At 45.9% G+C, this 144,179-nt stretch overlaps 2 protein-coding genes across 2 annotated transcripts; both read left to right on the top strand.

Moving 5' to 3' along the window:
- Positions 1-36,249: 36,249 nt before the first annotated feature.
- Positions 36,250-57,839, top strand: C10H13orf42 (chromosome 10 C13orf42 homolog). Its single transcript, XM_045796726.2, has 4 exons — positions 36,250-36,676; positions 54,898-55,041; positions 56,534-56,774; positions 57,665-57,839. Exons 1-4 carry the CDS (start codon positions 36,250-36,252, stop codon positions 57,837-57,839), a joined length of 987 nt encoding a protein of 328 aa, XP_045652682.2.
- A 3,315-nt stretch (positions 57,840-61,154) lies between these two features.
- On the top strand, positions 61,155-132,205 carry LOC123791794 (guanylate cyclase soluble subunit beta-2-like). Its single transcript, XM_087864911.1, has 16 exons — positions 61,155-61,271; positions 76,559-76,632; positions 89,659-89,753; positions 101,753-101,913; positions 105,445-105,544; positions 106,384-106,580; positions 107,575-107,686; positions 108,912-109,015; positions 110,551-110,767; positions 112,291-112,611; positions 114,037-114,185; positions 114,722-114,868; positions 116,713-116,867; positions 119,783-119,934; positions 122,460-122,555; positions 132,050-132,205. Exons 1-16 carry the CDS (start codon positions 61,155-61,157, stop codon positions 132,193-132,195), a joined length of 2,343 nt encoding a protein of 780 aa, XP_087721037.1. The 3' UTR covers positions 132,196-132,205.
- The last annotated feature ends 11,974 nt before the right edge of the window (positions 132,206-144,179 follow it).

The following is a 144,179-nucleotide window of genomic DNA, read 5'->3' as shown; positions in this document are numbered from 1 at the left end:
AGGCCAGTTTGGGTTTCCTGGATGTTCTATCTAAGTCAGCATTCCGAGGTCCCACCTGGTAGGGAGTAGAAACTAGATACACGAAGAAGTTAAACATATCTTAGGATCCAGCTAGGTTGAGTAGTTGGTGATGCCTTTTACCAAGATTCAAAAATAGATTTAAATAAAAAAGAGTAACCTGATAAGAACAAGGAGAAGGTCTTTGGTGCTCAGAGTTTAGAAACAGGTGAATTGGAGAGTAAGTATTTTCTAATATGTTTCCAGGGTAGAGGATGTCATGATGAGTAAATGAATCTATTCTGTGAAGGCAGGGTCATCCCTGTAATGAGAAGGATGAAGTGCTGGTGACTGGCAATTTGCAACTATCACATATGTTCATATACTACCTATTTTTGCTCTTCCTTGGTATTGACCAAGTAACATTCTGATGGTTTAATTTACTTTTTTATAATTAAAGCAACATTTACTCATATTAAAGAATTTGGAAAAGTATGAGAGAGTATAAGGAAAAGACGACAAAACCACATGTAACCACAAAAATTACTTTTGAGTCTTTTGATAATATATTTATGATATTTGGATATATATGCATAATTATCCTTCAGATAATATATTTTAGTAAGCACAAAATAGTCTATTCTGGATATTTAGATAATTTCAACATTCTGTTATTGTAAATGACATTGATATGAACATTTGTGTCATAAATATTTGCCTGCTTTTGTGGTTGTTAAGATAGAGTCTTAAAAGATTAACTACTTGGTCAAGGGGCACTAACATTTTTTAACCCTTTATTGCATATTGCCAAATTGCCTTCCAGAAATATTGCTATCAATTTAGTTCTCAATAGCAGTCCTTGAAAATGCCAGTTCTCCAGCATCCTTGCTAGGAAAAGACATTACCTGGTTTTAAGATATTGGCAATTTGGGGAAAAAAGACATTATACTATTATTTTAATTTGCATTCTTTCAGCTCACTAGATAGCTTGAAAATTACTCGTGTTTATTAGTCATTTTTATTTTGTTTACTACAAATTACATGTTTATGCTTTATGTCCATTTTTCTATATAGGTTTTCATATCATCCATACTGATCGATTTCATAGCATTTATATATTAAAAATATTAATCCTTTGCCTGCCATATTAACTGGCAGTATTTTTCTTGCTTGTTGTTTATTGTTTAATTTGTCATTCTTTTACGCTGGGTTTCGAAATTTTTATACAGAAGAGTCTATCAGGTTTTTCTTTTACTGTAGGGTTTTAAGCTTAGGAAAACAATATTCTCTTTACAAATAAGATACATAATTACCCACTATTTCTTCTCATTATGTTTACATTTTAATGTTTATCCTGATTCATCTGCAATTTATTTTAGTGTGTCTTGTAAAGTGATGACGCAATTTTTTTCAATCACCTATTTTTGTAGGTCATTTTCTAACCATATCCTTTCTATACTGTGTGGCTGCGGAGTAGAGGGGATGACCCGGAATGCCATTTAGCAGAGCAAAACCAAATGAACACACAACATCTATGGGGAAAGCCAGGTGAGAAAGTATTCACGTGAACGCTCAAATACAAGTGGGTTGAATTATGAATTGTGTGGTCACCAAGCCTTCTTGGTATCAGCAACTACATAGGTGGAAATGGAGGGACAGCAAAGGGGTCGATGGCAGATCTGAGAGCTAAACCCCTCAAAATTGCTAACGCGTTTTCAAAGGAAAGTGTAACTGACTGGTCTGAAACAGAAAAATTTGGGTGGCATTTCATACCCTTCAATTTACAGATGGGTACGAGTGGATGGGACCCTGAGAGCCCTCAAAACTAACAAACCACAGCTCCCTTGCAGGACAAATTTATGGACTGAGGAGAAACTGCTAAGAATAAAATCCAAACTGAGCAGGGTGGGCACAAAAAGTGCAGAAGAGTTTATTCTAGATTTGGTTCCCTCCGAAAACAAAGCCCAGAACAAAGACCTATGAGCAGATGGTTTATTTGGGATGGGATCCAGGGAGAGGAGAGGGGCCCTGACAATGTGACCGAGGAAAATCCAATATAAGGGTGCCTTGTCTAGTTGTCCGCCCCTGAGAAACTGGAACTCAATTCCAGCAGAATTTACTGAGAACTTTCTTGTGGTTTGCTATGTGGCCTATGATACATGACCAATTTTAAAAAATGTCTCATGTGTACTCTACAGATATTTGGAATGATAATTTGTTTCTCGAAATTCTTCTGTTAATTTACTGCAAGCAACATTAGCAACTGCCATTACAGGATTATTTGATCAGATTTATTTTTTTCCATGAAGTTTAAGTGAGAATACTAGAAATAAGTTCCAGAGTAGATTTGTTTTGGCTGGTGGGAGTTGGGTGGGGATGGCTAGGGATGGGATGCCAGAGTTATAGAGATTGCTAGACACCACCTTCGCTCTCTGATCATTAAAGCAAGCAAAGGGTAATGATTCAAATAAGACAATTTAAAAAGATGGAGATATATATGACCTAGATAAATTCAGTGTATTATGTGTTAAATTAAATACTGATAACAAATATTCCCACTATTGGCTTTTTAAGTGTATTTTAGTGGATATTCAAGTTTGGAGAGTGAAACAGATACTGTCTATGAAATCACAACTGCCTAATAAGTATTGATGATTAAGTAGGTTGCCAGGAGTGGGTGTCGGTGCTAAGAAAAATTTGCCTTGGCCTCACTATTGCACATGACAGCCAGAAATAGATACAGATACATGATTATTATGTATATGTATATATGATTATAATATGTAAGTTACATAATATGCATTATAAGTATATATGTGCATTACATAATATGGATTATCATGTATATGTATAAACAGTTATCATATTCTTCTGGTTTTCAGATTCATCATGCCCAAATATGGATATCATGAACTACTGATCACAGTCACAATCTCATAATCACCCTGAGGCATTGATCCTCAAACTCTGGATCCGTTTTGGAAGGCTCCCCTCCTTTACCATTACCATATAGATGGCCATGCCAGAGAGCCATCCTCTAGTTTGTTTTTGTTTTTTATCTCTTTCTTACATGAGCACTCTGGTGTGGAAAACACAACACTGAAGGTTCTCGAGACATGATTATAGATATCATTTAAAATTGTATCGACAAAGAACAGACTGATGGTTTCCAGAGGGGAGGTGGGTGGGGGATGGGTGAAACAGGCGATGGGGAGTGTTGAATCACTACATTGTACACCTGAGACTAACGCAACACTGTATGTTAACTATACTGAATTTAAAATAAAATAAAATAAAATTTAAAAATAGGATAAAATAAAATTGTAATGATAAGTGGAAAAACACAGCACAGTCATAAAATCCTGTTTCAGTACAAGATGCATACTTTATAAGAAATTTAATTTTCAGTCCTTTCAGTGCAGTTTCTCCTTATTTCTACCCCTTTCCGCTGGACATAGGGTTGGCTTCTATTATGAGTGGTCATGGAAATGTAAGTGAATGTAGTTCTTTCCCAATTTCTTATTCATAAAAGATACCTTTCATTTCACTTCATTTTATTTTGTTATTTGTCTATATTTTTTAGAGAGAGAGGTGGAGGAGGCACAGAGAAAGAGAGAGACTCTTAAGTATGCTCTACTCTGAGCACAGAGACCCACACAGGGCTCAATCTCACCACCCTGGGATCGTGACCTGAGACAAAATCAAGAGTCAGATGATCAACCCACTGAGCCAGCCAGGCGCCCCAAAAGATGCCTTTTAGCATCTCCCATATTTCCAAATGAAGCAAAGCCAGTTGAATGGATGTGTTTTCATGGGTAGCTCTTCCCCTCCTCATGTGCTCAGGTCTTGAGCATTCAGACTCAGTCAACTGTTCTTTTAGTAAGTATGCGGAGGAACTGACTGGGGAGTCCACTGCCTTTGGGCAAGAAGATGAACAGTTCAGTAACAAGGACTCAAACAGATGGGTTTGGCACAATCTTCTGTTGGAAGATGATTTAGGTTTTATACAACAATCTGAACATGACTTGGGTTTAAAATGAAGATCATAAATGGACATTTAGAGAGCCTTTGAAAGAAGCCGGCACTGTGTGGCAGAGACCTCACAGCCTGAGTAACAGTTAGAGTTTTACTGGTTCCCTTAAAAGCAGATAGCATTGATTATACTGGGCTTTCAGCCCTACAAGCCTCTACAATCTCAGGCTCATAGTTCCCTTGGGCCACTCTCTCACCTGTGAAGAGGAAATCTGTATCATGGCTCACACATTTTTGGCTACTCTGAAGTTTGGGTATGGTAACCAAAACATTTTTCAGAGAGGCCACAAAGGTCCTTGATGAATTAAAAAAATCAGGAGGTGAGAATCCCTTCTTGTCCTCACACCCAGGGTTTAGCTGCCGGGTGGGCCAAAAGAAAACATGCGCCCCAAGTTTGGAGTTGTCCCCCGAACTGAATAGGTAGATAATTCTCCTGAGAGAACAGGCATTCTGAGCCAGTGTTTGGGAAGATGTCCAATAATTATAATGACAACATCAAGGATACTAACAGTTACCATGTATTAAGCACATTCCAGGTGCTAAAGTGCTTTACAGAAATCACCTCTAATCCTCTCAACAAGAAGTACATTGGTTTTCACGAATACTTTCTAGACACAGAAACAAACTCAGAGGGTTAAACAAATTTTCCGAAATCATAGTACTGATGTGAATGCTAAGCCAAGTCTTTCTGGCACAAAAGTTCAGGTTCTTAACCACTTCTGTATTCTGTCAGGTTAAAGAATGCTAGCCTCTACTCACTGAATTAATATCAAGTACTACATATACGGGCATTGCTGCTGGTTTGGCAAAGTACTATTAACTCCATCCTCATTTTATAGAAGGTGGAAACAAAGGCTCAGAAAGGATTAGTAATTGGCCAAAAGTCACGCAGCTAGTAGGCTAGAGGATTTGAATTCAGCTCAATTCAATTCAGATCTGGAGGATTTGAATTCAGGTCCGTAGGTTCTAAGACTCATACTTTTCTCACCAAGCCACACTGACTTCTGGGGCCAAGAACTTTCCTCAGTATGAAGAGAAGAAATGCGCTCGGTGAGGGCAGTGTTTCCCTGATCTTCCAGATGGAGCTGGAATTAAATGTCAACTTTATCTAGGAAAATTTATACAGAAAGAAAGAAAGAAAGAAAGAAAGAAAGAAAGAAAGAAAGAAAGAAAGAAAGAAAGGAAGGAAGGAAGGAAGGAAGGAAGGAAGGAAGGAAGGAAAGAAAGAAAGAAAGAAAGAAAGAAAGAAAGAAAGAAAGAAAGAAAGAAAGAAAGAAAGAAAAAATGTAACATATGTCCTTGGAAATAGAATGCCTTGGGCTTAATGTATCCCCTGTGAATGCAGAATTTATTAGCCAAGACGGATGGCTGGCCTTGTGGAGTCAGAGAGTGCAGGGAATTTTGAAAGCCCAGCATCATTCAAGGCATGGGAAGTCAATTCTAGGGGTAAATTTCACAGCTTGTGAAGGGAACATTTGCAGGAGTGATGGAGAAGTCAAGTTGCCTTCAGGAACAACAGGTAGCTGTGTGATTTCAGGATGTTGGTAGGTGTCCTATATTCCTGATATGAGTCTATTGTGTTTTAATGAAACTGTAGTGTGGTCCTTGGGTTGGATCGATGGTCTGTTTGCTGCTTGACTTGGGGCGGACACTCCGTGAATCAAGGGCTGCATCAGAAGCCTGGCCTCTCCCCTAAAGGCACACATTTCTATCTAGGAATAGCTTGTGGCATTCTGTTTACATTACAGAGAAGTCAGGATAAGGGGGGCGGTGGGTAAAATACAGCCTTAGAGTGGAAGCAACTTTGTGAAAGGAAGATATTTTCCTGAATGTCTTTTTCAACCTATGCCTATAACTATCCCGTCATTATTTGCTCTTCAGGAGGTGAGCAAGCAGTGGACTGGAAGAAATCACTGTTACTTAGCTTCTCACTTGGAAGTTAAGTAATAGGGCAAATGAGTGCCATTTTGTGGGAGTTCTAGAATTTTGAGGGTGCCAAAGTGTAGAGAGAACCTGGTCAAAGTTCAGGATCAGAGCAGAAGAGAGATAGGAACTAATAAGTGATGGGCATAATTTAAAAAGAGGATTGCTTGTTTTCTTGCCATTGAGTTGATGAGTTCTTTACAAAATTTGTGTATGAATCCCCTCTCAGGTATAGGGTTGGCAAATATTTTCTGTCATTCGGTAGGTTGTCTTTTCACTTTGTTGATTGTTTTCTTTGCTGTGTAGAAGCTTTTTAGTTTGATGTGGTCCCATTTGTTTATTTTTGTTTTTGTTGCCTGTCCTTTTTGGTGTCATATTCATGAAATCATTGTCAAGACCAATGTTATCAAGCTTTCCCCTATGTTTTCTTTTCAGAGTTTTACAGTTTGGGTCTCATGTTGAAGTCTTTAATCCATTGAGTTGACTTTTGTGTGTGGTATAAGATACAGATCCAATTTCATTCTGGTACTTGTGGATACAGTTTTTCCAACACCATTTGCTGAAGAGACTGTTCTTTCCCATTGTGTATTTCTGGCACTGTTGTTGAAAATTAGTTGACCCTATATGTGTGGGTTTATTTCTGGGCTCTCTATTCTGTTGCACAGTAATAAAGTGAACTAACAAGGTGAGATACACTAAAAACTACAAAACACTGATGAAAGAAATTAAATGAGACAGAAACAAATGGAAAAACCATCTTGTGTTCATGGACTGGAAGACTTAGTATTGTTAAGATGTCCATACTACCCAAAGCTATCCACAGATTCAAAGCAATTCCTATCAAAATTCCAAAGACATTTTGCAGGAACAGGAAAAACAATTCTACAATTTGTATGGACCCACAGAAGACCACAAATAGCCAAATCAATCTTAAGAAAGAGGAACAAAGCTGGAGGCATCACACTCCTGATCCAAAATATATTATGAAGCTACAGTAGTCAGAATAGTGTCGTGCTGTCATAAATACAGACATATAGACCAATGGAAAGCCCTTTTAGTTTAATGGAGCACCCTACAAGAAGCTCATACCATGTCCACTTACCTCCCGGTCATCAGAACTCTGTTACCATGTTGCCAGGAAGGCTGGAAAATGTGACGTTGATTTTGGGAAACCATTTGTTCAGCTAAAACTGAGAGAGAAGAGAATGGTTATTAGGGGGAAACTAGCAATCTCTGGCATATACAACTATCAGATAATGCGAAACTATTCATCTGATTTAAATAACTGATAATCTAGACAAATCTTATCTTTGCTTCTTACTAATTGGACCTCCCACAGGTGTGTTTTCTTGTTTATGAAATAGAGCTAACGAATGGTGATTAATATGTATTAGATGTCTGTTGGGGCATCTGGTACACAGTCGTGGCCAACAATGAAGGGTCTGAAAATTCTATTAGGATGGCTGTATTGTACAGCTAGCTGAAGGCTTAGAACCCAGATTTGTTCATGGGAATTTCATCTTCTGGCTGGACATACACACTGAGAGGCAGCAGCTGGAAAGCTTAAGATAAATGATTTTGAAAGCTTCTCTCTGAGCACACAGAGCTCACAGACATTAAAAATAAAAGCCGTAAGGCAGCAGGATGTACAGTATAGCCAAAGCCCGGTAATCCAGGTAGAAAAGTGTGTTTCTTCTAACGCTCCGGGTGGAATCAGAAACCTCTAGCGTTGATTAGTTGAGGCCCAATCAGGCATTAATGCCTATATAACAGAGATATCCACCCAGAAGATTAAAAATAAAGGGAGCATTGAGACTTTTGAAATTGTGAAATGGAATTTAAAGGCCATTTGTCACCTCCCAGCTATTTTGCCTCACAAAGAGACTTGCGGTCCCCACGAGCAAGCCTGTGCCTCCAGCCTGTGCAGCAAACGGACCCCCCTCTTGCCCTGCTGTGTGGTGGCTAACTACTTAGGCTTTGTTTCAAGGAGGGATTGGGGAAATCCTAGAGTCATGGGTTGTCTAACTATTACCTCAAGACACATATTGAAACAGGGCTTTTCAGCTTTCGAGGGTGTTTTTGTCTACTTTCTTCTAGAAATCCACTCTTTCCTCTGACTTGCCCAAAGACACAATGCCCAGGTCACTCTCCCCTTCCTTCCCAGAGAAGTGTACGTGAAAGCGTGTGTGTCTGTGTGTGTGTGTGTGTGTGTGTGTGTGTGTGTGTGTGTGTGTTTGCAGTGCCTCTGGAGTTCAAAGGCAGCGAACTCCTGATTCGGCTTTATCATCCACATAAGTTCAAGTCCTCCGTGATCTTTGTGAGCAACTTTTTTAAATGTAAATTCGTTTGTTTGTTATTTCAAAGTCAAAAAATGCTGGAAAGAACCACGTTTTATTTACACTCCAGCTCCTCTACCTTCTAGCTTTCCGAACTTGGACAAATAATGTAGCTTGTTTGGGTCACGGTCCTGCATTTGAACGCCGCCACCAGAATGTACGTGCCAATTAAAGCAGACTCATCTTCCTCTTTGGATTACTGACATATCCCTTAGAGTTCTAGATAAATGGAAATAATAACTCTGTCTCATGGGATTATTATGAAGATTAAAAAATCTATATGCAAAGTATCTGGTCAAGAGTATGGCTCTTAGTGCTTGTTTAATGATGACTGTCATTATTGTTTGGGAGTATAATGCTGTGCTAATTAAAAACATGGCTTAAATACAGTTTTATATCTGATTTTTCAGGAACTATGATTACTTACTGCCATCGGGAAGACAGTAGCAGAATCCGCCCTCATTTTCTATCTGTGACCACTACGCGTGAACACATCCCATCAGCATTCCGCTGAAGGTGCTCTTGCCAAGGCGGCGACTTCCATGTTGCCAAACCAATGGCACATCCTCAGTCAGTCCTCACTTTGCATGACTTATCAACACCTCTGAGGCAGTGGGTCATTTCTACTAAAATGCTTTCTTCTCTTGGTGTCCAGGATACCCACACTTTCTTGAGTTTTCTCCTACCTCCCTGGTTGCTCCTTCTTGGTGTTTTTTGCTTGTTCCTGTTTGTCTTCCTGACCTATTAAGTTGACTGTCTCAGATGCCCATCCTTGGGATCCAGTTCTCTCTGTCTGTATTCTTTCCCTGCATTGGTCAGGGCCCTGACAGAAACAATCTAGGCCATTCCAGGAGATCTTAATGATGGCACTTTTTAGGAAGATGTGAACACAGTTTGGGAACATCAACAATCACTAGTGAGTGTTCTGGAGTTAGATACACTGGGGAACTTGAGGGGCTAGAGGCAGGAGTAGTTATGGGAACACAGGAAGGACAGCTGAATGAGTGGGCTGACTGTTGGGAGCTAGGGCCTTGGATACATGTGGAAGGACCAGTGGGGGGACAGGTGGAAGGGTTGCTCTAGATTAAAGGAGACTAAGACAATACAACCAACAATTGAACGTGTGAGCATTAATGGGATTATGGATTTTTAAAAGTCAGGTCTAAAGAACTTTTACCAAGATAATTAGTGAAACTTGAATATAGATTGCTTAACATTTGATATTCTTGAAGCACGATTAAATTTTAAGGGTATGATTTCTTAAAATTTTTTTTTGTCTGCTAAACACAGGCCAAACTTGGCTCTTATGTGGTCTAAGTTCTTTCCACCCCACTTGGTCTTTGATGATATAAGAGCAGGTACACATCTTGATAAATAATATAATGCAGCAAACCACCAGGATCAGAACCCTAATGTTTATGAGGCTCCAACCCTTTGCTGACTATCTGGTCTTCCTCTCCCTGTTCCCAGCCATCTCAGCTACGTTTTTTAAGGGGCTCTGGCTGGTAAGCTCAAGAAGGCAGGGCTCTTTGCCTATTTTATTCACTGATACACGATAAGCACCTAGAACAGTGGCACGTTCGTACGTGCTAAATAAATCTCTATTGACTAAACGAATCAGATACAGGAAGCCAACTGATATTGGCATATTGTTTTTGATATTGAATAGCAGGGTGGAACCCACTTATTAATTCTACTTATTTGTAAATTATCCCTTGAGTTTTCTTTGTGGACAATCAGATTGACCATGAGAAAGGACCTTTGGTTTTTTGTTCCCAATCCTTGCAGATTTTATTTCTTTTTCTTACTATGCTGTTGGGATCTCCAATACAATGTTGACTAGGACTGCTGGCCACAGGCTTCCTTGCCCTGTCCCTTACGTCAGACACAATGCCTCTAGTTAAGAATAGCACTCTGTGGGATTTTAGTAGATATTTTTTTAAAAAATCAAGTTCAGGAATTTCCTCCTTTTAGTTTGCTAAGAGTTTTTGTTATCATCATCATCATTATCATTATCATTATTATCACTTATGGATGTTCTCACTCATTCTACACCTGCCATTTTGAGGGATATTCTTCCAATACCATTAAGAGATCGTTTGCTTTCCGTGCCTCATTGTCAAATTCACAATTTCTCATTAGTTTTCAGTGAGGGAGGCTCATTTCCTGCCTTATCTTTTGTGCACCAAGCCTGTCAATATGGAGGAGCAAATCAACGTTTTAAATTCTGGCACTGTGTCAACCCAGTCTTAATGTCACACTGTATTACATATGAGTTGCCAGGAGTGACACATTCCAGGCTGAATAAAATGCATAAAAATGTGAAATATATATTGCATATTCCAAGTCAACTGGTTTATGGAGCTTTATGGTGAGTGAGACCCCATGTCCTTAGGATCTTTTCTCTTTCATTGCACTTGCCAATGTGTTGCATTGCTAATTACCATAGCCTTGAGATCTTAGCACTACAAGAAGATAACAATGACAGCAGCAAAGACTGAGGGTGGGGGGCGGTGCGGAGAGAGAGATTGATTTTTTTTTAAAAAGTCAATAAAAATTCAACTATAATCTATTTTCTAAAACCAGTGGGTGGGTTGGGGGGGGGGGAGGATGGTCAGCAAGCCAGTCTCTCCCTGGGGCTAGAGGAAGCTTAAGAACTCAGCAACTCAAAGAAGGGTTTCAGAATTCTCTGGACTCAGCTCTCTTTCATTCCTTGTTGTTCTACACGCGCCCCCCCCAACCTCTGCCTCCCCTGTTCTTCCAGTACTGGTCCTGACATCTGTTTTTTTCATCAATGTCAGTGAAAACAAGTGTGGTACTGTCTGAAATCCACAAAAAGCAACCTTTGGGGAAGAAAATATAAATCATAGGTGTGTGAATCATCACCCCCAAGAGTTGGCATACTGTTGACTTGCATGAGAGGCTGCGTTTTCATTTAATGCTGAAAATCAGCTCTTATGCGTATGACTGCTGGTGGGGAGCATAGATATACATATGACACAATGATTTCAGTGACTCAGAACTGGCCAGAGTGTGAGTGCGGGGAGAGACAGACCGGTGGATTCATGTTGGCATCTGATCGGTTCCCAAGAACAGTAAGCAAATGAAAAGGGAGCCAGCTTATCAGTATACTGACATGCAATGAAGGCCCCCCTTAAATATGTCCCAATTCCCTATGCTGAGGGAACTGAGGATGAAAGCCACTGTCGCAGGAAAAAAATGATTTGCCTGAATATTCTGTTTAACGAGCAGATTTATTCATTTTCTGGGGAACACTATCATTTTGTCTCTATTGCACGAAAAGAACTGGCTGGTGCAATCAATTCCAGAGAACACCCATCAATTCAGTTAAACAACCAGTGGGGAGGAAAAAACCCCAGAAATCAATAACAGTTGTTTCATGGAATTGATGGGTTACTTTGAGTCGTTCAGATCCATCTGTCGGCTTGTGGGCTCAGCTGCTGCCATGTCTGCGAAGCATCGTGTGGGAACTTCAGGCCAAGGCAGACCCTGCGGGAAGGCCTACCAAGTGCAAGGCCAGTGGGTGGTTCTTTGGCCGGGAATGACCTTGCCGTTCTGGGTCACCAGCACCCTGATCATGGGGAGCTTGCCTCTAGTGCGCACTGTGGCAAATCATCTTAACGGTCACCACTTGCTGAGTGCCTTCTGTGAAAGAGGCCGTTACAAACACTATTACTTAACCTCTAACAAACCAGCAAGGCGGGAATTGTCATCTCTCCCTGCTCTTTCCTTGCCTGCAGATTTTAGAGAAGTCACTCGCGTGGTGAGCCAACAGTGAGAGGCAGAGGTAGGACTGGAATCTACCTGCGGCCATTGCCAAAGCCAAAGTTCTTTTCAGGGTATCATCTGCCTCTATGCATAGCATAGTGACCAAGAACATAGGTTCGGAAACCTGTTGGAGATGGGTTCAAATCCTGGCACTTCTTGCTGTGGGACCTGGGCAATTTACTCACCTTTTCTGAATCTGTTTTCCCATCTGCAAAATGGGGCTACTAATACCTATTCACTGAAAGAATATATATAAAGTCCATTGAATAGGACTGGGTCATTATAGATGTGGAAAAGGTTTTTTTTTTTTTTCCTTAGCCATTATTCTTAGTCATATTAGTAAAGGTAGTGACATGAGATTGTCTTGAGCTCCCATGACGGCTAAAGCCTTCCTCTTTCCTCGTCCTTGCCACCTGCAAATCCTTGGCAAGGTCTTCATGAGACGCATAGCACAGGTGTCCATATTTAATTGCCTACCCCTGAATTTTAGTGAACATTTATTAGCCCATCACTCACTGAAACTTCTACTAAGCCTGCTTTATTCCTTCAACATTTTAAAAATGCCAGTTAGTTGCTCACGCACCTGCCTGGAGGCAGGCAAGGCCTGCCCATGAAAATGCTGGCACTAAAAATCCCCAAATCTCATTTCTCTGAAGTTCAAGAACAGGCAAAACAAACCTAAGGCAGTAGAGGTCAGACTTGTGGCTCCCTTTGGCGGGGGGTGTGGGAGGTGGGGAATGGATGGAGAAGAGGCGGGGGGAGGCTTTGGGGGTGCTGGGAATGTTCTATAGCCTGATCTAGACATATGCACGCATCACATTTCAGTTTACACTTACTGTTTGCGTGCTCTTCCTCCGTTAAGGAGGATTTACAACTTAACTGTGCAAAAAGCACCTCCTGTGAGGTCAGTAAGCAGACTGTGATGCTCAAACTGTACTCGCCCACCTATGGCACCGGCAGCAGCGGGACTGATTACTCCCTGACAATGAAGAGGACCAGCCTAATTTACAGTTGGCCCGGACAGGTAATTACACTGCAGAAAATGGGAACACAACCCGTTGCCAGCCGTGCAGGGCAGCAGAATCCCATTCAGATTCACTAGTGCCCTCTAACAACAACAATAACTACCTTTGCTCATACCTGTTTTGAGTGAAGTATAGGTACATTATTTTTTTCTCTAGTCTTTAATCACCTTTATAAGGTAAGGTGTCTTTTGTTCCATTTTACAACTGAATTTATAATTTAAACATTTTTATAATTTATAACAAATTTAATTTTTAGTAAAATTGTCAGGCTACCTCTGTCTCCCCTTCTACATGTTTGCCCTCTATCTCCCCTTCTACAGGTTAAACAGCAAAAAGTCCTAAGTATCTGGTAGGCTCATCCACTTACCTCTTTTTTCAGGTGAACTCCTGCATCACACAGGCCAGGTGGTGGGGTTGAGGCCCCTTGTCACTTCAGCTTTCTGGTTACACCGCGATTATCCTCAAGGTGACCTATTAGAAAATGTTCTAGGCTTGCCGGTAGTCCCTACGTTCACGTTGGACACAAAGGAGTCAGGAAGACGATGGAACGAGGATTTTTCCAGGTTGTGCCTTCAGGTTGTCCGCCTGGATCTCCAACCCCACTCCTGCCTGATTGTGGGAATTGCCCCCTCCCAGATCCACACGGTGACTGGGAAGGTCACCTGTTACTGGCCTAATTAGAGTCACTTCCCCAGAAGTCGGGATTTATAAGTAAGAAATGTCAACCTAGCTGGTCTTTTTAATGGAAGAGATCTAAGTGGAAAAGTGTGGGCAGCCACTTTCCACCTTGTCTTCATGACCATATACCGAGAACGGAAGTGTGCAGCGAGAGGGAGAGGTGAAGCCGACCTTCAGACGAGAGCAGAGACAGGCGCAGAGACCAAGTAAGGCTTGTCACTCCTGGACCGGAGACCCGCCGGGAGACCACTGCGCATGCTCATCTTTAATTACCCTTCCGCTGCCCGGCCAGGCTGGGTTTCCACCACCTGTAGCTGAAGAGTCCAAGCTCACACACCTGGGCGGAATAATTAAGAAGAATGAAATTCACTGGGCGAGTTTTTCTGGGAAGCCTTTCCCGACTCTCCTGAACTGAGTTCGTGCCCCGTCAGACCTGACATTGCCCTGGCACCATGGATTTAGTTTGTCTTAGCCCCAGCCACAGTCTTTCTAAAGTTTAAATCGCCTGCATTAAAAACGCATTTGTCTGTAAAATCCTTATGGAGTTTCCAAAACGCAGTGATTTGATTTGCAATCTCTAGATTTTTTCTTATCCATCTAGTTTTTGCATTATTTATATTTTTAATATTTAATTTAGATTTAGGTTATATTTATTTATGTTTACATGAGTTCTTTTTTCAACTGAGCTTCATCCTAAGAAATATTTAAGAATCAAAGATTTGATGTATTAGATAAATGTTTTTAAACATACATTAAAGTGCATATGCACCTATTTAAAATAAAAGATATTTATGTACCACCTGAAATCATCTCATGCACCACTTTGGAAACTCCCCACCTACCCTAAAAGCCCACTGAAGGCAGGGATGATGACCCATGCACGGCCAACTCCCCACCCCTGGGCCTGGGGTTCCACATTTCTCTTTTACAGAACTTGGCATATTAAACAGTCAAATGTGCAACGAGTTACTGTCTGCCTTGCCCGTAAGGCCCTTGTCTGCTTCATTTTACTGCTCTGTCCTCGGTGTCCCCAACTAGGTCTGGCTCCTGGCTGATGTGTAACATAGATGTATTCAATGAATGCAAACAATGATGAATGAAAACCAGTTCCAAAATGTTCTGCAGCCACAGATGTCAATCCACGCCGCTCCTGACTGGTGGTGACACTTGGGGCAAACGCTCTCATTCAGTGCCTTGCTTTTCTCATTTGCTCCATGGGCATGGTCACGCTAGCAGGTCCTGAATTTACAGTCTTCAGTCTTCGGTCTGGATGGCTGATGGGGAGCAGTTCCCCGATGCTGATGATTCACACCCTAGCTGGTGGTGCACAGGGCAGCTACCTTAATTTGCATAGCCCAGTTCAACACGAAAATGTTTGTTCAAAAAGCAGGAAACTGTGTAGTGCAGAAATTCCACTTCTGGGCACATATCCAAAGGGACGGAAAGCAGGCTCTCAGAAGAGATATTTGCACACCCATGTTCAAAGAAGTATCCTTCACAATAGCCAAGAGGTGGAAACAACCCAAGTGTTCATCAGTGGATAAATAAAATGTGGCATATCCTTACCGAGGAAGGGAATCCTGACACACGCTACAACGTGGATTAATCTTGAGGACATTATGCTAAGTAAAATAAGCCAATCACTAAAGGACAAATCCAGTACAATTCCACGTGTACGTGTACCCAAAGTAGTCAAATTCAAAGAGACAGGAAGCAGAAGGGTGGTTGTCAGGGGCTGGGGACAGGGAATAAGGGACATGCCATTTAATGGGGAAAGTGTCAGTTCTGCGAGATGACAGAGTTCCGGAGATGGGTGGTGGGTGGTGACTAATGACATGAATGCACTTAACACTGTTGAACTATACACTTAACAAGGTTAAAGCGGCATATTTTATGTTACGTGTACTTTACCACAATTTAAAAAAAAAAAAAGGCAGGAGAAAAGCTTTCTCCTTTCCTTTGTGGTCTCTCTCTCGGCCTGTTGTGATTTTCTATTTGGTAGCTAATGTGGCGTTCCCTTGGCCACAGAGGAGGCGTGGGGTGAGTGCAGACTTAGATGGACACCCAGGATCCCATCCTGCAACTCAGTGTGCAGGAAATGTGTGTCTGACCCTGACCCTCCCTGAGCCCATGCCTAGACCCCCATGGAGGGGCAGAAGGTGGCAGTGGCAGGGCTGGGGGTGAGGTGTTGGAGAACTGGTGCTGGAGAGGCCATGGGGGAGGGGCGTGTGAGGCCAGATACCAAGTCCACAGCACCTGTTCAATGATCCCACTGGTCTTCACTTACAGAACACCCACTCAAAGATGAGATCATTAAGAATTTAAGACAGCAACCACAGAATATTAAACCTCAACCCCTTCTGAGTGTGGGCCCCCATTGGGTGCATTGCATGCATCCCCATGAGGTCAGTCCTCGTTGCACTGCAGAAACTAACAAAACCTCCCCGATACCGGAAACCCAGTATCGGCATCATGCCCGCATGTGGCAAGCATGGAAGGAGTCCCCAGCAGTTACAAATAGAGGGGACCCCAGCCTCTATGGCAGAGACACGGCTCTCAAACTAGGAATGACCCACTGGGTACGTGGCATATGGAGCAAGTTGGCAGCATCTCTTGCTCTTACAGCAACCAGACAAAACTTGCAGGCACGCTCAGGGGAGCGGCCACTCTAACACGGGGGGCACTGGCAAATCCACAGCACGTGGGCCCTTGATTCAGCTTCCGTCAGCCCTCCCTCCTGGAGCAGCAGTGTCTCCGGGGCTCCCCAGGGGTCGTGATGCAGCCCGAGAGCATGTCATCCACAGCCAACCAGGGACGTGGCTCAAGCATCTAAGCCTCAGAGCCCGGGAAGCCCATCTGTGGATTTCTGAGGACGCAAGTCCTAAACACCAGTGCTTGGGTTTGCCAGAGTCACCCCGACCTGTTTTTACTAATGGCAGGAGAAATAAATGGAAGCTCAGTGATTTGAAGATACAGCTATTAAAGTAAATGATTACAGGTTTGAGGTCACTGAGCGAGAGAAAAATTTGCTCCTTTAGAATACTAGAACTGAAGCCACATTTTCTAAGACACAAATGGGTGACATTCGTAAGCAAGCTTTTCTGAAATGAAGCCTGTCTAATACACACGCAGATATATAATCGGATCACGTGTGTGGTGTCTGCGTAAATGCTGAGAACGACAGTGTACCATTCCGAGCACTGCTACATGCAACCCCTCCCATCAGGTCTAGATATGTGAGCAATTTCTAGAACCCTGTCTCTTTTCTGTCCACACTGTGTGGTGAGCATGACAATGTTGTTATGTGGGGTAGTGATTCTCAAACTGCAATGCACGTATGAATCATCTGAGGAATCTTATTAGAATAAAGATTCTGACTTAGTAAGGCTGGGCTGGGCCTGAGATTCTGCATTTTGAACAAGCTCCCAGGTGCTGGGGTTGCTCCTGATCCCTAGACTACACTTTGAGGATCAAGGGTCTAGAGGAGTCTGGACAATAAAACGTTTCCCAGTTCACCACTCACGTCCCCAAAGGCAGGTAACTGAAAGGCTCTGGACTATATGAACTCAGAGCTGTATAGACTTCTCCTTTCAGCTCTTGGCTCTGCTGAAATATCTCCCCTCCTCCAGGAAGCTTTCCTTGAGTGGCCCAAGCCGAGGACAGCACTTTCTGTTCATGCTCCCTCAGGGCTTGGTGCAGGGCTTTAGAGCACAGCATGTTGCATTAACTACATGTACGCATTTTTCTGTCTCTCCTGCACAATGTGTCCCTGGAATACTGGGACATCTTTGCAGCCCTGTTAGCTGGCTCAGTGCCTGGCTCATAGAAGTGTTAGTTTTCTATTGCTGCTGCAACAAATGCCCACAAATTTGGTGGCTTAAAACAACACAAATTGATTCCTTAGAGTTCTGTAGGTTGGAAGTCTAATATGGGTCTGAGAATCTGTATCCTTTTCCCGCTTCTAGAGGCTGCCCGCATTCCTTGGCTTGTGGCCCCTTTCTCCATCTTCAGTGCTGTGCTGAGACCTTCTCACAATCACATCACTCCGACCTCCTCTCTTGACCCCTCTTCCACTCTTAAGGGCCTCTGTTATTACAGTGTCCACCTAGATAATCCAAGATAATCTCCCCAACTCTTACTGATTAACCATCTTAAATCCATCCATTTCTAGGTCCCAGAGATTAGGACGTGGATGCTCTTTTTGGTGGGGGGTGGGGAGTGTCATTATCCTGTCTACCACAATGCATGGCTCTTTGAGAACAGCTCAGAGCAGAGAGGCTCCTAAAACCTGAGGAACTGGTAGCTTAGACTTCCTGTGGCCCCTTTTGTGGCATTTTTGGTATTTTTTGTTCAGCCAGAATTCTGTCTGACCTCTGACATCTCAGAAGACATCGGTAACTCCTTGACTCTAGGCATACACATGTAGACAACGTCAACACAAAAAATTCTGTCCCTTCAGCAAGCATTGAGCTTTGGTCTCCATTCTGAGCCAAAAACTGGGGATGGAAAGATGGTGACTGTCGCAGGGCTCACCGTGACTACCTTTCTGGTGTTACAAGGAGCCATCTCTAGGCAATCAGTAGGCTCATCTGGGTCAGTCCATTTCATTGATTAGGGTGGCCAAAGCAGCTTTCTGGAGAACCAGAGTTTCCATTAGATAGACAGTCTTAAGAGATGTTTCTAGCACTACTGAGAGCGGATGCGAATCATACCGAATTTATGCCAAAGTCGAGCTGGCATATGTTTTAGCTGGTGACCAGGACAGAGACAGGTGATAAGGGAAGCACTTAAAAAAATTTTTTTTTAATTTAAAAGTTTTTAGTTGTGGTAAAATACATGTAACATAAAAGTTACCATCCTAACCATTTTAAAACACACAGCTCAGTAGTGTTAAGTACATTCACATTGTTGTTCAACCAATCTCCAGAACTCTCGGGGAAGCACATTACTTAAAGGCTACCTGCCCAAATGAAGGTCTAACTTTACTTTCTGAGGGGCCATCCTGAGCTTATCCCTAGCACGTTATGGAAACAAAGCCCAGGGTCGCCTGGCGGGCCCAGTTGGTGGAGCATGTGACTCTTGATCTGGGGGTTGTAAGTTCAAGCCCCACTTTGGGTGTGCAGACGACTTAAAAATAAAATCTTAAACAAAACAAAACAAAAACCACGTCCGATAGCTACATCCCTCAACTTTCCCAGCAGGTGATGCCTGTGGCTATAATCTGAATGAAAATTATCAAGTACAGTGACCAGGTACCCAAAGATGTTTGTCTGTACAACGACCAGCCTCTTGAAGACTACCTGTCAAAACACACCCCCCATCCCGGGGCAATGTGCGGCGTCCTGCAAACAGGTTTTCAGTAAAAATGTGAACAGTAAAAGTGTATCGTGTGTTTTTGTCTCACGATGATCTTTAAAGCATGCGGATGACACCTTTTGTCGAGTCCTATGAACATACTCAGAAAGGTGAGTTCCTTTAAACCTGGTTTTGTATCTGCGAGAGCTTCACCACTTCCAAGTTTAACTTGTCAAGGATTCCGTTCATACACTTGAAGTTTATACATGCAAAGATGTAAACACGTGTACCATGTACTGTTTTCTGGACAGTTCTGTTTCTTGGGCTGAATGTCAATTCTGAAGACAGAGTCGGTGTCCTTCTGTTCTTGTTATACCAGCACCATCTCAACGCTGCCCCCAAATGTCAGAGAAGCCGTCATCACCCTCTGTCTTACTTGGTCCTCTAGGTTTGCGTGTCTGGGGCCTGGGGCCGATTGACTGGAAAGAACCAGGCTGCCATTAATTCAAGCAAAATGATGACTGTGACCAGGCTGAATGACTTTTCCGGCCTGATTGTCCAGAGTTAATGCCTCCGGTCTGTGTCAACAGGCAGAGACAGTTGGAGACTTTTCCAAACGGCTCTTTATATAAGAAATTGTTTTCTAGCTGACTACATTCGTATCCACAGTTCAGATCCACTAGGCTTCTTTTGCAAACACCTCCACCCTTGTCTCATTTGCTAATTAAGGAAGATACCTATGAAGCCAGATTTCCAGGGCGTCTCCAATTTCAGCCTATAGCCACTTACTGTAGAAGAAGCTCTCTCTCTGCTTTGGAAAACATTTCTGAGCAGCCTTCAGAGCCAAATTAAATGATTGGAACTGTGAGCTGCACAGATCGAGGGCCCCATCTAGTGGGAAAATCGAAGCTGCCACTGCAGTCACGGGGTGAAATTAGCAGGACCCCTGAAATCCCTGCCCAGCTCTTCCAGTGGAGCCCAAGACGACCCCTGCAGAAGCCTCACTTCCAAATCTCAAAGATACTCTCTGTAAGCGAGTGGGCCAACAGTGGGCGCTCCAGGAAATGCTCTGTCAGGAGGAAGACCGGCTTCCTTTCTGTGGCAGGATGTTCCCTCCGTCTCTCTCCAGAGTAAAGGGAAGCCTGATCTGGAGGCAGGAGCAGTCAGCTTGCAGGGGAGCCTGGACCCTTGGAAGACTCTTAACCCCTGGGAGTCTTAGCGTTGGGTGGCTACAGCATGGCGGCACCAGCTAGGAATAGTCTGGGCTGGGCTGGCTAGAACCGGGGGTGGGGGGGTGGGGGGGGCACACTTGCCCAGTCCTGGTGCCTGAGGCCCAAGGGGAGTTTGTCCCCTCTGCAGGTGGAGGGGTTTTACTCTTCTCTCTCCTCAGGCAGGTCCTGCCCATGGGAGTGGATGCCTGTCAGCCAGAAGCCCCACCCTGTGGTGGAGGGCAGTCGTTTCCTTCCTTCTCCTGTACCACAGACCTAACCTGTAGGGGGCCATCTCACATGCTAGTGGGGACCCTGTGAATGCAGGCTGGCTGCTGTCCATTTGCGAGTCTCCTGGCCCCTCACAGGGCTGCCTCCCTTTCCGTTTACAGCTCTCCACTAAACTGTCACCTCCCCCATGGAGACGGAAGCTTTTACCTCCCGCTGTCACCACTGTTCTCTGCATGGCACCCTATGGGTTTCCTTGGCCGTGCTCATCACAACTTGCCATAATTGAGTAGGTTTCTATGCGTGTTGTCACCTCCCCACTGGGGCAGGGGCTGCGTCTGTTGCCGTGCCTGCCGTAAAGGAGGTGTCCCTATGAAGGGCTGGGAGGCAGGGTGGCGGGAAAGGCCCGCCAAGATCCCTCTCAGCCGGCCCCGGTGTTTCCTGCCTCTAGACTAGAAGTAATAATAGTGGTGCAATTTGCAGTGGGTTGTTAAGGAATCACATGGGTCCAAAGTGCTCTGCAAATGCAAAGCGTTATCAAGAGCTGTTTTATTTCCATTTGCTTGGTTCCATTTACCGTAAATGCATCTGCTTTCCCGGATCCCTTTATTAGGGGAGAAGAGGCGTGAGGTGGGGGAGGGCCCACTGTCTCCCAGAGCCCAGGACCGTACAGGGATGGCAAATGTCAGCGCTGGGGGGCCCTTGGAGATCCCCCGATCCAGGGCTCCTCAAGCCTGTCTGCATGCTCGGAGCAATTGGCAGCCACAGGACCGGGTCCCACCCCAGAGGATCTGATTGAGTTGCTCTGCGGGGAGGTACTGGCCCAGGCACGAGAAAGCTCTCCAGGTGATTCTAATGTGCACCCAAGGCACACGAGCCCGGTAGGAACCACCCTGTGCTTCCAGCTGAGTAAGCGGCGACGAGGAGGCTAACAGTAGAAGCATTCCCCGGGGCGCCTGCTCCCAGCCCGTCCCTCTTCCCGGTGCACAGGAAGGGAGCCCTACCACAGCCTCCCAGTGGGATCTCAGTCTGAGCGGCTGGTCCCTTCCGTTTAGGATAAGAAACGGCCTCCCCACCCCGTCCAGCCCAAGGTTGGAGAGCAGCTTGTACTCCGTGTAGAGCTGAAGCAGGAACCCGCGCAGCACCCACATGTGGGCAGTGCACCCGGCCTCGGGCGGGGGCCGGACACTGGAACTTACTTGGGACGGAGCCCCTCCTGCGCTCTGGGGCTGTGGCCGAAGCTCCAGAGAGCCCCTCGCCTGCGGCAGCTACCACGGTCTCCGGCTTCCAGGCAGGCCCTCCTGAGCTTGCTGTGAGCCGGGGAAATGCTGTGAGATTTCACAGGGGACAGACCATCGAGGTGGGCCGCTGCTGGCTGAGAAGTCCGGTCAGGTGATCGACAGAGGCCAGTCACACGCTGAGATGAAGGAGCAACCGGAGCCCTGGGCCAGGAGCAGTTCAGTTTACACTGAGCGGCCCAGGAGGCTGGTGGTGTTCCAGATGGAACAGAGCTCATGGGTAGAGGAAGGGCGAGAAGTCCTCCGATGCTCAAGTCCGTGTCCCGTGTTATCTCTGACTGCAGCAGGGTTCTGAAGGTCTTGATTCTCTAGACACTTGCTAGAGGCTCTGGGGTGTCAAAGGAGGAGTAGGGCATGTCCACTTTTTGAAACACCTACTGTATACACAGTTTAGAAGTTCCAAAACAGATGAACATATCAGGATGCATCTTACACGTTTATATTTCACAAACAAGTGCTTTTATTTTTAATTTTTATTTAAGATTTATTTTTTTAGAGAGTGCGTGTGTCTGCACGACTTTGTGTGAGCAGGGGGAGGGAGGGGAAGGGGGAGGGAGGGAGAGAGAGAATCCACAAGCCGACTCCCCGGCTGAGCGTAGAGCCCAACGCGGGACTTGATCCCAGGGCCCCAACATTATGACCTGAGCTGAAATCCAGAGTTGGCCACCTAACTGCCTGAGCCACCCAGGCGCCCCAAACAAATGCTTTTAACACAAACCCAAATGTGCAATGCAAAGTCGTTGTACTGTTTACAAGATACTAATAGGATTTACAGAAGTATGGAATCATAACGCACTTTGGGGAGGTGTGGTCTGAAGATAGGCCGCAAGTCTAACGTTCAGTAGTGAGCATTTTTCAGTGCTGTGCGTTAGCTGTATGACTGGGCATCTTAGCGTGGGCCACTATAGCAAAACAGCGCAGACATTCATTTCTCACAGTCCTGGAGGCCGGAAGTGCTAGATCAGGGTGCTGACTAATTTGATTCCTGGTGAAAGCCGTCTTCCTGTCCTGCAGATGGGAGCCATTTTGTTTTCTCTTCACATGGGAGAGAGAGAGATCTGGTCTCTTCCTAAATGGACACTCTTCCCGTCATGAGGGTTCCACCCTCATGACTTAGTCACCTCCCAAAGGCGCCATCATGAATTTTGGGGGAAACACAATTCAATCCATAGCATAGCATTTGGGAATCCCATCAGTTATTTTTATTTTGAGACCCTTTGTGAATGTGAAGCTTGAGTCAAAGGGCCCCCTGCCTCTCCTCACCAGGGCCTGCCCCCAATTACTTACCTTGTACAAGAATGGAGGACAGAAAGTAGGGAAGAAGAGAGGAGCTGGGGGTGCCAGGGGGTCGGGACATGGGTGATGACGTAGATGTCGATTCTTCTGTGCCACAGAATACTGTGTAATCAGTAGAAGTGAAGTTGAAGAGAAATATTCAATAACCCGAGGAGAGGTACAGTCCAGGGAATATTGTTCGGTAAAAAAGCAGGCTTCCAAACTGCAAGCCCAGTGTGGGCTGCGGAAGGCACGCACAACCAGGGCTCAGAAATGGAGCCTGGTAGGATCATAGGATTGCATGGGACTTCCAGTTTCTTCGTTGTGCCTTTCCAAAATTTCTAGTTTCCATAATGAGTATGTGCTACTTTTGTAATCAGACAAAACATACATATGTTGTTAAATACTAATGTGGAAGAAAGGAAGAAGGAAGGAAGGAAGGAAGGAAGGAAGGAAGGAAGGAAGGAAGGAAGGAGGAAGGGAAGGAAGAGAGGGAGGAAGTGTGGGAGAGAAGACACCCACCCCTTGTTTTGTGTTTGGTTGTTGGCTGTCCCTCTGTTCAGGGCACCAAGAAATAGGAGAAAAGGACAGAGAGGCCAGCCTGGGGGACAGAAGGGACCTACAGTCCTCAGGACAGTTCTGTCTCTCTCCTCCCCCCAGTGAGGGAAGGCACCATTCACAGCCCTGTTCGGTGGGGCCGGACCCTGGAGCCCCAGGCTCAGCCCGCCATCTGCCGGACCGCCGCTCAGCTCCAGGTCCCAGAGGGCGGTTCAGGCTTTGATTTCGCTGCCAAGTATCTAAAACCTCAGTTATTAGTTATGGAGCATTGCTTAGAAGTTTAGCACGGGGCATACTTTTGGTTAATCAGTCTGTATAAACACATACACTGTTTATCAACATAAATAATTTGCATAATGGGTTTGTTTAATTTCCACATGCACTCTCTTTAGTTTTCAGGATAACCGAGAGCTGCACACGTGTACGGCTGTACGACACACACAGACACGCAGACACACAGGCACACACGGCTCTCCTCTCTTAGGGGGCCAAGTGCCTGACTCCTGCTGCTCCTACCCTCTTCCCCTCCCTTCCAGCCTCCCCACCATGTCCCGAGGATGGGCAGACACAGTGAGGAAGTGACATGGAACTTCACCAGGGCTAGGGCCACAGGGTGTCTCTCAGCACTGTCTTCCCTGCACCCGGCACACTGGGTGCTTGGTGCCTCTTTCCTGGGTGAATGCACAACATCTGGCATGGGTTTTAGATCCAGCCTGACCTGGGTTTCACCTTGCCTCTTACATGGGAGTGCAGTGGAATATTCTCTATGTCTTCCCACCAGCCAAGGGAAGTAAGTCATCCATCCCATGGTGGTTGTGAGGACCACATGAGAAAATCGAAGAGACATGCCCAGCACAGAAGAGAGGCCCAGCAACTTGAACCAGCTGGCGTGGGGAGTGGGGGGTTACCCCACAGGCCAGGCTGGGCCCAGGGGAGCTGTGAGACCCCAGATTGCGGGCTGAGGGGAAGCGGGACACTTGCTGCTGGAGGCAGCTCCTCGGGCTCCGGGCCCTGTGTTGCTGGCCCAGCTTCTAGAAGGCCTGTCCACCCATCCCCCAGCCTAGGAGGGCGGGTCGCCCCTGCTCCTGCTTGCCTCTGGTTTACCCTAGTCACTGCTTGCCTTCTCGACTCCTCCAACACCCGGTGACCAAGCCCCGTATCAAAGTCTCTGTGCTTTCGACACACCAGTCGCTCCTACGTCGTTGTTGGATCCTGAGCGGCAAGGAGGGCAAGGACTGTGGCCTGAAAGGGCGAGCGAGTGGCACTGGCCAGGGTCGGAGGGAGGAGCAGGCAAAGCCCCCAGAGCCCTGCCAGGCAGAGAGGTGCGCAGGGGTCCCGGAAGGAGGAGGCCTTGGGGGTTTGCACAGGAGGCAGAGGCTGAGGCTGCTGAGGGAGGATGAGATGGGTCTCAGGGTCCCCTCTCCCGGCCCCTGCCTGCCCTCCTCCGCTTCAGTGGCTGCGTAGCCGCACCAGCCCCGTCAGGCCCACGTGGTCCCCAGGAGGAGCAGCCCCTCACAGGGCGGCGTCTTCTCGCCCAGACATTGTGCCCACGCAGCACTGAGGCCCAGCTGCCCCAGGGGGGCCAGAGGGCTGCATGGGGACCACTATGACCATCAGAGGCAGGAGGTGGGAGAAGCTAACCTCACATTCACTCTTCCTCCCTCGGGGGCCCACGGGGACCCGCTCTATTTGTGCTCTGCTGTGGAACGGAGGCCAGCATGGGACACAAGCCCAACGTCTGCTTCCCTCCCACCGGCTCCCCATCTCTGCCTCTGTTCCTACTGCCCTGGGGGCCGGGCCAAGAGGGAAGGCCCCGTGGCTTCCTGCGGGAGACTGGAAAAGCAGGTGGGTACCAATCGAGGAGGCTTTGAAATGGCATTGTAAGGAGCTCTACCTCATTGCTATTGTCAGGATTGAAGGAGTCAATAAATTACCTGGACTGATGCCTGGAACATAGAACACCTTGTAAGTGTTGGTTGATACTCCTCCAAGGTACGTCTACGATTTCCCTGCAGCCCCCTTCTTCTTCCTCCCCTCTCATCTTTTACAATTCCTCACACACCTGCCACTTGACCCCTACTGACTCCCTCATTTGTCACAGCAGTCAGCTCTGCTCTTGGTGTTTGTCTGTCAAAAAAAAAAAAAAAAAAAAAAAAGAAAGAAAAAAAAAAGAAAAGAAAAGAAAGAAAAAATACTAGCAACGGCCAAGCCCCATCTTGGGCCAGAACTTTCTTGGCAATCCACTCCTGTCCTCTCTGGCCCTCCATTCCCCGGGAGGCCACTTCCCAGGCTAGGAAAATGAAATCGACACTCTCACACATCTCTATTCTGGACCTTGTGAAGGGCTCCCATTTTGCACAACACCTCCCATTGGCAAATACATTGCTGTTTGCAAATAAAGCATCTCAGAGCCCTGGGTGCATGTGGGCAATTTAACAAATGGATCAGAAGCTAATGCTTTTTAAATTTGCAGCTCACTTTGAGAATGTCTTAACTTCAAGAAAATTATTTGAATACCCTCTTCTGCATCCCTCTCCCATCGCCAGGTCATTAAAACAGAGTTTACCTGGATGCAGTTCCTCTATTTATTCTTCTTGTGTTATTATTAACAAAAAAAGATGCTTTATCAGCCAGTTAAATGGGGCCCACAAAATTCGAGCAAAATGCTCATTTTATTTAAGCATTAAGACGAATGCAATTTCACTGGCACTGGTCTTTATGTAAAAGCACTCGTTACAAATAATCCCTTATTAAAGAGCAATTAAAGCAAGAAGGGCCATTTCTGGCATGTGGTAGGTGCTCAGTAGTGACCATGACTTTGCTGCAACTTCTAAGAAGTTACACTCACCTTTATTCCAGAGGCGCGGATTGTTGTCCCTCTGCGCTCCGCGCTGACCAGAGCTGGGCTATTTGCGTGAGGGTGCTGCCCTCTGGTGGAAATCATAAGACTTGCAAGCTTAGCCAAATGAGAGAAGTGGGGGTCACCACCGTTAAGAGCTCGGTAAATAGTAGCTATTCCTGTTGTGGTCGTATTCATTCAATGACTGACAGAGGAAGAGGAAACTGTGAAGGAGACAGGGAAGGGGAAGCCACAGGAAAACCCCCATAGAGCCTAGGACAGTGATAAGCACAGAGTAACCTCTAGTAAGTATTTGTTGCTTGATTAAAAAGATAAGCCTGGGGGCTGAAGATGCAGACTCATTGACAGGGGTGGGGTTGGATGCCAGCAACCCAGGTGACCTAATTCTGCACAAGCACCGAGCACCGAGAATGCTGCTGCATTTTTGAATGTGTCAATAGTCGCTTCCAGTAGTTGCTTAATCCACCCTGCACTGTTACAGAGGTGCGAGGCTTCTCTCCATCAGCTCTTTGAGCTATGGCATTGAAATAGCCAGCCATTTTCCACTCAAAAGGAGTAAAGGGTGTAGAGATAAAATATGCATTCTTGAACGGTGCAATCTATGCCCCGGAAACCGCAATTCAACGAGGCATCAATATTCGAGGCACAGTAGCAGTTTCACTCCGATTCCGAGAAGAGGGAAATAACACGCTTTGCCGGAAGGGGCAAGCAAGGGAGCTGAGAATTTAGTCAGAAGGTAATGTGATTATAGGTCAGGATGGACAGGTCTCTGGCGTGTTTGCTGATCTTCTTGCAAACCTTGGAGGATGGACTGCTTCTAGCTACTCCTGCTCCTAATTTACTTGTCACAAACGAGAGTGGCGTCTCTGCTCAGGAGAGAGGCTGTCACTGGACGGAGAGACGAAGCAGGCTGCTAGCTGGTCCTCTGTGTCTGAAACAATTCATCAGGCCCCCTTTCAGCTCAGACTGGAGGAGGAACAGAACAGCAAATCTTACATAGAGCGGTTTCCTACAGAGTCACAGTAACATGCTTCTTTGAATTATGACCAAAAAAACCTTCTCATTTAACTCTTGGGAACAATAAAGGAAGACCCAATATTAAAGCCACTCTGCATGTTATGGGAACAGAGGTTTAATAAAGAAATAGGGCTTACCTGAGCTGAGAAGAGCTGGGGGCGTAAGAGCAGCTGGGAGGTCATGGAAACTGCTAGAAGGGCAGCCTGAAACACCAGGGTGGGTGTTTCTCTAAAGTTTGGTGAGAAACAGCTACACTTCTCAAGAACCCCTGGGAAATCTCCCACCAAATCTGGTGCTTGCCGAGAAGCCTAGAAACCACTGTGAACCTTGTGTCCGGTCTGACCCCTGTGACCTCCTAACAATTATCTCCTCTCCTCAATTGCGCCTTCCAGAGCTCAGGCAAGTTGCTCTCATTGGAAAATGAAGCCTCAGTGATAGAAGGAAGGGATTCTGGGAAAGGAAGTTCTGCTAAGAAGTGGACGGTAGTACTGCAAAGTTGACAACAGACAACAGCCTTAGATTTACTTCCTCATTATGTGAGTGAGACAAGTTATTAATTAATTAATTCAATAAATATTAAGTGCTTTCTATGTACCAGGCACTGGGTTGGGTGATGGAGGCGGATGAACTATGGAGAATTGATTCCTACCCTGCACCAGCTCACACCGTACTGAAAGGGAAGACTGAAGGTACAAGCTAAGCATGAGAATGCACAGAAGTTACTGAGATGTTCACGAACAGTCCAGCTCTCCTCCAGGCTCGGGCTCGGATTGCCCCTCCCCACCTACTTGGAAGGTGGAGACATCACGTGACTTGCTTTGGTCAATGACGCGTGAGCAGAAGTGAAGTGTGTAACTTGCATGGGAAGGCTTGGGAATGACACACCTGTCACCGGGCCATCTTCCACCTGCCATGGTCAACTCTGTGACTGAGAGTAAAAGCGTCACAAGCCAATGAGAGCTTGGGGGTTACTTATTACCACAGCCAACTTGCCCGTGCTACCGACACGTAACACACGAGGGGGGAGCACCATCAGCAGCGTGAGGGGCGCTGGGGAGATGGGAGGATTTCTGCTTCTGGACCAATACACCAAGTCATTATTTGCCACATGTGGCTTTGATCTGGCTTACTCTCTGGCTCAGAACAAGCCCCCTTTCTCCCACTGTATTCAGCAGCATGGCCCCCTTCCCCTGGCTTGGCTTTAGAGGACGGTGAATTGATCCATACAAGATGCGTGAGGATCAAAGAAGACAGAGTTCTTTGAAAAATCATTTTAAAATGATGACTGGGAACAAGAGCGGAACTGAAAAAAAGAGGTGATCAGAATAGAGACCCATGGGGGGCCCAAGAATGTACGTTCAATTTTGAGACCGGTCAGGAAGTAAGATGTGGCACAGAATATTCTGGGGAGTTGACAAGCATTCAGTAAAACCTATTTATCGTGGGCATGAATTAAAGCACAAAACTGCAAAACTAGTACTTTATAACAAGACGATAACAGTCAAAAAATTTTTTTAAGTTTATAAATGCTTTCATTTTCTGATCATATATTCTGGCCATATATATATATATATATTTCTGAGATATATATTCTTTATATACATATATAAACAAATATGTAAAAATGAGACCTATTCCTATAGTGACTTATGACACTTGATTCTGGGTAATGTAATCTATTTTGCCATGAATCTTAGCCGAAGGTGCTTAGAAAGACAAGGTGGTTGGGGTATATAATACAGCTCAAGTCAAACATAAATAACTTGAAGATTATCCTTAAAAAGAAAAATATTCACTGCCCTCCAAAGAGGTCGCCCCCTGTCCCCTGGCTGGCCACCACAGCTCCCTAACAGACGGTGACAGACAATGACACTGGTGGCCCCAGCGAGCCATGTCTTCTAGTATGCACATCCTTGGGTAGTCCCCTCCCCTTAACCTGAGCTGTTCTGTGATTTGACTTAGTCAGTAGAATACGGCAGAAGAACAGGGAGTGCATTTCCTGCTCAGGCCTTAAGGCTTGACAGTTTCCACCTTTGCACTGTTGGAAGCCCTGACCATCCAGGTGAGAATTCTCGAGACCCTGCTGGAGGGCCCATGTGAAGAGGGGAGATCCTACTGTCCCAGGTCCCCAGCTGAGCCCAGCCTCAGCTTACCCACCAGTTGAATGCAGATGGGGTTGGGGGGGGGCACTTACAGCCCACCAAAGCCCCGCTAAATTACAGAACTGTGAGCAAATAAAATGATTGTTGTTTCAAGCCACGGAGTTTTGGGTTGGTTTGTACATAGTAATAGATAAATGAAGCACTAATTTTCCTTAAATCTTACAGATATCCTATTTAAGGTTTCTATATGGAATTTTCTCACAATCCCATTTGTTACACCATCTTCTGCTCTAAGTTCTTAACCAGTCAGGGTTGTCATATACAGTTATATGGGTTGTGCACTGCACCAGGGCACCCCAGCAAGGAGGCCAGTGGGGACTGCTTGCCTGGCCTTCACCTAGAGAAGGCACATTTTCTAAATTGCACAAATATGTGTTATGGACTCCCAGAACTCTGACAAAGGGTATTCAGTTGAATCAAATTCAAAGTTGACCTGGCCTCCAAACCTCCTTTATTTATTTATTTTTATTTAAATTCAGTTAGCTAACATACAGTACATCATTAGTTTCGGATATAGAGTTCAGTTATTTATCAGTTGCATATAACACCCAGTGCTCCTCACATCACGTGCCCTCCTTAATGCCCATTATCCCCACCCATCTCCTCTCCAGAAACCTTCAGTTTGTTTCCTATAGTTAAGAGTCTCTCGTGGTTTGTCTCCCTCTCTGATGACTTCCCATTCAGTTTTCCCTTCCTTCCCCTATGATCCTCTGGCTGTTTCTTATATTCCACATATGAGTGAAACCATATGATAATTGTCTTTCTCTGATTGACTTATTTTGCTTCCAATCCATGAGCATGGAATATTTTTCCATTTCTTTGTGTCTTCCTTAATTTCTTTCATAAATGTTCTGTAGTTTTTAGAGTACAGATCATTTACCTCTTTGGTTAGGTTTATTCCTAGGTATCTTATGGTTTTTGGTGCAGTTGTAAATGGGATCGACTCCTTAATGTCTCTTTCTTCTGTCTCATTGTTAGTGTATAGAAATGCAGCTGATTTCTGTGCATTGATTTTATGTCCTGCCACATTGCTGAATTCCTGTATCAGTTCTAGTAATTTGGGGGTGGAGTCTTTTGGGTTTTCCACATAAAGTATCATGTCATCTGCAAAGACTGAGAGTTTGACTTCTTCTTTGCTGATTCAGATGCCTTCTATTTCTTTTTGTTGTCTCATTGCTGAGGCTGGGACTTCCAGTGCTGTGCTGAACAAACACAGCAGTGAGAGTGGGCATGCTCCCGACCTTAGGGGGAAAGGTCTCAGTTTTTCTCCATTGAGAATGGTATTCGCTGTGGGCTTTTCATAGATGGCTTTTATGATATTGAGGTATGTTCCCTCTATCCCTACATCATGGAGAGTTTTAATCAAGAAGGGATGCTATATTTTGTCAAATGCTTTTCTGCATCAATTGAGAGGATTATATGGCTCTTGTCCTTTCTTTTATTAATGTAGTGTATCCCGTTGATTGATTTGCAAATGTTGAAACACCCTTGCATCCCAGGAATAAATCCCACTTGGTCGTGGTGAATAATCCTTTTAATGTACTGTTGGATCCTGTAGTTTCTTGGTGAGAATTTTGGCATCCATGTTCATCAGGTATATTAGTCTGTAAGTCTCCTTTTCGGTGGGATCTTTGTCTGGTTTGGGGATCAAGGTAATGCTGGCCTCAGAGAACGAGTTTGGAAGTTTTCCTTCCATTTCTATTTTTTAAAACAACTTCAGAAGAATAGGCATTAATTCTTCTTAAAATGTTTGGTAGAACTCCCCTGGGAGGCCATCTGGCCCTGGGCTCTTGTTTGTTGGGAGATTTTTGGTTACTGCTTCAATTTCCTTGCTGGTTATGGGTCTGTTCAAGTTTTCTATCTCTTCCTGTTTCAGTATTGGTAGTTTATACGTCTGTGGGAATGCATCCATTTCTTCCAGATTGCCTAATTTGCTGGCATAGAGTTGCTCATAATAGGTTCCTAAAACTGTTTGTATTTCCTTGGTGTTAGTTATGATCTCTCCTCTTTCATTCACGATTTTATTAATTTGGGTCCTTTCTCTTTTCTTTTTGATAAGGCTGGCTAGGGGCTTATGGATCTTATTAATTCTTTCAAAGAACCAGTCCAAGCCTCCTTTAACTGCCTGATGCCACCCCCCAACTTTCTCCGGCTTAGTCTCTCACGACGCGTCTCTGATCTCGGCCCAGCTGAGCTGCCCTACTTCCTAGCCTGTCTTCCAAATGGCAGAAGTTCCCAAACTGGGGTCCTGCCTTCCGGGGGCGTCTACAAGTGCAGTCACCAACCTTCTGTGTATTCAGGTGCCAGGACATTTTTAGTCTTGTGAACCTCAGAAGATCCGATGTTTGCTTCCTGGCACATTTTTAAGGGATTTCCAAGCACGTTAAAGCACGAAGGCATGGCAAAGCCATCTGTCACTCCATTTTCAATCTCCATGTGCAGAGGGCCCAGCATAGGGGGCGGGAGTTACTCTGCTTCCAGAAGGGCTGTGTTGCACTGGACAAAGGTCCAAAGGCACAGGGCCCTGCGTCTGAGCCACGGGAGCTTGTCTCCAGGGGAAACTCTTTTCCTCTCCATTCATAGCACAACCAGAAAGCGAAATGTTCCAATGCGCTGTGCAAATGGACCAACGTGACACGGGATCTGCGTTGTCAAACTTTGTAATCTTACCCTTCATTAAATATTCAGCATGGACGATTTGATCTCTTCCTTTTCTCAGCTTCCCCCTCTTCCTCTGCATTCCCTCCTTCTCTCTCTTTACCTGCCTCCTGGGAAGTGCTGACTCAGGGTCTCTTGCATGTCGGGGACACAGCCAATGGGATGTCTAGACGCAGGACGAGTGTAGAGATTGTCTGCTTTGCCTCAGGACTCTATGGGAAGCGCAGCTGCAGCCTGGCGGGAACAGAGAAGCAGCGACCTCGAGATGCATGTCCCCCAGGACTATCCAGCTTACAACACAGTAATGGTCAACACACCCACCTATGGGCGAGGGAGGTGGTTAGGTGCTCACCTGGCTTCGTGCTGGAAGGGACAGAATGCCTGGCCATGTGCCCTCAAAGCAGTGGGCTGCTCTGGACAGCTAGTGCCCTAGGCAAACACAGCATTGCCCAGGGAATGGGCTCAACTGGTGATTTCTTTTTTTTTTTTTTTTTTAAGATTTTATTTATTTATTTGACAGAGAGAGACAGCCAGCGAGAGAGGGAACACAAGCAGGGGGAGTGGGAGAGGAAGAAGCAGGCTCCCAGCAGAGGAGTCTGATGCAGGGCTCGATCCCAGAACGCCAGGGTCACACCCTGAGCCGAAGGCAGACGCTTAACAACTGCACCACCCAGGCACCCTACAACTGGTGATTTCTGTTCTTGCCGTTACTGGGGCTGGCCTCAGCCTGTGATATTTACACATAGTGAAGCATGAGAGACCTGGATGCAGAATATTTGCCTGGAACGATAGTGTGGCAACTGTATGCTGGAAGCCACAAAATAGTCGTAGTAGTAATAATAGCTTTATATTAATTATTAATTATATTATTTTATATTAATTGATACTTTTGACTGAGCAAATATGACATATTAAGTGCTCCCTTTCTATTGACTCATTTAATCATTACAACAACTTTATGAAATAGGTAATATCTACTTTTGCAGACGAGAACACCAAAGCTCAGAGTTTAAATAGCTTTGCTAAGCTGGTAGGGGGCAGAGCTGTGAGCCACACCCACTTCAGAGGAGGCCCATCGGCCGCCTGCTCTGCCCACCGGGCCGTGAGCATGGCGGCAGCTCCCGCAGCACAGACTGGGCTGGAGTGGGAGCAGACAGAAGCTCCGACACCCTCCTCCACGCCTCCTGCCCATAGCTCCCATTGCCTGACATTGGCATTGCTGTGGAACAAACCCTCTGGACCCCTCTGCTGCCACCCTGGGATTCTGCCCTTGGAGTTTGGAAATTCTGGAGTAAAGCAAGGTTGGAAGCACTAAGTTGCCTTATGCCAATTCTCTGGGGCTCTGGTCAAGCCTCTTGCTCTAGATATCCACACAAAGAGCGAGTCTGGTCTATGCTGAGTGGGGAACTCAGCTCTGGGACCAGCTGGCTCCTTCCCATCCCCAACGGGGCTGGTGTGGAGGGGCTGGGCTGGGGGCAAGGATGCAGGCCCTTCTCCCTTCCCCAATTGCCTGGCATTCTCCACCATGCAAGGGAGGAGTCAAACGTGGAGTTCCTGATTTGGGATCTGATGGGCACTTGTAGTGCCCTTGAAATATACTTTTTAAGACCACAGGGTGATTTCATACCCATTTCTTCTGGTGAGGCCATGAGAGAATCTAAATGAGGTGTAAAGGCTGTTGTTACTTGAGATGAACTTTCCCGGAGATGACAAGTATTTTTGTAGGGAGAAAGTATTCTCTCCCTTTGAGTCCCTCAGCAGGAGCTCTGGAGAGAGGCGCGGCTTCAGGACCGCTCTGATACAGGAGGTGAGAGTCACCTAGCTGGGCCGTGCCTACCGCCAATGTCCTGTTCCTTAGTATTCATGAAATGCTCTGCTAGTGATGTCACTGGTATTTTCTGTAAGTCTGGCCCTCAGGAAGAATCCAGCAGGGAAGCAGGAGCAGAGAGGAGAAAAATATAGGAAGATAGTTTCATTCTCTTTGACCAACAGGTTAGGTTCTTGGGACATTCTGGATATGATATAGATTAGACTTCATTTTTTAGCTAACCTTTTTCTAAATCCATGTAGAATGAGTATCATCATAAGTCCACTGAGAAAGGTTGCACAGTCCCTGGACTCCTCTAGGAAGAAATTCTGTGAGCACGCATCTCTCCTGAGTGCTTCGATATTGCACCTGTGTGAAGCCAGAGTACGGGGCAGATAGAGAACCCCCACCGGAGACCTCAGAGTGTGTGACGTCACGGGTCCATGGCATTGAGGGGGGCACGGCGGCCAGCATACCGGGCTTGAAGCTGGACGGTTCAGTCTGAGGACAAGGTTCTCCCTCACCAATTTAGACTTCAGTAAGTCTCCTAACTGCTCCAGGCTCACCTCCTTCATCTGCGAATTGAGGACCAACAATGATAACGGAAAGGACGCTTCTCTCCCAAGGAAGCCACGATGGTTCAGTAAATTAATGTGCGTGGAAACGCTTCGTCAGCTTGAAGCATTCTGCTAAGGAAGAGCGTTGAACGCGCCTGCGTATTCAAGGCCATCTCAACGCGGGGGCCTAGAACGCCACACGCAGAGCATGTGCTCAATGCAAGTGTACTTATAATGCCCTTTGGTAGCTACCTTTCAGAGAGCATAGCTCTTGTTCTGAAGCAGGGTATAAACATTAAAAAAATTCTTTTTTTGTATCACAGAACTCTTTGAAGATCTGACAAAACCACTAACACTCTCTCTCTTTCAAAAACCAAAACCAAACAAAACAGAAATGCAGCAAAAATAAACTGCGCTGGTACCCACACCCAGGAACACCCCACATACAGTTTCTGGGGTCTCACGGTTTTCCTCCAACACCTACCCCAGCTTCAGCAGATGCCTGTGCTAGAGAGTGAGAGGCTGCAGCTCTCCGAGTGAGGTGTGGGAGAGAAACAGGCTGTGCAGAGAAATGAAGGCAATAACGGTGTGACGTATTAGCCTGAGAACAATCCTGGAGGGGACATCCCTGAGAGCCTAATGTACTCAGACTATGCTCTTGCAAAAGTAGTTTGTGTCTGGTTGTGACTAGTCTATTTAAATGAAAAATGTGTTCCAGCGAAAGGAGGTCTGTCCTATCCACGTGGCCGCCGTCTGCTCGCTAAGTGGTGGTCTGGATACCTGAATCCTGGATACCTAAGTGCAGAAGTGGTGGTCTGGATACCTGAATCCTCGTGTCTCCACAATGGGCTGCTATCTGGTAACCGTGGCGAGGTCTCGTTACGCAGGGCGAGGTGCCGGCAGGGCGCTGGGACGCCTGCTCAGGGTCCGGCTTATCGAAGATCTGAGAGCCTCCTGCCAACGGCCCTGGCTGTGTTGGCCTGGCCTCTCACAGGGGACTGGATTTTACCTCAAGCAACACGCGAGTTTTGGCTTCGTGGTGTTTTGGCCATACTGGCAGAATTTCGTTTTGGATGCAAAGTGTTCAGGACCAGAGCCAGCTCCGCCCAGGTGGAAACGTACAAATCCACACCAAGATCCCATCAAACCGAGTGAGACCACAGCCAGAAATGGAAAACTAACAGGAGAGGAAATAGAGCAGGAAAAGCATCGTCCCGCTTGCCACATCCAGCTGGGGCCTTCCATGGAAGAGAAGCGAAGGCATCTGCTCGGAGGCAGGCGGGCCTGTTGCTGGTAAGCTCACAGTGTGCCACCTTCTACGCGCACGTGGTGGATGGCACCGTGGCTCCTGGCTGTAGATGTGCCCCCAGGAGAGCGGCCCCGCCTGCCCCGCTGACCGGACCCACCCTCTCTCGGGTTCCAGAGATCCGAGGCCTCCCGGCAGGCGGATGGCAGGAGGCGGGCGTGTTGGCTGCTCTCCCCGCAGCTAGATCAAGTGGCACAGCACCCGCGGCGGGGAGGCGGCCACGCGGAGCCGGCGAGCGCTATGCTCAGAAAGCTGCACTCCATCTTTAACTCCGGGCCGCACAGGAAGGCCGAGGTGGCCGCGGGGCCCGGCTCCGAGCCCGCCAGCCCCGCCGTGAGGCTCATCCGCAGCAGCTCCATGTACGTGGTCGGGGACCACGGGGAGACATTCAGCGAGTCCTTGAAGAAGTACGGCGGCGGCAGCATGGACAGCAGCCTGTGCTACCTGCAGCCGGAGGGCGGCCGCGCATGGATGTACTCGCGGCCGCAGGACTGTCTGCAGTACCTGCAGGAGCTGCTGGCCTTGCGCAAGAAGTACCTCAGCAGCCTCAGCGACCTGAAGCCCCGCCGCGCGCCGGGCCTCGCCGCTCCCTGCTCCCGGCCCCCGGGGTCCCCCGGGACACGCGGAAAGGCCCCCGGCCGGTGCGCCTCCAAAGAAGGAAAGGTAAGTGCTGTGCAGACGTACAGTTCAGAGGGAATTCTTCCACGAGCCTCGGGTGCCGGGTGGGACCTTGGCTCGGCCCCTTTCCCGTGCACGCCCGCGGCTCGGCGGGGCGGGGGTGGGGGGGGTGGTGTGGCGGCCCCCAGTGGCTTCCCCTCTGGGAGGAGGCCCTGGGAAGAAGCGGTCGGTGGTAGCTACAGAGTAGCCTGGAGGGAGGGCGGCGGCTTCGGGGTCAGGCTGCCCTGCGTTTGCATCGCATTTGTCACTTACCTCCCGCTTGGTGGGTGAGATGACGCTCGTGTGGCCCCTGGAAATCCCAGTGAGACATGCAATCTTCCCGGGAACGAGATGCTTGCTAGTACCTCGGTGTTCAGCTTCACCGGAGCCCAACAGCTTTGGGGGCTGTGCTCCATCTGTGGGCTGGGCCCAGGCATCCTGGGGACTGGGGCACAGCCTCGAGACCGCCTGTGGCTTCAAGGCGATTGCCTGACAGCTGTGCTGGGCACTGGAGGCTTCAAGCCCAGACAGACCAAGCAGGAAATTAGTGCAAGAAGTCCCAGGCAGTTATCTCGCTGTTTCTACTTATGCCGGTGTCTGTATACATTATCTCCCCTTGAGCATTCGATCAAGGCCGCAGGGAAAGGTGGGAGAGACTCCGTATCAGGGAAGAGCAAGCTAGGCCTCTGGAACCTGTTTGACAGGACCTTTGACTCCTTCGGGTATTCCCTCCTTCACGCCTCAACCTTTTCTTTCTTTCTTTTTTTTTTTCAAATGCCTGAGGTTTGAGGCTGTTTTAAGTTCCCACCAATTGTTTCCCTGATGCCTGGACAGCAGAGCTGTCTCTCCCGAGTCCTGTTTCCGCAGAGCGTGCTGTGGGCTGTGGAGGCCCCATTACCGTTGAAGGACTGGCCGGTGATCAGATCTCTAGGGCTTGGCCTCCCCCGACTGGTTTCAACTGTCTGCATTTTATCCCAGGTGGGATTGGTTTAAATAACCACATTGACTCCAAAAGTACATCCGTGTCCCAGTACCTACTCTAGGGTTCCAGAATCGACCTTGTGAGCAGCCAGCTGTAGATTTGTGGGCCAGCACCCTTCCTTCGGGGTCACTTCCCATGACAGAAGGGGCTGCAATAGGTTCTGGACTCCCTCCTAGCTGGATATCCTGGGGTTCTTGGGTCTGGTTAGACTCCCTCCAGGCATTACATTTTCCTGGAAAAAAAATGCAGTTCTCTCTTTACAAAGCCTAGGTCACTTCCTCCCTGCACTGCTCCTAGTTCAGCTGTCTGAAGATACAGGGAGAACTTAGCCCAGAGCACCCCACTCTGGCCCTGTGGAAAGACACAACGTGCGCATTTCCTCGGGAGAAGCCTCTCACCATGATGTAACCAGAAAAAAGTTTTAAAATGGCTTTGATGTCAGTCAGACCAAGACCTAAATTTTAGTTGTGTTTGCCAGCTGTGTACCTTTGTCAGGTTAAGTTGGCCTCTCTGAGCCTCGATTTCTGTAGCATAGAAACGGAAATAAGAATATATCCCGTGAGGGGAAAGCAAGATCCTGGCTGTGATACGACCTGGCACATAGTAGGTCTTCCAGTGCTTACTAACTCTGAAATGGAAGGTACTGGAGGCTTCTTCGTCACCGGCAGACAAGCGCTCTCCTTTCTCGCTCCTAAATAAAGAGCTGGATGCTGCGTGTGCTTGAGACACCACGGGGCCGTCTGGCTGGCCAGGTGGCCTGCGGCGGCCTGCTCTGTACGTAGGAGGGGCAGGGGACCAGAGAGCTCCTTTCTTCTGGAAGGTCATCCCCTTCCTGCATTGGTAGAAAATGCCTGCTGATCTTCAGGTTTCGGGCAAACACCATTCATTCCCCTGAGCCCTCGTTCTCCTTCCCCAGTTGTGTGCTGAATCGTGTCTCCCCCAAATCATAGGTTTAAGTCCTAACCCCCAGTACCCCAGACGGTGACCTTATTTGGAACTAGGCTGATTACAGGTGTAATTAGTTGAGTTGATTGTGGGTATTAGGGTGAGGTCCTAATCTGACAACACTGGTGTCCTATAAGAAGGGGAAACCGGGACGGACACACACACACACACACAGACACACGCACGAGCGCGCATGCGGGGATCACTAGGCGAGGTCTGGAGTTGGGTGCCATGCACCGGGGACCCCCCAGAAACTGGGTGAGGCCTGGAACACATCCTCCCCTAGTGCCTTCCAAGAGAACACGGCCCTGACAAGCTCTGGGCCTCAGACTTCTGGCCTCCAGGCTGCTCAGGGGGTGGGACTTTGCTGTGGCAGCCCTAGGGAATGAGTACAGTCCTCCATGGAATTGCCTTTCTCCCTCTCTCCCCTTAGTCTAAACACCGCTCTGTTCTAGCATTGATCACATCCTCCTGGGGCCTGGTGCACTGCTCGGCAGTGACTTTGGTATGCTTGGTAAAGCTGAAACAGCACCTTTGACATTTTTCCATCCCCACAGTGCAACCGTGAATACTTCTTGGTCACTTATGAATGCTTTATAAACTTTAAAGTCTGGTCTTCTGTGTACAGATCACAGAAGAGCCGGCCTCCATGTAGGGAGTGAGCAGTGTTCTCTGGGCACCAAAGCACCCTGGAGACCTTGACTCTTCCCACGAATACCAGCCCCTGGCCTGGCCACAGAACTTACGTGCCCCTGTCTGTCTCTCTTTCCTGGAAAGATAATGGCTTTTAGGCTGTTCTGTTTAAAACTTTCAGTAAAAAATACATGTTATGCGCAACTGATGAATTATGGAACACTATATCTGAAACTAATGATGTATTTTGGCTAATTGAATTAAAAAAAAAGAAATATATTTTAGAAACTGACCTAGTTTATTCAATACAACCAAAACAAAAATTTCATGAGATATACTTATTCTTACTCTCTGTTTGGTACTCTGATATTTTTTCAAAATACTAGACACTATTCTTTTTTTGTTGTTTTTCATGTTGGTCATGACACACTAAATTTATTTCACAAGCCACTACGGGGTCCAGACTGACATTTTCTCACACCCTGGTAAGGCATTCCAGTAGGACCTGCTGAAATGTTGACAGTGTCTAAGGCATGATACATCAGGGTGTCAAAAGGTCTGGTATCCCAGGCCCTGGAGAGAAGAGAGCCGGGACGAGTACCCATGTGGGTCAATGCGAGGAGGAAGTGAGGACACGCCAGGAGGGAGGCGAGCCTGGGGTGGATGTGGGAAGGCCCTCCTGGGCCCCTGCACAGAGGAGGTCCTGGCCAGGCTCCAAATAGGAGGTCATTACACAAATGAACGAAACACACAGTTTGCAACATTTTGAAATCAAAACAAAACCCCCACATCTGAGGATTTTTGAGTCAGCATCGCGTATGAGCTGTAGTTTGGGACTCATTGTTTAGATGCTCCGGTGTTAGAATTTCTAACACGGTGCAAAATTCAAGTGGCAGAAGGAGAGCACATTTAAAGTGGGTCCTGTCCTAGACCACAGAGTTTCTGAACCAATAGGGCAAAGGCACCCGACCCCCGGCCATGGGCACCTTGGGTGTTCCTGCCCGCGATGAGGCACATGGCCCATCTCCTCCACACACCCCACCCCACCCCTGCTCCTCGGCACGGCCCAGGCACAGTCCGGGAACAATCAGCAGTTTTTCCTGACTTCTCATCATCCTCGAAACACGCTGAGTGCCAGCCCCAGGCTACAGATGAGAAGACTGGGTCTCAGAGACAGGAAGTGATTTAGGTAAGGTGTGCGCCTGACAAAGAGCCAGGATTGAAACCGGGTCTGCACTGTGCCAGAGCTCATGCTCTTGTCAATGGAGCGACAGTGATTTCAACCAGAAAATGTATTTTGAGCTTGTCAGATACCTGCTGATGGGGGAGGGGCCCCTCAGGATGAGGCGAGCAGGCTGCTTTATCCTGCACACCCAGGCCAGGGAGAGTCAGCTGGGAGGTACCCGCTTCCTACCCCGTGTGGACTCAGTGCAAGGGCGAAACACGGAGGCGGCATGGCCTGGGCTCCCTTTGTGCGGGAGAGACCCGGACCCAAAGCATGTCCTGAAGGCAGGCATCAAGCTCTCTCCTCTCCACTATCCACGAGTTCAGTTTCCCTCCATCTCAACACCTTCCCTGCACATGGCTTCCTCGGACTCTATTTTTACTCTCGGTCCCTGCAGCCCCGAGACCCCGAGTGTGTATTGCCTACTTTTGCACTAGGAAGAAAGCTGGGTAAACAGTGTGAGCTCAGCTGCAGTGGGAACTTCACAACGGGATGGATTTTATCTTCAAACCCTTTCAACAGAAACACGTTTTCATTCTTCCTCACTCGTTCCACAAAGTATCTGAGACGAGCCACCTACCAGCAGAATAAAGTAGCAGCAGAAACTGGACAATCGGAAGAGAATAAAGCATCGACAGAAGATCAAGAACACTCAAAAGACCCTGCAGATCATAGAGCTAATTCAGCGGCTACAGGTGAGCTTTAGTTCGGCTCCGTACCTCTTGCAAGCGACCCTTTAAAAGAGAGCCGGACTCGTATTAAAATTCTGTCTAAGAGGAAAAACCACACCCCTTGGTTAGTGGAAGTGAGATTTTTCCCAGCTTCAAGTTCCAGAATTTCTCACATGGGACCTGACACAGAAACCAGGTGTGATGTAGCTAGTAAGGCCCTCAGTGATTTTTAAGTAACGACGCATCAGTAGATACGTCATTTGTCCTTCCTCCCTCCATTCCTCCCTCCCTCCCTTCCTCAACATGTTTTGTTGTTGGCAGGAACAGGGTGTGTGCCAGGAACTGTTCTAAATACTGGCGAGGGAGTCAAAGTCCCTGTCCTCCTGGGTGGTCACGCTTGTGGCAAAGCAAGGCAATAAACCAGTACCCCGTTTCTGGTGGTGACTTCTCAGAGCCCTGCTGCGCCAAGCCCGTGCTTCGTCTTAGTGAGGGCCCAGGCTGTGGCACCCGGGTACGCACCTGCTCTCCATCCCTTCCGGACCCCGCAGAGAATTCAGATCCAGAGGCACGGACGGACCACACACCCTCCTGATGATCTTTGTCGAAAGCCTCTGAAGATACAGTGAATCCTATGAGAGAAAAGTGTCTGAAAAGTAGAAAGCTATCCTGTTGTGTGTCCTGCTATTTGCCTCCCTCATCTCAGCATCTTGGAAAGCAAGTCGCTCCCTCTGCAATCTGTGTTGGGGTCTTGTCTGGGACATGACTGGCCTCAGCCTGTTTCCCCCCTCGCCTGGTTCTTAAGGTAATTTCTTCCAGCTGCTGGGAGGGGCTCTGGGATATTTGACTTCTATCTTTCCACTCCTCATAAAGACTGCTTCTCTCAGCTTGGATTTTTTTTTTTTTTTGAAATAATAGCTTTAATTTACATGCCATGAAACTCACCCTTTAAAGTATATTACTGAGTGGTTGTTAGTATATTCAAAGTAGTGCAACCTATCACCACTATCTAATTCTAGAACATTTCATCACCCACTTCAGCTTTTTGTGTGTGTGTGTGGTAAAATAAACATAACATAAATTTTACCACTTTCAACAGGGCACTTCTTAGCACCTGAAATGAGTGCTTTTTAATGTCCCCAGCTTATGGGTAATGAAGTGTATCACAGTTAATGAATTCTTAAGAAATTAAGTGTTTCTCTTTGGATGATTTTTTATAAATTTCTTTTAGAGAAAAATGTGTAACACTGAACATCTTTCAAATTGTTAATTGTCAGACAATAACCAGAGTTCTTCACACTAGTCTTCCATGAATTTTTCCAAATGATCGTTTATATAAGCCCCTAGTACTACATCCAAAAGACTATTAAGCCTTACTCTATTTTTAGAACACTTTATGAAATGTATTAGTAGTACATTAGAAAATGAATCCATTAAGAGGTCAGAGAGGCTATAAAATACTTCATTTAGGAATTAGGAGAATGTTTTTTATAAAAGGTCTGATTATTTCTTAAAATATAGAAGTCTTTTTAAGTAAAATAATCTTAAAAAATTTACCATCTTAACCATTTTTAAGTATACAATTCACTGGCATGAAGCACATTCACAATGGTGTATAGCCCACTACTATCCTTTCCAGAACTTTCTCATCACCCCAAACAGAAAGCCTGTATCCAAGAAACAGTAACTCCCTATTTTCCTGCTCCCCCCCCCTGGTAATCTCTATTATGCTTTCTGTCTCTGTGAATTTGCCTACTCTAGGAACCTCAGATAAGTGGAATCCTATAGTATTTGTCCTTCTGTGACTGGTTTCTGTCACTCAGCATGTTTCCCAGGTTCCTCCATGTTGTTGCATGTGTCCGAACTTCCTTCCTTCTGTTTAGGGGAACAGCTTGGGTGTTGATGGTTGGTGAAGACGAAGAGTTTGAGACAATGCTCACTCTGACCAAAGTGTCAGTTAGCATAGGTTGGTTGCAGTACCCCACGGAACACTGCCCAGATGGTTTGAGCTGGACATTTTTTGAAGCCAGGTATATTGGTCACCCACCGCAGGCAGAAGAAAACATTATTAATTCTCTTTTGGGTCATCTAATTCTGAGCAGTTTGGATTCCTGATATGTCTGCCTAGATGAACTGGCTACAAAATGCACACCGTCCCTGCACCCCGCCCTACCCCAGCCCTGCTAAAGAAATTCACCTGCTACAATGGTTTAAAAAGAACCAGCGGAATTCTGGAGAATGTTTGCCAAAAGTGATTGATTTTTATCTAAATTAGTTTTATTCTGGCAATAGTTTGTTTTCAGAATCAATTTTCTACTAAGGCCATCCAATCTTGGTTCATCATATAAGACCATGTCAATAGCAAACAGAAGATTCTTTCTCCTCTATGGCAGGAGAATCGGAATCTAACTCATCTAAAAAGATTCCAAATCATCCATGTATAATATGCATATATAATTTCATATGGGATAGAAGGCAGATTCTAGATCTGTTTTTACACCACTGGGAATTATTTTTCAGATCTGCTGGGGAGGCTTTGTGCAAACACAGTGATATTAAAATGCGGCTTTTCTGGAGCATTAGTTACTGGGAGAGTCTCTCTCACTTGGCCTATCTCTGGTTTGCAGAGTTGAAGGGCTGTACTAATTCAATATGAGCTGCAAAGAATTTTCTATTTTGCTTGGCAGAGCTCTCCACAAGACGACAAACAGTATAATGATGATTGATAACAAAGCACATAATTCCTGCAGCCCCTCTCAGTCAGACCACAAGATGGGTAATTACATTCCCCAATCTATTTTCCAGGCACGTGCTGTTTGCTCAGCCTACAAATAATACTTCCTCCTCCCCTTTTCTCTCCACCACACCCCATTCACCTGGCTAACTTCTTTTAACAGCAGAGAAAGCATTTCCCTAGGAAGCCGCTTTTCACATCCACAATATAAGACAGTGGATTTCCTCCCCTCCTTGTGTCTGACCCCCATCTCAGCACTTAGCAGCCAGCACCCAGCACTGTAATTGTCTGTTCATTTGTTAGTTCTGCTGCTGGCCATGAACTCATTGAGTGCGGGGACTGTGTCTTATTTATCTTTCTATCTCCAACCTCTTGCATGGCTCCAGGCACATAGCAGACATTCAATAAACCAATAACCTGAGAAATTCCAACTGTAATTTAAGAAGGTTTATTTTATTTTTTTAGAAGATTTTATTTATTTATATGCCAGAGAGAGAGAGAGCGAGCGAGCGCGCACAAGCAGGGGGAGAAGCCGGCTCCCCACTGAGCAGGGAGCCTGATGCGGGACTCGATCCCAAGACAGGGGATCATAACCTGAGCTGAAAGCAGACGCTTAACCGACTGAGCCATCCAGGTGCCCTTAAGAAGGTTTAAGAAGAAAACTTAACACAGTTTGGTGGGAGATCTGGAAGAGTAGTAAAACTGTTGTTTTCACTGACTGGAAAATTATTATTATTTTTTTAGTGGAGTAGAATATAGTTTGAGTATATTCACATTCATATGGAATCATATCCTAATAATTAAAATATCCAACATGTAATGGATCAGAGTTCACCATCAAAAGGACATTTTGGGTAAACTTAAAAAAAAATTCTGGATAAAATTATATTAGATAAAATTTATAAAACACAGAGAAGTATAAGAAATAAAATAAAAATAACTTAGAATCCTACCAGAGATAATCACTATAAAATGTTTAAGTATATTCTTTTTCAATCATTTATTTCCTGTATATTTGCATAGATGTATATTAGCGTTGCCAGCTAAAACAAAGGATGCTTATTTAAATTTGAATTTAAGATAAGTGATGGATTGTTTTTACTGTAATTATGTCCATGCAATATTTGGTATATATTTATACTAAAAAATTATTCATTGTTTATGTGAAATTGAAATTTAACTGCTGTCTTATACTTTTATTTGCTAAATTTGACAACCCTGATGTATGTGTATGTATGAATTTACTAAATTTGGTTTACACCATGTACTTTTTTATAATCTCTGTTCAGTTCATATTATATTTTGTGGATTCTTTCCCACCTCATTAACTTGTTTTTGAAAACTGAAGTTTTAATGGCAAAAAATGTAACAGCTCACATTCTTTAAGTAGTTGTGAAGAATTACAAACACATCCTGCTCTGTAAGGTATGTTTAGTGATTCCTAAAAGTGTGACTAGTGGGGCAAAGTTTAAAGATCATTCATTTTTAAAGATTCTTCTACATATTGCTTTCCAGAAACATTTTATAATTTACACTTTCATCAACAGTGAATAAGAAAACACTTTGTACTGCATTTTATTAGCACCTAGTATTGATTTAATTTAGAAAGTTCACAATGTAATAAATTGCATTATTTCATATACTTTTCTTTGATTATTGCTTGAGCAAAGAATGACCCTTTTAACTTATCAAACCAATGCTACTTCTTGTTTAATCGATTGCCCGTTCATGTCTTCTACCTTTTTCTTTTGGCTCTATTAAAGATTTCTTATTTCTATGGACTCATAGTAAGAATATAAGCACCCTGTCTGCCACATGTGCTTAAAATATTTTCTCCAAGTTATTATGTGTGTTTTGATTTTATTTGACATTTTCTGGTGTATAAATACTACTGATTGTATGTTGTCAAGGACACCCATTTTGTCTTTGATATTTCTTTCATTGCTTTCCTGCTTAGAAAGTCCTCCTATGTCTCAAGATCAGCTGTGTGTTTGCCAGTTTTTCCTTTTTTGATAGTTCCATTTTTAAAAACCCAGCTTTTATCTATCAGCAGTGTATTTTGACAGGAAGTGGGAAGTGAGAATCCAACTTGAGTTTTCCCCAAGTAGCAAAGTTTCCCAACATCATTTATTGACAAATTCATCCCTTCTATCTCTGGACTGTGATGTTTCCCTTATCGCATGGGTAGGTTTTATACTATGTTTCAAGGATGTGAATTCAATGGAATCAGGCTTCTAATTGTTTGATAAATGTGAGCAAATTTATTCCACTCGGTGTTTTGTTAAAGTGGAATGATCTCTTCGATGACATGTAAGGTGAGGAGTTAGGCAAAAGAAATAGTGGCCTTAAGATTAAAAAGCAGGGAGGGAAAAGACTAAGCTTATCAACCCGTGAGTCTCCAATCTCTAAGATCAAAGACAGAAGATGTGTGGTTATGCTTCCAAGATGATTGTAATATTTAGGTATGATAGGTGACGCCAAATTTGAGTTATACTAGAGCTTGTGACAAACTTCTTCCATCTTTTTATCTCTTTGGGCTGATTTTCTCAGCTCTCTTGTCGACTTCACCATTTTTTTTCTTCAGTTCAGGCAAGTGTACCATTTAGCTTAAATTTTGTTAAAATTTTGTATGTGGGTATTTGTGTTTGTGTAATTAAATTCCAATGACTATGCCTTTTCCCAAATTGCTTGTTTCTTATAGCTTCGGTCCTTGTTTCCTAAACTCCCATTCGTACTTCACAAACTCGCACTCAGTTATGGGTACGCACTTTCTTAGGTGTTGTAATATAAAAGGGATAAGGTAAATATCACCTTGGACTTGGTCTTAAATATCCATTCCAAGGATGGCAGGAGGCAAAGAAGATGTGTTAGAGCTTTTAGGGTTTGTCCTCAAAAGCTCTCTCTCTCTTTTTCTTTGATGATGATTAAATTGCTTGTGGATAAATTTGAGCTGTTTTGCATTTAATTTCACACAGCTGAATGATCCAAGGGAAAAATGATCTCTCTAGTCCCGACTAGTCCCACATCTGATCCTGGAAATTTTATCACAATATATGGACATTCATATTTCTAGATACTCTTTGCTCAACAGAATATTATCAGTACTCCATAAAAATAAGGAGTACAGAGTTCTTAACATTTGCCAACTTCAATCCGAAAGGATACATTAGCAACATGCAAGCTGATTGGAGAATATAAGCATTGGGTAATCGCATGTATACAGCATATATTCACTTGCTCAATGAATAATTACCACCCCATGCCAGACGCTGAAATAGGTAGCTAGCATTCATAGATGAAAAGGTGGTCTGTTTGCCCTGACACAGCCCATTGTCTCAAGCTGCAATCCTCAGCATCACTGTCTGAACCACACTGGTGTGTTGAGGTTCTTTGGCAGAGAAACAGGTAGAATTCCAATCAGCATGTTGGGAGTTGTGTAAATCCCACAACCTGTCTCACATAGGCCGGTGAGCATCTATCACAAGAGTCTTATCTGTGAGTGTTAGTTGCCAAAGCATTGCCAAAGAGGAGGTTACAGATGGCTGGTCTAGTGTGGGGCTACCGAGGACAGAGCATCACGTGCCAGAGTGGATTATCCACCCCTGTCAGAATGTGCGCATAAACAAGATGTGCCTAGGTCTGTCTGTAGCAGTGAGAGGCAGTGACATGGGGGCTGGCCTTCCAAAGGAGGTGACGGGATGCCCAAGTAGGAGAAGTGAGAGGAGGGTAGATGTTTAGTGGTGGTCCTCTTGGCTCTGGGTGGGTTTCTAATGTTCCCCCCTCAACCCTAAATCTCTGCCACAATATTGCTGTTTCCAACTGAAAGTTCATTTTGTAGAAACCAAACCTCTTGCAGACAAACACTGGCAGATCCTAGAAGAAAAAGAACAAATTGGAGAAACCCAGGCACCCAGATGGCAGGTGAAACCGGGCAGGATGGCAGGTGATGTGAAATGCAGAAAAATATCATAAACTGCACTGGGGGACTCAGAAAAGACAATGAGAAATACAGTAGAGTTTGGTTGGAGAAAACACAAGAGGAAAAGTAATCTGAGACCCAGGCCTGACATGAGGGGGGGTGGGACAGGGAGGCTTGGAAAATGATAACCCCAAGGCCACTGAAGGTTACATGTGAAAGGCACATGGGAATGGAGCAGGCAATGCAATACAGATGCTTCGAGCCCACGTGCCTTCTCCCCAGGGCTGCTGTGGGGCCAACAGTGAAGGAACACGAGCCTGTGAAACAGGGGACTGAGCAGTTGCAATGGGAAAGCTGTCCAAAGAAGTAGTGAAAAAATTCTGGGCTAGAAAAAAGTCAAGAGTGGGAGTGATAAGCAATCCTCTTATATCTGGAGTTCTGAGTTCAGGGTGTGGACGCCTGATGTCCCTTCTTGTACAACTACCTCCTTATGAAGTAGATTGTTCTGTGATATTAGCCTGCGGCCTGAACCCTGAGCCTCGGTTGTTGTCTCTCTTATGCTAGGCACCAAGAGAATGTGGCCGTGGAGGCGGAAAAGGCCCATAGAAGCTGTGGAAAGGCAAAGCAAACAAACAAACAAACAAACAAAAGCTGGAATCAGCCTGGGTTTAAACCAGGACTTGAAAAGGCCCAGACGTGTAGCTTAGCCTTGGGACTCAGAAAGTCACCACAGCATTCATTTGGAGACATGTAAACGTATACTTTTATAAAGTACAGCAGAGACTCTGTTAACCAAATCCTACATGACTGACTTGCCAGATGGCTTGATGCTTCCCATTCTTTCCATCAAGCATATACGTAGAGAGCAGAGTACTTACAGTTAGAAGCTTACCCCAAGCTAGGGTATTATTGGCAAAATGCAAAACGGCATATGCATTAAGGACTAACTTGAATAGCAAAAGATTACAAAGAAGCCAAAGAGTTGACGATAGGGGACTGTGGTTTGTTCTGACAGTGGGTCTGCCCAATGGAGAGCCATGCAAGGTTACCAGGGCTGAGGAGGGTCTCTGTCTACTGCTGGGAAGTAATCCTCAGGATACACTGAGTGAAGTGAGCAATGTGCACAGCTATATCTTGTAGGCTACATTTTGTTTTTTAAGAAAGTGGGGAAACACAAATATAAATTCATGTTTGCTTATATTTTCAAAAAGAAACAATGGAGAGATAAACAAGAAACTTGGCGCCTACCCACAGCGTAGCCTAGCAGAGATGAATGCCAAACACGACACCCAGAAAGCAAAAAAAGATGCATGAATACAAGCCCGGGGGAGTGCCTCCCCAGGAGGGGGTTTAGGTCAAGTCTGGGGACTGGGAGGGAAAGGTAGATGTTGAGTGCACCCCAGTGGGGGATGCTCAACCCCCCCATTGGTACAGGGAGAGGAGCAGAGGGCGGATGGAGTCCCTTTGCTTGGCTCCCCGTGTGCTGCGTAACAGGAGGCACACAAGGACTCAGGGAGTCTGGGCCCTGAAATCCGGGGTTTTGTCCTCTTTCTTCAGTGACCTGTATTCTGTCCCCTGGGGTCCTGTCCTTGTGTCCTTGTCTTGAAAGAGACATTCCTGTCTGCCCTTGCAAAGCCAGGGAATAAGACTGGTACTTAAGCTTTCTGTCCTAAATCAGACCCTGAGGTGGGGATTTGTGGGTGCTCTTGTCCCTCGTCCATGCTCGGGCCCCCATAGAGCAGTGGCTCTCCACTGCTGTGTATTAGAATCATTTGATTATCTGACCCAACTGGTCTGGGAAAGAGCCAGACGTAGATAGACATTCTTTAGCAGCACAATGTCCAGCTGGAATTGGGCTCCCCTGTTATGGAACCACCCTGACAGGGATGAGGGAGGGCCCACCGTCCCTGTCTCTCAGGCCAGGATCTCAGCCTCATTTAAGGGATGCTGCTTTCATTTGCAGGGAAGGAAGGCAGGGCTGAGGAAGGAAGGAAAGCAATTGTTTATTCATTTGCATTTATTTATGCCCCTACTTCATTCCATGAAGGGTTTGGGGGGAACTGACAAAGGCAGTTGGGGCAAGTGGGGGGAGCTCTCCCTCGGGGTAAGACTTGGTCACACAGGTATATATGGGTCAGCCACAGATAATGTCACCAATGTCTCATTCTCCAGACCACCAGGATCTACAAGTTCTTTCAGCGGAAGCAAGTGTTATAATGGTAATGTATTGGATTGCCCAGCTGAGACCCCAGAAGTAGCACCTGGAAGAGCAGACCGTCTGGTGCTAAGGAGCTTCTGTGACAAGGTGCCCTCGAAGGCAAATGTTTCTCAGTCTTGTAGAAAGGGCAAGGTATGCGAGGGAGACCGGAGTCTCCAATACTAAAGCTTGAGGCTTTGGAAAAAAACAATATACTTGAATATTTGGAATAACCAACAAGGGTGTGGCTGAAAGGGCCTTTGTCCACTAGTTTTAGTGGACAGAAAGTACAGTGGCTAAGGTGGTAAAATATATGCTGATGATTTATTTTTTAACTTGCAAATGTGATCCTTGAAGGATAATACTTGAGGAGATTCTGGGTTTTTGAGATCTATGAGAGGCCGCAGTCAAGGGCTCCTGTTAACAGAACTAATGATTGTGGTCTTGTTGGTTTTGGAGCCTTTGGTAGTTAAGATACCAAAGCTGACTCTTTTCTAAATTCTTTAATAAATGGAAGCAACGGATTCAGGCTGCTCTGAGCTGCTGGCCAAAGTCCATTTCCTAGAGACACTGAGGAATGGGCAGCTCAGATAATTTTGAAAAGGAGTGTGATGCCCACATGTGAGACTGAGACCCTTGCTTTAAACCAAACACTGATGGAAGTTGCTGAGTCAGGGACTCAGAGGCACCCTTTCCATGGGTTCTGAGACACAAAGACCTACAGACCTTGCATCCCTTTTAAATAATATTCATCCTTCCTTTGGGCTTCAGTCCAGATTGTGTGGCTTTCTCCATTCTTTATTTCCCTCTCTTTCACTTCACAAAAAAAATTTCTAAAGTTATAAGTGTCATAGTAGAATTAGGTTAGGGACTGAAGACCATGGACTCTAAAGGAGGGAACAGTCCAGGAGAGGGTGGTCTACCTGGAGAATATGAGCTGACCCAGCTCATCCTGATGGATGAGTAGGAGTCAGCCAGATGAGACAGTCAAGGCAAAGGGACCACTGAGAAAAACCAGGCAGGAGAAGAATCGTGACCTGCCTTCAGAGATGGGCCCTCTTGTCGTCTGCCTGCAGGAAGGATGCCTGGTGGCCTGGCCTGCTGTGTTCATACAGACTGCCAACCAATCCTTCTGGTTTCAGTCCTGCTCCCCACTCCCAACCCTTTGTGTACCCGGTGTTTCCAAGCCTGGTGCATTTCTGGTTCCCAAGGGTCAAATTGTACCCTTTTTAGCTGCTTCCCCAACCTATGATATTCTAGAAGGCTGGTCCCTCTGCTCTTTCACATCAGTTCCCCCACTTCAATTGCTTTGCATTGCAAGAGGATTTGGAAATATGTCTTTTACTGATGGCCTCTCCCTTCCTCTCTTTGTCATTAGGTTTTCTTCTCTCTGCCCTCCCGCTTTCATTTTAGTGGGCTCTGTGAAAGGGGAGGGATAAGTCCATGTGGATAGTTTTCTACTTTTAACACAAAAGATTCAGGTGTATGTTGTACTTCTTCAAAATCTTCTCTAAGAAAGCACCTTACAGATATAAAAGGAAAAAAAAAAAACCCTCTCCACTTAAAAATGTTTTCTAGTAGTACGAAATGCATACTTTTCACCAAGATCTTGTATGTACATACAGATGTCATCATTTTATTTCCCAACACTCCAGCCTGTAATTTAATATTCACTTTTAATACCATCCCCCTTTAAAAATGGCCGCATATGCAAGAAACAACAATTGTTGGAGAGGATGTGGAGAAAGGGGATCCCTCCTACATTGTTGGTGGGAATGCAAGTTGGTACAGCCACTCTGGAAAACAGTGTGGAGGTCCCTTAAAAAGTTAAAAATTGAGCTACCCTATGACCCAGCCATTGCACTACTGGGTATTTACCCCAAAGATACAGACGTAGTGAAGAGAAGGGCCATATGCACCCCAATGTTCATAGCAGCAATGTTCACAATAGCTAAATCGTGGAAGGAGCCGAGATGCCCTTCAACAGATGACTGGATTAAGAAGTTGTGGTCCATATATACAATGGAATATTACTCAGCTATCAGAAAGAACGAGTTCTCAACATTTGCTACAACGTGGACGGCACTGGAGGAGATAATGCTAAGTGAAATAAGTCAAGCAGAGAAAGACAACTATCATGTGATTTCTCTCATCTATGGAACATAAGAACTAGGATGATCGGTAGGGGAAGAAAGGGATAAAGAAAGGGGGGGTAATCAGAAGGGGGAATGAAACATGAGAGACTATGGACTATGAGAAACAAACTGAGGACTTCAGAGGGGAGGGGGATGGGGGAATGGGATAGGCTGGTGATGGGTAGTAAGAAGGGCACGTATTGCATGGTGCACTGGGTGTTATACACAACTAATGAATCATCGAGCCTTACATCGGAAACCGGGGATGTACTGTATGGTGACTAACATAATATAATAAAAAATCATTAAAAAAAAAAATAAAAAAAATAAAAAAATAAAAATGGCCGCATATGGCACAAAAACAGACACATAGATCAATGGAACAGAATACAGTCTCCAGAAATAAATCCATGGTTATAAGGTCAATTAATATAAGACAAAGGAGGCAAGAATATACAATGGGGAAGAGACAGTCTCTTGGATAAATGGTGCTGGGAAAACTGGACAAACATATGCAAAAAAAATGAAACTGGACCACTTTCTAACATCATACACAAAAACGAATTCAAAATGGGCTTAAGACCTAAATGTGAGACCTGAAACCATAAAAATCCTAGAAGAGAGCACAGGCAGTAATTCCTCTGACATAGCTGTAGCAGCATTTTTCTGGATATGTCTCCTGGGCCAGAGGAAATAAAAGTAAAAATAAACTACTGGGACTACATCAAAATAAAAAGCTGTTACACAGCAAAGGAAACCATCAACAAAATGAAAAGGCAACCTACTGAATGGGAGAAGATATTTGCAAATGATACATCTGATAAAGGGTTGATACCCAAAATGTATAAAGAACTTATACAACTTAATACCGAAAAATCAATCATAGAAGATATACATATGGCCAACAGACACATGAAAAGATGCTCAACATCATTCATCATTAGGGAAATGCAAATCAAAATCACAATGAGATATCACCTTACACCTATCAGAATGGCTAGAATCAAAGGTAAAAAACAACAAGTGTTGGCCATGATGTAAAGAAAAAGAAACTCCTGTGCATTGTTGGTGGGAATGCAAATCGGTGCAGCCACTGTGGGAAATGGTATGGAGGTTCCTCAAAAAATTAAAAATAGAAGTACTATATGGATGACCCAATAATTCCCCTATTGGGCATTTACCCAAAGAACACAAAACACTAATTTGGAAAGACATATGCACGTTGCAGCATTATTGACGATAACCAAATTATGGAAGCAATCCAAGTGTCCATCAGTAGACGAATGGATAAGGAAGATGTGGGGCATGCTCACACACACACACGAATATTACACAGCCATGAAAAAGGCGAGATTGTGTCATTTGAGACAACATAATGGACTTAGAGAGTATTATGTTAAGTGGAATAAGTCTGACTGAGAAAGACAAATACATTATGATTCCACTTACAAGTGGAAAAAGAAACAAGAACAAACGAATAAACAGCAGAAACAGACCTATACATACAGAGAACTGATGGTTGCTAGAGGGGAGGGATGGGGAGTTGGACCAAATGGGTGAAGGGGAGTGGGAGACACGACTTCCAGGTATGGAAGGAATAAGTTATGGGAATAAAAGTCACAGCATACGAAATACAGTCAAAGGTACTGTAATAGTGATGTAATGGGACAGCTGGAAGGTATACTTGGGGCGAACGTAGCATTATGTATAAACTTGTCAAATCACTACATTGTACACCTGAAATTAATGTCACATGGTGTGTCAATTATACTCGAATAAAACAAAAATAAAATAAAAAAATAAAAATGCTCACATAGAATAAAATAACTCTACACAGGGTCAAAACAGCCCAAGTTAATGCACGTTGTCCCTTCTTTTCCTCCCTGAGTTCTCCTATCTCCTAAATTCCTCAGACAGCTGTTTGTGGGTCCGCACGTTGATTCTGGGCCTTTCACTGAAGAGTTCTCCGTGGAGGTCCACCACGGGCTTGAACTTCCACGTCAGTCCCCGAGACCGCTGGTGGGAGGCTGTGAAGACAGTGGTGGTGAGGAATGAGATCATGAAGAAGACCAGATCAGGACAGAGCCTGGAACCTGGTTAGGCACTCAGTAGACTTTTTTTTTTTTAACTCCATATTTTATTATTTCTTACACTTTTCAAGCAATCATACTAATTTTTCCTCAGTCCATTCCATGACTTGAGCCCAAGTTTGGCCACTTTAGGTCCTGACAGCTCTTTCAGAGCATTTCCAGTCTATCTTGTCCTTTCTTTCCTGCTGTGAGCATCTCCTCCCTACCGAAGGAGCTCCATGATCACCTAACTGGGTGTTTACCAGCGGGGAAAACGGCCAAAGGAAGACTAAATATTTTATTTTTTTATTATGTTCAATTAGCCAATATACAGTATATCGTTAGTTTTCGATGTCGCGTTCAACGACTCATTAGCTGCGTATAACACTCGGCGCGCATCACCACACAAAGGAAGACTAAGTATTTTGCCTAAGGATCAAAAACAGTCTCTGAGTAAGAACTAGGTAGATCTTATTATGTCTTTGTCTCTCCTTGAGGTCACTGGAAATCCATGGACCCACAGCAAGTGTGGATACGGAGCATCTGCCCTCCTTCCCCAGGGCACTAATTTAAACTGGCTTTTTAAGCTCTGCAAATTCGTAACTTCACATACGTTGCTTCAGCAACGCTGCGGTCTTTCTGGCTGTGCTGGCTTGCTTGTGTGCGGGTGCTCGGAGGCTGGCTCACACAGTGCTCTTTCCCGCCCTTCCCATCTAGCCCAGAGCAACCCTGAAGAAATACTCCCAGTTCAGCGCAGATGTGGCCGAGGCCATGGCCTTCTTTGATTCCATCATTGCAGAGCTGGAGACAGAGAAGCGGCCCCGGGCTGCCGAGGCAGAGCCTCTGAATGAGGATGTGGACTTCGATGGTGAGTGCTCGCCGGGGTGCAGGAGATGGGCGGGTGGCGGTCTCTGGAGTGGGGTGTCGGATGAGCGACCAGGAACCCCACATCCTAGTAAAGGGAAACTCACATCCGTACTGCAGAGCCCTGCCCAGGGCTTGTTCTTCTCCTTGGGGGCCCTTTGCTTTAGGTGTCCCTGCGGCCACCACCCAGCCTACCCGACAACACTCACGGCCCTATTTGGACAAAAACTCCTTCCTGTGGTCCACTGGCCAAAGCGGAGACTAAGCACTAAAGAAAGGGATGGGGGGGGGTGCAGGTGTTATATGGGTGTGAAGACAGTTTCAGTCTTGCAAGATGAAGGAGTCCTGGAGAGCCGTCCCTCACCAGGGGGAATATATTCCGCACTACTGAACTCTTCACTGAAAGATGGCTCAGTTGGTACATTTTATGTTATCTGTATTTTACCACATTTTTTTTTTTTAAGAAGAAAAAGGAGCAGAGAAACCATTTAAAAATCTGGCTTCTGACTCTACCTGAGCTAGTTTGGTACTCTCTGCTGGACCTGCCTGACCCTTCATCCGCTCTGTCCCTGCTCGGCCCTCAGCGCCCTCTGAGGGCCTCACAATCAGCGCTCTGAGGATGATGCCCAGGGCAGGAGGGGACCCAGCGAGCTGAGGGCGGGGGCTGACGCTTTTCTCCTTGCCAGCCTGTGTCACTGGCTCTCTCCTGGTGGAAAGCAAGCAATTCGGCCACTTCATGAATTCAGCCCGCTTTTCAATTCCATTACTTGACTATCCGTTTCTTTCATCTTTGACTTGCCCTCCTTGCTGTCATTGATGACGATTTTATTCAGGAATTACTGGCTCTTGTGACTGAGGGATCAGCTAATAAGGGACCAATACTAAAAAATTGTTGAGTGCTTTACTTATTGCTCAAAAGATTAAAAATTACATCCCTGTGGTTTGTAGTTGGTCTGGCCTCACAAGACCTGTATCTGTGAAAGGTAGGTTCTCATTGGGTTTGGTGGAATTTCACAGGTTACTCCCACTCCCCAAGGTCACTGTTTCCTGTAGGGGCATCTGCTCGCCCTCCCCGCTGACTGCAGCCCCTCGGTCCCAGATAGAAGCCAGCTCTCTTCTCAACAGTCCGGCCAAGGAAACCCAGGACATTGGCAGAAAACTAGCAAAATCCACTGAGGATGTGGAAAATAGGCTCTCTTTGCTCTTTTGTCATCTGCTCTTTTCACCTCACAGTTTGCAGTACCTCGTGGGTATCTTTCCAAGTCAGTACACAGATCTGCATCCTTATTCTTCGTGAACCCATCAATATTCAGCTGTATCCCTAACCGTCACTGCAGGGTCAGAGCAGATGGTCCCCGCTGCTTGCCTTTCCCAGCCTTTCCAAGAATCCATGGCGCTCTCTATGCATTACTGTGGGTTCTCAGCCCAAGCCACCCTCTCCTGTTCCTCCCTGATGGCGGGTCCTCATCTCTGGGACGCCTGCTTCTCTCTTGCAGTGGCCACCAGCTCCCGGGAGCACAGTTTGCACTGCAACTGGATCCTGCGGGCGCCACGCCGGCACTCTGAGGACATCGCTGCGCACGCCGTGCACGCGACAGACAGCCAGTTGCGAAGGACCATGGAGTGCAGGACCATTGGCACTCAGAGGAGACTCGAGAGGCACCCCATCTACTTGCCCAAGGCTGTGGAAGGGGCATTCAACACCTTGAAATTCAAGCCCAAGGCCTGCAAAAAAGAGTAAGTGCTTGGACCAAGTTGTACGACCAAGATGTTTCCATGTCCTCCAGACTCCCGGGGTGGTTCTTAAGGGGCCTTGAGCCCCCATCCTATATGCCCCAAATTCTTCTTATATATTTTGGGGGGAGGGAGTTTTTTCCTGGTCTATGCTTACACTCCAGCCTGGTTCACTGCCGTCACCACTCCTCACTGTCACTTCAGCTCTGGATCTGCCCACCTTTCATTCCGGCCTACGTAGCCCGCATGCTTTGTGCCACGGACAAGCTGTGTGCTACAAAGTTTTAATGAGCGTTTGGGGTTGAGGGGGGCGTGGCACCATGAGGAAACCAACACCAAACTAATCAGATGCCCCTGCCTTGGCTTGACTTAGACGGAGAACTTCTCATCGGCTGGGCCCCTCCTGGCCACCTTGCTACCAAAGGCCTTTCTCCCTCCAGATCCAGCTCTCCCAAGACTAGTTACCATTGTTAGCCCCCAAATTCCTGCGGCCTACTCATTCAGGGCAGTAAGTGCTCTCTTGCTCTGGGCAACCCAGGTCATGCTGTAGGGACCTCCCCTTTCACAACAGAAGGGTGTATCTGGGCTCAACCACATGTTTTCCTTTGATCGTACAAGAGCCGTTCAACTCCAATGGGTTTGGAGCTTTTCTAAATAGCTTTCCTCCCATAACAATGGACTGTATTCTGGACATACTGAAACCAGGCTCCAGCCCTCATCATCCATCCTTCCAGTTCAAGGCCAGCCCCCGTGACGATACTGCTTTGGCCTCTACAAGGCCCAGCATTGGGGAGCATCTGAGGGTCCCCATTGGAATAGTGAATCAGAGCATCGTGGCTCTGTGCAGCCAGCCAAGCCACACTTAAACCCTCTGCCTCATTCCTCCCTTCCAGCCTGGGGAGCCCCAGACAGATCCTCTTCAGCTTCTCAGGAGAAGACATGGAATGGGATGCGGAACTCTTTGCGCTGGAGCCCCTGGCGTCTCCGGGGGAGGACCACCACGAGACCGAGAACCCCAAAGGGCAGTGGCTGCTCCGAGAGAAACTCTGGGAGCGAACAGTACCCTGACTCCCTCCAGGCCCGGCAGCCTGACTCAGGCTGGGTCCCTGAGAAGGTGGCTGCTTCCAGTGCCGCACAGGTGTTTGGAAGGGTTAAAAATGGAAATCGGAACCAAGTCAAGCCCATGAGCCCATCGGCGCTGCCCGCTGGTGCCCAGTTAGTGCCAAACACACCTGCGTCTCCTAGAGCACCTGCCTGAGGAGGCTCTGGAGCCCGGCTGGCCCGGCAGCGCAGGTTAGCGGGTAGATCCAGCCTGGCTGGTCTCCCAGTAGAAAGAATGGAAGGCCTCAAGTGGGAATCCAGGCTCACTAAACCTGGCCTCTGCCGGGTCCTGTTTCAGTTCTCTGTGCATCTGTCCAAGTGGCTGTTACAATTGTGCTCAGTACGGGAAACAAGCCCAGCCACGGATCTCTGGGCCTAAGTTTTCAGAAACGCAGCTCCTGCCTCTACAGGGCTCAGAAAGACTCTGGTTACAAACAGAGACTGCCTTCCTTTGTGCAGAACTCAGTGCAGGAAGCAGCTCCTTCTGCACTAACACTCTAGTGTTCTAGAAACCTCTGCTGATCACCCTGAAGATGGGGCCAGTACCCTGGCATTGGGAAGGTGTGTGTTAGGGCCCTGCCTCGGGACCCCACCATCTCTCCCAGCCCCCAAACCCAGCTCCACTTCGCACAAGAGGTGGGCTGGGGAGATGAGCGGTGCTTTTCTTCTCATTATTGCCCAGAAAGTCCTTACAGACACCCCTGCAACCAGTTTATGGCAGGCTGTGCCCCTCTCCTCTCCCAAATAAAAGGAAAATCAGCATCCTTAAGTTCTTTTGGTTGAGAAAGGATTTGTGAGTTTAGTAACTATCTGAATCAGAATTACCTTCTAAATCTATTCTTTGCATTTCTCACATGCTTTTTGTCCTTCTGCCTCCTTGAGTTTGAGAACCCCTGGTTTGGAGAATACATTGCATTTTATTCATTCTTAGTATTTCTTCTCATCTTTTCTTATAAAGAAGGAAGTCACTTGGTTGGTACATGCTCACGAATGCAAGAGTGCTCTTGGGGATAAAGGAGGGAGACAGACGAGGACAAACCAATAATCCAAATTAAGCCCCACATGCTCTAGGCTAAGGTTAGTCTGAGAACAGAACAGAGCTCTCCTTCTGCCAGGCTCACGTTAACGATATTCTTACTGTTCAGTTTTTTAAATAAAGATCTTTTTATTTATGTGAACCCAACTATCTGAATCTAAGTATTTATAACCCCTACAAGAAGGGAAAAAAAATACGCTAATAATTATGTGGCATTGTTAGAAATTTTATATCAACCCATTCCAGATGAAAATATACTGGAAATGTTTTAATAATTGTCTTTATTATTATTTTCTTTTTGAGTGCCAATGTCAATGTTTGGGAGGTTTCTTTCATTTTGTTGCTTATCCTAAACCCACTCTAGCCAGAAGCTTGACTGAAAAATAAATGTTTGGGAGATTTGCTTTATAAACTGCATTAAAGCACACCACGTTAACATTGCCACGGACTTTTCTTTGCCCCAAATGTGGCCTTGTTTTGAAGCCCCACAAACGAAAATTCACTGCTGAGGATCAGTTCAGGATGAAGGTCTCTTTACCCTGCCTCTTATCAAACTACAGTTTATAATAGATTCGACCCTGACATTATGTGGTGAAGACTGTGTACATTTTGCTTTTACAGATAAGAAAAAAATAAACAGGACAGAGAGGATGTTTGGAGTCTTTTTTTTTTTTTAGCATTTATTGCTTATGGGACATGAAGCTGTGCTTTTCTCTTTTGCTTCACGTTTTGTATATTTTTGTCTTTATTGAGACTATACACAGACTGCCTGAAAAATTCCACGATTCAGAAACAGAAGGCTGGCGTGTCTTTGGGATGATTTTAGGTATTTGAAATTGGTGATGAACCCCAGGATCGGGGCTTTGTCTAGGGAATCCTGAGATGGGGTCTTGAGATAAATAAAATTTGAGACAATAAAAGTCAATTCAGTAAAATCAGCTCCTTTGATTGATTCTTTTCTCCTGTGAAGTGCCCAGTTATTCAATCAGCTGCTCCTTGAGGCACAGGGGTAGCGGCTGTAGCTTTCCAGGATCATCTCGGTTTTGATTTATGGAAATCTACCTATCTTTAGACAGAATGGCCAAAAAAAGGATGTGAGTTCCTGGCATCTGGCCTGTTCTTTAGACCTTGCTTTCTAGCTCCCATCACAAAATGTCTTCTTCACAGAGGAAGGTACATGGGGAGTTTAGTTGGAGTAGTATATCCCCAGCCCTTTGCTGGTAGCTCTGCAACTGAGAACATGGCTTCCAGGACAGAGCTTTCTGGGCCCCCCTCTCAGACACAGCCCAGAGTGGTTCTCACAGGAGACTACGTTGCCCTCATCGCTGATGGCCTTTTCATGGTGAATTAGTTGCTTCCTGCTGCTGTAACAATTCCCACAAATTTAGGGGCTTAAAACAACACAAATTTATTCTCTTACAGGCTAGAGGTCAGAACTAAAATCAGTCTGACTGGGATAAGTCAAGGTGTGGGCAGGGTTGATTTCTTCTGGAGGCTTGGAGGGAAGCATCCATCCCCTGGCCTTTACCAGCTTTCAGGGGCTGGCTGCACACCTGGCTTGTGGGTCCCTCCTTACGTCACGCCAACCTTCTGCTTCTGTCCTCCTATCTCCAGCTACTCACTCTGATCTCTTGTCTGCCCCTTATAAGGACCTTTGTGATTATGTCAGTCCCACCTGGATGACCCAGGATCATCTCCCCATCTCAAAACCGTAACTGAATCAAATCTGCGAAGTCCCTTTTGCCACATAAGGTAACATTCACAGGTTCTGGGGGTTAGGATGCAGACATTGTGGGGAGCCCATAATTCAGCCCGCCACACACAGTATCACAAGGTGCTCCTGTCCTTCTTAGTAATCCAGCCTAATTTCCTTTTAAGCTTTATTATAACTGCCCAAAATCTATGGTGAACTCCGACTTAACTGTCATTTCCCAATTTCTTTAATTCTAGTTGCTACCCTCTAGTTTTGTGAAAGTGAAATTATGTCTTGTCGGACAGCTTATTTTGGAAAGACTTTCTGATTATACAAAATTACCAGGTGGATACACAGAGTACTTCAACCCTGTAAGGACAAGGAATGGAGAGCAAGTCTACATAAACATTGCTGATGGCCAAGATTGACGTTTTCCTTCAATCAATCTATCAAGTCCTCAGTAAGCAACTGCTGTATACCAAGCAAAATGATATAAGACACACTTTCCGCCCTTTGGTAATTGGCAACCCAGCGCAGGGAAGATCGCGCAAACATGGGCCAGACGGTGCTGGGCACTGACTGCGTCATCGGGCGTCTCGGTCCACCCGCAAGAGCAGCTCGGCACCGGCAGAGGGCGCACGTAGCTCCGGGCGCCACAGAGAGCTTCCCGGTGGAGGTTCCCTTGAAAGACAGCTTTAGACTCTGGCAGAGGATTGCTAAAGGCTGTTGTTTCATGCACAAGGAGGGTTATCAGAAAAGTCAGAAAGGGTAGTGGCCAGTAAGGGGGATGCCCTTGACTGAGGGGCAGGGTTTCTACTGAGCGGCCCTGGAAAGCCAGATGGACAGAAATCAAGGAGACTTGATCAGACGGGGTTCAAGAAGCAAGTGTTACCCCTCCTTTAGCTAAAGAGAGGCAAGCAGAAGCGTCCGCAGACGCAGTATAGCTGTGTGGGGGGGAGGGGAGCCAGGAAGCGGCCCCTGAACTGCTGTGGGATGACACCAATCCGAGCTCCCCAGAGCCTCAGCAGGAGAGGCCCCCAGACCCCCGATCTGGCTTCCGTGGTGGATCTTGCCCAGGGTCCCCTGTGGTTCACACGCATTCTCAGGTGACATCTGCTCCCACCTCCCCCCAAACATGGACCCCTCAGTTCCTCATCAACACCATGGATCAGGGCAGTTCTCCTTGAAAGGGGCAGGGGAAGTGTGGTGGTGGTGAGGGGAGGGGTTGGGCAGACTCGCTTTGCAAATAAATTGATGTAGCCATTTTGGTTGACCTCCCAGGCCACAGAGCGTGTCAAAGCCTGCTGGTGATTCTCTTGGGGGAACTGCCCGTGTTTGTGTATCCATTTGTTTGTCATTTGACAAAGAATACTGAGCATTTACTATGTCCCAGCCCGTGTCTGGGGATATAATATAAACAGAGTCTCTCACGGAGCTTTCAGTCTGGTGGGAGACACAGACCTTCATCAAAGGGTTATACCAGCACGCACGAACCAGAATCGTGGTAAGTTCTGGAAGAGAGGCCCGTGGTGTCACAGGGAACTTGTAAGGGGGGCATCTGAGCTGGCTGGGGCAGGGTGGCTTGGTGAGAGCTTTCTAGATCCTACATAGCTTCATCTGTCATACTCAGATACTCCAATGTCACCTCCTCAGAGAGGCCTTCTTGACCACCCTATCTCAACCATCACTGCTCTTAATCTCTGCCATGCATTAGCTGGCTGCCCTGTGTCTACTGTCGTCTAACACATGATTGTACACACACGCACACATATACACACTGGCACAGACTCACTCATACACATTCACTTGTGCTCGCTTGCCCCCATCAGATCGTGAGCTCCGTGAGGGGAGTAGCTTAGTCTATTTGGTTCATGCCCTGTGCCCCGTGTTAAGAACAGTGCCTACACCAACAACTGTTTGTTGACTGAATGATTGACAGATTGCATAAATGAATGAAGTGGCAGTGAGCTGAGATCTTTAGGGGAATATGAGGCATCAAAATGTAAGGGCTGGGGGCTGCAGGGAGAGGTTCAGGCTGAGGGAATGTCACGGGCAAACGATCTGTGCTGGAGGCGGTATAGCATTGGAAGGAGTTTAAAGACATCACTGATTTATTCTAAAGGTATTTGTGAGCACCTGTATGAGCTCAGAACTCTTCCAGGCCCTGAGAGTAGAACAGTAAGACCAGATCCCTGCCTTCAGAGCTTATAAATTTGGTGGGAAGGGGTGTGCAGACAATAAGCAATCCTATGCTACATGCACATATATTCAAATGTAATAATGGGTCAGGTAATGATAAACGCTGTGAAGTAAAAGAGAGAATGGGAGGGGCAGGAGGTGGGATTTTTAGTCAGAGAAAGCCCTGCAGAGGTGGTGATACTTGAACAGAGCCCTGAATGAGAGAGGGATTAAGTGAGACTAGGGAAAGGACTGGTCAGGCCAAGGAGAGAGCCTGCGTGAAGGCCCCAGGCAGGAAGGCATCAGGGGACTTTGACGGTACAGGAAGGAATGTACTGGGTGGTCCTTGAAGGGTTCTGAACAGAAGGGTAGCACAATCTGATTTAATTTTTAAAAGATGACTGTGGCTGTTGGGTGGGGGTTTTACTGAAGAGCTCAAAGGGACAACTTGGGACCCCAGCTGGGTCACTCTGCTGTGGGCCAGACAAGAGGTGTCGCTGGCTGCCCGGACGGGAGGACTGGGCTGCAACAAGAGGACTGGGTTGGGAGGGACTCTGAAGCAGGACTTCCAGGTCTTTAGGCTTGCTGGCAACTAGATGCAGACACACGGGGGTCTAGCCCGAGGCGCTACGGACCACAGGTGCCCTTTACTAAGATAACAGAGGGGCTGGGCAGCAGGGGGTTTTCTGGAGCGCTACTGCGGAGGGAAACCAAAAGTTCCATTTTGTAGATGTTAACTCAGAGCTTTCCATGGACTTCCATGTGGGAAATTAGACACCACTGTGTAGCGCTCAGGGGGGTGGCTGGATCTAGAGGTACAAAACCGGGAGCTGCCACCGCAGAGACGGAATCTGAAGTCATGGGGAGAGGCAGTCGCTAAGGTATCAAGCGGAAATCTAAAGGGCAGTGAGGCGGAGAGCAGGCCAGAGTACCCCAACATTTAGAGGCTCGGGAGAGAGGGAGCATGTTGGTGTGAGGAAGAGCATTTAATGAGGTGAGGAAAATGCTCCAATTTCGGGGAACAGAGCACAGACAGTGGAGGGGGATGGTGTGAGGCCAGCAGGCCATGCGCCAAAGCCAGGTAAGAAAAACTGTCTTGATTTTGATTCAAAATGGTATTGTCTACGTCCAGAGAGCTCACTGACCCTACTCACCAAACCCAGCTCTGGATTCCTTCTGGCTGTTTCTAGAACTCAAGCGCTCCTGAGAGGCAGTGGAGTGTAATGGACCAGGGCAGCAAGGATCCCACAGGCAGCCATAGTGGCCAGGCGCCCCTTTCCCGGGGTGGGGCTGGGGCCAGGCCCTCACACCGCCTCATCCAATGAGCAACCACCTGCTCTCACCTGGTGGTCCTGTGTGGACCCTGCAGCCCCGGGGAGTAAATGTGGGCTGGTGACTTAGGCTCTCTGGGCCTCATTTTTCTCAAATGAGAATAGGGCACGATAAGCCTAGCTCTTAGCTTGCAGTGTGACGGCGAGGGGTAAATGACGGCTGCCTGGTAAACTACCTGCTAGATGGTAACTGCTAACTGTGGCCATAGTAAAGGGTGATGATTTGCCATCACTTCGAAGAGTCAAAAACTCTGTCGCACGCTCTAGAGCAGCTGTGAGAGAGAAATCCTGGAATGTGTTAGACACGATTAGAGGTAGTACAGCCTCCTGCAGTAACTGTTTGGAGGAAGACAGTACTGAACCAACGTAAGGTTAAGAATGTGCTCTTGAGTCAGGGGTCTGGCTTGAGTCTCCACTGTTCCACTCAGTGGCTGGCTGGCCTTGGACATGCTACTCAACTGCTCTCAGCCTCAGTTTCCTGATTGTAAAATGGCACGTCACCAGCGACCTATGGGGTATAGGAGCCCGTAGGACAACAATGCGCATACAGTACTCCACAGAGTGTCCGACATACAGCAAACACACAATAAATACCGCAGCCAACACTATTATGGGCTCATGAAAAACATCAGTATATCAGTTATGGTCAGTTGACTACAATGTGACAATTCTTTATTGTCATGCTTCCTCTACATATGGCCCCCAGATCATCTGATTTATTTGCAGCTTTTCTCAAAATTAAATGGAAGTATGGATTAGGTGAGATTTGAAGTTTGCTGAATTTGGTCTTCAGTGAGCCTTAGCAGGAGTGTCAGAGCTACTGTTTGATTTGACTCCCCATCTCCACTCTTGCCTGGCTTCTGTATGTAATTTGTAAAAGCGAATGTGTCTTCACTCTGCAGTCCCTGGACTCCTACCCCCGAAAATCATAGCCCTGTATGACACTGAAGGGAACTGCCTCTAGGGGAAGACGAATGACATTTTCATGGTTAATCCAGACCTAGGGAGGACTTGCACCTGAGTGCAGAGTGCTGAGCTGTGTTCTTCCATGTGATCTGGATTTGTGGGAATTCAAAGACACATACCAGGGCTTCCCTTACAGTGGAGCAAGCACACCGCGGGCTGTTGGTATGTGGTCATTTGGCCACATGGTGGCACTTCACGCCTAATAATTCTGTTGGTCCTCTTTCTACATCCCCAAAGGGTTGAAATTCAAACAGAAAGAGAAAGAAGCACGCCGTCTTAGAATGACATAGATACCATTGCCCGGAAGCATGGGGCTCCTAGGGAGGGTGAAAGTGAACTGGGTTCAATGAGGAAAAGTTCAGCTCTTGCTGTTTTCCTCAGTTCTAAGGGGAAGGTTCTGAAATAGACTCAGAGTTCCACATTGAGAACCCATTTTCCAGGGTGTTTTCATAACATTGCACCAACTCCAGGTCCAAAGTAAAATGTATCCACCAGTGCAGCAGATGAAAGAAAGTGGGCCTCTGTGGGCCAGAATTTGACTTTCTTGGAAAAAGATTTTTCTGAAGATACCACCTGATTTCAAGACAGGCCTCAGCTTCTTATTGAAAAAAGAAAGGGGTTATTACCCACCATTTTTATTCTTTTCTTGAGGCTATAGAGACTTGGGACTGAGCTTGAATACCAGCTCCTACACTAACTAGCTTTGCAGCCTCAAGGAAACTACTTAACTTCTCTGTATCTCAATGTTGTCATCTTTACAGGGAGTTAATGATAATAGGACCTACTTTATAGGATTGTGGTAAGGATGAAATAATATTAACTGGAACCAAACGAAACTGTTGGTATTCAAGTGTTTGGCTCCTAAGAACAGCAGTTTCATGAAGTTCATCCTACAGTGCTTTGTGCCAGGCATGTGGTGAGGCTCGGTAGAAGTGAGCTATTATTATCACAGCTAGCATGACAGAGAGTACAACAAGCACTTATTATGAACATTTAGATAATAAACCAAGATAAATGAAAATGAAAACATAGCATACAAGTACTTGTGGGATGCAGCAAAAGCAGTACTAAGAGGGAAGTTCGTAGCAATAAACGCCTACATTAAGAAGCAAGAAAGATCTCAAGTAAGCAACATAACTCTATGCCTTAAGGAGCTAGAGAAAGAAGAACAAATTGAGCCCCAAGCTAGAAGAAAAAAAGGAAATAATACAAATTAGGGCAGAAGTAAATGAATTAGAGAATGGGAAAAAAATTAAAAAGATTAACCAAATTATAAGTTGGGCTTTTGAAAAGATAAACAAAATTGACAAAGTCTTAGCTAGACTAATCAGGGGGAAAAAAGAAAGGGCTCAAATCAGCAGTATTATAAATGAAAAAGGAGACATTACAACCGATACCACAGAAAGCCAAAGGATCATAAGAGGCTACATGAACAACTATATGCTAACAAACTGGACAACCTAGAAGAAATGGAAAAATTCTTAGAAAGATACAACCTACTAAGACTGAAGAAAGAAAGGACTAGAATAGAAAGAAAGGAAGAAATAGAAAATCTGAATAGACCAATTACTAGTAAGGAGATTAAATCAGTAATAAAAATTCTCCTAATGGAGGAAAGCCCAGGACCAGATGGCTTCACTGATTAATTCTACCAAACATTTACAGAAGAATTAACAGCAATCATTTTCAAACTCTTCTAAAATATTGAAGAGGAGGGAACACACTCAAACACATTTTATGAGGCCAGCATCATCCTGATACCAACACCAGAAAAGGATACTACTAGAAAACCACAGGCCCATATGCCTGATAAATATAGAGGCAAAAAAATCCTCAATAAAATACTGGCAAACTGAATTACAGGAGCACATTAAAAGGATCATTCACCGTGCTCATGTGGGATTGATTCCTGGACTGTAAGGATGGTTCAACATATGCAAATCAATCAATGTGATATATCAGATTAACAGAATGAAAGAAAATAATTATACAATCATCTCAATAGACATAGAAAAAGCATTTGACAAAATATCATTCATGATAAATGCTCCTAACAAATTAGGTACGGAAGGAAAATATCTCAACATAATAAAGGCCATATAGGAAAGCCCATAGCTAATGTCATGCTCAATGGTAGAAAGCTGAACTTTTCCTTTAAGATCAGTAACAATACAAGGATGCCCACTGCCACCACTCTTATTCAACATAGTACTGGAAGTCGTAGTTAGAGCCATCAGGCAAGGAAAAGAAATAATAGGCAAAAATAAGTAAATAATAATAATAAAAGTAATAATAATAATAAGTGTTAGAAAAGCACAAAAAGGAAAAAGAAATAAAAGGTATTAGAGTGGGAAAGGAAGAAGTAAAATTGTGTCTATTTGCAGATGATATTTTATATATAGAAAATTCTAAAGATTCAACCATTCTTAAGACTCAACCAAAAAACTATTAGAATGAATCAATGAATTCAGTAAAGTTGTAGAAGACAAAACTAACATAAAAAAACAGTAGTATTTCTATACACTAACAATGAATTTTCTGAAAAGAAATAAATTGATTCCATTTACAGTAGCACCAAAAAATAATAAAATATATAGGAATAAATTTAAGGAAATGAAAGATCTCTGCTCTGAAAACTATAAGACACTGATGAAAGAAATCTAAGAAGACACGAATAAATGGAAAGATTTCCTGTGTTCATGCACTGGAAGAATTAATGTTAAAATGTCAATATTACCAAAAAGCCATCTATAGATTCAATGAAATCTTTATCAAGATTCCAATGGCATTTTTAAAAAAGGTTTTATTTATTTATTTGTCGGGTGGGGGGGAGACAGAGCACAAGCAGGGGAGTGACAGAGGGAGAGGGAGAAGCAGTCTCCCACTAAGCAAGGAGCCTGATGTGGGACTCCATCCCAGGACCCTGGGATCATGACCTCAGCCAAAGGTAGATGTTTACCCGACTGAGCCACCCAGGTGTCCCTCCAATGGCATTTTTTACAGAAGAGAGAAAACATTCCTAAAATTTATATGGAACCACCAAAGACACCAAATAGGCAAAGAAATCCTGAGAAAGAAGAACAAAACAGGAGGAATCACATTTTCTGATTTCAAGCTATACTGTAAAGCTACAGTCATCAAAATAGTATGTTATTGGCATCAAAACAGATAAACAGACCAATGAAACAGAATCGAGAGTCCAGAAATAAACCCAAGTATATACAGTCAATTAATATTTGACAAGAGAGCCGAGAGTACTTAATGGAGAAAAGACAGCCTCTTCAATAAATGGTCCTGGGATAATTGGATATTCCCATGTAAAGGAATGAAATTGGATCCACATTTTACACCACCCACAAAAATTTACTCCAATGGATTGAAGACCTAAATGTAAGACCTGAAAACATGAAACTCCTAGAAGAAAACATAGGAATAAAGCTCCTTGACATGGGTGTTGGAAATGATTTTTTTTTAAAGATATGGCACCTAAAGCACAAGCAACAAAATAAAAAATGAACACATAGAACTACATTAAACTGAAAAGCTACTACATAGCAAAAGACGACATCAATCAAATGAAAAGACAATCCGTAGAATGGGAAAAATATTTGCAGATTATACATCTGATAAAGGGTTAATATCCAAAATATATAAGGAATTCACCAACAACAAAACCTCCAAAATCAACAACAAAAACCTCCAAAAATCAATCCAATTAAAAAATCAGCAAAGGATCTAAATAGACATTTTACCAAAGAAATAGACAAAAGGTATTAAGGAGGGCACATATTCCATGGAGCACTGGGTGTTATACTCAAACAATGAATCATGGAACACTACATCAAAAACTAAGGATGTACTGTATGGTGACTAACATAACATAATAAAGAAAACAGACAAAAGGCCAACAGGTACATGAAAAGATGCTGAGCCTCACTAAGCAACAGGGAAATGCAAATTAAAACCACAGTGAAATAGCACCTCACATCTGTTACAATGGCCACCATGAAAAGACAAGAAGTAATCAATGCTGGAGTGGATACGGAGAGTGGGAACGCTTGCGCTCTGTTGGTGAGACTGTGAATTGGTACAGCTGCTATGGCAAACTGTATGGAGTATGGAGGAGCCTCAGAAAATTAAAAATAGAACTACCAAATCATCCAGTAATTCCACTTCTGGGAATATATCCAACAGATATGAAAACACTAACTTGAAGACATAGCTGCACCCCATGTTCATAGCAGCATTATTTACAGTAGCCAAGCCATGGAAACAACTTAAGTGTCCATCAATGGATGAAGGGAAAAAGAAGTTGTGGGGTACACACACACACACACACACACACACACACACACGGACATGCACAGACACAGTGGAGTATTACTCAGACATTAAAAACAAGGAAATCCTACCATCTGCAAAAATATAAATGGGCCCAGGAGGCATTATGCTATGTGAAATATGTCAGACAAAGAAAGAAAAATACTGTATGATCTCACATATATGTAAAATCCTTAAAAAAAAAAAAAAGAACTCCTAGAAAAAGAGATCAAACTTGTGATAACCAGAGGTGGAGGGGGGAGGGAGGTGAAATTGGAGGAAGGTGGTCAAAAGGGACAAGTTCTGGTTCTGAGATGAGTAAGCCCTAGGGATGTAATGAACCGCATGAGGACTGCAGCCGGCACTGCTGTATGGTATACAGCAAAGTTGTTAGAGAAGTATATTCTGTGAGTTCTCATCACAAGAGAAATTTGTTTTCCTTTTTCTTTCTTTTTCTTGTATCTCAATGAGAAGTGGATGTTAGCTGAACCGACTGTGGAAATCACTTCAGATGCTATGTACATCCTACCATCCTGCTGTAGACCTTAAACCAAGATGCCAATTATTTCTCAATAAAACTGGAAGAAAAAAAGGAATCACCCTGTCTTCCGGAAATTTTTTCCTGAAGGTTCATACAGAGAAGTGACCCTGTTGTTTCTGCATGCTGAAGTTCCAAATATGAAAACATGCCTGAAAGAAATCTGGCTCTATTTCGCAGCTATATTCTCAGCCAGGCAATCGCTATGTCAAGCCATCTTTCGGTGAGATACTAGTCCCCCCACGGAGGAAATCAAGGCCAACCCTGCAGCACGTGTGGTGCGAGTCAAGTTACGCAGGACTCACCTCTCCGAGAGCACCCTATGCCTTGGGCTGAAACCGAACCTCCTCTCTCGGTCTCTCGGATGCACTCACATCATAGTTTATGTCTCCTACGTCCCAGTCCCTCTTCGCAAGCCAGGTGCATACTAGCTAATCTCAGTTTCCTCCTCTTGGGCTCCCCAAGAGTAAGGCAGCTACAGTCTTAGAAATGCAAAGACCAACAAACAAAAACCAGGTAATGGTTATATTTTATCAGAGAAAATCTTCTTCCCATGTACTCTTTCCTTGCCCTCTTGCTCTCCTTTCTTTCCTCAAACTACACAGATCGACTCCAGTAACCTCCTGATGGTTTCTCACTCCCCCCCCTTGTCATGTGCAAAATGAAAAGTTTCAGTTTCTCATGACACTTGAGACCTAGACCGTAGACCACAGGAGCTGACAGGTGTCGTATAGGATTGCATCACATACCACAGACTATGTATAAAGGAGTGTGTGTTTGCAGACATACGTCAATTTGGGGAATGAGTTTCTTCAATGCACCCAACACAGGTTAAAAGTGAAGCCAGATACAGAAGAGAACGTGCTGTCTGATGTAATTTATATGAAGTTCTTAAGTTCAAGAGCCAGCAAAACTAATCTATGGAGATTATCAGAACAGTCCTTGGGGGTGGGGGGGCCGGCTGAGAAGGCACGAGGGAGCTTTCTGTGATGACGGAGGTAGTTTATCTTCTTACTGGGGTGTGGGCTGGTGAACTACCCAGGTGGGGACAGTTGGCAAAGCTCACCGAACTGCACCCTGAAGACCAAAAGAAGTAGCCATGAAAAGTGACCCTCAGAACAACGGTTACAGCGGGGCAGGGGGCCCCTTTTGTCACAGAAGAGAGAAGGGAATTTCCATATATGGGAAGTTCCTCCCTAGGCTGCCTCTGCCATTGAAAAACATGTAAAACGTCAGCCAATTTTCCAGACAGTTTCAAAATCCGGGGACGTTTTTCTCCACGCACACACTGCCTATGTCTTTTCAAATGTTTACAGGGTATTTACAAAAAGTAGTCCTTTGGGTGGCAGTTGTAATTAGGAAAACTGGCAGTGAAAATTAACACATACCATAAAAAAGAGATAATTGCTCCACTGCCATATACAATATTATTATCGAATGGTATTCGCTGAGGAATCCAATTGGTCCATACAAGCTCCATCTCGTTGTTCTAGGAAAGATCCCCCCTTCTCGTTACCCTGAGGAGGAAGCTGCCGCAGCCCACGAATGATCTGCCATATGGTACTTAACATCAGAATCAGAATGAGCTTGTGCTTTTTGTGTGAGATACCGAAATTTATTAGAAAATCAGAAAGCCTAATTTCCACTAAGTTCCTGAGACCTGCCATCTGCTGCGTGAGAAAGAAAATGTTTTTTTTTTTTTTAACCATTTACTTATTGTGAAATGTAAGAGTGCTGGCGTGTTTGAAAAAGCAGAGTTGAGGGCTGGGGGTGCAAAAGAGAGAGCCGGAGCAGGCCCACTTGGCAGGGGAGAAAAGACTGTCAGCTGAATGGTGGTGGGGGCCTGGGAAGCATAATTATGGAAATCACCTAGTCCAGAGCCTTTTCTTCTCCTCCTGAACACATGTTCCTTCCGCACAGGAATAGCGCAGAGAGAGGCCAGCTTTTGAGAATAAGCAGTCTCCGTTTCAGAAAGGAAGAAGAAGGGTCTTAAATAAGTACCAGTCTGTCTGAGTATTAGGTCTTTCCGTGGAGAGGGCAGTGTGAGGAAGACAGGAGGAGGGGTGACAGACAAGGGAGCCTACTGGGTGGGGAGGCAAGGCGAGCTTTCTAAGGGGGGGGGGAATGCAGAAAGGGGGGGAGGGGCAGGCCTGGAGAGGGATCTGGGGGGGTGGGGAGGAGAGCCTACTGAGAGGGGAGAAATCTTGCAACAGCATTTGGAATTTGACTGTATGTGTTGGGTTTTGGGGGTACAAAGATAGAGATGCTTTGTCCTTTAAGGAGGGCATGGCAGATGCCCGGCCATTCATTTCAGGGTCATGTCCCCGTCCCTGGCATCGTAGGTTCACGAGATGCTGCCATGGCCAGTGTCACATCCACGGGGCTGTCCTACACATCTGCAGAGCCGTGCAAGCTCGAGCGCTTACCCAACCCCTTGAGCTTTATTGTACTTACTTTTACTCTTGTTTTTACACCAAAGCCCGCCTGTTAGAGGTGCTGTTGGCACCATCCACTGGACATGGTTGGGGACTGGGTTTCTCACCTCTGATCACAACACTGAGGAACTAGAGCCCTAGGAGACAGGTTACCAGAGCCTGAATGGAGTGCGGATGGGGAGGAAGGTAAGACTTTAAGGCACCAGGGAGTCTCACATTATAACATCACAGAGTCAAGTTCTGGTCAAGGCAGGCCATCTTTGGACTGCGTCCAAGGAGGCTTAATTAAAGAAGAACTAAAAAGACCTCTCAAAAGGCAATTTCATCTGCGAGGCAGTCTTCCAGCAGGATCCCAGGGGCATCCCGAAAGTCAAGGTCAGGGTTCTAAGAGTGCTCTTGGGGGCAGAGGGCCCTGTGGCTGGCCACCTGGGAGCAGAGCCCACATCTCAGCCTCTGTAGCCCATAGGTGCTCACCATGGGGACATCACACAGGAAGGTGACTGACTGTGACCTGTCAAATGAAAGGATGAATGTCTTTGCAAAAGCCTCCTGGGCTTCGGGAATCCTGGCCTCCCACTTCGGCCAAATTAGGAAAGAATGCATCATAGAGAATGAGACGCCAACCTCTCTGCGGGGGAGCTGAGTGGGAGAGGGAGCAAAGTGAGTTTCGGAATTTGCAGCCAGATCAGGTGGGAAGCAAAGGGAAGCCCCAGGGTCCAGCACGGTCAGGATGGGCTTGCCCCCGAGCCTTCCCCCACAGGAGGGGAGCAGCCCACTGAGGGCTCTGTGGCTCTCGGCTGGCTCCAGGCCCCGGAGGCTCCGAGCTGCCAGCACGGTGCTGTTATCATGTTGGCACCTTTGGGAGAAGTTCAAGTTTCAGGCTGAACCCCCAAGGAATGAGCTGTGGGGAGGTGCACCCCAAGGGGAATGTGGCAGCGGGGCCCATGCATTAGCTGGTGGGGGCAGCCTTACTTCTCACTCCCTCGGTGACTAAGGACTCAACAGTCGGCTCCTTGCTGGAAGGCCGTGATCAGCTCCTGATTTCCCTGTGGATGCCCCGACGCTATAAGACAGGCTTAGGGAGCTGCCAGGGGTTCTTCTGAATGACCGGGGGCTGACATGTCGGTCAGGACCTTGGTGCTCCTGCGCGACTGCTTCTGCCCGAAGGCAGCCTCTGCAGCAACATGGTAAGGGCCTCCCAGCGTCCTCTGTCCTCCCTTCCCCTCGGCGTCCGTGTGTAGAGCACCTCGTGCTCAAAATGCACATTCTCCAAGCAGAACGGGTATCCTTTCCCGAGCATGCCCTCCGTGCTCAGGGTTTCGTAGCTACCATCTCATTTAAGCCTTACCTCAAACCAGCAAGGAAGGGGCCATTCTCATCCCCATTTTCCAGATGAAACCACTGAGGGATGAATGGGATTTGGTGGAAGGTGCGGGGTCAAACAGCTGGTAAAATGTGGGGTTGGCCAGCAAGCTGGGTAGCCGGAAGCATTCCTCTACAACGCTAAGAATAGTTCTTCTAGAGTAAGCACCATTATTTCAGTTTAGCTCTTAAGTGGAGTGGGCTCAGAGAGGGTAGGTAATTTACCCAAAGCCACGGAGCTCTAAAGCACAGAGACAGAAAGCCATCTGGCTCCAGAGCGAAAGCTGTTTCCTCTAAGCCGCACCCCCTCTCTGGGCTCACTGAGGCTGGATTACATTATGGGGCCCCATCCCCCGCCAACAGATGGCAGGCCCCAGGAGCAGGATTAGATATGGAACGTGCAAAGTGATCTTTGCAGGAGAAATATTTAGCCAAGCTTAACGTTTTCTGATTTTTTCTAAAAAGGAAACAAATACTTTTTTTGAACACTGGTGTTTCTTAAAGGTACCGCGGCTACTATCCAAGTAGTTCTCAAAAGATTTGGGTGCCACCAGCCAGTGAGGGTCCCTACCTGCCTGACGATGTAATTAGTTTAACGGCGCTGGTTCCTGAGCACTAGAGAATCTGGCAGCTATTTGTCTCTCTTGCCCATTCCAATCAGGCTCTCAAATGTATAAGGAGTGTATCTTCATGAGAATCCCCTGAACTGGTGCGTGAGAAGCAAGTACAAAAAACCTCTCCCATAGGCAGGGCCAGCCAGTCAGTTGCGTCTTTCTGCTCTCTCCAGGGGCAGAGAAAGTCCCCTGATTTTAATATTCAGGAGAAAGCATATTTATAACCAGCTGAGGGTGAGGGGGCTGCTCGCCAACCCAAACGTTTGGAGCCCCCAAATGGTCACTTGTGCCGCTGGCTTCAGAGACCACTGAATGCCAAAGACCCAGCACTGGTCCTAGAGCACGTGTCCCACTGACCCTCAACTCATTAAATAATGAGATAACTTGATCCCACGTGGTTATAAGCCACCAGCCGACTCCCCTGTGCCTTGCTGTCCTCTGTCACACACTAGGAGGCTTAGGCGGCAGGCACGGTATTTTCGTTGGCCTCGGCACTCTCTTGCAAACATTGCTAGGATAAACAGTTGCTATCTTTGTTAACATTGAATTGATTTTAAATGCCTGGAGGTATTTAAACATTTTCATGCTTTTAAACTCCAGGCTTCAGTTCAGTACTTACTTTTTTCAATAAGTATTTATTAAATACCTACTATGTGCCAGATACCATCTTGACAGTTTAGTTGCAATCCAGATAAATTACACCTACTTCTGTCCCCAAGGAACTTACAATTTAGCAAAGGAGAGGGGGGAAAAAGGATATGCAAAAATGACGTGTGTGTGTGTGTGTGTGTGTGTGTGTGTGTGTGTGTGTGTATGGGTAGGTGTGTTGATGGGTATGTAGACAGATAAATGGGAAATACGTGTGTGCACTTGTGATGTGGTAATATAACAATCCTGTGGTGATAAGGACACAGACGGATAGAGTGGTGAGCCCGAGACACAGGGAATGGCAGCCAGTATCTGGCAGAGGCAGTGGGGCCGGTTCGAGAGACAAGGCAACGATGGAGCCAAGACTTGCCGCAGAGTGACTGAGCAAAGGGGGTGGAAACACCACAAGAGAAGTGCCATCTGTATTTGGGGAGAGGCGGAGGGCATTTTGGGTTAGCTTAAGGCAGCAGTGGTAGGGATAACGGAAACATAAATTTCGATGGTTCGAGAGAGTGCTTTGAATGCCAGGCTACGGTGTGGTCTCATAAATGAGTCACGTGGGGGGGTTGCAGGTGGAGCCAGGACAAGACGGGGTGAAGGGAAAAGACTACATTTTGGTGTGGAACTGGAAACACAGCCAAGCAGGGTGTACATTTCTGTTCCCAGAAAGAGCTGTTAGAGCTCAGACCCCTCTTCTTCCTGTTGGTATTGCCTTCTTTCCCTTGAAGAAATCCCCACACATAAACATCCAAACTTATAAGTCTTGAGCCTTATATTTTTGAGACAGAAGGATTCTTTACTCGATGAAGATTTTTTTTTTTTTTTAAACTGCGTTCCCTTGGTGCTTTCAAATCTAGTCCAATCACCACAGCCCCTGGGTTAGGTGTGAGATAGGTGGCCTGCATGGGCTGTACTCCCCTTCACCAAGCAGAGGCTTTTATAAGCCCTTTTTTATTAAAAAAAAAAAAAATTTTTATCTGAAGGAGGAAAGAAGGAAGATCACAGATTAATGAGCAAACCAGGTAGAAAACTCTGCTAATCCCATTGCTCTTTCTTTATTGTTAGTTTTTTCTCCCTTTATTTTCCTCCACTTCTGATGACTTCCTCCACAAACACACCATTCCTGACTCATTTTTTATAAAGAAAAGGAAATTGTCCTTTCACTGCCTTTTTGACATGGCATGAGGTGAGTGCCCTTCCTGGTCCCCGTCTCTAACTCCCCACCCCATGCCCTTGTTGTGTTTTTGAACTCTTTGTTCTAACCAAACCACTCCCGATTTTGTTCTAACCAAACCATTCCCAATTTTGGAGATGATTACAATGAACCTCTTCTAATTCTAGTCTGATTTCAAATTTAGCTTCTAGGTTTTCTCTATGAAATGACTTCTCTAAGTTGAGAAGAAGCACAACTATCAAACCAATAAACTCACAAGAAACAGGGAAAAAGTATAATTCATTTCCTCAAGAAGATGCCTTTGCACTTTTCCTAAAGGCACTGTTCAGATGTCTAGGACTGGGGATTTTGTGCTCATTATCCATACTTTCCCTCTTGTCTTGTGTTCTAGTACGGATTTATCAACACCTGTCTGCAATCCCTTGTGGTAGAGAAATTTGGTGAAGACACCTGGGAAAAGCTGAAGTAAGTATACTCAAGGAAAGATGGAGAACCCCCAGTGGTAAGACTCCAGTATTTTGAAGGTCCTGGGTTTTTACTAACTCTTTGGTTAAGACAGTTGGTTATTACTAGGGACAGCAGTTCAAGTACCTTAAATATACCAACTAGATACAGAACAAATCCACTATACTGTGTCTGTGTTTAAGGAAGGTACTGGTCTCAATTCCTAAACCCAGCCCATGTGAATATGTATTCTACTTTTAACCTCATGAATGAATTCTTATTCGCTCCTCTTGATCACAGAAGAAAAAGCAACCACATTATTTCCATCGTACATTAATGGAGCTGCCAAAACCTCACAGAAGAGGGGTATCCCTTTTGAGTTTAGCCAGAATCCCTCTTTAGGAATTCTTTTTTTTTTTTTTAAGGGGGGAGAGAGAGAGAGAATCTTAAGCAGGCTCCGTCCACACCCCACATGGAGCCCCACACAGGGCTTGATGTCATGACCCTGAGCTGAAATTAAGAGTCAGCCACCCAGGCGCCTCCCTCGTTAGGTATTCTTCGGTTACCTGTTAACGGTTTTCCTCTCTGCTTCCACCCAGCGAATGCTGAACACCATTGTACATCTTCATGTGGTCTCCTGTCTGACTCCTATAACCTTGTGCTGTCCGTCTGCCTTCTTGGAGGCCCCCGGCCTTGAAATGTTAGGTCTGACAGGTCTCTGAGATCACCGGGTCTGTGAAGAGGGAAGAGTAAAAAATTATGGAAAAATGACTGGCTTCCTCAGTTAATCAATGACATGCAAATTGAAACAAATTGGCACTGCCTTGCCTATTCAATCTACAAAATGATGAAACGATAATAACCAGTTCTGGTTAAGATGCCGCAAAATGGGTAATTGCTGATGGCATCGTAAGTCAGCGCAGCCCTTTGGGAAAGCAATTTGACAACATGTACCAAAAGCTGCAAAAATGATGAAATCCTTTAAAGCAGTAATTTCATCCTAGAGAATTTATTCTTGAGAATCTAGTCCTTAGAAACAAACATATCTATCTATACACACAAAAATGTAACATAGCCTTATACTTATAAATAATAAAAGAAAAAATTATCTTTAGCATTCAAAAATAAACCAAAAGCCAAACGGAATGACAAGAAATATGCATCATTATACGTGGTGCTCACAAAGACTATGGAGCAACCTGTAAAATTTTATAATATTAAGTCCCAAAGACAAGAAAGTTAACAACATCAACAGCAGCAACAACAAAAAGACACAGACTTACGTAGTTACTGGGTGGATTGCGCAAATGAAGAAAAGAGAAAGACCAAACTAGTAATGACTAGTAATGGAACTAGAAAGATGAAGTGCTGGATGACTTTTTTCCTGCTGTCTATTTCCCAAATTTTCTGTATTTTTCATGGCTTTTGTAATGTCAAAACAGTTTAAAGTGCTCAGTGCAAACTTTCCTTTGCTCCTTCCTATTCCCGTTTTACAAATAAGATAATTAGAGCTGAGAGCGTGGGGGACTTACAGTCACGGGGCTAAATTAAGAGGAGGCAGGGAGGCCCCACAGCCCCAGGCCCCTGCTCCATGCCCTGCACAGCCGCCAACTGCTCGAGCTTCTCCTGTCAGACCCTCTTCCGGAAAGGGAGCCCCGGGCCATTGCCACAGCATCTCCAGGGTAATTTCCTTTAAAGCACCACAGGTTTGGGTGGGAACAAGTACCTCTGGCCTCAGAGAGGCAAAAAATACTCACTTATAAATATTTCAAGGAGAAATGCTGAATAATTACGATCAGAGAAAACTTGGGCTGGTCGGTGCTTGAGAGATCGTCTGGCCCAGATCAATTACAGCCCAGAAAGGTTAAGTGACTTGCTAAAGAGTGCCCAGCAAGTAGGCAACAGGGCAAGGGTGCAGATGTCCGTATCATAAAGTGCTCCTTTTCAAGCCCTTAGGCTGCCCTGGGAGGAGAAGGATTTGAAGACTAGGAGATTGTCTTTTAAAATTGCTATTATATTGTAAAGAGTAAACTCAGCAAGAAGAGGAAGGAAAAGAATAGTCTTATCTTAGGCACTAACTTTGGGCCAGGCCCCTTCCATAATGATCTTATTAAAGCCCCAAGCAGAATACTGGCAGGGCAGGTTACCGTCTCTTCATCTCTTCGGAAAAACACTGGAGGATTAAGTGACTGAATAAGCCATTTTGCCTGGGTGATTCAGTATCTATAGAAATACTGCATCCAAACCTGGAACATAGGAGCTAGGTGCTGAAGGCCCATGTCAGATGGGAAATGGATCTTTTGCTCTGCAAACTAGAGAGAAGCAGTTCAGTCTGCCAGAGAGCCTGCAGCCCCTACCAGGAGATGGTCAGTCTTAGGAGGAAGAGGAGGAAGGTAGGTATGGCAAGCACAGTCAGGCCATTGGGTTGACATTGCAGGGTGGGCTGAGAACCAGCTTGAGAGAGAGGGTGCACATAGTGTGAGAAGTCACCAGATATGGCTGCGAGTCCCTAGGAAGTCATAGTTGGTTTCAGGAGGGCTCTGGAGCTATAGCACTTAGGTGCCTCCCCTATAGTCCTTGGGACCTGGGGCAAGTTCCTTCACCACTCTGTGACCGAGGCATTTCAGCATAAAATAATGACCCTAGAAGTGGCTAAGCACACCGGGGCTGTTGCAAGCACTCAATGAGATAGGACAAACAAGACGCTTAGAAAAAATGCCTGACCTGTGCTAAGCACTCACCAAATGGGAGGTGTGTTACTGAAGGTGATGACTATTGTGCGCTGATTTTCAAGATGGCGGTCCTCAGCTGGGTTGGGGAGAGATGGAGGAGGAGTGGGGTGCGTACCCACAGGCCTGGCCTGGAGTCCTGGCTCTGGGTTTGGATCTGTATGTTCTGGAGCAGGTTGCTTCACCTCTCTAAAGCTGCTTCCTCATTAATAGAAGGGGAATAATGCACCCATCTTCCAGGGTCACAGAGAAGATTGAGTGGAAAAATCGATCCCTAAGTATACAGTAGATACTCAGTACTGTTTCCCCTCGAATATGCAGGTGCGACGCTAGGATTAGACTACATTCAACATTAATAGGTATTACTTCGACGCCGGGCAGATAACTCTGCCCTTCATCTTGAAGAGATGATATTCCTCTGAGATGTTCTCTTTGCCCAGAGAAGGAGACCTGGCTTTCTAATATTAGCATCACTTGGTGGATGGTGTTGCTTCTGTCCTTTTTTGCCCTGGTTTCCCCAGCCGCCAGTGTGGGGCCTTGTCCAGCCCTATCTTGTGACCAGCTCATAAGGGGGGTTGGGGTTGACATTTGGTGATTGATTTTTGACCCATGATGCTCGTATCATCTGAATTCCTGGTTAGAACTTCTAGCCTCAACTTATCAGGTGTCCCCAAAGAGTCTGTCCTGCCAGGAGAAAGGCCAGGGCTCTAGAAATAACTTGAAATAAGAATTAGACATGAGCGGAGGTAAAACAATAAACGTGTTCAGTCCGCTGCTGGCTGGTGGCTGGGAGGCGCTGTTGACAGAAGGCTGCTTGCACTCCCCTACATGACGGAGCAGATACCGCGTGACCAGCTATGGGAACCCTGATCGGTTAAAATATTCAATGTATTTTTGCGAATCCAGGAAAAAAATTAGCTTTCCGTGTGTAAGTAGGTGGAAGTAGTTTCTTCCTTTTTGGATCCTTGCTGTGCCCTCCCTGAAGGAAATGGTACATTTTCTCTTCCTGCCCCCAAGGAGCATTTCTCATGGCATTCCCGGACAATCAGCCCTGCAACCACAGGAACTCCAAGATGATAGGACACGGGAAGGAGGGGTGCAAAAGAGTGCAAGAGAATCAGATAGATATGTCCAGGAACAGAGACCCCAGTGAGGCCATATCCAGAGTCTGTGTGGCTAGGCTTTACATCTTCTAATCTTGAACCACCAACCCTGCGCTTAATTGAGTCTCCAAGAATATGTTTGTATATACAGCACTAGACACGTATGTGATCGCATTGGAAATACGTCCTTAAACCAAGAGCAAAGCCTATCTGACCAGCTCGACCAGCAATGAAAATTGCCTCATATTAGAACTCATTAAAAAAAAAAATGTAGTGCAGAAAACTCAGCTTATAAAATGCAAATTAAGGCAAGATCATTTGCTGTGCAAAAGGATTTGCTTCAGGCTGCATTTAAATAACAAGTTCCCTGGTGCTTTTAAAATAGAATTTTAGCTGAAAAAGAAAAACCCATCAATTCCTACACAAATTTTAAGAAGGAATGATTAGGTAAAATGAAGTATGTCTCCAGACTTTATGACATAAATTTTATTTTATATGATATAATCAGAAACAGATGTTTCTCCTCCTTTGCCTGCATTGTTTATTTCTCTCTCATATAACCTAGATTTATAGATTCCTAATTATGAAACACTCTTTTATAACCTTTTGGCTAAAATCTTTATCAGGACTTAACAATGAGAAGCAGCTAATAGGCTGGGAAGAGTAAAGCCTCAGAGGTCAGATCAAGCTTTACATTTTGCCTGTATCATTTACTAGCTGTTTGACATGGGCAAGTTTACTTACTCGACAAGTATTTATGTAGGTCCTAGTTTGTGCCAAACAGAATTCCTGGCACTGGGAACAGTGGTGAAGGGAACAGATGAGGGCTCTGTTCAATTGGAGTGTGTATTCCAGTGTGGGGCCCAGGGGTAGACGATAAGCAAGTATCGTGCTAAGTGCTGTAAAAATACAGGGCACTTGATAGTGACCAGGGATGGAAGATGTCAGTTTCTCTGAGATGGTCAGAAAAGGCCTCTCTACAAAGGTGATATTTGAGCTGAAAGGCAGGAAGGAGCCAACGTTGAGTTAGGGAAGCATGTGTGTTGTAGGCAGAGAAAATAGCCAGTCCAAAGGTCCTGAGGTAGGACTGGGTTTGGTAAATTCAAGACCCAGAAGAAAACTCGGTGTGACTGGAGTATCATGATCAAGAGTCTGGTAGGAGACGGAAATGGAGACATGGTTAAGGATCAGAATATACAGGTGGCTACAGATGGAAAGCAGTGGGGATTTTATTCTGATTGCAATGGGTAACCGAGGTCTCTGAGCCTTGGTGTCCTCACTTCTAAATGGAGGTAATAATGGTAGTCACTCACTTGTGAAGATTGAGATGACTGACACAGGAGAAGCGTCTGGAACTTAGTGCAGGATGTTGCTTGCAAGGACCAGCAAGTCACTCGGAGGCTGAAGTTTAAGGCAGTTAGTAAGAGTCAGAGGGAGGCGTTAGTGGGATTCACAGAGCTCAACTGCAGAAAGCACAGAGAGACCACACAGAACACGGAAGGTCGGTGGGCCTCTCTCCATCTCCGTGCCTCTTTTCATGTTCACTCTATTTTCCTGGCTCTCTCTGCAAGTTTCTTAATTTCTGTTTCTTCCCAGTTTTTCCATATGCCCTTTCAATTTACGAGATCACAATCCTTTGATATAGACTCAGTTTCTCAGTGTCTCAATTCCAGACACCACAGACAGAGGATTTGTTGGGCTAACTTTGGTCAGGTGCCCACACCTGGACCCATCATCAGGTGGACTTTGGAGGATAGGGTCCACAAGAAGAGGTTGGGGGTAGAGCACCTGTGAATGGCGTATTCTCTCCACTGTATAAACAAGGGCACGGGGAAGGGATGGGTCTGCATGATGTCTGTATACATGAATGGAAGAGGAATAAAGGAATAGTAGATGGAGAGGCTCTGAGCACATTTGAGATCATCTTTGAAAATGTGCACATGTGTCCACCTGTATTTTCTGGGGAGAGGGTACATGCTATTCATCAGAATCCCTAAGAGCTCTATGACCTAAAAAGTTCAAGGGCCCTGCCTTTACTTTTTGGGTTTTTGTTCTTACTAAACAAGAAAAGCTCCTGAAATTAAGCTATCTTAAAAAACATTGTTTCAAATACACTGAAAACCGGAGCCAGAAACAGCCAGGAGGGCTCCCATTCATCCTTCTGCTATACTGCCTCCATTCCATTGACTCGCTAAGCCTCGCCCACTCCCTCCATCTTCTCTGCTTTTCCTATATATAAGGTCTAGTTAAAAAGTAGCTGAGGGGCGCCTGGGTGGCGTCTGTCTTCAGCTCAGGGCGTGATCCCAGCGTTCTGGTATTGAGCCCCACATCAGGCTCCTCCGCTAGGAGCCTGCTTCTTCCTCTCCCACTCCCCCTGCTTGTGTTCCCTCTCTCGCTGGCTGTCTCTCTCTGTCAAATAAATAAATAAAATCTTTAAAAAAAAAAAAAAGTAGCTGAAAGCAGACAGCTTCTACTTTTTAACTTTTACCGAGGAATGCTGACTGTCTCGCCACTCCCACTCCATTCCTGGCCAGAGTGTGTTTGCTGATTTATCCAGCTGCCTAAAATCATGTCATCAGAACCACAAGGGCCTTGAGAAATCAAGTTGGCTAGTATATCTCAATGGGGCAACTTCCTCCCCAGGAGATCATATCAGTATATTCAAGGACTTAGAACATTTAAAAAAATACTTAATATTATATTATTATACATATAAAAGAGAAGACTGTTGTTCTAATAAAGACCGTTGAAAGTCAAGTTTGAGAAATATTTTTGTTTAGTGGGACCACATGGAAGGTAAATTTAGCAGTAGAAATGGATATTATAAGGCCTGAAACTTACATAATTTGGAGAGCCTCCTTTAAAAAATAATATAAAATTACAAATAAAAATTTAGCTATAAAAGTGAGTACTTATTTAGAATGAGAAAAAAATTAAAAGCTGACAGATAACATGAATATCAAAGGTCCAAAAGGTAACACATATTTATTATTATTATTAATTATTGACCCACTTTTATATTTTCCCACATCTTTGGCTGCTTGTGGCCTGCCTGTTCATATGACAATGATTTAATGAGATCACTTTCCATCAAGAGAATGGAATGAATGTGCCTCTAACATGGTTGGCTGAAAACTGTTTTTATTGTGCTTTATTTTTATTGATAGCTTAGACAAATGTCTTTCTGTATGTCTACACCTTTGTAGGCAGTTTCTTACAAGGTGTGCTTCTTTCCTGGTGGCAAGTTCTAGAAGAATGCCGGCCCTTTTTCTACTTGTACATGTCTCACCCCTCTGCCCCCACCTGCCCACGGCTGTTTTAGAGCAGTTCTCTGCAAGAAGGTGACCCCCAATCAGGGATTGCAGCCTCTCCTTCACATGGCTATAATGGGGGTCACATTAAGGTCTGGATGCTTTAATTCTGCTAGGGGGAGGTGGCTCTGGGGGCTGGGTGGCCTGTAGTCCCTCCCAGAGGCACCCAGGACCATCATCAGGGCATACAGGGAGGTCCTTCCACCACCCTCCCAGGCTGGGGTGGCTCCAAACGAGGGAGGCTGGCCAGGGCTACTTTGTTCCCAGAAGCCCCGGCTTCCTTAGCTCCCAAAGCAAATCTGATTCACCATGGGTTTAAGTCAGAAGTTCTCAAACAGCTTGGCCTTAGGAAGACCTTTCAATCTTAAAAACGATTGGAGACCCAAATAGCTTTTATCTATTGGCATTTACTATATTGGATATTAAACCTGAGAAATTTTAATAGATGGTTATTTATTGATTCGCCTAAAATGGCAATAATCAATCTATTACCTGTGAGCATAAATAGCCCATTTTTATGAAAAATAACTATTAGCCAAATAAAACAATTAGTGAGAAGAGAGACATTGCTTTATATCTTTTGCAAAAACCACTTCAATGTGCGACTTAGTGGAAGATAGCTGGGTTCTATTTTCTGTGCTCTATCTGTTGTGATCTGTGGTTTTCATTGAAGAAAACATAGGCGGAAGCACGTTCAGGGTCTGTTCTGATCATTCTGGAGGTTCTTTCAAACCTCACAAAAGCTCCCCTAGTGGTGATTTCTTAAAGATCAGTTACAATGTTGAGGGCAAAGCCCTTGGCCTCTCCTGTGCTTTGAAATATCTTTTGCCCTCATTTTGAACTACCATGCATTAGCCATTTGGAAAATGCTGAGAGATGCAGATCTTATGAACATTATCCACTATGCGTTATACGATATCGAAATCACATTTGTCAATATCACCACTCTTGTCAAAGCCTCTAAGAATTGGGAAGCCGATGAGCTCACGGTAGCAGATGCAAGTTTTCCAAAATTCCAATTCTCTCTCGAGAGCTTGAGTTTTATCATTGGCAATGAATTCTGTCAGTTATTTTCCTTGAAGTGGCAAGTTAACTTTGTTCGTTTTTTAAGAAACTGTCTGCCAAACGGTCAATTCTGAATAACCGCAGTCCGTCTGTCCGTGGTTCTTTCAAGTAGAAATGATGTTCCATGAAAAAAGTGGCGAATTCGAGTCCCAAAAGCAAAATCATAAAAGCGCATTTCCTTGAGGGGACTGTCCCCCTTGTGTAGACAACGGAAGTGCTTTCTGGACTTCCCACTTCGTCATGCAGAATGTTCAAATGGTTTAATAAAATCAGTCCATGTTATTGCTTCATTAAGGACGATTTGAAGTGGAACTGGCTTTGTTTCCCTTTACCACGGGTGTGTGGCAGTGAGGAATGTGATTACTTAGTACAGTTGAGTGCCCCTGCCTTGATTCACCCTAAGGCACTAATAGGTTTGCCTACCAATGCTTTGGAACCATGAGAGCACATTTCAACCAGTGAAAAGGGCAACTAATGTCTTAATTTTATTATGAAAATAGTGTTGACCTCATGGATCCTTAAAAGCCTCCTAGGGTCCCCCCCCCCAGGGGTCCATGGAACACACCTTAAGAACTGCTGGTTTAGGTGCCAGAGTCATTCTCAGTGAACCTACATTGCATGTTGGCTGGGAGGGTTGAGGGTGGGACAGGATAGGGTGGTACCTCAATTTCTCTGTGGAAACATTGACCTAACCGAATACTGTCAGTGTAAAAGTGAAGAAATGGAGACACAGTGAGATTTGTTTCAAGTCATCCACTCGACCGTGGTAGGGTCAGGATTCGTTCCCAGGTCTGCTGACTCACATACAGTGGATATAGGAACCTCTGCTAGGTCAGGTCTCTCACACTCTGTAAACCTCTTATAACTTCCTATCAGGCTGCTACTGTGTGCCAGGTACAATGCTAGGTATTGAAGATAGGAAATGAAATGATATTTACCTGCTCTTTGGGGCCCGTCGTCTAGGAAGCCTGGGGACACGTACATCAAAGGTTACAGGTGCAGCCAGTGCGAAGACAGGTAAATAGTGGGGACTCAGGAACTCAGAGGAGGGCTGCTGGAATCTGACGGCAGCTCATAACGACCAGAGTTGGTGATTCTCAGGCTAAGTGGGAAAGGAAGGACAAAAGTTGGCCAGCTCACCTTCCTGTCGGGGGAGAGTCCGTGGGAAGGAGCTGGCATGGCTGGTCACAGGGACTTGGAGCATCTTGAGGAATGAGTAGGGGAGGTGGCTGGAGGTGAGGGGTAGGGTGCAGGGGTTGGGTTGCATGTGTCAGCCCAACAAGTCTGGACTTTGTCATGAAAGCCTTCAGGACCTGGAGCAGCTGGCTGGAGGGTTGGCTAGAATGACAAGCGGGGACTTCTCCTAAGTACCAGGTGGTCACAACACCAGGACACCAGGTCGCGACACCATGTAACTCTCAAGGCCTCTTCTTCCCCAACTACACCTTGCGTCACATGATTACATACAGGTTTGTAATAGGAATTCTCTACCTACCAGAAAGGAACTCTTGAAGCAATGATTTCCCCATAGCTTAGAATTGATCCCATTTTCTTGGCCTGAAACTTGCTATTTATTTTTCCCGTGGGCTTTCAGGCTCACTCTGGACTCTTAGAAACCATTACCTCAGTTTTGTAACGCTGAACAATGTAAGATCTATAATTTGTAACGTGTGGCCTTGCCAGACTGAATCCTAGAAAGTGTTTCTGAGCAGTGGTTTTCAAACCTGGAGAGTCATCTGAGACAAGTGGTTAAATACATATGGATTTCCAGGCACCATCTCCAGGGCCCAGGAATCTGGATGTTTATTTTGATCCCCAAGTTATTCTGGAATAGGCCGCCTGGCCCTAGCTTCCTGCCCAGTTATTTTGGGTTTCTCTAGTTAAAACTAATTGAAAAGGAGCATACATTTAATGGCTGACTATTCCAGTTAAAGCCTGATTTGTCAGACCTCCTGAACAGGTGTACACGTGGCCACCTCTGTGGTTGACATTTTTCACATTAAGTGAAATGCGCTCCTCTCTGTGTGAGTTGGAAACATCAACTTACTTCATGTCCCACAATGCTTCTCCAACCCCCAATCTCTTCAAAAATGTTTTCTTTTCCCTCCCTCCCTCCTTCCTCCCTTCCTTCCTTCCTTCCTTTCGAGAGAATGCAAGCAGTGGGGGGCTGGAGCCGTGGAGGGAGAGGGAGAGAGAGAATCTCAAATAGACTCCCCACAAGTGTGTGAGCCCGATGACGTGGGGCTCAATCTCACCCCCCTGAGATCATGACCTGAGCCAAAGTCCAGAGCAGATGCTTAACTGAGTCATCTGGGTGTCCCTTCAAAATGTTTTCTGATGGCTATTTTTCTTCCCTTCCCTTCTTATCAGAGGTTTTGCCATCTCACTGGGGAGTCATCAATTGGATGACTTATTTTTTTGTCCTTGGTGCACATGCTGCCTCACTGGAGCAGTTTGAGCGACTGTACGTGCAAGTATACACTGACTGTGCGAAGTGTTATATGCAAGATCATGGAGATCAATAAACAAGGCTGACAGCTCCTGTGTAATCATAACAGTCTGGGCATGTCTGGCATCCTAGAAATGTGCAACATATATACAAACCAAATAAATATTTGACACTAAAGTATCATCAGTTCAGCCACAGGAAAGAAGAGGCTGCCAGACCCAGACAGGGATGAATGGGTGGTCCCACAGAAGCCCGGGAGGTGGCACAGAGCTTGTCACTTTTCCAAGGGTCTTGGAGACGACATAATCCCTTTTGGGGCCTTTTGAATAAATTATGATAACATGTCAGGCTTAAATTTGGATCTTGCTCATCGTGTTTCTATTTTACTCATAGGCATAGAAGCAGGGTCCGAGTTTTCACAAAGGCCCACTGGCCTGGGGGGAGTGGATGGAGGGTGATGACAACATGGCAGAGATCATCCACTTAAGGGAGGGATGGTGGTTAACAGCATCCTTTGTCTGCCCCGGGCCCAACATCCAGCATCTCTGAACAGCTGCATCTGATGATGCTTAGAGACCACTGTACAGACATGGACCAAAATAGGAATCTTGCAAGTGGAAAGCTTCTAGTTCAGTGGCGGTCAAGTGCAAGGACAAGGCCCCTATAGGGCTGTTTGAGAAGCTCTAGCAAATGCGTGTAGGGTGGGGAAGGGAGCATGCATTAAAAAAAAAATTAAAAAAAAAAAGGTTAAGGAACACTGATCTTACCAACTATCTCCCTTACTTTACTGATTGTGAAATCGAGGCCCAAAGAGGGAAAGTAATTTTCCCTCAGAGCTCATTTGTATCAGCGATAGATTTGGAATCAGGGTGTCCTGGCTCCCAGCTCGGTCGCCCCCAGCACAGCATGCCACCTGCGTGCCCCACTGTTATATCAGCTTCCTCCCTGCATCTGTGCGGTGTTTCTCACTCTCTCCTTTCACTCCTGTTACTCTCTTTCATCCTCATCAATACTCCTGTTGGAAACATGGGACAAGTGTCATTCTCCCATTTCACAGTGAGGAAGATGAAGTCCAGGGAGATAAAGGAATGGATAGCTCAGAGGGGAAAAAAAAAAGATTTAGGAATGAATACGGATCTCCGAGTATTCGAGAGCTGGTATCTGGAGGTGGGAGCATCCCCGTCTGCATGTGCCCCGGGGGCGGGTCCAGGACCTGGGAGCGGGACGGCAGGTGGCAAGGTGCTGGAGCCATGTGGGCTTCAGAGTTCAGAACCCAGGTCCCTCACATGTCAGCTGGGGGATCCTGGCAAGACAACCTCTCTGAGCTTCCATTTCCTCCACAGTAAGAGGGGTGATCACAAACGGTCTGTCAACTTCATGGCCAAAAGCAGATGCCCAGTAAATAGAAGGTATCATCAGGGTCTAGAAGTAGGTTTTGGTTCCTCATAAGAAAAAACTTTCTATCAAAGAGAGCAGTCTGTAAATGGAATGTGCTGCCTTGCAGAGGGCTGAGCTGCTTGTCACTGGAAGCATTTAAGAAGAAACTAGAAGACTAGCAGTCAGAGGTCGTATAGAATGGGGAAATTCCACACTTCTACCAGTTCCGAGGTTCTGTAAAGTGATCCAGGATAAACGCAAATGTTTTGTGTTTTTCTCAGTTCTTCAAACATTCTCTTTGCTGCCTTGGAGCCTCTTCGTTCTGTCCAGAATGCTCGTCTTTGCCTATCCATCCCTCAGTCTCAGCAGAACCTCCCTTTCTCAGGGAAGCACTCCCTGCCCAGCCTCCTGTCCCCTGACTTGACAGAACTGCTAACTGCAGTTTCATGGTTCACATAAGGAGCGAGCCAAGAGGGTAACTCCCAGGTTAAGTCACTTTTCACTGGGTTTGGCTAACTGTTAGAAGACTAAAGTCCATCCATAACTCCTAAAACATACCTACCCATGTTTCAAAACAGTGAGATTCTCAAGCAGCTGTTCTATTTGCTTCAGACAACGAGGCTCTGGGACTGCCGAGTCCGTGTTCACTAGCGTGTGTTAGGTTTCTAACATGCGCCAAGCACAGTACTTCCTGCTGGGGGTTCAAAGATCAAACTAAGTCACAAGGCCGTGCTCAAGGAGCACAGTCTGCAGGGAAGACGAATAATCTTGGTACCAACTGGAAAAGCACGTAGCCTACTGTGGGTCCTTGAGGAGGAAGCTCCTGGCCCAAATTGGGGTCCAGCGAAGACGTCTTGGAGGACCTTACACCTGAACACGTCACTGCCTCCCATTCCTGATGATCAAGAGTGTTGTTGCGATCTTACATTTTACTCGGTCAGCGGGTATATCCTTGAGTGGGTAAACCGAGCTCCCGGTGCTGGGTTTTCATGGCCCCTCGATTTCTCTTTCAGAGCTTCCACAGAAGTACAAGACGCCTTCATGACTTACACGGTGTATGATGACGTCATCACCATGAAGCTCATCCAGGAGGCCTGCAAAGTTCTGGGTGAGGATGAAGGGGGCTTGCTTGGGTTTCTCAGGGCTGCCGTGATGAAGTACAACCAGTTTTCATCACCCACAGTAGTTCTGTTAAGTCCCTGCCAACGAGGAGTTAGCAGTCCTGAGACGTTGCTCTGAGAGGAAGGACAGGCTAGGTTCCCGAGAGACTTTGGCCACGTTTTCGTCAACTGATAACTATTTAACCTTGTTCTGTGTGTTTCTGTTTTAAGATCCCTTGTTTCCTATATATTGTTATTAACATTGGACCCGTGGGCAGGAGCCTGTAACTCACACCTGAATGAAGCTTCTCTAACACACATCTCTAGTCTGAAAGGCACATCACACCCTTCTGGGACTTAGGAGCACGAGGCAGCACGTTAGCACTATTCTTGGGCATTTTCAGCGCACAATCACCAACAAAAAAGCACAAAAAATGTAAAAACGTAGCGCGGAATGGATCACAAAAAGGACATTTAATTTACAGTATGAGAAATGAGACAAGAACGCAGAGCACTGCCTCATCTGACCTTAGCTAGAAACGTGTATGTTGGGGGACTCAACGTAGTTGCCGCTCTGCGCCTGCTCCTGAATGACTGCGAATGCTCTGGGTACTGATTTTGGGGTTGTAGGTACATTTTAGTGAGTGGGTCAAATATGGAATCTGCAAATGACGAGAGTCAATGGTACCACGCCTGGTAACTTAAAACAAGGGAAATGTATTCCCTCATAGGACAAGGGTGGGAAGCCTGAAATCAAGGCGTCAGCGAGGCATTACTCCCTCAGATGGCTCTAGGGAAGAGTCCTTCCTCTTGTAGGTTCTGTGGTTCCAGGGCTCCCTGGGGCAGCATAACTCCACTCTCTGCTTTCATCCTCCCAGGCCGTCTTCTCCCCATGTGTCTATGTCTCTATGTCCAAATCTCCCTCTTCTTATAAGGACCCTCATCATATTGGACTTAGAGCCCACCCTAATCCAGTCACCCACCCTTTCCATTTGCATAGCCTTAAGCTTCTTACAGACAAAAACTGTGAGTGTCACTCTGAGTTCCATCATCTGTACCACCACTCTCATGTGTGGCCTTGATAATGACCTTGACAGAAGTTGTAATACCTTTGAAATGGATCATTATGATTCCCTCTGGGTGTCCAGAGGAACAGCATTGGGAATCCCCTTAGGCCAACCACACTCATGTTTATCTGGAAATAGAGATGGTGTGCTTTGTGGGGGTGCTCAGGGCCCTTCCTCCCCATCTGCTCTGCAATGGAATGTCTTCCCATCTATCCAGACATTAAAATGTCACTGGCAGGGTCATAATGGGGGACCCATTGTGGAGGGTCCCACTTACAATGCACCTGTACTTCCAGGATGATTCCTCGCACAGAGGTATCAGCAAGGGATGGTTTATTGTATTAACTTGCTCACTCCCCAGGCCCAGATGGGAAGAGGTTCAGGACAAAGAATACAGTTCTGCCTCTTTCTTTTAATGATTGAGGATAAGTTGTTTACTTGCTTACTGTTTTCTCATTGGTCTATGCGTCAGAGTTATTTCAAGGATTAAATGAGATGATATATGTGAAAATATCAAATGTGCTATCTGGCATAATAATAAGCTCTCAAAATATATTTCTTTCTTTCTCTCCTTCCTTCCTTCCTTCCTTCCTTCCTTCCTTCCTTCCTTCCTTCCTTCCTTCCTTCCTTCCTTCCTCCCTCCCTCCCTCCCTCCCTCCCTCCATATTTCTAAATAAGGTCACATTTGGAAGTTCCAAGTAGACATGGGTTTTGGGGGACACTTCAATCCAGTACACCCTCCTATCCTTTACCTTCCTTCCCACCAGCACGGAGCACACAGTGAGCTGGGTCCCGGAGGGGAAGGAGCCTCTACTGTCCCAGGCTCCAGGGGGCTTGTGCAGGAAGCCAAGAGAGTCCCCTGGTGTTTCCAGGTTCTTTGATGACACCCCTCTTTTGGTCCCAGTTGAACTTCCTTCGCCAGCTCCTACAGGCACTATGGCTTTGGGTCATGTTGAGATGGCATCTAGGGATTACTGCAGGCGGACACTGTGTCAGCACCCTTGCCTGGCACTCAAAACTCTGGCACAGAATTGCTGGAGGTGTGGGCGAGGCTCGGGAGCTCAGGGCCCGCAGGCTGGATCCCGTGCAGCCCACGGGGGCTCAGGCAGCCGGGACTGTGGTTTCTGGCTGTTTTTCATGGAGTCTCTGAGGGCCCAGGAGGTTGGCCTTCCGTCCTCGGGAGCTCCTCCAGGGGTGGTCACAGGTAAAAGCCAGCCCCGGGCACATACTAGTGCCAGTGAACGCACCAGGATGGTTAGTTAGCGCTAAGCCCACAGAGACAGGTGGCTTCTCTAGAATGCAGAAGTGGAAAGTGCTGGTGGTGGGCGAGGCCCTGAGTTTATTTCTCTTTCCTCTGAATATCAGAGAAATTCTCCGATTAAAAAAAAATTGTGCCAGCTTTAACCCCATGCACATGATTTCCCCCTTGTTTCCACATGGCAATTTGACATCTGTGTCTCTTCTTATGTTTCTGGTCGTTTACTGGATGCAGAAAACCTTTCAGGTATCTGCATTGGGGAGAAGCCCCAAGTCTCTGCAAAGCTGGGAGGGGAAAGCTTTTGAGGCTTAGGGAGCTGAGCTCCTGGTCACTTGCCAGCCACACCTCCTAACAGAGCTAGACAAGGTTGTGTCTGACACTGGACATGAGGTACCGGTATGAAACGTTCATTGGCTCCTTCAGCTCCTGGAGCGCAGGATCCGAGAGCAGCAACATGTCCTGGACGCCCTCTAGAGCCAGTGCACAGCCTCGCTCTGCAGCGGTCCTCAGGAGGCAGGCAGACAGAGGAGGGTGACAGACGGGGCTCATGCAGTGTCTCAGGATCACAGCTGAGCCCCCACCGCCCCTCTCCCTTCCCAAGAGGTTCACAGAGAGAGTTTCTGGGAAAAAGACGGGCCAGGGTCTGGGTGGCACCAGTGGCACCTGCGAACCCCACCTCTACCCTGTCTGACCTGTTTAGGGGGCTCCTGGACCCCTGTGCCTCCCCTCAGCTGATGCCGGGGGAAATTTATGTGGCGCCTGGGCTGTCCAGAAGTGGGTAAAGTCAGGATTTCAGGAGGAGTCTGACCCCAGCGTGTATACTTCTCAGGGTGCTCTGCTGCCCGCCCTGGGCTGGGAGCCGGGAGGCCCACCTTCTAGACCCAGCTCACCTCCTAGACAGCAGCTTGCCCGCCCTGCACACAGCCGCTTGTCCACACCAGAGGGAGCCTCTCGGCCCTCTTGCTTAACCCACCCGCCAAAGAGATTATTTTCTTAAACATTGCTTTTTAATATTTTAAAACATGTGATTATGATGTGATATTTGCTTTTCAAACCATGGGGGCAGATGCCGTCCTTATTCTGATTTGCTCGCAGGCGAGGCCTGGCCCTCGTTCAGTCCAGCAGGCCCTGATTCTGAGCGGGGGCCAACCTCAGTGTTCATAGTGGCCGCCTTTCTCCCACCTAAGTCGGGGGAGCATCCAGTTACTTTTCTCCCACAGAAAGAATAAAAATCATGAGGTGGGAGGTGACTCTAGACTTGACCCAAAAAGCTGGAGTTTTGACAGAGCTTAGGAAATAAAAGCACAACAGGGCTTGAACTGGATGGTGGGATGAAGCCCTCCTTCGTTCTTTCCTTGATTTTCTTTCAAGGGGATCCCGGCAGCAGAAGACTGCATCACGCAGGCTCAGTGTGGTTCTGAGCCCTCTGCCAAAGGGCATCTTGTCCACATTCTAGAAGGAGCACCAGGGGTTAGATTCTGCTCTGTTGTGCCAGCTGTGTGACCTTGGGCCAGGGATAGAAATTCATGGAGAGTTGATCTCCTCCCCAAAAAGAAATCATACTGACTTGAAATGGTCATGGGAGGGAAGGAACAAAACAGACGACAAATGTGAGGCACTCGGCAGCGTTCGGGGCCCAAAGTAGGTCGGCAAATGCCGACTGAATCTGAAGGGGAGGCAGGGGCATGTCTCTGGCTGGTGTCTCTGGCTGTTGTCCCTCAAGAGTAGGGCTAAGCTTTGGGGTTTGCCTTCAATGGCTATACTATAACGTCTGGGTCCTCTGAGCAGGGATTGGCAAACCACAGACAGCCCATGGGCCACATCTGGCTCCCTGCCTGTTTTTGTAAATAAAATTTTTTTGGAACTCAGCTGTGCCCATTTGTTCACGTATTGTCTGCGGCTGCTTTTGAGCTCAAGTGGCAGACTGGAGGCATTGCAGCAGAGACCTGGAAAACTGAAAATATCTACTATTTACCCTTTACAAACCCAGTTTGGTCACCTAATGCTCTGGAGAATGGATTTTCTTCAAGATTTTTAAATCTCTTTGTACTTGAGAACTACTAGGGACCAAATTATAGTCAACGCCCACCAAATTCATATGTTGAAGCCCTAACCCCCGATGTGATGGCATTTGGAGATGGGGCGTTGGGGAAGATAATTAGGTTCCATGAGGTCATGAAGGTGAACCTTATGATGGGATTAGTGCCCTTATAGGAAGAGGTCTGACAGCTCTCTCTCTCAGGGAGCATGGGCATGTGAGCTCTCTCTTTCACCCCCAGCCCCCCATGGTGTGAGGACACAGTGAGAAGCCGGGAAGAGAACTCTCTCTAGAACCTGACCACACTAGCACTTTAGTCTTGCACTTCTGGCTTCCCGAATTCTGAATAAATCCATTTCTGTTGTTAAGCCAGCAGTTCCTAGTACGCCACTACAGCGGCCTGAGCAGACAGGTGCAGGAACTTGAGAAAGCTTTTACATCTCCAGAGAGAGCTAGTTCCTGCATCTGACATCACGCCCAGGCCGTTTTGTAGCTCGCCGTGCGGGATCACGAGCCCTGCTGGGGGTGGCAGTACCGTCAGCAGAGAGATGCCTCCCATACCTGTCCCTCATGCTTTCATAGTTCCAAACCAACCGACACATTTAGAAGCACCAACGATTTTATAGACTTTTGTAGATTTTATTGTGTGTGGAGCTTTCTACCAAAAGCCATAGTCTATCACTGTGATTGCTTTCTCTAACTGCTTGTTGCTTCTCCCAGTAACAGCTCTTGGCTTATATCTGAAGGGGTATTTAAGTACGGTGAGTGTGTTTTCAGATAAAAAGTTGGGATGTAGGGCTCCTGGATGGCTCAGTCGGTTAAGCGTCAGCCTTCGGCTGAGGTCATGATCCCGGGGTCCTGGGGATTGAGCCCCACATCGAACTTATTGCTCAGGGGGGAACCTGCTTCTCCCTCTGCCTGCCGCTCCCCCTGCTTGTGCTTGCTCTCCCCCCACCCCCGCGTGTCAAATAAATAAATAAAATCTTTAAAATAAAAAGGTGGGATGCAAAATTGAGTAAATACGTGCATGTGTCTTGGAATCAGGATGGCTCTGGGGAACATGGGCTGTAGGTTTCTCTCTCTCGATATATCCACACACACACACACACACACACACACACACACACACACACACACACTGAAATATATATATTTCGTGGGTCAGAGAGCACATGGCCCTGCCAGAGGGTAGTCCACAGGAAGGACATTTAACTGTTTAACAAAATACACTGGCCAGTTGAGACAAACTCTTCCCTCAGACAAAGAAAGAAGCACGCTCAGTTACCACTAGTCAATGCTTTGCTTTTCAAGTGAGCTCCAGAATGCAATTTCCCTACCTTTAAGCAATTGGGATTTTTCCAGACCACTCTGCCTCTGCATAGCTCTGTGCTTTCAATGAGCATAATTCAGGATGGGACCAGATGGCAGGTTAAGCCTTGCATAAGGAATTGTTCTGCGTATGAATAAGTGCCTACTTAGTGTGTAAGTGGGTTATTAGTGATCTGAAGTGACAAAATGTGAAACAATACACAACAGCCATTTGGCACAGCTGTGTCAGTCTAGACTTCGCTTGCTAAGAAACCAATAGTCAAATGCGTTTCAACAGTTCGCTATCAGCAAATGCCAATAAGCCTTCTCGGCACTTGCCTCTTTTAAAACAAGAGTAACAACGTAAAATTGACAGAGTCCTGAAATCAGGCATTCCGAGGTTGAGCTTTACCATGACCCTCTGAGCTGGGACCAGTAACCCCAGAAAGTGACCACTGGAGGCTGAGGGCTTGAAACTGGCCTATCCCAATCCCCCACCCCCCTCCCCTCTGAAGCCCTCAGTTTGTTTCCCCTCCCCTCCTGCTTTTAAGCTCCTTCTTCCTACTCACAAAATATTTCTCCTACCTATTATCTCATGCCTGGCTTAGGTGATATTATTTGAGAGGGAATATTCTAGATGAATGGCTCTTTCAGATATCGGAAGCTTATTCCTTTGAATACATAAGCCTTGGGTAAAAAAATTACCCATTTTCGATGGAAAATTTTCTAAAATGTACTGCATACACTTCCCTGTCTTGTGGGAGAACACATGCTTCTCTGGGCCCCTCAAGTAGGTCACTATGAGGAATAGCTCTTGTTCCCTGTATCTGGGTGGTGGCAGGTGGGCAGTGTTCTTGGAGGTGCAGTCCTGAGTGAGCCCTGTGCCCAGAAGGCCCAGCACAGGTAGGCTCCCTGGCATTCCTCTGTCTGTCAGCCCTCACTCAGGGTTTAGAAGGTATCCTGTCCCCCCGCCCTGGACAGCCCACCTCCACTCTTTCCAGTCCCTTGAGCCGCCACCCAGGAAGAAGTAAACATTTCCTGGTGATGGCGAAGCACCAGGCTTGTTAAGTCAGAAAATTTGACTTTAGACATCATTGCAATTGAAAAGGTATTTAAAAAGCTCCATACCTCTTCTGGGAAGCCTTGCATCTAGAAAACACGTACTTCCTGACAGCGATTTTCCTGCCAACAAAGAAACCTTCCATTAAGAAAAAAAACAAAAAGCAAAATGAACAAAAAAAAAAAAACCCAAAACACCAAACAACCCTTTTCATAGAATCTCTCCCCCCCTCTCTCTCTCTCTCTCTCTCACGCACACACACACACACACACACACACACACACAGAATTGTATACTCAAGCACTTGTGTCCCTCTCCCAGCTTCAATAATTATTAATATTTCACCAATCTTGTTCTGTCTCTCTGGTCCCTCCACCCTTTCTCTGGTTTTGTTTTTGCTGGAATGTCTTAAAACAAATCTCAGGTTTCCCATAATTTTACCCATAAATATTTCAGTATGAGTCTCTAACAAGATAAAGACATTTTAAAACATAATCATAATGCCTTGATTATACCTAACAAAATTCGTAATATTACAGAGGCCCAGAACCCAGCTGTATCTCAGCTGGCCTTGGATAAATGTGGTCTTTGTGGTCTTTTTATATTAGATTTACTAAGGTCTTTTCAGGACAATCAGCAAAAACTTCTACTTTGACATAATTTCAAACTCACAGGAGGTTTGCAAGAATAGCGCAGAGAATTCCCATATACTTTCCATCCATATTCCCCAAATGTTAGCATTTTACTATATTGGCTCTATCCTTCTCTCTGCATCTATAATTTTTTTTCCCCTGAATTGTTAGTATGTCGCAGATATGACGTCTCGTTAGCCCTAAAAATTCTCTTACATAACTACAGTACGACTACCAAACTCGGGAAATGAACGTGTAGGTAGGGCTTTTACGTAACCTACAGACGTTATTGAGATTTTTCCAGTTGTCCCCGTGACATTCCTTAGAACAAAAGAAAGCCTTGGATCCTGGCAGTTGTCACATCTCTTCCGTCTTCAGACATCTGGAATAGTCCCTGAGTCTTTCTTTGCGTTTTATAACATTGCTATCTTTGGCAGGTTCTGGTCAGCTATTTTGTAGAATGCCCCTCAACTCAGGATTATCTGACATTTCATCTTGATTCAATTCACATTGCGCTTTCTTGGCAGGAAGACCACAGAAGTGATGTTTTGTCCTTCCCAATGCATCATAGCAGGGGGCAAATGATGTCCATTTGTCCCACTGTCCCATTATTGGTGTCAACTTTGGTTGCTTGGTTAAGGAAGGATCTGCCAGGTTTCTCTACCACATCGTTCCTGTCTTTCCCTTGGTAATTAGTCGTTTGTGAGAAGATACTTTGAGACTATGCAAATATCTACTTGCTTCTCAAACTCCTCCCTCCCCAGTTTTAGTACTCATTGGTGATTTTTGCCTGAAACCATAATTACGGTGGTGGCCAAATGGTATATTGTTCCTTTTACATTTATTAGTTGGATTTCTACTGGGAAAGGAAGAATTTTCCCCTCTTTCCCATTTTTTTATTTATATCAATGTGAACCCTTATTATTTTTTTAATAGGTTGTGATGCTTTGCTTTATTTCTTTTGATGCTCAAATTCTCCAAGATTTAGCCAGTGGGAGCCCCTTTCAGGTGGTCCCTTTGTCCTTTTGACACACCATCATTCTTTGATTATTTCTTTACTTTCTGGTATGACTAGATGTTACAGGCTTGTCTTAGCCTTTCCCTGCCCCAGCCCTGAAATCTGCCATTTCTCCAAGGAACATACACACACATCGATCCATTGATTGATCAATCGATCCATCCATCCACCCATCTAAAACCATGATGGGTCTTACTGTCTTACTATGGTAGATTTGCTAATCCACCCCACAGACTTCATTCTGTTCTTTCCCTTTCCATAACTGTAACTTCCTTCTCACACAGTGAGGAACTTGTTCTCCATTATTCACAATATATTTACTTAAATGCTTAATCCTCAAATGTTCAAAAAGTCATTTCAGAATTGCTTACCAACACCATTGTGGGAAGGAAACCTACTAACTACAGTCAAATATTTATTTAAAGTTTTGTTTGTTTGTTTTTGGGTTTAGCCTGAAGACAGAGCGATGTAAATACTATGTTCAACTGTTACTGGGTTAATTTTTTTCCTGGGCAATTAGATGATTCAAAACTGTTCTGTTCAAATACTGTTCTGTTAATCTGTTTCTGTTTGTATTCTATCTCAGGGCTTTCCCTATCCTTATTGACTGCATTTATTTTCTTTATTTTTCGTATATGAGTCATTAACATGATTCCCCAAACCAGAAATGTCCAAAAAGTTAGGCTCAGAACAGTCCCCCACCCTCCACAGTTTTTCGAACCTTTTTACCTCATTCTCAATGCCCTGGAGGTAAGCAATCTCAACAGCCCCTAGTTTATCCTTCTGGTATTTCAATTTGCACAAAATAAGCAGATAAATGCGTATTTCCTTATTTCCCCTGATTTGTTACACAAAAGGTAAAATACTAAGCATACTACAGATTCTCCTTTGCACTACCAAAAAATATGTTAAGGCACCTATGGCTCTTTTAGTTTTCACATTTTCTTGCCATTTCCTATATATCCCCCACTCCCGGTGACTTAGAGAACTCACGGAATCCTAAATTCACAGAGATGACTCTGTGTAACCACACAACACAGGCACTGGTTTTTAAAAAGTCACCTCTGTCCTCTGCTAGACAAGCATTCTCAACCAAGAATCCGAGAAGCAGCCCCAAGCTCAGCACGGATGGAAGCCGCCACACCCAAACCCGAGATTCGTGAATCAAGCAGCCATTAGTCTCTGAGCCAGCCGGCCTTTCCCAAGAACAGACCTGGGTGCCCAGCAACAAAATAACCAGGGTCTGGAACAAGCAGCCTCATGAATTTCTGTAGGTTTACAGATTTAAGAGACAAGTCAAGCACACAGTCTTTCTACATGAGGCTGCCACTGGCACTTTGCTCTACCTTGCTTGGCTCGCAGACAGCCCCGTCCTCCTGAGCGTGGTCTCGCGAGGAGGCGGCCTCTGGGATCTGCGCTTTCCTGCCTGGTAACGGGACGCACCTGCTCAGAACCCCAGCCCGCGGGACGCGCAGCATGGCCCAGCTGTTTTTTCTCAGCTTGAACAAGCTAGATTAAGCAGGAGCGGAGGGGGGAAGGGGGAAAGAGGAAAGAACGATTCCACACCTGTGCCTGTGCTTCTCCGTTCTTCTCCCAGGGACTCAGAAGCAATGGAAAGGACTTGAGTGGAATTTATTTCAGTTCTTTGGGGCTTAGCAGGTGGCTCTTGATTGCTCTTATGGACAAGTCTGCCTGCATCCCGTTCGGGATGGACCCACATGCAGGAACCCAATAGAAGCAATTCACGCGGGCCCTTCCCACCTTCCACCCTGCTGTCCCAAGCTTTGTCTAGATTCAAAAGACCCGGCTAATATATTTTTGGAATGTTTGTATAACTCATCTCTGATAAGACCAGACCAACTCGGAACAGGATTCTATCCAGCTCAGATTACAAAACAGTTATCTGCCCAAAAGTCTGGGTGTGAACAAGGAGCCATAGGGAATCTGCTTCTCTGACCTTCTCAGGGAGCAAGTAGAGGCTGGGAAGCATCCAGACCTCCTCAGATCCCCTGCACCCCCTGCAGGAATTGTTCTTAGATAGCTCCAGAGACCTGGAAAGCCCCTTGCTGTGAATTCCAGATCCAGCCAGAGCATCACAGGGCCCTTCAAGGATCTAGCCAGGGATCGTGGTGATTGTGAATTCCGCAGGTCTCCCGTGAACCTGGGCATTCCAGACCTTGTCCCAGCCCCCAAGACCTACCAGGGTCACCACACTGCAGTCAATAAGAGAATGTTCTCTCACAGACGTGCCAGACCACTAGCATCAAGGAAGGCCCTATCTCTTGTGTCAGTGATGACAACCCATATGCAGTCCTCATCCTGGAGGACACCTCTTGTTTCGTTGCTTCTCCCAAGACTGTGGGATGTGGTATAGAAATCACCGAATTTAGGATGCCTGGGTGGCTCAGTCAGTTAAGCGTCTGCCTTTAGCTCAGGTCATGATCCCAGGGTCCTGGGATAGAGTTCCCCATCAGACTCCTTGCTTCTCCCTCTCCCTCTGCCTGCCACTCTCCCTGCTTGTGCACTCTCTCTGTCAAATAAATAAATAAAATCTTAAAAAAAAAAAAAAAGAAATCACCAAATTTAGAGTTAGACCCTCTGCCTCTGATTTGGGTCAATTCACAAAGATGACTCTCAGTTTCAAAAAGGGGACACCTCACCTGTAAGAAAGGGGACATGATAATAAGATTAGCTAGCTTACAAGGTTTTGGCAAGCACCGAGCAAAATAATTGGTGGTTTTGATTAATGAGTGTTTAATGACTAATGACTATTTCAGGAACGATAAAATATTCTTTAAAAAAGACTTCTGCCTCTATACAGCAAACAATCACTTCTGTCTATTGCAACAGTGCAGAGAGTGGCAGCAGCCCCAGCGAAGGGCACAAATCCACCCCTGGGTATTTATCAAGCACCTACTTTGTGTCTAGCACAGAAAATGTGTAGAATGAAGTCACGGCCCCTCAGAATTATCACACAGTTGGAAAGAAAAGAAAACGCAGCACTTAGGAAGAGTACTCAGTGTGGCGTGGGATATTCAGAGAAATCTTTATGGAGGATGCGATGTGCAAAGTACACCCCACAGGGAAACCTGGACGGGGAGAGGACGAGAGGAAAAGGGCAAGTCCTTGCAAGCATGTGGCATCACCAAGTTAAGTTTGTCAGTATTGCTTCTTAGTTGCGGTACTAGTTCTTTCTCAGAGATAGTTTTTTATTTCATTTAAAGGCCTTTGTATTTAAAGATGTCTAGAGGTGGGAGGGGAGATTAGAGGGCCATACACTGCCCTGCCCGGAGTGAACCTGGTCTGGGCACCAGATTCAGCCAGCATAGGGATACGACAGCTTCCCCTCCCCTTCTGCACCGTAGAGGACTTTACACTGTGGGGACCACAGAAAAGATTGGGGTGGGTTAGGAGAAATTCACGTTCAGCGGCCAGGGCTGCCCTGGCCTCCACACACCATGCCAGAGATGTTATTGTTGGCTTTTTACTCATGAGGAAAGTGAAACCTTTGGGAGTCGCTCAGTAACGTATCACACTTGAACTCTTTGGAGATCAGGGAAGACCACCCGAGTGAGAACGCACACTTTGCAGGTGCTTTTATTTGGGGTGTGCTTCGTGTTCCACAGGTGTGTCCATGGAAGCCATTCTGAAACTCTTTGGAGAATACTTCTTTAAATTCTGTAAGATGTCTGGCTATGACAGGATGTTACGGACACTGGGAGGAAACCTCACGGAGTTTATTGAAAACCTGGACGCCCTCCACAGTTACCTCGCACTATCTTATCAGGTAAGGCCGTCTGAGGCCGGTCTTGGTGGCTCTGAGGGGAAGCAAATGCCTGGGGCCTCCCTCCCCCAAGAGGAGCACAGGTGCAGGGGCCAGGCGGAATCCTTGGTACGCGGTGTCAGGGCTTCTCTGAGGCAAGAAATGGACAATGAATGCCTGTAGCCACTTTTATAGGCAGGCCGGCCACAGTCCAGGAAGGACAAGCTGAAGAGGTCGGCTTTGTGACAGAGGATGGCCTATTCCGATAGTCGCTGGTGTGGCTTTGGAACGAATCTGGAAGATTGATCACAGAGGGAACAAAGGCTCGGGAACAAGCAGGTTTCAGTGGGTTTGCAAAATCGCTCCTCAGGTTTCCTGGCCTGGATGGAGCTGATAAATAGCTTCTGCAGCCACATTCATCTCTTCACGTATCAGAAGGAAGGACTTGACAGGGCCGAGAGCCAGAGTCGGAAACCATCCCGCGCTGAGTAACCCGCAGGGTGACCCCTTGAGGTGTTAAGAACCCAATTTCCCTATTGGGATATCTCCTCCTGGAGCTCTTTCCTTGGTTTCCTTGCTTGGAGGCATCGTTGGAAATTCAAAAGCCTAGACTTCCTTTTCTTTTTTAGAAAAGGAAATGCTTCATTAAAAAGGCAAAATGGCACTTACCCATTTTTTGATAACAGTTTATTTTATATAAAATTGTTTATATTTAGTTTTAGGACTCTTTGTAGTTTACGAAGTTCTTTCTTCCCTATTTTTATATTTAATGCTCATAACCGCCCTTGGGGCGTTGTCATGAGGACAAAGTGGGAACATATACATATATGCTTAGGTGCCTGCTCAACGGTAATGCACCCTTATGCGTGTTCCATGGGAAAATGATGATTTTCTGTTTTTCACCTAAGGATAAGAAGCTTGGAAACCTTAACTGACTTCAAGTAGGATGAGTAGGTTTGTCTGTCCTGTCATGATCATGTGAACTACCCAAGGACAGAGGGAATAGAAAGAGCCCTGGCTATGGGGTCAGATGGGCCTTCCACGCTGTCTGGCCGGCTTACTAGCTGTGTGGTGCCCTCTCTGGACCTCCAGTTTTTCACTTATTCATTTAATAAATATGTATTGAGCATCTACTTGGTGCCAAGCCCTTTGTTTAGGAGTTGGGCAAACACAGAGACAAAAAGGAATAAATAGGAAAAAAAGTCCTGTCTCATATTATTGTGTGTGTTACAAGAGATCGATGTGGAAATCCCCAGCATCATGACCAGTCTAGAAAACGCATTTCATAAATCATAATAACTCCCTTCTTTTCCCTGCTCTCTGTTCAATATGGCCGGTTTAAAAATGACTGTAATTCATATGGCAACTTCCTTTAAAATTTCTTAGCTAAAGTACTGCAATTAGGATACAAAGAAATAGAGCTGAGCCCCTTTAATAATCTCCCATAAGATTTTTTAATATAGCATCTTTCATCTGAAAATACTTCAAGTCACAGTTCTGGAGGATGTTAATGTTCTCCCATTCATTCATTAAACCAAAAAAAAAAAAAGTAATATCTTTTATGCTCCAGATACTATATTACTGACGCTCTATATCTCTGTATCACCATATTACTGCTGCTCTAATGAATAAGGGTGAATGGGATTGAGGGTGTGAAGTCCCAGCTCATTGTTTGTACACCCAACTCCCACTACCTTTCCTCTGCGGTAGTCATCTATCATTCCTTCATATGCCAAAACCAATGCTAAAGAATAGAGCTTCTCGGGGACGCCTGGGTGGCTCAGTCAATTAAATGTCTGACTCTTGATTTTGGCTCAGGTCATGATCTCGGGGTCGTGAGGTTGAGCCCTGCATCAGGTTCAGTGCTCAAGGGGGCGTCTGCTTGAGATTCTCTCTTTCCCTCTCCCTGTGCCCCTTCCCCCACTTTCTCTCTCTCTCTCTCTCAAAATAAATAAAATCTTAAAAAAAAGAATAGAACTTCTCAGGGTGTAAGGGAGGATATTTTGCACATGATGAGGTGAATAAAATATATAAATGTTATACTATGCAAGCTGTAATAAGATACACACAGTGATACCTGATAGCTATAGAGCTTTATACTGGGCAGAACATTATAGAGTGTCTCTCCAGCAAAAGTAAAATAAGAAAATGCTCGCTTTTCTTTATGTCTGCCTTAGTAATCTGTCAATGCCTTAAGGCATACATTTCTGATTATAGCTGTGCCTTTTATCTTGTTTCTTTACCTAACTTTCATTGGATGCTAATTACAAGGCAGATGTTGGGCTAAGCAATCTATAAACACTGAATTATTCTCCTTACACCCCTAAGATTAGGTATTCTTATTTTTTCTCATGATATAGATGAAAAAACAGGTCCAGAAAGATCAAATAATCACCCCAAGTTGCCAGGTCGTGGTGGCTGAGCCAGGACGCAACCCCATGTATGCCTGTCTCCCAAAGACCATGATCTGGTCTATTTCCCATTATTTTCTCTTTGCCCTGATTCTCTATGTTCATAAAACCCTATTTTAATCAAGAAATAAAAGTATAATCTTACTATTTAGAGAGTTGGATAGACTGGCCAGAAGAATTAAAAGCACAGACTTTGAGAAGTGTCTTTGGGAAGTGGCTTAGGCTGGGGGTGAGGAGTGAGGGTGGAGGTGGAAGCAAGAGGGTGTGAATTTTCATTTAAGCCCTTCTGGATTCTGATCTATCTATCATCTATCTATCTATCTATCTATCTATCTATCTATCTATCTATCTATCTATTTTTTTTCCCCCTTAAAGAAACTCATTTTAACTAGAAACCTTCCCACCATAGAAGAAAGCAAAGATCTTGGTAGGAACCCACCTCACTAAATCTCTTCCCTCACTCAGACCACAAGCCGTAAGCCTGAGCGCTGAGCTGCCTACTAATCACGGTGGGGAAGGGGCAGAGGTGGTTTCTGTCAGGGACTCCCCCAGGCAAAGTCTTCATCCTTATTTCTTGACATCCATCCACCATGAGATGGTGCATACTTGAATGTCAACATTTGTTCCCAGAGAAAGATGATCCCTTCTGATGTACCTTGATTTTCCAAATGTGCAATGTTACTTCGCAGACAGCAGTTTACTTCCAGGACAAGAAATGAACTCTTCTCCAAATTGCTCTGAGCTCCTGATCTTTCTGAGGGTGAAGACGCCCATCACTTGATCACAGGCCAAGCAGCTGGCCCCGCCTTGGAGTGGGGTAGAAGCGGCACGCGTGGTAGGAAGGCTCACTGGGGTCCAAACACTGTTCCACCCTTACTTTAGCCTTGACACCACTGAGCCTGTTTCTTCCTTTTTAAAAAGGAGAGAATACTTGCCACATAGAGTGGGTTAGGGAATTAGGGATAATATCGAATTCCTGATATATAGGGGCCAAAACCATGGTGGATTTTGTGTGATTGGAGACGGGCTGGAAATATAGTTTTCTGTGCTGTAATGGGTAAGTACTGTTGTGGCACAAAGCCTCAAAAGCATAATTTAAACTACTTGTGTTCACTGGGAGAAACATGTCATGTCTTTTGATTAGGAGATGAACGCACCATCGTTCCGCGTGGAGAAAGGAGCAGATGGGAAAATGCTTCTCCATTACTACTCTGATAGGAGCGGTCTGTGCCACATCGTACCAGGTATGAGAATAGCTTAACCCGTAGCACGGTTATGAGGTGTCTGGAGGTGGTCTCCCCACAAATTCTCTGGGATGGCTAATAGCCAGCCCAGCTCTTCCATAATCTTTGCCATCTTGATCATTACTCCCAAAGTCTTTGGGCCATTAAAGTAAGTTCCCAAAGTGCCAAAAGAAGGAATAATTTCCATTTTTATTTCAACATTTTAAACTACGTGAGTATTTACGTCTGCATATATTATTTCGTATCAATCTTTCTTTGTGTATTCAGCATTATGGAGAAAGCATCCTTCCATGTTTTCACGTGGTCTTTGAAACCTATTTTCAATGGCTGAGTGATGATATTCCATATTGTAATTAACGAGTCCCCTATTGTTGAATTTTTAGTTGATGTGACTCTTCTGCTATTGCGGTGGTGAACATCTTCCTGCATGACTTTCCCATGCTTATATTATAACCCTAGGATAGATTTCTAGAGCACCTCTTTTCAAAACATGATCCTTAATGTTTTTACAACTAAATTTTGTTTACATTATTTCTAGAGTTTGTTTCATGAGTTAAATTCCTTTCTGAAATAAACAAAAAATGAACAGATGCTGAACTAGAAATTAGAGTGGCAGGGCTATATTTGGTATCCAGACAGATATACCTTAAACCTCTACCTAGAAGTTATTTTATTTTTAATTTTATTAATCTATCATCTGCTGCCTGTCTTGAGGCAGGGCCTGGGCTTAGTGAACTCTGGGATATCCCTCTGAAGTCCTATAACTTGATTATTTTATAACTTTTGCTGACAAAATTGCCTCTTGCCAAACCTCACCATACAGTGTCCTTCTGCTGTAGGTATCATTGAGGCTGTGGCCAAAGACTTCTTTGACACTGATGTGACCATGGATATCCTGGACATGAGTAAGGAAGAGGAGAGGACAGGAAAGAAGGAGCATGTTGTGTTTCTGGTTGTGCAGAAGTCTCACAGACAGATGAGAGGGGCCAAACCAAACAGGTTACAAGACAATCAGGACATCCAGAGAGACCAAGAGGTACTGGGTTTGCTATGTCTTCAGAAAGCACAGACCCTCCTAGTGGAGCTCCCAGTCACAGAACAATCTATGCAAAGGGCAGAACCAAATGGGCTCTTTAAGGCAGAGTTTCTCAATCTCAACACTATTGACATTTTGGGCCAGATAATGCCTTGTCATGACGGGCTGCCTTGTGCATGTTAGGCAGCATTGCTAGTTTACCTCCTCGATGCAAGCAGCACCCTGCTCCCCGACTCCTTAGTGGTGGCAATCGAAAATGTCTCCAGGGATCGTGAAGTGTCTCCAGGGCAGGGTAGGGACAGAATCACTCCTGGTTGAGAACTGCTGGGTTAAGAAAATTCGGATAAACACTGGGAAGTTTTCAGGGATGAACTTTAGCCTGGAACATTTCCACCTCTAAAAACACCACTACGAAGGCCAGACATGCGGATTCGGTGGCTTATTTTGCAATCCTTCTAAAATAAATTGACCTTTCAAGTCCTTAGCTCCCACCTCCACAGAAGGGGCCAGTTACGCGTCTGGAGTCGACCCCTGATCCTGTGATTGGCCGCCTCAATTGCAACTTAGGGGGCGAACACTGGCTACTTAGGTACCACATGTATTGGGCGCACAGCTCTCCACACGGCTTATACAGATACCCAGATAATTCTGTGATTCCTGGAGCACACAGTGCTTATACCTTAGAGCATTCACAGCCCCCTCCGAATCTGTTCGCTACAGAATCTTCAACCACAAGAAGAGAAGATGTTTATGTGTAGTTTTTCTGCCAGCCCTATCTTGAGATTTGTAAAAAGTCCTTGCTGCCTTTGGCAGAGAAACAACATGAGGATTGACTAGATAAAAATCTTGGGGATAACAAAGTCTTGCTAAAATTGACCCTGCAAGGCCTTGCTGTTTCTCTGGTCCCAATTACAGCAAATGAGGCTTGTGCCTCTCCAGTCACATGACCAGTCACATGACCAGACACACATGCTTCTCTCCCTGCCATCTGCAGGCCCTGGAGGCAGCTTTCCTTAGGATGAAAGAGAAATATTTGAGTGTCTCTGTTTGTCCTGTGAAGAAATCACACTGGGAAATTGTGAGAAGTATAGTCATGTTTGGAAAAGGTAAGTGGGCTGTCCTGACCTTGGCTCTCAGAACAGAGTAATTGCTTGGTTTACACGAATGGGCAGAGTCTTCTATGATTATGATGTCACTGATTTCTGCAGAGCTTGGCTTTGGCAGGCGTGATTTTTAACTTTAAAACATCAGACTCTAACTTGCCTTCCTTCACCCCTTTCCTTTGTGCTGGGTGACACAGAGACCAGTCTCCCCAGTCATCAGGGAAAGCCACTGGAGAGAGGATGGGCATCAGTCCCAGTTGGTGACTGTGTTGAAAGGAAGGAGGATGAGTATGACGCATTTTCAAGAACAATGAGTTTTCTGTAGCTTCTCAGGCCGTCGGGACCGGGATGCATTTCTGGCCTAGAAGTCTGCAGTTAATAACCATGGTGTCCAGTAGTGCAAAGGACACTGGATCAGGAGCCAAGAAAGCAGATTTCTGGCTCTGTCCCTGAGGAGCTGTATGGCCCTGACCAGGGTCCTCCATCTCCCCCGTGAAAAATGAAGGCATCAGGCTCTGAAGGTGCCCTCGTTGACACTGAGCCCGTCTCCTGATCAGCACTAATGACTGAGCCAGAATGAGAGCCCCACCCCACTGGGAGCCTGGAGCTAGAGCCCTCCCCATCATGCCCCACGGGTCATGGTGACATGCATCTGGGAGGAGGTCTGCCGGGCTCAAAAGGCTGCATTTTGAGTCCCTCAAGCCATGGCAAGCGAGTCAAACATGCAATTGACATCCTTTGTCTGGGAGATTTTCATATCAAAAAGGCTCCATTTCGAATCTCTACCTCCTGCCAAATAGGGCTGTTGGTTAAATTTTCATGTGCCACCCAAAACTGTCAGTCTAAAAAGCTCCATGGCAAATGTCCCTGACGCTGGGCCGGGCACACACGCTCTGCTCTGCTAGCTCATTGTCTGGCTGTCACCGTTTCAATGCCGGCTCTGTTTTCATGGCGAGACATACTCAATTGGCCCAGAAACTCTTCAGCGGCGGGCAGAAACTTGGCAGGGGGTAAGGGGGGGAAGCTTCTCAACCCAGTAGCAAGTTTTCTGTTTGTTTTAATTTGGAAGAATTGCTGTGGCCATCTGGAGACGCTGAGGGAGCCTGTGATAGAGAGTGGGGACAGCTCTTTGCCCATGAAACATTTAAGACACTATCCCGAGCTCTGCTCTGTGCCAGGTTGGTGGTGTGAGCTGCCTGCTAACAGAACTCTCTTTCTCTACATCCAGGGCATCTCGTGAACAACTTTGTGCCAGTTTATCCCGAGCGGCTCTGGATTGAACAGAAGACGTTCTGCAATGCTTTTCCTTTTCACATTGTGTTTGATGAATCAGTAAGAGGCCCTTTCCTTCTGTGGCTTGGATGAGGGATAAAGTGGGAAGGGAGTATGTTGTACAGTTTTTCATGGCTGGTGGGGACTTTCAAGTCCTTGAGGGGTCCCCAGGGTTTGAGAGACAAGGATTTAGCTTGGCATGACCACTGACTTCTTTTTCATTTGGGCATCCTCCAGAAACCAGAATGCAGAATCTTCTTCATACATATGGGTGGGGTGCCGCACCAAGGGGTCTAGACTAGGGAGTGCATGGGAAGGTTTGTGATTAGAGAAGAAGGAAGTGACACCAAAGTTCATGACACCAAGAGATGGGAGAACATAGTCAGTAATGACAGAGTGAAATTTTAGATGTGACTCCTTGCCGTCCTTGTGGCCACCGTGGATGTCTCAATCCCACCAAGCTTCTCCTTCTGCATCTTGAAAGCAGGGGCGAGGTCTGTGCCAACTCATGCCACTGTTTTGTGGGAGTTGTGAGAAGGACCATTAATGGAAAACGTTTGGTCGTTATCGATTTCCTTAGATGATACTATGTCAATTGAATTGATTATGAGCTCATTTAAAAAGCAATTAGGGAAAATAAATTTGGTCAAAAATATCAGTTAAAATGGCTTCAGGTAATTGAGATTTCCTCTGATATTTCTCTAAATGCAGAGACGTGTTTGAACTGTCACCTGGCAGTTGACTGCTGGAGAAGGGTTCTATGACATTTACTCATTTGAGGGGCATCTCTGCTTGCAAATATTGATCTAATTGGGGAAATCAAACACTCCTATAAGAAACAAGCAGGGAATTCTAAAGCAATGTACTTTGGCATTTCCCCGGTGCCAGAGGATATTATTATTGCTACCATTAATGTTTTAAATTCTGATGTATTTGAAAACTCCTTTTTCTTTTCAAGTTTTGGGCATAGAATAACAGAAAATTTAAAGATAGGTATTCTATAACGTGAAGTTGATTTCTGTAGCCTAACAGACAGCCCACAGTTAGTGACGCTAAGCATCCTGGGGCAGCTTGTACAGACACTGGACATTTTACGTACAGGATACTCATTGGGCTTCTACCTTCCGTGTGTTCTCTGGAGATAGCAGGGAAAGCTGTCTCCTCACCTCTGTGACGGACTCCTTCACCCAGGCCTGGGTGTCAGATCTAAGCTACAGAATTTGCTAGTTTCTTTATTAATGAATTCTAAAGGGAGGGAAGGGGGAGAGAGTCAAAGAGAGAGAGAGAGAGAAAGAGACAGAGACTGAGAAATCCCAGAGTTAGAGAAGAACTGTTAGCTCAATTGAGCCTTTTAAACTCTGTTTCTTGCTAGTCAGAGATGTGCTTTTGAGAACTGCATACTATCCTTTTCTCTTTGAGAGATTAGCTGCAGGTTTTATTTTTAAAGTAATATTTATTATTTCTACAGTGTCTTTTCCATCACCAACCCCTTCTCCCCCTTAGTGAGTCACAGAGCATGCAGGTATTTCCAGGGGAGAGTGTATGGTGCAGTTTGCTTTCTGTGTCCTGGTCTTACATCTGTCTTCTGTGGGTAGCTGAGGGTCAAGCAAGCTGGAGTGAATATTCAGAAGTATGTCCCAGGACTCCAAACCCAGAAGATTCGATTAGATGAGTATTTCTCCATCATTCATCCCCAAGTTACCTTCAACATTTTCAGCATCCGCAAATTTATCAACAGCCAATTTGTCCTGAAGGCACGAAGAGAAAGGATGCCTGAGGCATGGAAAAGTCAGCCCGCACTCAAACTCCGAGGTAAGGAACTCACCCCTTCCCCATTGCTCTCTGCCATTTGGGCTGTGGCTCAAAAAGGGACCAGGCGGAGCTTTCCAGTTTTCTCAAAAAAGTTGGGTAGAAGGTGGGAGGTTGCCCCTGGAGAGTTGGTGAGAAGCTTTAAAGCCCAGAGTGCACCCAGATGGTGGTGCTGGGGTGGCCACTGAGGAACGGATGCAGACAGAATTAAGGCAGAAGTTGGCGATTGGATGTCGGGGTTGCGAAAGCGAGGGAATATTGAGGATAATGATTAGTTTTTTTGCTAGGGTAACTGGGTGATAAAGGTGTAACTAGCTGAGAAAAGACATGATGTGAACTCCTTGGGGGGAGGGACTTGGCCAGTTTTTGAGTCACTGCTGTCTCCTCAATGCCTGGAATGGTGTGCTGGGCTCATAGCAGGGGCTAGGTACACGTGCGAGGGAATGAACAGATCCCCAGAGGGGACTAAAGGTGGGTTCGGTTGCAGACAACCATGTGTAAATATTGATGAGTAATTGGAAACATCACTGTTGTTGGGAGTAGAAATTGTCACAATCATTTTAGAGGGCATTTTAGCAATATGCATCAAAAACGTTAAAAATGAGCATATTCTTTGTCTCAGTAATTCCATTTCCAAGATTATATCCTTAACAAAATAGCCATGATTATACACATTGACTTACCTTAAGCTTGGCCATTGCCATGTTGTTTATAATTATATAATCAATGCTTACATACAATAGGGTAAAATCAATGTAGCCAGCAAAAAAGTATGCTGCTTATCTATATTTATGCAATTTATATAGATTTATATAAATTTTAAGAGAAAAATTCAGATTACAAAAAGAAGATGGCAGATAACCCCAGTTTTTAGTAATTATCTGAGTGGTGTGATTATGGGTGACTTTTATTATTTTCTTCAACTATTTTCATTCTGCGCAATGCATGCGTACTTCTTTTTTAATAAAATAATAACATATTTTTAAGGAAATATGTACCTTGAGTCCAAGAAGCAGGGTTTCTTTGGAAATTCAGATTCATTGTCGGCATGATGTAGGATGGCCTTGCGGGAGGATACCAAGACAGAACTCTGGAGAGCACCAGCGTTGAAGGACTAAGAAAAAAAAAAAAAAACCTAAAGGAAAAATTGAAAGAAGTCAGGGGAATCTGAGAGAGAAAGCAGTGTCAGGGAAGTTTCTGGAAGTGAGATTTCAGGGAGGGGGGTTTCTGCATAACACCACCCAACAGCAGGAGGGCTCAGGAAGGGGAGAGACAGACTCGTGTTGGAACCAGTGGTTTGGAAGTCATGGACCGGCCTCCTCCGGGTCAATAAAGGCTCTGTGAGGCAGGGAGGGTGATTAGGTGGAGACGGGAAGTATAGACAGAGTGCTCAAGAAATGTGGCTGAAAGGGCAGGTGTAAGACCGTGCAGGGGATTAAAGGGCATATTGTGTGGGTGACGATCTGGTGAGCTGTAGGGCCCGTTGGTGACGTGCTGTGTTGTCGCACTTCTTTCCGTGATGGAAGGCCAGATGATCTGGATGGAGTCCGTGGGCTGCATGATATACATGTGCTCCCCGAAGCTCCGCAGCCTGCAGGAGCTGGAAGAGCGCAAGATGCACCTGTCTGACATCGCCCCCCATGACACCACCAGGGATCTCATCCTCCTGAACCAGCAGCGACTGGCGGAGATCGAGCTGTCCAACCAGCTGGAGAGGAAGAAGGAGGAGCTGCGGGTCCTCTCCAAGCACTTGGCCATAGAAAAGAAGAAAACAGAGACCCTGCTTTATGCCATGCTGCCCGAGCACGTGGCCAACCAGCTGAAGGAGGGCAAAAAGGTCGCCGCAGGTAGAGCGTTCCCTTCTCTTCATGGGGACCTCTGGGCAAGAGGCAGTGAGCCTCAGCGGGTAGGGCACAGGCTCGGAAACCAGACAGATCTAGGTTTGAATTCTGGCTCCGTCGCTTGTTAGCGACATGACCCTGGGCTGGTTACATAAGCTGTGTGTCCTCAGTGTTCTCCTCCCAGCATTAGGAACAACAGAAAGAATACAAGAGTGAAATATGGATTAAATACAAATGCCTGTCAACTATGAAGAGAGAATGGTAGGCCAGAAGCCCAAGGAAGAGGAAGTTACATGAATGGGAGATTATTACCAGAGGTATAAATAAAACAGAAAGCACATTCAGGAATATATTCATTCAGTCATCCAACAAATATTTACTGAGCATCTACTATGTGCCAGGCCCTGCTCTAGGCCCTGGGGATACTGCAGAGACCGAAACGGTCTCTCATCTCATGGAGCTTATAGTCCAATGGGGAAGACAGGCAATAAGCAAATAACCCCATATAAAATAGGCCATGTGAGGCATGTGGGCTTGGGGGCAGCAGGAAGTCTAAAAGGGTAGAGTCTCAGGACAGTTATTTTAGATAGAGTGGTGAAGGAAGTTCTCATTGCGGTGGTTACACGTGAGATGTGAGACAGAGCCGCTTGGATATTTGAGAAAAGAGGGGTCAGGCACAGGAAGCAGCAGGTGCAAAGGCCCTACGCAGGAGGCACTTGAGAAACCCCAGGGAGGCCAGTGTGGCTGGAGTGGAGAAAGCCAGAGAGAGAGCATGGAGACGTGAGGTCAGAGAGGTGGCAGGGACAGAGGGGGCCCCTTATTGGCCATGGTAAGCATTTTCTGTTTTCGTCTCATTGTGATGGAAGTCATGGATGTGAGGCAGAGGAGTTGGGGGTCTGACTTAAACAGATCATCTAGCTGTTATACAGAAATTAGTAGGACTGGAAGCAGCCTGATGAGCTGGGAAGACGTGCGGAGGAGATGGGAGCCTTCTTGCCGCACGCGGCTAGCGGAACTCACCACCTCATGGTGACCAGTCTGTATCAGCCCTGCCCCCGGCTCTCCTGTCCTTCAGGCTCTGCCTCAGCCTACCTGCCAAGGGCTTCTCTGTCTGCCAGTGCCCACCCAACCCATTTCTGTCCTGCCGTGCCTCTCATCACAGCTTACCAGGTGTTCGAGAACGCTCACGTCTCCTCCACTGGCCTGGGAGCTCAAGGGCCCAGGTCCTGTCTGCTTCCTGTTACGTGATTCTCCCCACATGATGACTGGCCCACAGCAGGCACTCAGTGAAGGTCTGCTGGCTGAATGGCATCTGGCTCCTTCTCTCCAAGGCACAATCGGATTTGGTTCCCAGAGGGCACGTGAATCAAAATTCATAGCATTATTATTCCATTTCCTTGGCTATCACTGACACTCCGGTTTACGTTGCAGGAGAATTTAAAACCTGCACAATTCTTTTCAGCGATGTGGTGACATTTACTAACATCTGTGCTGCCTGCCACCCTATCCAAATAGTGACGATGCTGAATTCGATGTACTCCAAGTTTGACAGACTGACCAGTGTCCATGAGGTCTACAAAGTAAGTGCTTGCGAACGGCGGGGTGCGTGCCACGGCGCGCTCAGCCAGGCCACGAGCTCCGCTCTCAGCCTCTCTGATCTTCGCTGGTCTGCAGTTTGGTGTGGATGGGGGTGGGGTGAGCAGGGAGAGCTAAAAGGGAATTGGAGCTATTTTAGGAATTTCAGTTTTTAATCCTTTATAGTACTCAGTGCTGAAATGCCTTTGAAGGGCACACTGTCCTCCCAGAGAATAATTCTACCCCTTAGATTCAGCAAAAGTCTAATGTAAATAACGTATGTCTGGTACTTAGCATCATACACTAACCGGGAGCTTTGTCTTCTCTGGAACTTGTTTCTGGCAGAAGCAGAAAGGCCTTTGGGCTCTCTCGTGGTTTTTGTGGAATCACTTTTCTTCTCACCCCTTTCCTCATGCTCCTCATCCAGTAACTACCAGCTTTAATACGGGCCTTCCGTCAATACAGAGAAAATGACAAAAGTATTTAGTCATACGTTTAATGCATTAAGGAGACGCTCTGAATGCCCCTCTCCCCCTTACAGGTGGAAACAATAGGAGATGCTTACATGGTGGTGGGGGGCGTACCGGTGCCGATTGGAAGCCATGCTCAAAGAGTGGCTAACTTTGCCTTGGGGATGAGAATTTCTGCAAAAGAAGTCATGAATCCTATTACTGGAGAACCCATCCAGGTAGAGAGAAACTGAGTACTTTGCTGAACACCAACCACCTTCTGCACAAAAAAGTAGAATTCTGCTAATTAGTCTGTTCAGATGGTAACTGGGTGTGTTACAGTAATTAAAATGGTAATTTCTCCCAACTCTTGTCTTCTCTTGCACATATTCTAAGGACTCGAGCTAATAGTAAGGATATCATCATCCCAACTTTTCTTAAATTTCAGAGGAGGCTTTGGAGCTTGGGATTTTCATGGGGTTCACCGCAAGCTTCTTTGCCTATGTGCTGAGCACGCCTCTCCATTTACTCTGCAGGGCTCCAGCCGTCTTGATAGCCGGCTTTTTTAGGATTTCAGCTTTGTAATTTGAGCATTCAATTCGACAAGTGGTTCAGGTTTACTGAAGAGCCAGCCCCTTCCCACCCCAAGGGAAACTGTGTGTTAGACAAGCCTTGAGGAGTCAGGCTGAGGTGGGAAACTGCCCTCAGCAGTAGGCTAGACACCAGGGTGCCGCGAGATACGTAGACTAGCTTTCCTCCCACCGTGTGGCCCTGAGGGAGACGGGTGCTCACCTCTCTCACGGGAACCTACTCCTGCGAGCGTGGAAGTTTGTTCACGCATCAAAGATGGATAATCTGGAGGATGAAAAGTAGGTGTCCTCTTCTGTCTGCTCAGCAGATCCTAGCTGCCCTGCGATGTCTTAGAGCAGTGTTTCTGTGGTTTAAAATTTAATCCCTTCTCTGTTCCTGGTGGTCATATCTTCAAGATCAACTACCCAGCCAACTCAAAATAAACAGACAACTGTGAGATGGAATACGATTTTTCTAAATTATAACCCCTGTGTAGGAGATTGTAAAGATGCATTCCACTCACCCTCATGGTGAGTCTGACGCTGAGAAGTGCGGAAGGTTCTGGTTATCGTGCCCACTGCAGCCTTCTGAGCAAAAGCTGGCTTTCGGTAGTTGCAGGAAGAACACATCTGCAATACTCAACCCATGGAAAACACACAGATACATCTGGTGAAAAAAAGCCCCAGTAAAAAAAATCAAGATGGGAGGGAATGAGGGAATGAGAGAAGATCAGATAAGAGATATATGTTTCTGGTTAAAGAGCTGTAATATAAGCTACTGAAGAAAAAAATAATTAAAAAATATACTGTTGTGTAAATAGAGTGTGTGTATAGGGTGTGTGTGTGTGTGTGTGTGTGTGTGTGTAAGAGGCATAGCTACAGAGATGACAGTAATGCTACACCAATAAGAAAGAAATTAAACAATGAATTTCTGGAAACTCTCATGGTGGATTTACCAAGAAGAAAACAGGAAAAGATGTTATCAAGTTTCAGATAAGAATAGGGACATGGTTAGGCGCATCATTAAGTATCCACCAGAAACAACATACCATGTGGGTTATTTAAGGAAGTAGGGCAAAGGACTTGAAACATTTCTCTCTTAAGAGAGCTAAGATAGTACTCTTCCAGACCTTCTATTATTTCATTCATATAGCCTTCAGTATACATGTACTGAGGTCCTGCTACGCATGAGGCAGTGTTACTCAGTGTTTGACAGACTCCTTTTCCTGCAGGAACAGGTAAATTCATCTTTCTCAAAAGAAATAAGAAAGTGGTTACCCCTGCAGAGAGGGATGGAACGTCACTGGAAAGGGGCACAAGATAGTTCTGCGAGGTCATGAAAGTAGGCTGTATTATATTTTGGATGGTGGCTCCAGGGCTATATGCTCTTGTCGAAACTCACGGAGCTAAATTCTTAAGATCTGTCTTTTTATTTTATGTAAGTCATACCTCAATTTAAAAAGAAAAGCAAGAGTACTCGATGGTCCCATGTCAGTGAGGTTCTCTCTGTACAGATCAGAGTGGGCGTCCACACGGGACCGGTCTTGGCAGGCGTGGTGGGAGACAAGATGCCACGGTACTGTTTGTTTGGTGACACTGTGAACACAGCCTCTAGGATGGAAAGTCACGGGCTTCCCGACAAAGTGCACCTGAGCCCCACCGCCTACAGGTAGCCATCCACGTATTCATGCCTTCCTTTGCCTTTCCCTACTTCCAGAACGCACAGGTGCCTAGCAGCCATGGGATGGCGGTAGCGAAGGGAGCCCATGGTTTGTCTTCCACGCCACACTGGCTCACAGAAGACATTAAATATTATCGAGCCTCTACTATAAGACAGTTTTGCTCCCAAGGAGCTTATGATCTAAAGCAAGGATGCGCAAAGTAGAGTCATAGGCTAAATCCAGCCTGCTGCTTGTTTTTGTAAACAAAGTTTTATCGGAACACAGCCATGCTTTTTGATTTACTCGTTATCTATGGCTGCTTTCAGAGTCGAGTAGCTGTGGCGGGCCGGCAAAGCTGAAAATATTTACTATCTGGTATTTTACAAAAAAAGTGTGCTGACCCTTGGTCTAGTAGAAAAAGAAAGACATATTCAACAAATAATTATTTTGAAAGTGTGATAAGTACCATGATAAAGATGAGCATAAAATAATACTTAATGGTTTTTTTGAGAACTTATCGAAGCCAACCAAATTCTAAGTTCTTCTACGTATGTTAGTTCATTTACGCTCGCAACAGCTCTGTGAAAATGTACTGTTGTTATTCTTAGCTACAAATGAGAAGAAAATCAGGCACCAAAAGGTTAAGCACTTGTCTCAGGTCCCAGGTAGGCGAGGAAGGAAAAGAGCCCGGATACAACCCAGGGGTCAGGCTCTGAGTCCTGGCTTTGAGCACTGGACCCTTGTGCCTGGGTAATTCGAGCGTGTGACTTGGGAGCCTAGGTGAGGGTGCCTAACCCCGTAAAGACATCCTTTGGGGGGAGGAGATTCGCTAGCTGAGTCTGAACAAGGAGGTCAGAGTAGGGTTCAGCCTCAGCTGAGGTTTGGGGAGTGAAAAACCAGCAGTCCAAACACGGACACAGAGTAGAGACAGAGAACTACAAACGGTTTTGCTTGCTGGAGAGGAAGACAACAAGCAGAGAGTGGTGGGAGCCATGTGTGCCCCGTCGAGGAAGTAGCAAGGGTGCTCGCTGTAGGTGAAGAAGAGCCCCCGGGGAATGTGAGATTGGACACAATGGTGGCGTCAGACTCTCAGGACTGTGTAAGGGCAGATTCAAGCAGCAGGAAACGGGAAAGAGAAGGCCCGTGAGGAGCTGGGTTTGAACCAGAGCATTGGTGGTGGGAGTTGGGGGCAAGGTAAAGTCAGCTGAACTTGGTAATTGCTAGAAATGGAGAATGAGAAAGAGGAAAGAGCCTTGAATGTCTCTCAGGCCTCCACGCTGCGTGACAGGGACCTGCATCTCACCACCAGAGACAGGACAGGTAAGAGGGCTTCTAGTTCACAGAGGCAGGTGATGCGTTCGGCTTTGGAAGTGCTGAATTCGAAGGAAGCGTGGAGCATCTTAGATAGAGGGGTCATTCCATGGCTGGGCGAAATTCGGAGTCGAGGTGTTGGCCGGGGATCCCGACTTGGAGAAGGCAACATAGAGGTGGCAATTCAGCCATGAGATTGAGGAGATCACCTGGGGATGGATGCGGTGGGAGAAGAACAGTGCAAATTTTAAGTGGCAGGGGGATGAAGAGGAGCCCATGTAAGAGGCAGAAGAAATAAGAAAGAACTGGCAGAATTCAGGACGAGAAGCACCCTTGTGGATATTTTCAGGAAGAAGGAATTGAACAAAAATGTCAAAATAGTAGCAAGGACAGAAATCTATGCCCCAGAGGTTTTGGGGACACTATCAGACGTGCTCGTGGTGGAACGGTGGGGACAATGGGGTATGGGTTGAAGGATTAAAGGGAGACAACGTATGGGATTAAAACAGGAGATAATAAAGTGGGAAGGTTTTTCTTCTGTTTAGGATGGAAGAGACCTTAGCAGGCTAACAGGTTGGAGGGAGGACACAAATGGTGGGACCTGAAGAGAAGGGGAGCAGTGGCTGATAGAGCCAGGCCTTGAGAAGGTGGGAAGGGAGCATAGATCAGGTGTCCTAGCTCAAGACCCCTTATCCTCTGAGACCCCTCACCTTCAGAGACTGGGGTGGCCAGGCGGGTGAGAAGCTGTGGGGTCTTGCCTATGAATGTTTACAATTTTATAGAAGAATCACAAAGGTCACAAAGTAGGAGGCACAGTCAGCAACTTGAGAGTGAGGAGAGCAGGTGCCCGGTGGGGGAACTAGAGGAGCACAGTGAAGGTCTGAAATCTCCAGGAACTGGCCAAGGACAAGGGGAGGTCGGTGAGTGCTGAGAGCTGGCTGAGGCACCTGACCATGGAATGGAAGCATGGCTGGTCTGCACGGTTCTGCGGTTTCTCTGCAACACCTGGGCGTGGCCAGTAAATAAATGAACACGCGAACATTTCACAGATATCCCATAGCTCTGTCTCTTTTCATGGTCCCCTCTCTCTACTCTTCTCTGCGGTTACTTGGCAGCCAGAAGCCATGGAGAAAGCTTGGGGAGTGAGGATGGGCATGCTGACCACATGGGGTAATGGGGTGCTTGGGGAGGATGGAAAGGAGAGTGCTGATTTCCGAGGAGCCTCCTGTTTCAGAACCATGTGGGGCTGGTGCACACAGGGGCGGAGAGGACGTGGTTGCTGCAGCACGCAGGCTGTGGGTATGAGCAGTGTGTTGAGGGAGGAAATGTGGAACACGGTCTTGGGATTTTGGTGGGTCCCCTGTGTTCTCACTCTGCCTCCGGCACCCTGTTCAGTGCGTCTGAGCTTCAAGCTCCCTCCTCCCCCCAGCTGCCTCTTTGCCCCACTTAGCAGCCCTGGCCAATGTCCTGGGGTCACCCTCTCCCCACTCCCCAATCTGTGTGTGCCCTGGGACCCAGACTTCTCCTGCATCACCCTCTCCATTGTAGCCAACTCTCAAGCTGTAGTCCTGCGATCTTTGATATCTGGTGCATTTTTCCCCCCTCTGTGCAGCGCTCTGGAAAATCAAGGCTTTGAAATAATTGAGAGGGGTGAAATTGAAGTGAAAGGGAAAGGGAAAATGACCACGTACTTTCTGATCCGGAACCTGCATGCCTCAGAGGACGAGATCATGGGCAGACCTCAAAGCCTGCCTGATCGCAAGGGTGAGCATAAAGGAAAAGCCACATCTCAGTGGTGGATATTCTTCCCGCTGACAACAACTTCATTTAGTGGGGCCCTTAAGCATGCGGGGTCAGCCAGGATGTCATCTGTTCGCACCCCTTTCCATTTGGTCGAAGCTCCCAAGGATCAGAGCAGCCAGGATGAGCCCTTGCACCCCGGAGAGTCTGATGTTCCTTGAGGGGGGATGATGCGTCCGGCCTCAACGGTCCCTCACGCATTTGTTTTCAAGGTTCTTTCCTGCCCCAGAAAGGGGCTTTTCCCATCAGCCTTTCCTGCAGCTGGGGGACGATTCTAGTATCTCTCCCTGCTCCTCAGCCTCAGAACGGGCTTGCTTCACAACCTTCCTCATTTTCTGCTGGCTTCTAAAACTGGGAAGAAGGACAAGATCCGTGACTCACCCAGCTCCAGGAATGACAGGAGAGTGAGTTTAGGTTAAAACAACCCAGCGCTAAGCCAGCGCAGGGATCGCCATTTGGCTCACCGTTCTCACGCACAGCAGCAGCTGGAATCCGAGGAGGTCCCCCTCAGCTGCCCTCCGCCCCACGCGGCCAGTGCCCCTTAACATCTGCCCCGGTTAACGCAGGGAGGTGCTGACCCGAGGGGGAGACCCAGTAGCAGGAGGCAAACCTTCCCGAACCTCCGAAGCAAACTGGAGGAGGAAACGGATTCATTTTGACAGCAGCTAACCTTTAGCTGCTCCAGGGGCCTGCAGAGGAAAATATCGAAATCCAGAGGTTTCTTGTTGCTAATATGCGCAGGATGTCTCTTTGGGACTCATGAATTATGGTTACTGTTTCAAAAAGAGAGGCTCTACCAATAAAGGGAGGGGTATTGGAAGAACTTCTAGAACTGTTTCCATAGTGTTTTCGGTGCACGTTAGTATCCCTGTGAGTTGCGATGGGTTTTGGCCAAATTTAGTGCTAAAGACACTGAGATAGAAAGATACATATTAAAAATTTGGGATAACTTTGGCTAATAAAGACCGGAAGCCACCCTTAACAGAGTTTTTGGCCTCTGAATTTCTAGGCTCAGGACGCCTCGCCCACGACATCACCTTCTCCCTCCCCACAGGGAGGATTGCTAGAAAGGGATAAGCAATTTCTTTGTTGTCAAAACTAGACAATGTGAACGGGGAGCGGTGTTTTGCCACCTGATTGTGGGAGAGAGGAGACAGAGCTGGAGGCTTTAACATCAGGACAGACAGAATCCTGCCCAGAAGATGCCCCCAGCTCAAACTGGGTACAGCTTTCTCCCATTCCCCCTGCAGGGGTTCTCAAATGGGAAAGTTTGACAAACAGGATTCTAGAACGTGGTGTGGGTCAGTAGACTCTAACCTACTTTTCTGAGCTAGAAAAACAAAGCAACACACAACAAAAATAACTGAGAGTAGAATATAAGTAAGCTTGTCTCAGTTAAAAATCTCAGTATGGACCCTGAGAAAGAGGAGAAAGGATGTGTGTGTAGGGGGGTAACCCCGTCTGGACCCTAACCAGCTTCTCTGTGCAAGCTGGGGAAAGGCCCACTTTGGATAGGTAGCCCTCCAGGTATGGCTTATGGTAAAAGGAAAGTTACCCGCTCCTCTGGGCTGATGTCAGCACCCAGCCTAAACTTCTTGGCCAGGAATCTCTGTGCAGAGAAAGGGCACAACCCTGTGTGCAGAACCCAGAAAGATCTTGGCCTCTTTTCTTTCCATGCTTCTCTCAGCTTCCCTCGCCCCTTTCCCCATCAGCCGAGGATCTCCTGCGGTAAGCCTCAGCTGTCTGGCCCTGGGGAAGGGAGTGCCTGTCCCTCCCATCCCCACTGTGGTGCAGTGCTAGAGATGGCCCCAAGAACATGCCCCCATTAACTTTCAGGGACCAAGGGACTTTGTCCCACACAACAAGACCGAGTCTCTCAAAGCCCGTGATGGAGGACAGGGATACAGAAACACTAATGTGTATGCTATTACTGTCCAAATTGGCCTCTTCCCTCAGATGATCTTCCATAGGACACACACGCTAGCTTTTTGGGGTGATTTGGAGGAGGTGTGGGAGGGAGACCAAGAAAATAAATGAGCAGATTAGAATTGCAGCCAGCACGAAACCACGGGGAGACGGCAGCCGGGCAGGGTGAGGGGACCTCGGCAGTGACCCTCCTGTGCCCTCATCAGTCCGAGCTCCTCCCCCACCTGGCATGAGGGGACACCCAGGAGGTGACAGGACCAAGAAGGGACAGCACCCCGGAGTGCTCTTCCTAAAGCTGTTCTCCTTTCTCCCCTTTGTTCTCGAAAGCAGGCGCGTTTGCCCCTTCATCTTCTAGCTGGTGAAGGCATTAGGCATGTTAAATGGCCTGCAGTCTCCCCAGCAGTTGGAACCACTGTCTGGTTGGTGCTCCACACAATGGGCAGCTGGGGACATACCCAAGGGGCGGCTGATGGTCAGAGGCCTCAAAGAAAGGCCCCCTACCTCTGCCGCTCATGAAGCCAGCTGGCCATTTCACTTCTCCTTCTCCACGGGCTTGTTTGCAGGGGCAAATGCTCAAGGGAGTCAAGACTGCAGAGCTGTTGCCATCATGCGGTACGAGGACAGCGAGCAGCCGCCCCCAATGAGTGACAAGGCAGATGGTGAGTACACCGACCGTTACACCCCCCCAGCGCCGCGGTGTGCGGAGGGAGGATTGCTGGGTTCAAAGGTGTGGCTCGTGGTGAGTGGCAAAGAGCCCGACGGGGATAGCTTGAGTGGAGTTTGGGGGCCTGGGGCAGGAGGCTTCTGATGGTTGCTCGTTGTATTTTGAACACAACCCACCCACCTCCCCACCCCTAGTGGGCCGGGGGACCCTCACTCCGGAAGCGTTCTCTATGCCGCCCTCCAAAAGAATGTTTAATACTCAGAAAAACATATTGGTCTCCAGGTACCCATGAAACAAAGTTTGTCTGGACGTCATGCCCTCGGTAGCACGCCACCTGTGAACAAGGAGTGCCAGAGAGTTCCGAATTGTTCCCACCATAGCGTGCTTCAGAGCGACCTCAGAGTAGTGACAATAGAAGTAAAGGCCCAGTGACTGTCTTCTCTGTTTTGTCCCCGAAGGTGGTAGGAATGGGAGGTTTCCCTCAATCCATGCCTACTCTTTACTCCCTGGTGAGCCACTTGGCTCCCTTGAGAGCCACGCGTAGCACCGACGCCCCTGGGTTTTGAGGGTGGGGACACAGAGTGGTGAGGAAGGACCAGAGATGGGCCTGCAGAATGAACTGCTGTAGTGGCAGGCCCCCCCCCCCCCGCACTTGTCCTCTCTGGCTTTGTGCAGCCACTGCCACCCTCTTGCTTTCTGGAAGCCTCATGCAAGAGGGTCCAGATGGGATTAAGCTTTCGAGGCGAGGCAGCAGTGTCTGTCTAAGAGCTTAGCTATAGTTATTTTTGTTAGACAGCATCTTTTGAGTGTTGCCTGAGCCCTGGCGGTGGGTGCTGTCCCGGTGCCTGAGGACTTCCCTCTAGTTCAATCCCAGAATCTGAGGCTAAGGGAATGATCAGCGCTCTTCCGTTCAATTCTGAGAGGAGACAGGGTAAAACGCCCTTTACTCTGATCGGGGTTCTGGGGGAGTCTTGGACTCTGGGGCATGAAAGGCTCTAAGCAGACTTTCCGTCATTACTCAGAGGCATTGCCCTCCCCACCGCACTCCTTCCCTTCCTACAGTTGCATGTTTCTGAGTGATGTCCGATCTTTGATGGTATTACAGTACGGGATTGTGATGCTCATCTTACGTATGGGATTGTGACGTTCCTAGGTTCATTCAACAGCATCTCTTGGGAAACTGTTGATGCCCCAGGGAAACAGGGAGTGGAGGCCAGGCCTAGGTTGCGGTCTGTCAGTGCTCGCCGAACTGAAGACTTGAGTCCCTGCCTCACACGGCCTGCACTTTAGGAGTGGAAGACAGATGATCTGTAGCAAAATAAATTAGATCACTTTAGGTAGTGACAAATGTTAGGAAGAAGGTCAAAAACTGAGTGATGGAGAAGAGGGCCAGTGAAAGCTCCTCTGGGGCAGCAGCATTTGGGCTGAAGTGTGCAGGAAGGACCAGAGCTGGCCATGCAGCTATCATGGGCGCTTCCAGACAGCAGCATGGCTGAAGGCAAACATGAGCATGGCAAGTTCAAAGAAGATTAAGAAGGCCATTGGATCTAAAGAGGGGTGGAAGGGGAAGGAGCAGGAGGGGAGGAAGTCAGAGTGGTCTTGAGCTTTCCTAGCCACATACAGAAAGTCTGAGCATAAGCAAGGGGCAAGGTAGGGGGCTGCTGGGGCTCCATGGGAACATTCCACAGGAGAAGGTCTCTGGAGCTTGCGTTCCGAAATGACTGCTCCATAAACAGCTCAGGATGGGAGGTCTAAGAACTCTTCATGCTCCAAGAAGGTGGACAAACTCATTTTTCAAACTTGTGCTACGTGGGGATCCCTCCACAGAAGAAACCAACAGGTATGGGCAGGGCTGGGCTTCTTGCTTAAAAAGGAGACAGAAGTTTCTCAGCTGGGCCCCTGATTCCATATCTCCTCCAGCTGCTGCTTCGCTGGACGTAAACCGGTATCAACAACTACAGAAGGAGAAACTGAGGCCACTTCAGTTTGGGGGTGAAAACTGGGTGGGTAGAGAACAGGCGTTTGTTGGGCAACTAGCTAGTGCTGGGCATTTTACGCACCTTCTCTCATTTGATACAACAGTCCCATGACTGTTCCCGTAACAGGTAAGAAACCTGAAGTTCAGAAAGGTGATGTAATTTAGACGAAGTCCCGCAAGGAGTAAGTGGAAGAAGTAGGACTGGATCTGTATGCTTGCTTGTCTTGGGCAGCCCGTGTCCATGTGAGCAATGGACCAAAAGGACTTCAGTGTCCCCAGGGGATAGGCCGCTGCGTGTGGACCTCCAGGCTTCACAGCGCTTCGGCCATGTTTCCCTCAGATCCTCTGGGCCCCCACTGAGCAGCTTTCTGGTTGTTGGGTGTGATCAGCAGGCACATTAGTGAGGACCAGCTCATACCCTGAGGGTCAGTGATAAACTGGGGTGTGAGCCAGAGGCTTGGAAATGAGGACAAAGCCAGCCGGGCCATTGGACCTCACTCTGGCTACCCAAACTCAGACCTACCAAATCAGAAATTGCTGGGGCTCACTGAATCTCTGTGGGGCCCAGCCGAAGTGTCTGCCGTGGCCATAGGAAACACTCCAGCAGGACCCAGGCCTGCAGGCTGCACCCAGGACCTCATTTGCACTTCAATAACACGCTTTTCTTTCACTCCACTGTGGATCTGGGTGTTAGATGTGTCAGAGGAGAGGCTCCCCGGTGCAATTAAACGGGAGTATTGAGCCGGAGAGAAATCAGTGTGTGTTGACTCGGATATTTGAGCAACCACCTTTCAGGATTGACTAAAGAGTTGGCCTTCCAGCTGTCCCTGCTGGCGGGCTCTTCTGGCATCCCGTCAGAGCCCTGTTAATGTGTTTTTCAAATTTCAGCTTGCTTCGACTTGTCTCGGAACTGCTTCTCCCGACAATTAGAATAATGGGTTCCAGGCTGACCTGCAGGCAGCACTTAGGCACGCAGCCCGGGCTCCTCTCTAGAGGTGACCCCTTCTTATAAATCAGCCCAAGGGGGTCCACTTGCCGGGTTCATGGTGGGTTAAGTCGGTTTGAAGGGCTTCTTACGCCCACTCCTAATTGTTCCTCTGGAGTGTGTTAGTGGCAGGGGTCTCTGTCTCTGAGTTCAGTGGTCTCCCTGCCGGGGGCTTTGCTGATTCCCTCAAACCTGACTCCCCATTCCCGACAGGAGGGACTTCCCCACCCTGAGCAATCCCCCGGGTGACGGAGTCTTGCGTGAGTTTGCGGTCACCTAATTGGCAGGTCCTTGCCCCTCACTTTGCAGAGTCTTGACAATACAAACGTCTTTCCCAGATGTGTCCAGGGAGCTGGGGCCCAGCTGGTTCGGAGCCATGCTAAGAAGCCTGGGCCTGTGTTTCTGGCCCCCAGGCCTTTCAGCGGCAGCCTTTCTGAGGCCTTTCCTTTTTTTTTTTCTTAAAGATTTTATTTATTTATTTGACAGAGACAGCCAGCGAGAGAGGGAACACAAGCAGGGGGAGTGGGAGAGGGAGAAGCAGGCTCCCAGCGTAGGAGCCTGATGTGGGGCTCGATCCCAGAACACTGGGATCACGCCCTGAGCCAAAGGCAGACGCTTAAGGACTGCACCACCCAGGCGCCCCTCTGAGGCCTTTCTAAGCATGGCTGTCAAATCTTCCTGACCTTTTCTACTTGGGGCCGATGAATGGCATAGTTGTTTTGTTTGTTTTTGCTAGAAGACTGGCCTTCATATTTATTTATTTATTAATATGGGAGTATAGTTGACACACGTTGCCACATCTGTTTCAGGGGTGCAACGCAGTGATTGGACAAGCGCTTACGTGATGCTGTGCTCACCACGGCGTAGCCGCCATCTATCACCGGGCTGTTTACTACAGTACCATTGACTATATTCCCTACGCCGTGCCTTTTATCCCTGAGGCATCGTTGTTTTTAAGTTCAGGCTTTCTAGAAGTTGAGCTATTAACCCAACAACGTTCTGTAGAAGGAAGATCCTGGGAAGTACAAGTGAACTCTTGACAACTGAGGCGTTTACTGATGGAAGGCCGTTGTCAGTCTCGGGCTGAAGTCCTTTGTTGTCAGCCTTGATGTCATCGACCGGGCTGTGGCCTCAGGAGCCGGTCAGCATGGGAAGGCAATGGGTGGCAAGGCATCAGACTCAGAGGGCTGGGCCTCACCCCAGAAGTGACTCAGTAGGCTCAGAGGGGGTCTTCCAACTCTGGTTTATTAGTTGACCATCTCCAAAGGGCATTCTGATGAGCTGCCAGGCTAGGGGACCACCATCATGGTGGAATGAGATGGAGCTTGAAGTCAGAGTTCCTGGGGATGTGTCAACGGCCTGGCGCCCCGTAACCAGCTGTGTCACTTTGGGCAAGTCCTCTTTGCTTCATTTTCTCAACCTGAAAGCAGAGTGCCTGCTTTACCCGGTTACCTTGAGGAATATATGAGATGCTATGTATAATCTGGAAACTGTAAAGTGCTGAAGACATGTCACGTATGCCAACAGCTTTGCCAATGAGGGACCCTACTGTTGGGAATTCACTCACTTGACAAATATGTGATGGCAGGAACAGACAGATCAAGGATGTGGCCTCTGCTCTGGTCTCTGGAGAATGCAGGGGCTTCTGCTGGAGATCTGGTTGCTCCAGGTCATGGCCTCTTTTGCCCATGGACAGAAACAGGAAGCGAGGGGATGGGTGATTCTAGAAAGGCAACCACCCTCACGAAATCTGGAGACCCCATTGCACCATTTTTATAACTAGGATAAAATTCTCTCACTGGTGGAGTTTCCCCCAAAAAAGATCACTTCTAGAATTTGTGGCCCCTTTCTCTGTTCACACCTAAAAAAAGTATGGTATGGCCAGCCTGACCGCTCCCCCCCCCAGGAGGTAGATTCGCCGGAAAATAAATCCAGATGGAACCAAGTAGGAGGAGATAAAGTGTTTCTGCACACACAGAGACCATTCAGAGTAAAGGTCAGGCTGGGTGCAGGGTGAGAGGTTCAAGTGGGAGGGCTCCCCAATGGCAGGCACCATGTGGGAAGCACCCAAATGGGGTGAAGTCTTGAGGACGACTGAGAAGACCCAACAGAGAGTCAGACTTCAGGTTCAAGCCAAAAGTCCTGCCCTCATCATGGAAAGTCGGTACTGAAACCAAGACTCGGTTTCCCACATCCTATTCTATCTAGGAGGTTAGATACAGATGAGGAATGCAGATGAGGAATTATTGTCATCACAAATGTAAGAATTCCTTCCTATAACCCCATGTCATACCCTTTATGTCATAGAGTCCTGTCTGTAATGACCAGCCAGTGACCCAAAGTCCATGTACATTTCCCTAGGCAGCAACATTTTCCCAAACTCTCTCTGCTCTCACTGCTGCGCTACGGCATCCCCCAATTTCGCATTTGACAACACCGTACAAGCAATGGTTGTTTTCCAAACAGGGGAAGATGTCTTCTACAACCACTTAATTCATTTTTAATAGCCACTGAAGTGGGTTTCTGTGCTGTTTTTAATTCTTTCCTGGGCTGTGTTGGTTTGCTCAACTGAAGATTATTTATTTATTCATTTATATTATAGAAGGAATATTGAATTATTATTACTATCTTAAAACCAGAAACTGAAGATAAATCAAAAGAAGAAAGCAAAAGCACCAGTAATTCCATCACTTGGAGAGACTACTATCGAATTTTGGGGGCCTATCTGTCTAACTTACGTACGTGAGGGCCCCATGGTGCATGTGTAGACATGTGTGCTTCTCCTTACAAAATTGGGATTGTCACACATACACTGTTTTGTAACTTGGGAGGTCATGAATTTCTTTCCTTTGAACATTTAAACACATTGCAAAACAGAAGAGGGAAAATTTTAAGAAGACATAATATGCACGATGCGGTATAGTTGTTTCCCACGTGACTTATGCTGTTTGCTGCACACCGAAAGTCACATTTTGCATTGCATCAAGTGGAAACTCCAATTATTTTATGCTTCTGCAAATTTGTAATACATCTGTGATGTCCCTGATATTCTGTGAGTCCTAACGTTGCCTCTGAATTTTCCAAGAAAGACTAATTGAGTTTTGGTCTTTAGAGGTTATCTAGATATCAGTAGTCCATGGACGATGTACGTTGGAATTCTCAATGAGAAAACTTAATTAACCACGACATACATTTTCCAACTATGCACAATAATGAGCATTAACCGTAGCAAGATGACGGTACTAATAGGCAGTCCTTGGGGGTTGTGAGCAATGGTCTTATAAGAGCAAAAGATGAGTGAGATTTCCTTTCCAGCAAACAAGGAAATTCTTCCACCATCTGGAGTGTGGAATTGGATTGGGGTAAAATGTCAAATATATATGCGTAGACATTCCAGGAGAGTCTTGCAATTCCATACTGATCAAGTCTTGTTTGAATCGTCAGGCGGCATTGGTTCAAATTGACAAGGTCATGTTTGGCCCGTTAGCTTTCAATAATGCTGTCTCAGTTCTCCCAACACGATGTTAGCCGGCCATTTTTTTCTCCTCGTCCATCGGGTACTTTTTCCTCAAGGACGGAAAAGGGAAAGAGGAAGATGAGCTTAATAAAAGTGCAAGGGAAACGTGGGAAAAATGGAGGAGAAAGAGGACCACAGTTAAGACACAAGTGAGAAAGGAAAAAAACTGGCCCAGTTAGAACAAAGAAAAATATGCTATGGGAGCAAGGGACATGAAGTGGGGGTGGAAGGGAGGGAAGTAAGTTGAAAACTTTTTGAGAAGAGAAATTAGAAGAAAGAAAAACACGAGAAAGTGTTGAATAACGGGGAGGCTAAAGGGACTGTGAGTTATTCTTTCCTAGTGTTGAGTTTACTTCCAAAATTCTTTGTGAGAGGTAAAGCCAGAAAATAGATGAGTCGTCTTTGCTACAAAGAAATTACGGTGCTTTCTGGAAGTAGGGGCACGTCATACACGGAGCCTCCCGTGAACAGCAAAAGAAAAAGATTTCCTTTGCTAGAGTCCCTTATTTTAGCAATGCCAACCCCTTCTTGTTCAGTTTGTACTTTTGTTAAGGTGACCCCCACTTTTGGTACAATTCCGGAGACGCAAAACTTGTTCAGGCACTCACAATACTGTCTTGCAGAGGTTTTCTCTCGTGGGTTCTCATAACTTCTCTATGAGTTGAGTGGGAGGCAGATGGATTGTGTAGTAATCCTCTTACATCTGGAGAAACTGAGGCACGGAGAGAAGTTAGATGGGGAGAGTTCAGTTGCCCCATTTAGTGCTGATGGGCAGTGACAGAGCCGGGGGCAGCCACGTCTTCTCAATAGAAATAATTACATTTCTCTCTGTAATTAACTCCTTTCCCCTCTATTTGCCATGATACCACAACAAAACTGATCTCAAACTTTTCAAACACACTGTCCTTATCACTAATCTTGCATATTTCCATTTTGGAAAAATTTTGTTCCTTTAAAAATGATAATAGTGCTTATAGTTCAAAGGAAAACTATACCATAATAAGCTTTGTGATTCAAAGTGAAAAGGATAAAGGGTTTTGGGAATAATAAAACTTGTAGAGAATTAGCAAAAACCAAAAACACCCATAGCTGAATAATTAACAGTGTCCAAAGAGCATAACATATTGCTAAGCGTGATTCAGTATTTTGCAAAGCAGGGGTGTGGGGGGAGGATGTACTACAGAGCTCAGATGAATGTGTAGCCAGCGACATCTCCACTTACGTAACTCTCCTTTGGCCATACCCTATAAAGATGCCACATTTGAGGGTCTTACGAACCTTGATTCCTTGTCAGATTAGCCCTAACTTATGCATGAACTGAATATACCATATGAATCCTCAGCCAGGGTTGCCCCGGTGACCTGGTTCTAGGTGTCCCACCCTCTCCCTCCTTGTGTGCTCCAGGCTCCTTTCCCAGTTTCTCACCTCATCCTGGGCCAGAGACAGGGGGGAGACTGGGGACAGGCCCAGTAGCCCCAATCTTTCCACCTGTATATCACCACTTATATTCCTTAATGACTAGTACGTTAGCAGATTATTTGTGTTGAAAACTACCCATTGCTTTTAGGATCCAAAAACAAGGTTAATCACTGATCCAGGTTCAGGAAGGAATCTGAGGTGCTAACAGCCCCTTCTGGAGAAAGAAGTCATTCATTACTTTGGGAACAGAAGGCTGAACCTAGAAGCTCCTCCCGCATCTCCTGATTTCTAGAACACTAGAGCCACAAACCTATTACCTGAACCTCTCTGAACCTCGAGTGTCTCTGGAACAATGATTGGTGTAGAAAGAAAGAAAGAAAGAAAGAAAGAAAGAAAGAAAGAAAGAAAGAAAGAAAGAAAGAAAGAAAGAAAGAAAGAAAGGAAGGAAGGAAGGAAGGAAGGAAGGAAGGAAGGAAGGAAAGAAAGAAAGGGAAGAAAAGAGAGAAAGAAAGAAAGAAAGAAAGAAAGAAAGAAAGAAAGGAAGGAAGGAAGGAAAGAAAGAAAGGGAAGAAAAGAGAGAAAGAAAGAAAGAAAGAAAGAAAGAAAGAAAGAAAGAAAGGAAGGAAGGAAGGAAAGAAAGAAAGGGAAGAAAAGAGAGAAAGAAAGAAAGAAAGAAAGAAAGAAAGAAAGAAAGGAAGGAAGGAAAGAAAGGGAAAGAAAAGAGAGAAAGAAAGAAAGAAAGAAAGAAAGAAAGAAAGAAAGAAAGAAAAGAGAGAGAGAAAGAAAGAAAGGGAAAGAAAAGAGAGAAAGAAAGAAAGAAAGAAAGAAAGAAAGAAAGAAAGAAAGAAGAAACGGCAGTGATCTACGACTTGAAAACCTTCGATGCTAACCTTTCCAAAGGAAACCACAGGGAGAGAAGGATGAGGTGGTGACAGGTTTTCCATCAGCCTTCTTTCCATTCCTTCTCTGAGTCCTGCTCCCTCCCTCCCTCCTTGTGTGGCTCCGTCGCAGAGGTAGTTCTCCAGGGCCTTGTCTCTGGGCTCCCTCCCATGCTTAGAATAAGAACTGGCGTCTTGAGTTTGCACTCTGTGTTATCATTGTGGTAATCACTTTCTGTACATCATCTGATTTACTTATGACAACAATCCTGGGAGGTAGGTGTAATCATCATCTCCCCACTTTTCAGATGAGGACAAACAAGGCCCAGATGGGTTAACAATGAACTGTGGCCGTCCTGGGTGTGAACCTTGGCCTGTGTGATTCTGACACTCAGACCTCATAGACGGTCACAGAGCCAGGGAAGTCTGGAGGCTCGGGGCGGTTATGTGAGTTACACACAAGCCAAGATCTGGTATGTAGCCAAGAAGATGACACAATGTGGGACCAAAGAAATGCAATAGCAACAAGGCCGAGGTCTGTATGGGCTTTTTCAGCCTCGGTCACAAAGACGTTCTCCTGCCCAGGAGGTAGGAGAGGAAGCCCAGAGTGCCCGCACTGTGTTTGCTGGGGCCGAGCTCAGACAGAAACCCCCTGACCACAGAGACCAGTCTGAAGCTTGACTGATTGGCTCACCTCATTGTCTCGTTTCAGCTTCTGATGAATTGGCACCTGAAGGGAGTTCAGTGGCAGGACAGGACTCCGTGGAGGCAGCCGAGAGACGCCGGTCTTCAGATCAGACAGAGACACCTCACTTTCCTGATGTCACCCTGCCGTCTGCTTTCTGCGCTCTGCTGTAATACAGGGAGAACCAACCCCGGCTTCATTTTTCCCTTACTCAGTTTTATGGAGACAAAGAAAAGTAACTTCTTTTCATTTCTTAGCTCAAAACTTCTTAAGCTGCGTCTCTTCCTCATAGTCCCTTTGAGAATAAAAGTCTAGAAATGAAACACAATCCTGACAAGTTTGGAAAATGTGCTTTTACAATTCTCAGTTCAAAGCCAACCCCCCCCAACTTTGAGACTGAATGTTTGTTCCCACAGATGATAAGTTCGGCTGTGGGGCCTCCTTCTGTTTTCTTCTAACAGGGGTGAATGGCTTTCATGCTCTCATTGCTATGGTTCCACTGAATCCTCGCCTCTGAGTGAAAGCCCCAGTGGCCAACTTCAGAGGACACCCTGACCTCTGAGCACGTTGTGTGCAATGTCTTGTTTTAAATGATGGTGGGAGGGAAGGGGGAGGAGGAGGTGGAGAAAAGAGCCCCAGACCCCGCAGTTTATAAATCACCCCATAACACAGCCGGGATGTGAAAGGCACCCGGCCAGGGGTTGTGAAAGGAAATAATTTTCATTCCCAGCCCTGGGAATTATGTGAGCAATAGAACAAAAGCTGTATTCCCCAGGGATTTTCTGAAAGTAAGATGGAGGGGGAAATGTGCAAATCACAGGAAGGGCAGAGTTAGGAAAGACAGGGAAGCAGAGCAGAATGCGGCCAGACCCCCAGCTTCCTTGGCCAGCCGCCTTCACGACACAGAAAGCCCTAACTGCCTCTCGCTGTGGGGATGGAAGCACCTTCTGCTCGGAGAGTGTCGGGGATGTTCTCAGAGGCTTGGGGTGGGGGCAGACGGGGAGTGGAGATGGGGTACAAGCTATGCATCTGCATTTGGGGATGGCCAGAAAATTATTTCTCTTTTTATCTAGGTAATAACGAAAATCTGAAGGCACACATAATGTTGTGATTCACCCTTGCTAGGACCTTACTTGGCCCGAGAGGCATTATCTGCTTTCAACCATTCCCAAGAGGGCCTGGGCAGGACCTGACTCTGTCCCCAGCTAATCCCAGGGGCAGAAGGGGAGGGGAAGGCAACAGGAGTTGAATTCCCTACTCCAGCCTTCTGGGAGGCAACTGGGCCTTGTGTCTGGGAACAGGCAGGTGTGGCCCGTAGCTGAGCAAGGCTGCAGCGAGCAAGGGTTGACTGCGTGCAAGGTGCAGAGGCAAGAGATGTGGGTTCTTGTCCTGACCCTGCTGTTCGATATCTTGGTATCTCAATCTCACCCGCTATGAAATAGGGTCAGTGACAGCAGCCCCACCTACCTCAAAGGTTTTCTTGGTGAGGATTCAGTAAGATATAAAAGCACAAATATGACCATGAGACTCACAGTAACAGTAGCTGCTACATACATCAACCATCAAACACATGCTAGGCACTGGCCTCATGGTTGTTACACGTTACTTCCGTTCCTGGCAACAATCCCATAATAAGCCCACTCTTCCAGGCCCTACTCAACAGATGAGGAAACAAACTCCGGCAGATTCAGTAGCCTGAGACCGCACGGCGGGTGCTGGCCAAGCGCCAGAGCAAGACACATCCTGCCCAATGTTATTACATCAAAACATGCAGGATCACCTGGAGGAAGGGACCCTGGAGCCAGGGAGAGCCAGCTCGCAATCCTGGCTCTACCACTTAGCAGCTGTGTGAGCCTGGGAAAGTGGCTTAACATCTCTGTGCCTCAGTGTCCCTTTTGTAAAATGCAGATAATTAGAGGACCTGCCTCATGTGCATGTCAGATACATACACAAAGCATTTAGAAGAGTTACCCACACTTTGCAAGCCCTCTTCAAGGGGCAGGATTTTTTTTAAGGCTCTTATTAAGCGGTTTCCCTGTTAAAGTGGGGACAAGGAAAAAATGACCCCGCTTGCGATTCTCGTTACTTTGCCTGTATACTTCCCTTCAAAGCCCTTTAGCTCAGTTGTAAGCAGGAACCCAGCCCAAGACTCTGAACACTGTTAGATGGTAGCACTGTTGGAGGGATGAGAGCAAAACAGTTGTTCGGGAGAGTGGCAGCTTCTTGTTTGGCTTTCGGAAGGAGAAGAGCAGGAGCCCGCAGCCCGGGCGCCCGGCCGGCAGCTTGCCTCGCTTCCTCCGCCAGCACAGAATATGCCACCTTCATGCTCAGTTACACCCGAGACTGCCGGAAACTGTGAAGCGGGCGTCCTTGCCCCGCTTGAGAACGGAGAGGGTTTTGTTCTGTGTTTATTATGATTGGAATAATTATTTCCAGCTGTAAATGAGTGACTACATCCTGCTTGGGGAACCCTCTGGAGCCTACTACTCATTCCGGAGTAAACACGGGCGGAGACAACCTCAGGTGCCCAGGGAAAGCCGGCCAGGCTGCGCACATGCTCTGCGAGCCCCCGGCACTCTCACGACAGCGTTCTTTCTTGGAGGCATTTCTCTGTGTGGGAGCCCTCGGGAGCCCCCACGCCAAGCTGGGCCGCGTGAACACCCGCGGGGAGGGCCGATCAGCTTGGGGGACGCCTGCACTCCGCGCGCCGCTGCAAGGGCTACGCTCTCACCACAGCCGCTGGCCTGCCTGATGTCCATCGGCCGAACATCTGGCTGTCACTCCAGAAACCGACTGTTGTTGATGAGCCGTAAATGCATTACTCAGCAGGGAAGGCACAACGAGTCCACCCGGAGCCCCCTCCAGGCGTTAGGACCTTGGAGGAGAGGGACCCTTCCACACCTATGACCTGTTAGGTTCATTTCACCCGGCAACGCCTGGCTCCTGCCCGTCAGCTCCCTGCACTCACTCCAGGCCACAGTCCTGGGCACGGCAGTGTCAGATCCAAGCAGATGGCGGGTCCGGCTTCTGACCCGGTCTAGCTCGCCAAGGACTCTTACAGACTCGCTGGCCTCCAGCCCAGAAGAGAGGTGGACATGTTCATTAGTAAGAACTTGAAAACCCCATGCACCATCCTTCCCCAAGGGAGCCCACAGCTTAATCCTGTGGCTGCTACAGCCAGCCCTGCCCAACCTCCCGACCCTTATATACCAGGCCTCTGGAGGTGGAGTTCATGGACACGGGTGGGGGTGGGGGTACCAAAACGCCAGGATGCCCCTTCTGTCACCGCTTTCCCTGTGCACCTGGCTTTCTCTAGGGCCATCTGAGCCCGGGTTCCGAATGCTGGGGCCTGGCAGGGGCTGGGGCTCGCCCCTCCTCTAGGTACCACTGCTAATTCTTTACAAGAACCCAGACTCCCCACCCCTTCTTTCTCACCCTGTCTTCTTTTCCAACTTTCCTTCAGCTGGAGTTGTGTGCGAGAGAAAGGGGGCGAATCATGTGCCTGGCTGAGGAATGAGATCATTTCTCTCCCCTCCTAGCAGGTTTGCTGTCTGCTAGTCGGGGTTACTGGAAGAAAGCGGGAACGCTCCATTTCCACAGAAAGCCATCTGGCTCCACCAGACTCTTGCTGATGCTAATCTGTTGGTTTCTTTTCCTTTATTCTTTTATTTTTTTATTGTTTTATGTTTTGTTGCCCAGGAATACTTCATGCGCAGCTGTAAACTCAGACCTGGTCCGTCTGAAGGCAAGCGTGCATTCGGTGCACACATTCATTACAGCATTGTGCACCCCTGTCCCCTTGTAGGTGTCAGGACACCATTGTTGCCACTGGTGGGTCTATGTAGTTCTAATGTCAGAGCTGTACTTTCAAATGGAAATCAGGCAATTATGCTCCACATGGAGAAATCTGACAGATGCAGAAGTTTTATACCACTGGCTGTGTCACGGAGACAAAGGCGACCAGCGCTCCCAGGAGACGGTTAAATAAATAGAATATGTTGCAAGGGTGCAGAAAAATCTAGGAATAATTTACTGTGTGTTGAGAGTTCAGAGATCCTGTGGCTGTTTAACTGCAAACCATGATAATGGTAGGTGGGTGAGCTGCTGAACTCATCCTCGAGAAGGCAGTGTTAACGAACCGAGTACAATGCGAGTTCAGACCCAGGCCGGCTCTGCTAGGTGCACCTGTTTCTCTGTTTCCAAATGCCAGCTTCAGGCTGCTTTCGCTTGTTCTGCCTTCCTTTCACGGGGGGCTCTGGTTTGGCCCAAAGAGAAGAGGAGCTGGTGGCAGCCCGAGGTCTGTGTGATGGAGCAGCTTCCTGTCAACATTCAGTGTTAGATACAGAGGTGCTCCTGCTGCAAAATGTGGTGGCCGTGCTGTCGTGGCTGCTGCTGGTCGCACACTTGTTACGTGCCACGCCCCAGCCAAGCGCTCTGGTCCCGTGAGTGTGAGGTAGGTGCTATTATCATCTGATTTTATGGATGGGGAGAGAGGCACAGGGGCGCCAGGGTGACGCAGTTAGTTAAGCCTCTGCCTTTGGCTCAGGTCGTGATCCCGGGGTCCTGGGATGGAGCCCTGCCTCGCAGCAGGGAGCCTGGGCTTCTCCCTTGGCTTCTCTCTGTCTCTCTTGAATAAAGAAATAAAATCTTAAAAAAGAAAGGAAGGAAGGAAGGAAGGGAGGGAGGGAGGGAGGGAGGGAGGAAGGAAGGAAGGAAGGAAGGAAGGAGGCACAGAGCTAAGTGCAAGACCCAGGCTTTGGATCTAGGCTCCCCACCCCCACCCCCACCTCTGGTCGGGGCTCAGGCTGCTTGGCTGCAGCCTCGCTAATGTTCCAACAGAGAGTAGGGGGGAAGGTGCATGCTCGCTCATGCGCCCTTGACGAAGCCCCCGATGTCAGACACAGAGCTGGAGTGAACTAAGCAGGAGAGATCTAAATAAAAGCTAAAACTTAATTTTTCCCATAAGATAGCCAGCAGTGGAAACGAATGGTTAGTTTGGAGCCTGAAACATGCAGTAAGAGTCATCACTCAGTGCGTCTAAAAGTGAGTTTAAATTCACTTCTATTACCAAGACGTGACATGCCCCCAAGTCCCCGTCATTGCTTTCTTCTGTCGGGACAACTCAGAGCAGGCTTTGGTTCATGGCTTTGGACTTTAGCCGTCCCTGAACTTCCCCACTACGTGGCTGCCTTGGACTAACGTGAAAGCCGATGACAAATGCAACTGAGAGAAAAGGCAAGGCGCTTTATTTTTCTGAGACCTGTATCTGTAACCTTAGGTATCTGTAACCTAAGCATATGACCTAGGAATGGCTGCTACTTTCCCAGATCGACAAGTGCCATTCTGGAAATCCATGAAGCACATTCTGGAAGTCCATGAAGCACATATTGCAGGGAGTAAACGTTAATGAAACAAAACCAGAGGTTTCAGGAGATAAAACGTTTACTAATTTGCTAGTGACGAGTAAACACCAGTCACACACACAGAACTCTCTGTGACTTGTTTTACCTTATGCAAGGGTGGAATAACTAAAGAGATTCAAAACTTCTTAGACTATTAGCTTTGTCTTTTGTTAGGAAAGAAATCAAATTTCTGCTTATGGAAAAATCAGTTTTACTTTTTTTACTCTACTGAATCTCTACTGAATACATTTGTTTGAAAATATGAGAATAAGCAGCTTGCATTGCAGAACCGAAAAATATCATTAAAGTATTCTCATACATAAAGACCTTAGTAAAAGGGTGGAAAACACTAGTGACAAGCATAAGAGACTGAAGCCACAAATCACTCAAGAATGGGCCACTTAGGAGCCCAGCAAAGTCACAGGAGCCGCAGGAGCCTCATCCCATGGGTGGGCCCAGCCATCCTGAGTAACCCCCCACCCCAGCAAGGCCTGCTGTCACAGAGACCAGGCACTAAGGACCAAAGGGAGGAAAAATAGGAGCAAAGAAAATGGGGAAACCAATTAAAAATCAGGAATTAAAAATTTTAGAAATCAAAAAGAGCTAAAACAGAGGTTAATAGCCTCAAAATATATGTCATAGCAAATGTCATTCAGCTGGTTAGTGTCCACGATCTGTTATTAATATATAATATCTTTCCATAAAGAACTTTGCTTAACATCTTCAACGTAAGTTCTTTACATATCAAAAACTAGTTTTAATTAAACATTTGACAAAAAGTCAATCGGTTCACAGAGAAATCTCCAAAAAATTCTCAGATTCAACTAATTGCCATTGAAAGTTTTTTAAAAACACCTCTGATTGAAGAGGTTTGTTTGTTTTGCTTTTCTCTTCTCTTCAACACATTTATTTGAAAATATGGTAATCTTGTGATTGTTACTTTTTCAAAGTGAGTATGATTGGCAAAATCAAAATTGATTTTGACCCATCTCTTCCCAAAATTAATATGTGTGTGTGTGTGTGTGTGTGTGTGTGTTTGAATATGAACCTGGCTCTCAGGTAACATATGTATTATAAATGTACTGTAACTCTGTATGTGACTGTGTGCGCATATCACCATAATACTTAGCGCCTCTTAAGAAAAGTAAAGCAGGTTACTGTCCAACGAGGGTACAGTAGGAATGCGACAGTGCAGGAAAGCTTTCCATCAATCATTCTAGCAAAAACATATCAAATTTCTTTACACCTGATTATGGGCAATGTGCACCTTGAAAAACCATGCCATTTAAGAAGATATAAAGTAAATCAGTGAGCAGAGCATATAAAAAACACATGTGGGATCTTTCAGACTACACCTTTCACACCCTCGAGAAAAATCTTTCCGGAGGGAGCCCCAGTTACAGTTACCCGTGAGTCACAGACCTCAGCTGGATTGAGTTGAAGGAACGATTGAAAGCCACTGATTTAGATCGAAATGTTAACAGTGGTCATCTTTGGAAGCTAGAATTATGGGTGACTTTATTTTTCTTCATCATGAGTTTCTGAGTTATCTGAGTAATGAATGATGGGAAACGTTCACAGCACGATGCTTCAATGAGTGGGCCCTGGAGCCAAGCCACCAGATTTTCAGTCTGGCTGTGTGGCTCATTGGCTTATGCAAATCATTTTTCACCTTTGGGCTCCCCGTTCCATCTCCGTAGAACAGAAATCATCATAGTGCCTGTTTCAAAAAGTTGTTAGGATGACTAGTGAGATAATGCATGCAAAGCACCTAGCATCTTGCATGTGTAACTGTGCGATAAATTTTAACTATTTAAGAAAAATCCTTTCATGGTCCATATACATACAGTTTCTTACAGAAATAGAAAAAGTGGAAACCCCAAGTCTCACTGAAGAAGTCAGTGTAATTTCCATATACCACCCTGCTTGATCCCTGGTGTAAGTGAGCACCCCTCCCGTTCCTTCTCTTCCACACTTCCCCGTGTACACACTCACTGTGACCTGACACTAGTATATTTGTTCATGAGTACCAGAAGTAGCCACCATGGTTGATTTCAAGCTACCAGTGGTTTAACAAATGGCTTGGAAAACTCCTGAATGTTTAACAATTGGCTCTCGTGAACCAGCACACCACTGGCTAATCTTCTATTTTGACAATTTCGACATATTGAAAATTGCATTTGAAATGGCACTTCGGGTTTGACAATGAAGAAAAACAACCCCCTCTCCATACCCTCAGGCCAGCACAAATATGGCAATTAATTTGTGGGCAATATTACTAGTGGGGGCCATTGGCTATAACTAAACATATGACCAAATGGACTATTTTCTGGGTGGATTTTTACTATCGTGATGGTGAAATGAAGATTTCTTGGAAACCAATGGGATTTAAAGCCCATCACATGGGTCCCCAAATAGCTCCAGCACCCTGAGGAAACAAGCAAGGTTGAGGATCTTTGCATTTCTTTAAGAGTTTCAAGTATTTTTTTTTCTATTCGTTTCAAAAGTCAAAATAACATAAAAAGGCATATATTAAGATGACTTTCTCCTATCTCTGAACCTATCCACCCACTGCTCTCATTATAGATAAGCATTTTTAATTGATTGCTTGTTAATATTTTCTTCATGAAAATAGAAGCAAACACACGAGTGTTTTTATTCCCCACATCTACCGACTTTACACAAAAGATGCTATTTACATTGTTCTACACTTAGTTTGTTCACTTAACAATAGAACCTGACATTTTTCCATGTCAGTATATAGAGAACATCCTCGTTCTTTTGTACAAGTGCATGTTTTCACTATGTGACACATTAAAGACAGCCCCATTTCCTTTGTTCCTCTTCCCCATTGAGAAGTAGCTTCTACCTCCCTCCCCTTCAGTATGTGCCAGTCTTAATGATTTGTTCGATTAGCAGAATCCAGTACAGGTGAGGCTGTGTATGTAGGTTAGGCATGAAGAGCCCGGCTGCCTCCACCTTCTGCCGTGTGGGACACTCCCCTGGGGAAAAGATGCTGGGGGAGAGATCTGGCTACCTTGAGACCATCATGCTGTGTGGCAGCCAAGCTAGCCACATGGAGACCACGTGCAGAGAGGTGTTCGGCCAGTCCCCCGCTATTGTAGCCATGCTGGCCTGTGCGCTGGACGTGGCAATGAAGACCATTGAGGCTTCCGATGATCTCAGCTCGGCCAACATCTGACTGTAACCCCACGAGAACGTCCAAGTGAGAGCCGCCCAGCTGAGTCCAGTCAACCCACCGAACAGAGAGATGATAACACATTTTTGTTCTAATCACTGTATTTTGAGGTCGTTTGCTACATAGCATTGGTAACCTGCACACATTATGCAGATGCACATAATCCATTTAATTAACCCCTTCTAGATAAACATTCGGGTTGTTTCCAGTCTTTTGTTATGCCAATCAATGATGTCATGAATAATCTTACCTATATATTGTTTCGCACAGGTGCAGGTTTATAAATTCCCAGAACTGGAATTAGTGATGCATTTGCAATTTGGTGCATTTTCATTCATTTAAAGTGCCAATTCCTTGCCCATTTTTCTATTGGTGTGTTCTTTTATATCTCTGTTTCTAGGAAATTGGTTCTGTGTGATATGATAAAACTATGAGGCAAATAGTTTTTTTCAGTTATCTTGTCTTTTGAATTTGCTTATATTGATTTTTGCCAGGAAGAATTTTATTTTTAAGTCTCACATTTCTTCCATTTCTTTTATCTTTTACCATTTAATCTTTGATCCATTTAGAAGTCATCCAGATGCATCTAACTTTGTTTTCCAAATTGCTACTTATCTTAAAATCACATATTAAATAGGCCCATATTTTTGCTTCTGATTTGAAATGTTACTTTATCATATACTAAGTTTTAGTGTGCATTTAGGTCTATCTGTAGTATTTTTATTCTGATTCTTTGGCTATTCATTTAATACCACACTCTTAATTTTTGTAACATAAAATTATCATTTAATACGTGAGATGGCTAGTGTGTGCCTTGTTAGTTTTGTTTCAAAGAATTCTTCTGAATATTCTTCCTAATTTATTTTTTCATATGAGCTTTAGAGTCAATTTGTTGAGTCACAAAATAATCTGGCAGTATGCTAATTGAAACACACAGGGAGATTTAATTTAGGGAGACTTGCCATCTTTAAGAGAGTCACTCCTTTTATCCAAGCATATGGCATGCTTTTATTTGTTTAAAACTGCTTTTGTATCTTTTAGAATCAGTTTAAAGTTTTTGTTTCATAAAGACCTGGAACATTATTCTTGGTTATTTTAGCTTTTTTGTTGTTATTCTAAGTGTAAAAAGGTCTTCCATTACATCGCCTCACCAGTTGTTTAAACGTATGAAAGCTTTTGAAAATTATATATTGATTTTATATTAAGCCACCTTACAAAATTCTTATTTTTGTAGTCTTTTTCAGATGATCGATCCTCTTGGGTCATCCAAGCATACAAATATATAATTTATAAAATAATGATAATTTTACATCTTTTCAGTTCTTATGGGCCTAACTTCTCTGTTTTTAACATTTTTAGCTTATTCTTGACTTTAGTAGGAATGTTGTTGGTATTTCTCCTTTAAACAATGTTGGCTTTCAACTTGGTTTATGTTAGCAAGTACACATCTATTCCTATGTTACTGAATTTTTTTTAGATCAATAATGGAAGTTGAATTTTACTACACATCTTCAAAGCATCTAAAGAGATAAATATATAGATCTTCTTTGATCATTTATATGAATTCATTTAAGTAGACTTCCTAAAATTGAACCATCTTTGCCTGGAATAAATCCCACTTTGTCATATTATACTATTCTTTAAATGCGTTGCTTGAGTTTGTTTGGTAGAATTTTGCTTTTTATTTTTGCATCAGTATTTTTAAATAACTTTGCTTTTTAAAAATTGTATAATTATTACCAGGTTTTTGTATTAATATTATGCTCACTTTTTGTGTCCTGTTTAATAAATCTTTCCTACACCCATATCCATTTCATCTTGTTTGGTTTTCTTATTTTTACCTTCCGAGCTCCTTACTGTGTTTTTTTATTGTCTATTTTCTCTCCCAATTCATCTTCGTTTCTTTGGCGGTTTATTTCCTCCCACTTCTACCCTGAATCTCTCCAGCTCACTCTCAGTCTCTTGTCTTGCTGTCACTGCCACCGGACAGCTGTGCCTCCGCATTGTGCCCCAGCTTTGTAGACGTGACTGCACCATTAACTATTTCACATCTGCAGTGAAATGCCTTTTATTATTTTCATCCGCTCTTTGACAACACTTTATCTGCCATTTGCTTTTCCTGATCTTTTTCTCCTTTTATTTCTGGAATCTCTAAAATAAATTAGGTGGGTTATTTTCAACGTCTCGCCTTTGAGGCCAGTGAGTTTTTCTTGGAACAAATATTTGCAGGATCCCATCCTAGCCAAGTAGGGATTTTCTTTATGAATCAAAGTTTTGTGCCTGAGTTTTAGATCTATTCTCCCCAGCCAATAAAGACAGGTGTTATGGGGGTTTTCAAAAAGCACCTCTCTTCTTTCTTGCTGCTTGGAGATAGTGTGTGTGTTAATCCCATCATTTCTACTTTCCACAATGAAACTGGGTCCAGAAAGTTCTTGCTGTAAAACATGAGACTCGGATTCCCTTCCTCACCTCATCTATGAACGTATTTTACTGACTCATCTTGATTTCTAAAGCCATATACTCTTCTCTCCTCTTCTCCATTCCCCAGCCTGCTCCCCTGCTCTGTGCAGGCCTTCCATCTATTTTGCTGTTCTTAGTTTTAACTCCCTCATCATTTTGCTGAAAATGGATATTTTATTTTCATTTCTAATTTTACTTTTGCCTTCCACAACTTCAAAGAAGGGGAGAGATAGCTCTCCCATCTTTACACTCAAATCGGAAAAGTCCATGGACATACATATTTCAAATTCAATGTGAACAGTCTAAAGGGTTGAAGCTGCGAATTTTGAAAATCTTTTAAAGGAGAACAATATGGGATTCACTTTCCAGAGCATGTAGGTGTTTTGAAGCCTCAAGATGGATTTAAAGTATTCAGGATATTTTCTTAGCTTATCATTTGGGCAAATCATCTCTCTGGACCTCATTTCTCCAATGAAGGGAAAGGATTTCTAAAGCCTTAAGACAGAGGGGACAACCCAAGGTTTAACTCCAAGAAATTAATCACTGGTAGTGGAATTTAGGCTCAAGGATACTTGGATGGGGTAGAAGATCTTCCTGGCCTTGGAGCCCAGGGTTCTTCCCAGAACAATTCTCTTTCATGTGCTGGCCTGTCCTGCCAGAAATGCCTGGGCTGTGGTAACATTTCCAGTCCCCAAACCCTTCTGCTCCCCTGCCTGCCTTCCCATCCCCATGGCAATTATTTAAAAACCAGACGTTTTAAAACACATCATATTGATATAATCAATGATGAATGCAACCAAGATAATTGGATCCACTCTGCTATTAATCCCCCAGTGACCAAATCCAGGCTGTGTTAAGGTAACTTACATTCTGTCTGTTCCTGCTAGTGCTCTGCAAACTCTAAACAACACAATATTCATTTACTCAAACTTTAATAAAATATAGGCAAATTAGCCATTTTTAAAATGGACAAAATACGTCTTTTAATGAGCTTATCTTTTAAAACAAGACAAAACAAACAAAAAAACCCATTGGTACTTTTGTTCACATTTAAAAAATGTAACACTGCATTTCAACCATTATTCATTGTTCTCTA

Source organism: Ursus americanus, chromosome 10 (assembly GCF_024610735.1).
Source record: "Ursus americanus isolate L20-20 chromosome 10, mUrsAme1.1.p, whole genome shotgun sequence".
Lineage (NCBI taxonomy): Eukaryota > Metazoa > Chordata > Mammalia > Carnivora > Ursidae > Ursus > Ursus americanus.
Note: the sequence above shows the minus strand (reverse complement) of the source record. Positions and strands in the feature narration are given on the sequence as shown.

What these genes read in the sequence shown, in the direction of transcription:
- C10H13orf42 (XM_045796726.2), top strand. Translation starts at nt 36,250, where the DNA reads ATGCTCAGAAAGCTGCACTCCATCTTTAACTCCGGGCCGCACAGGAAG. An exon ending in CTCCAAAGAAGGAAAGGTAA is followed by an intron (nt 36,677 to 54,897) that starts GTGCTGTGCAGA and finishes TCTAGCCCAGAG; the next exon opens with CAACCCTGAAGAAATACTCC. An exon ending in TGAGGATGTGGACTTCGATG is followed by an intron (nt 55,042 to 56,533) that starts GTGAGTGCTCGC and finishes TCTCTCTTGCAG; the next exon opens with TGGCCACCAGCTCCCGGGAG.
- LOC123791794 (XM_087864911.1), top strand. Translation starts at nt 61,155, where the DNA reads ATGGGCCAGACGGTGCTGGGCACTGACTGCGTCATCGGGCGTCTCGGT. An exon ending in ACATCCAGAGAGACCAAGAG is followed by an intron (nt 106,581 to 107,574) that starts GTACTGGGTTTG and finishes TGCCATCTGCAG; the next exon opens with GCCCTGGAGGCAGCTTTCCT. An exon ending in TATAGTCATGTTTGGAAAAG is followed by an intron (nt 107,687 to 108,911) that starts GTAAGTGGGCTG and finishes CTCTACATCCAG; the next exon opens with GGCATCTCGTGAACAACTTT.